Raw genomic sequence first — 144,179 nt, 5'->3', positions numbered from 1 at the left:
CATTCAAAATCAGAACAGGATTAAGACAAGGAGATAGGTTGTCACCTGCCCTATTCAACTGTGTGTTAGAAAAAGTTATTAGAGAGTGGAGGAAGAATAAAGGATGGATTAGAAGTAGATTGCCTCGCTTTTGCTGATGACTTAGCGATTCTGGCAGGAAGTTTGGAAGAAGCAGTCAAACAGATCAATATTCTGAATGAAACAGCAGAAAAAGCAGGACTGAAAATCTCCTTTGAAAAGACAGAGTACCTGACCAATGTAAAAGAGACACCGACCAATATGATTACAAAGTATGGCCAGATAAAGAAGGTTTCTAATTTCAAATATTTAGGGGAAATCATCCAGCCCAATGCTTCAGATAAAGAAGGAAATAAAACAAGAGCAAGAAAAATGGAAATGGCATTCCAGCTAACAAAGAATGTGTACAACAATAAGTCAGTATCAATTAACGCAAAAATAAGGCACTACAACACTGTGATTAAGCCAGAGTGTCTGTATGCATCTGAATGTTTAGCAATGAACACTAACAAGGAAATGGAAGCTATAGCAAAAAAGGAGTGAAAAATCATTAGAAGAGTACTTGGGCCGAGGTTTGAGAATGGGACTTTGAAGCTTAGAAGTAATAGAGAAGTGTATGACAAAATTGAGAAAGTGGGAGATACTATGAGGAAGAGAAGAGTAAGCTTTTACGCCCATTTGAAAAGAATGAATGATGAAAGGCTGACAAAGAAAATATTCATGTTTTTTGACAAGAACCCCAGAACCCAAATTACCTGGTTCAAAGAAGTCAAAGCAGACTTAGAGGAGATGGGTATAGGAGAAGATATAACCAACAGAGACTTAATGAGAGACAAAATTCAACATTTTGAAGGATTTTAAGTGAAGAAGAGACGAACTGGAGGAACAGTGTGGACAGAAGACCGAAGGGAGCAGCACAGAGAGAGGATGAAGACATATTGGCAGAAGAGAAAAGAGGAATAGCGCAATAGGAGAAATGTACATTGAAAAATAGTTGTTTAACGCGGTCCCTAGATGGCCAAAATCGGGGGGCGGGGGGGGGGGGAAGCTTCATTGGAGAATTCCCTAACTCATAACAGGGGCCAAGTCTACTTTTGGTAACACCTGTAACACTACTTTTTTGATTAATAACCAGGAGAACAATAAAACAATTCCAGTCTCAACATTTCTAAGATGAAATATAATGGAAGCCTTAAAAGTTTTCAATATTAAATTCAATAAATATTTTTCCCGATTTTAAGGTGTGTACATGTAACACCCGTAACTATGGAATTGCCCATAAGCTACTCATTCTTCAAGAAAAGGGGTGTGAGAATAATCTGTGGAGCAACATATAGGGAATCTTGTCGCAACTTGTTTCCAAAAACAGAGGTGTCAACTGTTATAAACACATACATTCTAAAAGCCATATTGCTTGTGAAAAGACTGCACCCAAACACTTGTTCAGATTTCCACCAGTACAATACTAGAAATAAAGAAAGATTTTACACTGGCAGCCACAGAACAGCACTTTACAGAAAGGGGCCTCAGTACGCAGGTATAAAACTAGCTAATGCACTGCCTAGTGCAGTCATGGCTCTTCCTACAATTAAACTGAAACATCAGCTTAAGAAATTTTTAGTAAAACACCCTTTATACACATTAGAAGAGTACAAATGCTTTGTGAAATTATGTGAATAGAAATCAGTAAATATCTTATTGTAATTTTGTTGTAAATTAATGACGTATTCAGAAGAATGTGTCTTTTTGTATTGTACAAATAACTTTAATCATTACTGTTTCTTTGTACATGTGCAGTGTACCATTTGATGTTGAATCCACCGGCCTGTAATTTCTGTGTTGTGGGATTGAGGTTATTAGACTTCGGAAGTACGTTCTTAAACAATAGTCCTTCATTATTACTATTTATCACAGGAGTCTCAAAATCTTGTTATTCAGTTACGGTACTCTCCCGTAATGAAATGCCATAGGCATTTTCCCAATTAACTCAAACAGTGCTTCTAAGAGAAACAATAGCTAACCTGAAAATTAAATCAATGTTATATGAGTATACACTATCAATACGTACTATAGTTACTATCTCACCAACAGCAGGTCAAAACGGTCAAATATCAGCAATGGTAGTATTAAGCGTACAGCCCGCCATGAAATTCATGTTGACACCACGTGACTGGCTCGTACAACGTACGGCATCCAACACGAAACGAAGTGAATATCGTAAACAAAATAAAAGCGATGCGCCAACCAAAAGGTCACGCACAGATGTTTTAAATAAACCACAAATTATATAAGAAATTACTATTCAAAGAATTTGTAGTAGCGCAAAAAATTCGCAATTCATCAAAACAAAATACATCTGTCAGCAGTTCAACTTCACTAGCGAAAACCTATTAGGGGTAGATACACGGGTCTACTCCAAGCAGCAAGACTCAAGTTTCACACGGAATTTGCAGTCTCCCCTCGACAGCGGCCAACGGCCGGTCACGTGATTCCACCCCCACATGGACGGGAGGCGGGGCATGACCGCCAGCGCTCCTATTCAGCAGTTTGCTGAGAGCGACTGTATGGAAAATATTGACAGTTCAATAATTATTGTATCCTATTTGAGCAGCAAATGGACAAAATGTTGGAAACTCATTCTTCAGCCGACTGTACAACTTTGAAAAGTCATATCCCATGTATTGCCAAACTATGCATTAAATGTTATATCAGCCTAAGACACGGATATATTATGAACATAATGCTTGAAGTATGCGGAATAAAATCTCACAAGAACACCAGCATACAGCAACCTCAATAAAGAAACGAAACGAGCAATGAACTGTTTGCATCTGCTAAATGTTTATGTACAAAGAAATAGCCAACTCGTTACAGCACGTTAAAGCGGAAATTTCAGGAACTTAAGCCTTTTTAATTGCCGTACACGAAATTAAAGCCGACTCCTTCGGCAATTTTGTCACAGACATTTTATTTTGAGCAATAAAAACATCACAGTAGAAACTCGTGTTCGCTACACACGAAAGTTAATAAGAAAGAATGTTTATTTTCAGAAACAAAACTGAAAAAGAGTGCAAACTTTTGTTAAGTCAATCTTCTAGGCTCTTTTTGAGCTGTACGTTTTTAAACAACTCGTAGTAAAAACCTGAAAAGAATCTGTGCAATCTGGCTGTAGTGCACTTTGCTGGTTTTGCTTACAAAGTACAGACACAAAGCAGGCGAGTGTGTGTTTGTGTTTCTGGCGGGAAAGGCAACTAGTACTCTCAAGTAACACCAGGAGCGCTGGCAGTCACGCCGCGCCTCCTGTCCGTGTGGAGGCGGAATCACGTGACCAGCCTTTGGCCGTCGTGGAGGGGACACTGCAAATTCCGTGTGAAACTTGAGTCTTGCTAGTCAACTCAGTAGTCATAGTCAAGCAGGGGACACAATCATCGGCTTTGATCATAGAGTAAAGATCTCTGGAGTGCGCATTCACATGCGCAGAACAGATTTTGTGTTGTCAACATACATTGCCGGCCTGGTCACGTGATCTCGGGACGTCGTGTGTTTGTCCGTATAGCACCCTGTATATTTAGAATGTCACTACATCCCTAGTACAGACGGATTCTTTTCGTACGTGTCATGGATTATTTATATATGTTGCGCAGACATTTTAACAATATCCATTTGATACCGAGAATAAACCAGCTACGTAACTTTTAACGGCAAGTGATATTACATTCCGCTTCTTTACTCTATGGCTTTGATCAATGACTTCATACATTACTCATAGATAACAATGTCTTCACTTGGAGCCATAGATAAAAAAATGTTCTGTTTTCCGGATAAGCTCTAGCATTGTACATTAAATTAATTGAATGTGATTTTAAAAGAGATCACTATATATTGCTGAAAATATTCTTCGTGTGCATTTATTAAATTAATTGGTTGTTTCTAGTTCATTCGATACTTAATAACATTCTTAATGATTTTGAGATAATCTGGATTGTTAGTTTCTTACTTTAGAACAATTTTTAGTATCTCATTTTCGTTTGTAGATATGGATTTATCTTTTCCGATGAACCTTGATGATTTACGAGAGGCAATGGGCGAAGACATATTGGCCACGATTTGTTTTTTGCAAATGTGTGGTCTCGTTGCTGAGTATGTTCGATGTCGTGAGTGCGACGAAGATATGCGCCTCACAAGTGTATCTCGTCGCCGTACTCACGACTTACTCGTATGGCGCTGCAGCAGAAATAGGTTGTGGCGATCCATTAGAAGAGGGACGTGGTTCGAAAAATCGAAGTTCGCCTTGAGAGACATTATGAAAATCACTTACTGTTGGTGTTTGAGATATCCTGTGTGGCTGTGTGTGCATGAATGCTGTGTGAGTAAGCGTACATTTGTGGATTGGTATTCTTTTTGGAGGGAAGTGTGTGGGGAGTACATGAAATATAGGGGGCCGTTGGGAGGCCGGGTGTGATGGTCGAAACTGACGAATCACATTTTGGCAAAAGCTAGTACAACATTGGGGAACTTCCGGTGGGATTATGGGTTTGGGGGGCAGTAGTCAGAGGTGTGACGATGTAGTGTTCAAAGTAGTACCCAATCGAAGGAAGTAAGTTTTGGTCAGCTTAATTAAAGATCACGTTGCAGAGGGTTCCATTGTTATTTCAGACGTGTTTTCTTCATATAGGGATTTAGGGTAAAGGGGTTATCAGCATCTCGCACTGAATCACAATATCGAGTTCAGGTCATTATCCACAGGCACAGGGGCTTGCACAAATAGTATAGAGGGTTATTGGTCAGCTGTGAAAGCTCTTGTAGGGAAAGGGAAACGCCAGATTTTCACATTTCAGAGTCACTTAGACGAATATTCATGGAGACATAGTATTCCAGAAACATAATGCCCGTTTAAATGTTTTATTAAACGTGTTGGTCAAATGTACTGTCTGAAATATGTTAGCTGATTTCACATTAGGGTGGGGGTGAATGTGTGTGTGTGTGTTTTCGTAATGTTGTGTATGTGATTTTTGTTGATGTCTTTCTAGGTGAGCTTCGGTTCTTTTAGTAAGTTCCCGCCTGGCAAGTTCACTTTTCTATTTTCTTCTTTTACTGCATTTGACTATTTTGACATTTCATTGTTGTATTACACCAATACGTATATTTTCATGTAGTCCAGTATGTAATAGAAATTTCGCAGCTGTCGTTCTTCTTTCGTTTCCCAGCACTAATATAGTACGATTTTCTCGAATCTGTACTAGCAATATTGACACTGACATTACGTAGTCGAAAGGAACGACATATGTAACATTGATGAGATTTTCCGATGTATGTCAACTGGAGAGCAGGATACAAATGTTGTTTATAGCTATATAGCTCAAGTACAGAATGGGATACTATTAGCATCAAAGGCGAAAAACAAAACTGTACCACATAGTGAAGTACGGGATACAAATCGTCTGTGTCGTCTTATTGCCTCTTCGCGTAGTTCAACTGAGGTACAGGTTGCAAATGTAACGTACGTCCATTTCCACGTTTTCGTTAGCAGTGTACAAATATAGAGGTCAGCGGAAGTATGGGATACAAATATTACGTACGTAGCTCGTTCTGCCGTCGGTAGTACTAATATCTACGTAAGAACAGACTGTGATAGCGGAGGTGAAATAAACAGATGTAAAATTTGTATCCCGTGCTTCATTTAGGGTTTAGTGAAGAAAGGTGCTTCATTTAATGTTTAATGAAGAATGCTAGTGAAAACGAAGAAATCGACGTACGCCAAACTTGTATCACGTACTGCACTTGAGCAAAACAGTTCGAACGAGGTTCGAGATACAACTCATATATATATGTGACATCATGTATTTTATGCTACCAATATTTTCCATCCATTTTTTCCCTTTGATTTTCCAAAGAAATAATACGATACAAACACGCGATATCCTTAATGTGAAAATACCAATACTACTGGCCTTTATATATCAACTATGTTTTTCGTCTCTCGTATTCCTTTGTTTCTGAGCATTCTGTCAGCTCTTTCATCTGTGTAATAAAGACTCTCTGGCCAATTCTGACGTCATTGATGAAAGTCTCTCCCTGCTTCAGTAGACCCCAGACTCTTTGCAGATAGTGTGAAATACTGTCTGAAAGAGGTCACAAACTTGTTTTAATTTTCAGAAATATAAGATTGTGCACTACAAAAAATAAATAAATAAATAAATAAAACGTAGTATCCTAAGACTATAACATCAATAAGTCACTGTTGGAATCGGCCAACTAAGACAATTACGTGGCGTAAAACTTTGTAGGAATATGAAATGGAATGATTAAGTAGCCTTAATCAGTGGGTAAAGCACGTGATAGACCTCAGTTTATTGGTTGAATACTGGGGAAATGCAATCAGTCGGCAAAGGAGATTGCTTACAAATTACCCGTGTAATCTATCCAGAATATTGGTCAAGTTTGTGGGACCTGTGCCAGATAAGACTAACAAGGTATACTGAAAGTATACAGAGAAGTTTGTTTGATGCATGGAGGAGTATCACAGAGATACTGAAGGTACTGAACAGGAACACTCTCGAAGATAGATGTAAACTAACCGACGAAAGTCCATTAGCACAGCTTCGAGAACCAGCTTTAGGTGGATTAGATGTTGATGTCAAGAGTTCCTAAATCAATCTCAATCCATAGATCAATGAGAAAATGAATACCTATTTATTGGAAAGAATATTGAAGTTATCTGTAGGTAATAAGGGCAGATGATATTCATCGATACAAGAATCTGTCCCACATAAACCTTGGTCCCAAAACAAAAAGTATTCAAGGAAATTAATACAATAACTAGCATAATTTGGATGCGGTTCAGTCACAGATATTTTCCAGCCCATCTTCACGATATAGAAGTTTTAAAGTCTCCTTACTGTGACTGTGAGAATACCTCCCACACAGATCTAAATCATGTTTTCTTCATTTGTCGAAAACAAGGTATGCATAAGCTGGTGTTTATGGAAGAATTGAAGAAAACCGACATCTTGCTGTCTTCAGGCTTTCCAAGAATCCCTCAAGGTAATTCCACATACATAAGACAATATTTAAATTTGTGACATCAGCTCAAATTACTGTATAGATTAAATATGTCATACTTAGCTGTTCTGGAAAGGAATAGTGAAAAATATATTATTTTGTTATTAATATTTGCAATGTATTATATACATAATATGAGTAGCTGTATGGTACTATTTACCAAATGCCAAAGAAAATAAAAATAAAAAACTGTACTTGCCTCGCAAACTATCCAGAATTGTATATAATAAAACACTGGACAGTGTAGAAATTCGGAAGATTAGGGTTAAATGCCCCGTCAATATTTTTTCGGGGACATGAGAAATGGAGCACAGACTTGGAATGTTTCCCAGCATTTGCCAGGAGCAATTTAGGGAAATGACAGAAAACGTAAATGTGAGACAGAAAGCTAAAAAGTACCTTTGTCAAAAATTTTGGATTCTGACCTATTATAATTTCCATGTTTAGCATTAAATTCCAAACATTTAGTAAAACAAACCACTTCTGCACAATAAATAATATTCAAAAAAATATTTAAGGGTTTCATTTGACTCACCCTCGTATCTCGTTTGGTTTCACCAGTGCAAGACTAAAAGAGGCTTTACTTCAAACCTGCTGAAATTAAACAATTACAGAACATATAACTCTGCACCCAATGTGCCTAAACAATGTTGATAGTTTTTAGAAAGAAAGTATTCTCAGAACTTGAGACTTCTATTTGGAGAAAATAAGATTTCAACACATGGTGTCCCATTCCTCTAGTGCATCCCAAATAACATTTCGTCCCGAAGCAAAATAAACGGATCAAGCAACTGTTATTTAGCTACCAGAGCGACATTAACCAACATGATCCAGTAATACATTTCCTCTCTTCAAGAGCTGTTCGTAAATGTCACAATGTACCGTTCATGAAGCATTACATTGTTAAAAATGCAAGGCAAAATTTTCTTTGACTCTCCTGTGTAGATTGCACTATTGACCTTGGTAGTCAACAACTATAGATCATCCTGTAAACACCTGTTTACAATGAGTATGCTGCTTACCATACTACATTATGTGATAAAAGGTATCCAGACACCTGGCTGAAAATAACTTGAAAGTTCGTGGCGTGCTCTGTCGGTAATGCTGAAATTCAATATGGTGTTGGCTTGGCCCGCCCTTAGCCTTGATGACAGCTGCCACTCTCTCAGGCATATGAGGTGCAACAATAGAGTAATGAGACTGATTTTCTTTGCAAGATGTGGGAACCCAGCAGGCTTGCGTAGGCACAATATCTTTGACCTTGGTCTATAAGCTGCTTCTAGTCCAAGCAGCACATCGATGCAACTGCTCAGTCGTGAGTTGTGCTGTAATAAGTTAACACGTGTTCGTGTCTCTCATCATGGAAATGGAACCGCATAATACTGCGCAACGGTATGCCATTTCTTTTTGCACTAAATTGGGTGAAAACACTTACAGTAAGCTTCAGAAAGCTTTTGGAGAGGAGGTTATGTCAAGAGCTCAAGTTTTTCATTGACATAAAATGTTTAGTGAAGGCAGAACGAATGTTGAAAATGAAGACCGCAGTGGATGACCATCAACCTCACAGACGGATGTCAACTTGGCCAGGGTGCGTGAACTCGTACAATCTGATTGAAGATTATCCATGAAATGGCAACCCATTCTTCACAGGGTGTTGCACTGAGGAGAGGTGTCGATGTCCGTCGGTGAGGCCTGGCACAAAGTCGGCGTTCCGAGACATTCCAGAGGTGTTCTACAGGATTCATCTCAGGATTCTGTGCAGATCAGTCCATTACAGGGATGTTATTGTCGTGTAACCACTCTGCCACAGCCCGTGCATTATCAACAGGTGTTTGATTGCAATTGCCATCCCCGAATTGCTCTTCAACAGTAGGAAGCAAGAAGGTGCTTAAAACATCAATGTAGGCCTGTACTGTAATAGTGCCGTGCAAAACAACGAGGAGTGAAAGCCCCATCCATGAAAAAAAAAAACCACCATACGATAACATCACCACCTCAGAGTTTTACTATTGGCACTATACGTGCTGGCAGGTAACTTTCACCAGGCATTCGCCATACCCACGTCCTGCCATCAGATCACCACATTGTGTACCATGATTTGTCACTCCGTACAATGATTTTCCACTGTTCAACCGTACAGTGTTTGCACTCCTTACACTAAGCGAGGTGTTGTTTGGCATTTACCGCTGCTCGACCAGGAAATCCATGTTTTCTCACGTCTCGCTTAACTGTCATATTACTTGCAGTGAATCCTGATGACTGACTGACTTAGTTAGTTCCTGTCGTTCCCTCTGGAACATAGGGCCTGACGAAATTCCTCCACCTGGTACAATTTCTAGCGAGTCTCCACTTCACGAGGTATTATCGTGAAAATATCCAAAATGGAGATGTTACTAACTGCAACAACCAGCAGGGCATTACCCTATTGTCAGTAACAAGTAAGGTACTTTCGAGGATAATTTTAAACCGCATTAAGTGGATCCTGATGCAGTCTGGAATTCCTGTGTGATGGTCTGGATAGACATCTGCCTATTAAACGTTACAACACTATTTAACTGTCGGTGGTCCCCATCAGTCAACAGACGAGGTCAGCCTGTACGCTTCTTTGCTGTACATGTCGCTTCATGTTTCCACTTCACTATCTCATCAGAAACAGTGGAGCTGGCCGATGTTTAGGAGTGTCAAAATCTCGCACAGACACGACACAAGTGACACCCACTCGCCTGACCATGTTTGGAGTCCATGAGTTCTGCGGAGTGCCCCATTCTGCTCTCTCACGATGTCTGATGATTACTGAGGTCACTGAGATGGAGTACCTGCCAGCAGGTGGCAGCACAATGCACCTAACATGAAAAACGTATGTTTTGGGGTGTCCAGATACTTTTGATCACATACTGTATGCTCTCCTGTGCTAGTACACAGTGAATGTACAAATGGTAACATAACTCATCCATTTTCTGGAGCAATATGGGTTCTTGTCAGGATGTGGTCCTTGTACAGGTCCTCTGCTATAGTCACATTACGTCTACACTCAACCACAATAAAACAAAACTAATGACAATTTTTAATTAAGAACTGCCTCTACTGAATACAACATGTGGTTTAAAAGTACATTACTGTAGAAGTACCCATATCATAAATAAGGAAATGTTAATTTACTACTCTGTTAACTTAAACACGCCAAATGTTTACTGCAATATGTACTCAATGCTATTTTTATTATTTTGTGAAATGAAGTCTGCAGTGATAGCTCAATCTGTAAAGTAGCCCAAGTGAGTGATGGACGATGACAATGAGGCACTATGTTGATTTACTTGTTTGTAAAGCTAAAGCGCCATATTTGACGGATGTTATATTTATACTCAGATGCTACAAAAATATGCATTTTAATTAATGTACTGATCTAAAGAACTCTTGAAAAGTGACTTTATCCTGTAGTATGTTGTGCAACAAGCAACAGAAAATTTGAATGTGACCGATGAAACTTATCTGCTGACACATCTACCCATAAGTTTTTTTAAACAGGTAAAGAATGCTCATTTTAATGTTATATACATACCATCTCCTTGAGTATGACAGTGAAGATCCAATTTCAACTTTAAGTTACCATCTGTGACCAATATTAGTAAACCACTGCCTTCAGATTTATAAGAGTTTTATACCAGAATGGAAAAAAAAGTTTCGAATTCTGCGATTTTTGTAAAAACCACTGATTTCTCATGACTCAAAAATCGTGTCCAAAAGGACACAGTGTGCACCAGAACTCAACTGTCAAGCTAACATATGTGGTAGTATGGACCAAAACAAAATAGTAGTAAACATGGGCTCTAAAATGCATGTATTATGAGCTATCAACAATTGTTCATCTGCATTACTATGGATCACATCTCATCTACAGAACAAGTGCTCATATCTCTTAAAATATGCGCTTTAGAGTCCTTGTTTACTGGACTTAGTTTTTCTTGTTGCAAGTTTGTTGGAGGCATTCTGGTTCACCTTACTTGTTGTGTAGGACATGGCTTTTGAAACACCCTGTAGTTCATGCAAAATGTTCATATCCCTACTTACAGGAGTGTGTAATAAAGAGCACTTTTAATTTGCTTTTGACTTTAAAGTTCTCCTCAGTTTCTCACTCCATGTCAACTGGTGACTTGAAAACCTTTACACAAGAGTACGCAACCCCATTCTTAACCCCCAAGCAAGGAGGCATAGTCTACTAGGAAATTATTTTTCTTCTGTGTACTATACTTGTGTTACTGACACTTAGGTAAACTAGTTTTTATTCCTGGCAACAAATACAACAAAGGAGTAGATGGACAGGGAAATGAAGGCAAGAATGTTGAGCTGTCTGAAGAGGCCTCCGCAGGATGGATAATGATTTACTTCACACAGCTTGTTTACACTGAATGAATACCTTCCTTACTTTGGCTGTGTTGCCTTGTATATGGCATTTCTGTAATCTAACAGGCAAAGTATGCAAATTAAAGCAGCGCATTGCTATTTAAGTCAGCACAGTTCTCTGCCCTATATAATTTTAATCCAGACAGTAGCAGTTTTCCTCCCTGAGCCTGTCCAGCCTCATTGGATGCTAGGAAAATCAGGTATCAAACTGCTGAAGGCATATGTTCAATAACGAGTTTAATAGTTTATCTACTCTATACACCTTATGGAACTATTCCGGATGTGTCATTGCTTATTTAGTATATTATTATTGCCTGCCAATATGCATATTTCAATGAGAATCGTGTTTAGATAGTTAATTCATTTTTGGCTATACAAATAAAATAATGTAGTGAGTTGCATCTAAGAACACAATGTACACTGCTGTTTTATTACACTTCTTGCTTTCGTGTTGACATTGTCCCTCTGATGTCAAAACCATAAATGTTTGAATAATGGTGATTTTGACTTGTGTGTATCGCTGTGATAGTATAGAAGAAAATGCAAGATTTTAACGAAAGTCCAAAAAACTACACTGTAATAATATACATTGTTGTTTCTTACTGTTTTAAGCCAGACAGCTAATGTGCCACATTCACACTTTTGGCATTCCGCTGGATTCCTTCAAGTTGTCCACTTGCATGGGTAGATTACATGCCCTGCCCATTTTGAAAAAATTGTGAGACAGAACTGCTGACAATTACTTACCATTAGCAGGCAGAAAAATCAGCACAGCCAACAGTCATTTGTATAAGTACAAAAACTGCACCATCTTTCAAAACTAATACTTTCTTCTTGGGGGAGCAGAGAGGTGGTCACATAAGGTTAAAAAGGAAGGGCAGTACCCTCAGACCCAACAGGATATGGGGAGATCAATCTAAAACCACATATTAGTCATTATTTACATCACTACACACTTCAGGTGTTCATTTATGTACTCACTTCATTATAGACAGAATTATTGTTGGCCAATCATGAAGCTCAGAAATGTACTTGGGAATAAGGCTGCCTGGAACTGAAATGGCCACCAAGTAGGTTTGATCCACTTGCAGCACTAATGCGAAAACTGAATAAATCTTTCCAGTGCCATAAGTACCACGGTTGATTTTCAGCACTCTGTAAAATACTGAATATAATTGACACACTTCTGATTTTAATCGTCGTGATACAATTACTATCAGGGGAAGATGTGAAGCAGCATTAATAAAGGAACATCAAACCCTGACGTGCCTTCATGTTTACCAACATTCAGTCATCACAATCGAGCAATGCAATGCCTGACGTAGAGAGAAGGCCCCTCTTGTCCTGTTTCCAATAACCACACAATTCCTCAGTCTGAAGGATGTTTCATGTACTCAAAGCTTCAGAAATAGGATGCTGCATTTATCTGATTGAGAATCACACCCTACACAAATGTGATCCTTAGCATAGTGTCACCAACAGCTCCTTTTACTTACCACGCAACATCTTCTGTATTGTGTTAGTGTGATCCATCTTCTGCTTCTAAGTAGTAACCAACCATATCAAAATGAGGGATATTCTTGGACAATTTTTTCAGGTTTATTTTCCCCCCCTGGGTTCCTAGGAGAACTTAAGCTTTCAACAACTTCTCTGTCATCACCAGGTGCTGCCCATCGTAACTCGAACAGTAGCAGTCTCTTGTATTTAACAGTTACACATAAAACACCTCCACAGATTTAGTTAACAATCAGCTCTTGACAATGAGTATGGAGGAAGTTAGCAAAAACTCAAATTACTCGTGTGTCCCGACCTGGCAAGAAAACTGAGGAAATTCTTTTCCAGAAGGTTACAAAAGAAATTTTGGTTACTGGGAAATTCTGTTTATATAATCATACAAATAAAAGTGTTTCAAAGATGTGTATTTGATAATAGAATGTACTATAGACATTTTGCAATTTCATGTTATGGACTAAAATACTGCAAGAGTTTGTTTTACATACTGAGGTTGCTTCCTAACTATCACATCACACTGACAAACATTGCCAGAGGCGAAACAAGTGAGAAATGGTAGATGTTCATAGGGATATCAATGAAAACAGCTGCGCATATCAAACAGCATTTTATTTCATTGTACAGCTGCTTACATCATCATTGGGTAACACTGTGAGCATACATGGGGGATGTCTATTTCTAACAGTAATAGGCAAGACAAATGTAAAAAGAGATCAATAAGTATATACAATCAATGATTTATTTGGTATGAGGGTAGTAACAAAATGATGAGAATGTTTGGCAGATAAATGTAAAATCAATCAATATACACATTTTACTTATATTACATATACTGCAAGCCAGCAAAGGAGTGCTATTTTCAAATAGTTATTATAATGAAATCAAACAATGGAAAATCCAGAATGGACCTCCTTGCAGTACCTCCTCTCCATCTGCAAAATTTTTCTGCTATATGGTGAGTGGCAACTTTCCTTTCACGCTATTATTGTAATGAAATTGACATATTAAAGCCCAAGAAATAGTACCATTTAAACAAAATACTAAATACAAACAACCTGCGAATTCTTTACCAGTAATGACTGACATCTGAATTACAAAAAAGTGTTACACAATGCTGCATGCAAATTCAGGATGAAAATTGGTAAAGTAAGAAATATTAAAACACAATATTAAAGAAATGATACACTGGTGCACTTTACATAAAATGAACACACAATTCCATCAAATGGACAATTAGGTTATGTAATTTAGTTTCACTCATTTCTTGAAACATATACTGTTGCAGCAACAAAAGTGTATGCCAAAAATTAACAATTTAATATAGTTTTCTTCCTATCAAACCCACTTCAAATGTTAAGCAAGACACTTGTATAAATACATTGATCGACAATTAACTCATCTGATGGGATGAAGAAATAATTATCAATTTACTCTTCACTGACTGATCTATTATACCTGTTGTTGTTGTCATTGTCATCCTTAATACTGTTCATTTCATTTAGCACTATACACATAATTTAATAATGTATTCCATTAACTGGGTGACACTATTACTACGGTCCTAAAAAGTACATGGCAACTGAGTGAACACACAGGTGAAGGTTCATATTTTCTGTAGTGCCTGCAACATTTTCTATCACTTTTAAAACTGAACAGCAACTCCTAGTGGAATGCCATTTTTCCCCATAAAGCTGATGCCAAATATTAAACTGAAGGACTGTAGCTACGGATACTTTAGGGCTTTGGTCAGGATCCATCTGCCTGTCACTAATTTCCTCTCAGTAAGGAAGCTGAAGTGCCATCTTTAGTGTCAGATACCCACTGCCTTAAGATAAGAAGTACACAGGCTGGGGCGTGGCCCAGCAACATCACGATGAAAAGGATCAATCCGAGATGCCGAGAAGTCTGGAATATCCAGTACACCTATAGACAGAGTGTGACTGCATACTAACAGAAGAAATTCTGATAGACTCAGCAATGCTCATCCGCAGAAGGCTGTTTTCATTATTGTACCGGTCCCACTGTCGCACCCAGCAGCGTAACACGGAATGGAAGAAACGGCTTTTCTGGTGTCCATCAGCACAGGTCCTTTGATGGCACTTGAAGCTGTGAAGTGATGCTGAGGGTACCGTCTCTATCCACACTGTTCCCACTGCACAGCTATCTCATCGGGCCAGAACTGGTGTCTAGCACTTCAGGGTGGCCTCGCAGTACAGTGTAAAATGTTCCCCATCAGCCACGCCACATATTTTGGTGATGATATTCTCGTGGAAGTGCGGCAGCGCACAGCTCCTGTATTTCATATTCCAGGTACCGTCCATCAAGTAAGAGGTTTGGCAAGAATCTTGTATCTACTCACTTCAGTTTTCTTGGACACAGTTTCTGCTACTGTCTGTGACACTTCTGTAATAGTGTCTAGTTTCACTTTCACGTGAACTCACTCACAGATTCTTCACACACATACTATTTTCATTAGCACCAGTAGTAGAACACGCTGAAGACACACAAAAGGGAACTTGATGGTAGAAATCACTGTTTAAATTGGCTGATGTGACAGATGAATACAACGGTGCTCAGCTGCCAAGTTATCATTCCACTGGCTTCATCTCTCGAAAATATGTCTTTAGGTATGAAGGGGGAATTAACTGCACAGGGTTGTTAACAACAACAACAACAACAACAACAACAACAACAACAACAGTTCCAGAAATTAATTTTACTCATTTGTTGAAACACACACAGTTGCAGCAACAAATGTGTATGTCAAAAGTTAACGGTTTAATACAGTCTTCTTCATTCAAACTTACTTCAAATGTTAAGCAAGGCAATACTATACATACATTGATTCAGCATTACTTTCATTAAATGGGAACAAGATACATTACAACATACAGACAATAAAATGAGAATGTTAATTTTTACTTAGAAACTACTTAAACACACACACACACACACACACACACACACACACACACACACACACACACACACACACACAGAGAGAGAGAGAGAGAGAGAGAGAGAGAGAGAGAGAGAACAAATGAATAGCATTTATCTTACGTGGTTACATAATAATCATTGTAGTACAAATGCATGTATAGATTGCACTGAATTTTGAGAAGTATCATTGATTGTTACTACTATTTTTAACAGTAAATACATAAACATGGGATTTTCAAAAGTTATCATATTTGTCACTCCATATACGCTATTAACAGATTGTACCATATTAGAAACAAATCGACTTCCATAACTCCAGAAATATTATCAGCAATTCAAATACACAAACTGAACAAAGAGTTCAACAGTCTAATGATGTTACAGAAAGTCTGCCATGAGATGAAAATCCCAAAAGCACAGTGTATGTAAAATGAACACGATATTATTACAAGTTATGTAACAAAGGTAAATTACATATTTACACTGAAAAGTAATGCCATTTTACTGTATTCTTTTGATGCAAAAGATGTATCTTTTGATTTATACCATTTTATGCATATAATGTAACCAAGTAAAACTGAACCTAAGAAAGGTACCAGTTACAGCCCGTAGTACCAGTAAGTCACCTTTACATTTTAATAGTGTCTGTAAGAGGAATATCATCAACAGAAAAAAAGCGGAGAGTGTTTTTAAACATTAATTGTATTGTTGTTTATCTTATTTGTAATTTTTGATAAATTTTTCAGAAACAGTACAAAAGTTATTTTGAACATTATGTCAATAACTGGGTACTGTTCACTTTGTTGACATCAATTTAATTTCATGCTTAACTACGTACATTTACACAACACAATGTACAAACAGGTTATCATACACAAAGAATAAACCACTTATGATACCAGAAGAAATTTAACATAAAAGAATGATGATTATGTCAAGACAACTAGATTGGGATAATGATGGCTACTATATTTAGGATATAAATCGTCACAGGTTATTTATAGTTCATGTCAAATCATCAATTTTTAAGTATATGTAAGAAATTTCAGTAAGTATTTCAGTTGAGACATTATCTGAGCAGTGTTCAAACACTGGTGATGACAAGTTGACTTACAGTTGAGTAGTCTAAATAAATCTACACACAGTCTCCTGCAGGCCACTCATTTTAAACTATTGTTTGGACAACAGTGTACTCATCTCTAGCAGCCCTGCATTTTCCAAATGATCTTGCCAACACCCATGTAGTTTGTGCAATTACGTAGTACCATGGCAAATATCAATTTTCTGGCATACAGAGAACATCAGAACTTTCTTACAACAGCAGCATTCATTATCTTGGAACAAAAGACAGACTAAACTAATAGTTACCAGGAGTTAAAAAAATATAAACAAATAAAAGAAAATAATACCAAATTTATTGTTATTATTATTATTATTATTATTATTATTATTTTAATTATTCATTAAAATTAAACAATTTACTAATGATACGAATATAATAGAGGGAAACATTCCACGTGGGAAAAATATATCTAAAAACAAAGATGATGTGACTTACCAAATGAAAGTGCTGGCAGGTTGATAGACACACAAACATACACACAAAATTCAAGCTTTCGCAACCAACGGTTATTTCATCAGGAAAGAGGGAAGGAGAGGGAAAGACGAAAGGATGTGCTTGTGACTGTGTATGTGCGGATGGATGTGTGTGTGTGTGTGTGTGTGTCCCTTCCCTCTTTCCTGATGAAATAACCGTTGGTTGCGAAAGCTTGAATTTTGTGTGTATGTTTGTGTGTCTATCAACCTGCCAGCACTTTCGTTTGCTAAGTCACATCATCTTTGTTTTTATATATAAACAATTTATTATTATTATATGATAAATTTCCCAACGAGATAAAAGGCAAGTAAAAACCAAATATTTCGGAAGTCGCCTGAAAATTATCCCCTAAATAGTGCACACTACGAAGCCAAGGATTAATGTAAATAACACATGGCAAAAATTTAACATTAACAATAAAAATGTCATAGTTTAATGAATATTAGTGTAAAATAATATGACCAGGGTCTGTGATGGATACATCATCTTTCAGTTTCACTCAGCTCAGCAGCTCTATCACTATGCTGAGGTGCTGTCTCACCTTTTTCAGACACATCAACAGAACACTACTAAGAATTCAAGAAGATAGCAGTAGTTTCATCAAACTTGTGATGACAGCAGAAAATGAGTGATTTTAATGTGAGCAGTGATGAGTTACATGATACATCTTAACCAAACAGATGTATCTTTCTTAAATTAATTATAAACTTGTTGGCAATTATGTATAAAAACAGTGTACACAACATATCAAAATTAACAGCACAACATGTTAATCTACACCTACATGAAACAGTGTTCCTGTATGCATGAATTAGTTGAATTTTTATAAACTTTTTCCTCTTTTAATTAAGATGAGATGTCCGATATAATATTGTGAGGATCTATGAATAAACCATTAACTAATGTTTTCTAAATAGTACTGCCATGACAACAATTTAAACTTTAAACATAAAATTATAAATAACACTACACAATGTAACATGGTATACACAACTAAAACACCAGCCTAGGTCTTGAAAAATCAGGAATATACGAGGCTGCTTATGACAACTGCCCCTGTTTCTATCATGGCCTGACTGGCAGAAACTTTAGTATAAGACACTGTGAGCCCGTGAATACTTTAACACTAAAAATTCAATCAAATGTGCAATTGTCATTCTCAAGGATAAAATATTAAACATAATTTATGCAACTAAAAATACAAGAAAATGGACCACCTAGAATAACAGGAAATATACAGTTGCACCTTCACTTCACCTCAACAAATTCTGGAAGGGGAACTGAAGCTAATTAACAAACATAGGTTCCGAGTACTTTGCTTGAATGGTCTTAATCTAACACTTTCTCACTATGCCACATTAGTTTTAGACCATTGTCTATAACTTTAGTTCAAAATAAATTTACACATAAATCATGAGCCTGTATGGTAGGTAACTACTTACAATGATAATCTGTTTTTCCTATGAGAGTTTTAACATTGATTACAGACAGAATCACTTACATTATTTGATGGACATGTTACAACATATATTGCCATTGGCCTAGGTTAGTAGTTAACCGAGGTCTTAGTGAATCTGTGTAGCACTCGTTGTTTTGGGCCTGCCCGTCTAGAGATTAGTCCTAATTTGATTTCCTTGTTTTATACTTACATGATTACATTCTATTTATGGATTATGTACATGATAACTGAGGCTGAAGTTCTAAGTTGTACAAAGTCTAGGTTTAGAGTGCCCCTATAATGAGTGTGATGATTAGAAGTCATATCCAACTATACTGAACCCAAGTGGTTCACTGTTAAGATTACTGTTACCTACATTTACCATTTTAAATGAAATCTCACACTACACCATACTCATAATTAATACAAGTTGTGATTTATAATATTATATCCCCATAAGAAAAGCACTACTGGTGCTGTTGATTTATATTATTGTTATAAAACTGTCTAACAAACAACAGGTTTCATATTATACTTTATCATTTCAAGAATTTTATTATGTTTCCCTGCCATATTGTGGTTTTATAGTCTAACACTTGTTAAACATACTGTTTGCTCCATGTAAGATTCTTTATTCACATTTGAATAGATGTTTTACTATGATTAGGTGAAATGTCATTTTAGACTCCTATCATGACTACAACAATGTTATGGGTGTCATTTGTTAACAATACTTTTGTCTATTAGCAACCTTGACTGGAGCACAGATCCTATATTCTTTTGCTGTATATTTTTGTAGGTTTCTATAATCTTTGACATAACTGTCACTGAGAGTTAGTTTGTGATACATACCTCTGTAACTCTGAACTTATTAGTCATTAACAGCTATGAGCTATCTAGGACATACTATTGTATTTTTATGGTTTATCACACAAATCAAACACAACATGATCCTCATCTGTCTGTCTTTACTGTAATAGAGAAACACCTGCATTACTTAATATCCCAACAGCTAGCATAGAAGAAACTGAGTACATACCAGAAGCAACACACATACCATTGCCTCTTACAGTAGCCTGATTACAAATGTTTTTAACTTTTCTTAGAATATGCTATTATGTTGGTGCACAAGTTCATAATGTTTTTGTTTTGTGTGTCGGTATTCCAGTTGCTATGGGCTTATTTATAGATTACCTTTTTTATTTGTGGTTCAGTGTTACTATTTGAGTGTACGTGTTGTCATTTTATCATTTGAAGATAGTGAGTGGAGCTGCAGATGCTAGAAAACTCATTATCAAGAGGATAAACCTGAACATTTCTGAGATATTCTTCAATTCAAGCTCCACAGAGGGCGGACAGCTGTGCATGGGGATAATGCCATTGGATAGAGCATGGCAAGAAATTTATTTTCTTGTTTTGAGGATGATTGTTTTGACATTAGTGACACTCCATGTCCAGGAACACCTCCATGGTTTGGTGAAGATTGTTTAAACACATTAATCTACAAAGAACTATATCAGTGTGCTCAAGAAGTGGCAGGTGTGATGAACTGTGATCATTCTACCATCACGCGACACGTGCATGCAATGGGGAAGATTCAAAATTCGATGTGTGTGTACCGCATGCTCTAAGCCGAGATCACAAAAGTCAGTGGGTGACCATATGTGCATCTCTACTTGTTTGTCATCAATTGGATGATTAACAACACCAACCATTTCTATCCCGTATTGTTACTGGTGACGAGAAAAAAATAATAGTGTCTCTACGAAAAAGGAATGATCGTTGAGCCCACACAAAGCAACTCCTCGTAGAAATACCTGCGAACATCCACAAAAAGTAAGATTACGCATCTGGTGAAATAATGACAGAGTCACGTTGTTCGAATTGCTCCCCCGAGGTGTAACCATCACTGCTGACACTTACTGTTGACAACTGAGACATCTTGCAAATGCAATCCATGAACAATGAGCAGGAACACTGCGTGAAGTGAAGCTACTCCACAATAACGGCCACCCACATTCTGCTAGATAATGCCTGCCGGTATTCCAATAGACTGACAAAAGACACTAAGCAGTAGTTCAATTGGAGAGCCATTCTGCACCCACCTTATTTACCTGGTCTTGCACCCTCAGAATTTTACCTTTTCTGCTCTCTATCTATGACACTTCAAGGAAGTTTCTTTCCGGATTAAAATGCACTCTGAACGTGGCTCAATGAATTCTTTGCCTCAAAACCATGCAATTTCTACAGTCATGGAATTGCCAAGTTCCCCAGCATTGACAGACTTTTCAGTAATATATTATCCTTCACTATTTATGACTGAATTCTCTGGTATGTGTCTGTTGTGTTTATTATCCTATGGAAAATGCTATGAACTTAAGCATAAAGTTACCCTGAATGTAACCTGTTTACAATGTCATTCTTAACTTAATTGAATCCAAACTCTCAGTGTCAGTAAATACACATGTTCCTGCCTCCATGCAGCATTTTTAATACAATACCCTGAGAGCCATGGGGGGCCTCACAATCGATTTTGCGTGCCTCGATTTTGGGCATTATTCACAGGCACTATTATTGGGAGCTCGAATCAGTTGTAGCTTGTCGCTGATTATCTCTGGCAGAGCAAGTCCTACAGTAGGCCTCAAGTAGCACTGGTGGGGCATTAAGAGCCAGGCAGTGAGTGACAGCAGACTAGAGGGCATGACAGGCCGAGTTCTGGACACAGTTTATGTCTACACCTGATGTAACCAGTAACCGGTGAAGTCTGAGTCATGACACTGAGCTGAGTGCAGCATCCTTTTGTCCACGCCCACTAATATTCCCGGCTTTGATTTTCCATTCTGTGCAGGACTGGGTGCTGGGAGCCGCACTGGATACTTCCAGGATTATTAAGTATCTGTCACATTGTGAGTTTATGCTTAGTATTTCTCACACTACAATATGCCAACCTCTATTGCCTGCACTTGTTGACTTACTGAAATATTTGTTTCCATGTAATCATCTGAACTAAGTCTCTGTTGCTTCAGATTATTTATATTTCTGATCAGTCGAACATTTGTCTGTATGTGCAACTGTGCCTGTATTGGGGATTTCCACATACCACTGAGAGCTTCATTGTAGTCTATTTGTGTTGGCTTATGCAATGTCCAAGATTAAATTCAGTAGTTAACCTTAATGTTAGATTTTCCCATCGATATGGCTGTAGTAGGCTTTCCTGAGTTGTAGTATCCTGGGAAAGTGTTTTGGCAATAAGCTGTGGCAAAAATTTTGCAGGTTAAATTGTGATTCTGCATTTAATATTTTATTTTACATTTAGTTTCCTTTAGCAGAAATTTCCTGCATTTAATATATGTGTTAAAATTGTGTAGTATATTTCCACATGTAAATACCACAGAAGGAAGTATTGCTTGTAATCTAATCAGTAAGTACAGTCTCGTAGAGGTAAGCTTGTCATTTTACTTACGTAATTGCTTGGTTCATGTAAGGTTCCTTGCTGCATGGTGTGGCTAAATTACTGTCAGACCTTATTATCTGGGCATTTATTAAGTTTTCCTGTATCAAATTTTATTCAGCTGAATCGTTTAAGAGACATTACATTCACCACTAATACGCATTCTCTATATTTTGTAAATTTGGTTAAAGATAAATTTTTGAAATTTGGTGATATATTAAGAGGCCCTATGCTGACCATTTCTCGAGTAGGTGGCCATTAATATTTGCTTAACTTGTTTGTTTGGCCTCTGTTTCACCTAGTCTTCTGAGTTTCGCAGCCGGTTTTTCAGCGGCTTCTAACCGGACAGATTCATTGGGGTTTATTGGCTGCCTTTGAGAGGAGTCCACGACTGCATTAGTAAGCTGATTCATGCTGCCTGTAAATAAATTGTAAATGAAGTAGTGGCTGTCTTACTTTATGTCTCGATTTATGGAATCTTATTTAAAGTGGTACTTCTCCTTTGAAATATGCTTGTATTGCCCACTATGAATTTTCGTTAGCTACGTGTTTTTTTTTTTTTTTTTTTTTTTTTTTTTTTTTTTTTTTTTTTTTTTTTTTTTTTTTTAAAAAACTTGCTCAAGCACCACATACTGTCTCAATTATTATGTTACGAGAATATTTTCAGATCATTTAACAATAATTAATGGTTTCAGCCTAAACTGGGATTGTGCTTGCCTCATGTGTAGACAACCTTAATCCCTTTTGCTGTTTTGGTAATTAATAAAATTTTCAGTAGATTTTACGCTGATTTTAGCAGTGTCTGCTCTCTTGTGTGTTACGGGCCTGTTTTATTAAATAATAATAATTTGTTTCCTGAAAATCCTTTGAAGGACTTAAGTGATTTTTTCTTCAATTGTCTTAAAGATGTATTTGCTGCTGCCCTTTAAAAAAGATTCTGTTTTATAAGACAAGAAGTTTTATTAAAACAAAAATGAATATTTTTTTTTAGTGGTTTATATTATTCTGGCACTGAGTTTTGTGGCCTGTTGAGGTAAAATCATTTGTTGAAGTTGCTGTATGCAACTAAATAGCTTTACCCAGTCGTTCATAATTATTTGTGATTATTGTATTTATTTATTCACACTATTATCCGGTGGTTAAATAAATGTAACCATTCAAATGACAAATGACTGCTATACTGGGTTCACCCTTCCATGTTTGCTTTGTCCTACCCCATACTATATTTAAGGATTTCAATACTTCTTTCAAATCACTAGTAAACTGTAAAGATAACTAAATACATCTATATATAAGCTGTCTCTCTGCACGAATGGCCACCAATGAAGTGGGGCCGTGCGACAGATGGACCACCCAATTGATCAGAATACCACCAAACGCGGCGTGCTCGACTTCAGTGACCACTCCACAGCACGTCACGTCCTTGCACTCTTCCACAGGCAGCACTGAGGCATCTTCCCCTACCCTGTGCTCTCTCTCTCTCTCTCTCTCTCTCTCTCTCTCTCTCCCTCCCTCCCTCCCTCCCTCCCCCCCCACCCCACCCTCCCTCTTCCACCCAAATACTGCTGCTCGTCACAGTCTGGCCTTTATGCCCGTATGATATGAGGGGTTGTCCAAAAGAAACCAAACAAATTTTTTCATGGGCAGACCTTCTGTAGTACCGCATTTTGCCACTAGGAGCACATAGAGCAAACATTTCAGAGACAGTAAGCTGAGTGCCGTCACTGAAAAAGGTCATCACTAGTTTCGGTAGAGTTTATAGTGACAATTGTTTTATACAATTGTTGCTTTTGAAATTGTTTTTTGGTGAAGAGTATGTGGTGGTGAAATTCTACTTTTTGCTCAGAAAAAGTGGAACAGAAATTCTTGAAATGTTAAAAACAGCATACAAGGATGATGCTATGGGAAAAACTCAAGAGTGGTTCGAGTGGTTTCCCCATTTCACAAATGACGAAATGCCAGCTGATGACGAAACTAGTTCTGTTTGTTCTTCCATGGCCCACACAAATTAAAATGTTGAAAACACTGGTGCAGTCATCAACGAAAATCGACGACAGACCACTGGAGAAATTGAGGAGGCATCAGGAGTCAGTTGGAGCTCAGGGCAGTGAACTATGGTGCAAGATTTGGGAATGAGAAGGGTTGCTGCCAAACTTGTGCCATGACTGAAAAAAATCACGTGGAAGCATCCTGTGCTTTGAAAGAAGAGTCCCAAAATGATCCAAAGTTTGTTTCAAAAATTATCACAGGTGACGAAACTTGGTGCTATGCTTATGACCCTAAATCAATGCCACAATCAAGTCGTGGAAGACTTCAAGTTTGCCTCACCTCAACAAAGGAGGTCAGGTAAAATCAAACAATGTTAATTTGTTTTTTGGGTGTGAGAGGAGTCGTCCACTCAGAGTTCATTCTGTAGGGTCGCACAGTTAATCAGGCTTTCTACTTGGACATTTTGAAACAATTGCGCAACAGTGTGCAGCGGAAGAGGCTCGATTTGCGGCAGTTGCGAGACTGATTTTTCCACCATGACAATGCCCCTGCTCACACACACAACTCTGTCTGTGTGACAGTTTTCGACCAAAAATGGTACAATTCCTGCTCCTCACACCCGAACTTTTCCTTTGTGACTTTATTTTGTTTCCTAGAATGGAAAGACAAATGAAAGGAAAGTGTTTTAATGATGTTGCTGAGGTGAAATAAAAAGGAACAGAGGTGCTGTCAGGGATCACAAAATAGAATTTAAACAACATTTTGAAAAAATGAATGTATGAGCAGACAAGTATATTAGTGCAAGCGAAGAGTACTTTGAAGAGGATTGAATGTTTACACTTATAATATGAATAAATGAGTTAAACAAAAGTAAGTTTGGTTTCTTTGGTTATCCCCTCATATGTGTGTGAGAGTTGTGCGTGTAAGGTATGTAAGTTGTTTTTCATGGTTATCTATAAATGTATGACACAAAAACAGGCAGGATAATAATTTGCAACGGTACAGAATATAAAAATCTTGGCAAAGTTGGCCTGCCTTACCACAATGTCAAGGAACACCAATTTGTGGGAGCATACAAATGCTTTATGATACACAGAAGAATCTGACAACACCATGTATTCATTCCAATGGCAGCAGCATAAATCTCCTGGAACACACAGAAACACACATATAAATAAAAAGACTTAAACGTATGCTAAGTGAAAAGGTTTCACCAGTCATAGCTGATTCTAATAATTTTGTAGACCTGTTTTAATGTCACAGATTTTTAATAACGCACTTAACATAACTCACTAATAGCATTTTTCATGTTTGCCACAATTGCTAAAATGCTTTTCTTCAGCAAATTCATGTTTCATAGCTCAATTATTTAGACACTATCTCTAAACATGCAGAAGTTGCGCAAAGTACACAGGTTGCCAGTTCTCCGAAGTGTCCTCCAACAATACGCTGAGGGGCTATGGCTCAAGTTCAAGTAGTTGTTCTTCGGCCTCAAGAAGACATGCACTTAGCAACAAAAAAAAAAAACTAACTTTTTCAACAAAATTACCTTTGTTGCTCCCACAGAAATAGGGAAACTAACTGGACAAACATTAATTCTAAATCAAGCATGTTCAATGAATGCTAACTTATAGTTCGGATTAACAAATTAAGTTCAAATGTGCAACCACAGCTGAACTTTTTACAACATAATGAATATCAATGGATAAAAAATAATTGACAGCATCAGGAGAAAGCAAGCAACAATAAGAACAAATCCTTCAAGAATAATAATTGAAGATACAAAGAATGACTATAGAACACAGAATATCTTTCAGAAGTATGTGTGTATCTAGTGATAATCAAATAAAACTTAAAGCTGTCAGCAAACATTTGAAGTTTGAGATTCAATGTTTGTTGAGAATGTGAAGCATGTCAAGTGGAGGTCGTAAAATACTGTGCTACTCACATCAACAGCAATTACTCAGATATCTCTCTCTCTCTCCCTCTCTCTCTCTCTCTCTCTCTCTCTCTCTCTCTCTCTCTCTCTCTCTCTCTCTCTCCCCCCCCCCCCCCCCCCACACACACACACACAATAGAAGTATTCTTTCACACAACATAGGTTTTCATAACAGTCTCTGTTTACTTCAGCCAAAATGTCCAGGCTGATAGAGTATGGTTGATATACAGAACTATTTGCTGAGATTTCATCTCTGACTGCAGAAGACACCTTCCGAGGTTGACGTTTTACCTCCAAAGATGTCCCCCAGAGTTGGTCAGCCAGAGACAAAACGTCAGGAAATAGTTTTATATATTTACCACGGCATCTCAGCCTTGAAGTTTTGTCGTCCCATGCTTCAAAGCCAGGTGAATCTATGAAGTGGGCTGGCAATTTTAGATGAGAAAATTCAATCTGAGCTTGAAGATCTGTCTGCAGCATAAATTATTACTGGGGTATGAAGAAAGGCTGCCACCTTGACACTTGGGTTCCAGATGCACATGTAGTGGCTGCTACATAGGGAGCTGTTGCAGCCATCATAACTTGGGGTGCAAAGATACCCCGCCAGCTGCTGTTAGCTGAGCCAGATGGACCTAAATTTTTCTCAGGATCTATTCATTTTGTATCACTCCCTTTCATCATGCTTTGTGACAGCCAGAAAGAAGTTTTTGAAAGATATCAGGTTTCAAAAATGGAAACGTAAGTCATATCATTTGAAAGTTTGGTCCCTGTAAGAGAGAACACCATTATACGAGTACAAAATAGTGAATGAAGAAATGTGCATCATTTTGAGCACAACCTAGGGCAGCTATGGCCATGTTATCTTATTCTTAAGCTAAAAATACTTCGGCTTTGTAAGTAATACTATATTTTTCAATGTTTACTACTGAAATAAAAAACTGTGAACTAACTTTTCAATATATAAAAAGAAAACTTTAAAGGTTCTGTTCTCAACTTATAACAAGTAGCTTAAAAAAATATTTAAAAGTGTACAGAAATTATACTGTATATGTGACCACTAAGATGTGTCATTCTTTGAGTAAGTCAATGTTAATGCAAATGTAGATGAAGTCATTTATGAGGGAGATAACTAGACATCAGGTACACAGATGGAGAGATTTTTCTCAGTTATCTTTCATAATAATGGAATTCATGTCTCCACTTCACATGGGTGGAAGATATTCCATTGTGCCTAAGACTATGATGGCGTGAAATAATCTAGCCTAATAAACGTTACGAACTCTTTCATATCATTTGGTATCAATATTTTCATTAGTACGTGAAGCAGCTTGTATACTATTTTTGATGAAAACATCATGTTTCATACATAGCTTTTATATTTTATGTGGTTAGGTAATTTCTGAAGTTTTAGTATGAAATAATGTAAATTTATTACGTAAGTTTAGTGCGGAGTGGTAAGTTGATCTGCAGACTCAAGCATTCTTGTTGCTATCTCTTTTCTACACAGCATGGCTTCGCAGTCTCCAGATACGATAGGTGGAGAGAATGTACTTTACAGCCTGTCACATAAAAGATTATGTGCAACATCAAACAACTTATGTTGAAAGAAGCAAGAGTAAAAATTCCACTAAAAATGTCCTGGAGATGATTAAAACATCATCTGACATTACCAACTGCACAATAAAGAGAAAGCAGGAAGAGGAACTGTAGCCGCAGGAAAGATGTCGACTGGCTGCCAGGAGACTAAAATGTAGACTCCATATGGCACATACAAATCGCCCAAGAAACAAATTTCATCAGAGAAAAATGGGCCATTTGAAGCAGATATTTCATCATTAACCAATTAGAAACTGCGAGAGGCACTGACAGTTCTAAATGTGTCAAGTAACAAATTGTTATGCACAAGCCTAATTTATCAAGACCATCTAATTCTGAAACTGTGGGCTCTTACAGTCAGAACATCAACAATGGAAGTGATCAAACATATGCTAGAATTAGCAGTTTAGTAGAAAGCTAAGGCATATGAAAGAAATGCATAAAGACAGCAAGTTAGTGATTCATACAGTGATGCACATACATCATGAACAGAGGCTGCAAATGTATTTCAGATTCTGTATCTCACATGGTCTTTATTTGAATGGCCTTAGAAAAAGTTTATAACACAAAAACTAGTTGAAATAATCATATGCAATTATTTAATTACGAATGCAAGGGAAGCAACAAAAACTAGAAATACTTACCACAGCTAACAGTCAAAGAAGACATTTTTAGCCACAGAACAGAAAGAGCTACAGATTAAATATCGTAATTTGTGATAATAATTTAGCTCGCGTGAAATATAACATTACGGAACCTATCAGAAATATAATAGATAATCTGCATTGCTTAAAAAATATTTCATTAAAATATAAGAAGTATTTTAAATAAAAAAGAATAATTGCCACTTTCTCTTCAAGAAACAGCTGACACAAATGAAACTATTGCTGATATGCTTTGTGTAACTATACATCACCTGGAAGCATCCGCAATTAATCAGATACATTTAAATTGTTATAGAATTGGTTCTTACTATTGCAACCAACTTAAGACGAGATGGGGTAGTTTATGAGCATCTGTGAGAAATGTTCAAAGGTTCTTTCATCAGCTGGAGTCAATTCTTATGAGACATCATATAAATAACAGTAACATTATAGTATGTTGTGATTTTTACTTTAATTTTATGTCAAACAGGAGTGGCTCCTGTATAGGTTTGCGCTACCCCCAAGGAATAATTTTGTTCAACTGTGTTTGCCTTCTGAGCATTCTATACTAATGGAGAAGTAGCACGCCATTTATCTCTTTTGAAATACCCAGGCTCCAAACACCGAACGCAGCTGAGTTAGACAGAATGTGTTGACTGTGACAGCGGGTTGCACTGTGACTGCAAATGCAGACTTGGGTTTTGAGAATTTCCACAATTTTTTTCCAATTTCCCTTGTTTTCAGATCTTACGATTTTTGTCTCTGGGCGCGGTTAGGTGGTGCTGAAAGCTGTTGTACTGATCAGTAGGGGAAGGTGGTCGCTGCCCACACTGTTGCCTATGGTGCAGTCCGAGCAGTGGGTAGTTAACTTCACTGAGCACAGAATGTGGTCCGGGACTGAGAAGCCTCGAGAGTTTATCATGGTTGGTGAGGAATTATTGAGGCATACTATAGGGTGGTCATCCAATAAGTTTAGTAGTGAGACACCCCTGGTGTTCGCAGCAGAGTATCCGAATGCAGTGCGGCGAGCGTTGAAATCCCCCATTAAAATAAATCCTCCTTTGGAGACTAGGAAGGCAATCAGGACTGCAGGGAAGTGGTCTTGGGGGGAGATGTAGGCCATCACGATGTGTAAGCGACCCAGAGAGGGGCTTTTTGCTCTCAGGATAATGAGCTCAAGATTGGCTAAGTGAGATAGTGGGTCAATTCTGACAGCGGGGAAGTCGACACTGTGGAAGACTGCCACCCCTCCTCTGTTCGGGTTTGTGGAGTTCTGTGTAGTGTCATGTTGGTGAGATGGAGAGGGTTAGGGCCGGCACAGACTTCGGCGAGTCCTATAAGGCGGATGTTATTTGAGTTAACCAATCGCTCTATTAGGGGCTGTTTTCCATTCACATTAAGGAAGGCGATGGTAGTTTTATTGTCAATTGGCCGAGGTTCCATCTTCCGAGTATTGCTGTGCGGTTGGCTGATGAGAAGTTTGTGGGGATAGGGTTGGGGGGTCGGCATCACGGTTGGTGGTCAGGGAAAGTATGGTTGCCTGAATCGGGAGGTGGGGGCTAAATTCTTTATCAATTGCAAACCGCCTGTGTGGACCATGGGCAAGGATTGTTACTTCGCAGTTGAGGAATGATTTTGCTCCCTCTGTCATCACTTTCCCTATTTGGTCATGCCTGTCAGGCATAACATTCATTAGGACTATTGCAGTTGCTCTGATGTAGTCCTCTACCATTACAAATTGTTGAGTGGGAGCAATGTTGTCACTGAGTTGAACTAGAGAGACTGTGCATCATACCTTTTGGATTCTTTCTGGTGCAAGAGGGGCCTTGGGGAATTTGGGGCAGTCTTTAGCCAGTGATGGATGGTTCCCTCCACAGTTAGCATATTTTGGCTCTTTGCTTGGGCAATCTTTTTTTCAGATGGTGCCCAGCACACTGAGCATTTGAGCTCGTCTTCGATTGTGTGCTTGTAACTGAAGCACTTGAGGCAGATTTTGGGGAGTGTGGGATGGTTCGACTCGGTGGAATTTACTAAAGAGGCGGAAGCCGTTTTTTAGAAGTCTGTCCTGGGACTCTGTCAGAGGAGAACACTCTGACGAGGTCAGTCAGCTTGCAGGTTTTCTGTGACCTGTCTCTGATTACATTATGAAACGCGTGACATTGTTCAGTTCGGCCCTCTTTGATGTCCTCAATTGTTGTTCCATCTCCACTTTTGTGATTACCACTGAGTACGACATGAGGCGTGGGAGTCGTGCTGGGTTTGGTCTCGTTTGCTCTGCAAGAGGCCCTGGGGTGGCAGTTAGGGAATAATTTGGTCAGTACGAGTCGTTTTAGTTCCGGCTCACGAGTTTCGATTACAGCGACTCCGTCCCGCCTGATGTACAAGTTGGAGATCGCAGTGTAGGTAAACTGTTTTAGTCCGGTATGGAGGGATTTCTGGGTGACTCCTGCTGATAGGTTGTGCAGCTCCAGTTTGTATGGGGCGGTATTGGATGGCTGGTTGTGACTGAAGGCGGCGGTTCGGTGGTTGGGTTTGTTGGGCGACTTGTCCTGTGGGGGGTTCGAGGTGGGGTGGCAGGGGGACGAGGTGGAGAGGATGCGATTTGGGGGTAGGATGGTAGTTGATGGGAGGGGTTGGCAGTGCCAGCGTGCAGGGAGCATGGCTGGCAAGTGGTGGGGTCATTGGCTGGAGGGAGAGCAGGTTGGGGTTCTTTGTAGCAGGTAGTGGGGTTCTTCTGTGGGTCTGGATCGATCCTGTGGGGTTTGGTGGTTGGTTGGGTTTGTGTCAGGGGCTGCGTGTGTCGGAGTCCCCCAGGGGGAGGGGGAGGGGGGGGGGCAGCTTGGAGTTTTTGTGCGGTTTTCTTTGAATGGTGACTGAGTAAGCCAACTCCCAGAATTTGGTCCTTACCTATACTGAGCCTCGGCCTCAGCAAACACGGGCTGGTCTCTCCGCAGAAAGGGCCCTGGCTTGCAGGATCCCTATCTAACCAGCCCTAGATCCAGCTTTCCGGAATCGCTGTGCCCTATCCTCTACAGTCGGACCTAAGTATCACTGGGTGGATAGTAACACATTAGTCACACGGCAATAGTGCTTTGCACACGACACTTGCACTCCCTGTGTCAGTAAACTGACACAGTGTGGTGTAGATGGCGGCGATTGCGGTGGCGCGGACATTCCCGAGCTGTAGTGGCAACTTTCGATATCTAGCGGTGGCCCTGGAACTACCAGAGCGACGGCACCGGCACCGGCACCAGCAGTGCGGTGTGCACCACCACCACCTAGAGGTGGTGGTGTTTGCACCCTCTCGCAACCGTGTAGCGACTGGCAGCTGAGTGAGCCGCAGAGGCAGCACGCACCCTTAGGCCCGCCGCACACTGCACGCAGCGGAGCCAGAGCAGAGGCGTAGCAGAGCAACAGAGGTTTTGCCGGTCAGCGCACACAGCACACAGCAGAGGCACGGCAGAGCTCAGTGGTGGCCCAGCGCTCGTGAAACACAGAACGCCCAGCAATGTCCACGGTGAGTCTGTCTATGCAGTTAGACTTAGATTCTGATTCGCAACTCAGGAGTATTATTTTATTGTACAGTGCATACAAGAACAGAGAAAGATCTTTATGGAAAAGCAAGTACATGCAAAAGCGAAGAACACATAGCGAATACGTGTTTTCTACACAAGTTCCTGATCACGTATTCAGGGAAAGCTTCCGACTGAACAGACGGCAGTTTGAAGAGGTTCATACATTGATAGAGCAACACATATGAGAAAAACCAAGTCACATGCAGGAGCCCATACCTACAGAAGAAAAATTAGCTGTATGTTTAAGGTCTGCAATTGAAATAAAGTATTTTTTTCTCTCAATATTTATTAAAGTTCAGAGAAACAATTTTCATCTGTAAATTTGTTAAAATAATGAACATAACACTGTTTATAGTAAATGTGGTGCTGAAGGTTCAAACTCCGTACCAGAAGAGTCAGATATTGACATGGTAGTCGAACTATTTTCTGTGCTGCATGATGATATTGATGAATGATGTTGAGCCACTGGTTTCGTTAAAAATCCCCCCTCCGTTTCAGATACTCTCTGAAACACATTTTTCTTTAGCAACACTTGGTAGGCCTTTGGCATCTCTTTTGTTGATAGGTACATCGACATGAAAAATTGGTGTAAGGCGTCATTTTCTTGATGCAGTGATCTTTCGCGTAATATGTCTCTTTTCTTAGATCTCTCTTTGTAGCTGTTAATACTTTCAATAATGATTTTGCCGACATCTGCTTTCTTCTTCTTCTTCTTCTTCTTCTTCTTCTTCTTCGACAATGGCGTCCTCAAGTCGTCTTGTGTTTCGTTCCTCTGTGTGTCTGTTACGTCATCTCCTCCATCATCATTTGCAACACTCGTTGTAACATTTTCCTCTTCCATCATATTTGTTACTGTACCTCTGTTGGCCATATATGGAACTAAAAATTCCATCTGATTTTGGTACAGCCATGGGCGGATTGAGGTCGCTGCTTGCCCACTCTTCTTTTTCTGTCTACGGAGGGCATCTAGATGACAATCACTAAGTTTTCTCCAATTTTCTTTCGCTGTTTCCCCTGCAACAAGGAATTCCTGAATTTCGTTTTTCATATATTTCCGTATAGTTTTGCCCCTTTCCCCTAGCAGTGTCAGAAACAATCTGTGACTGCTTGTATAAAATTTCCAGGAAGGAAGGGGTTATGAAAGGTGGCTTTGTGACGTTCATTTCACAGATTGTTCTGCATGTTTGAAGTAAATAAATCCGTACAATGGTTAATTAGTCTTATTAGGTGGATTAGAAAGATATATACGTGATGATTAAACAAATGTCTGAAATAATACGGGCTTTGGTAATGATAATATTTAGTTGCATGCTGTAGGTGTAAGCAAAGTAAATGTGCCAGTGGAGGCGAGGAGTCGACGGGTGCAGCTGGGGATCCGAAGGCCGGCGAGCGCCGGAAGAGCATTGTGCAGGGGCCGGGGGTCCCAGGGGATGCGGCCGCTGACCGGCAAGCATCAAAAGGAACACCGCCGGGTGCCAGGGTGAGAGAGAGAGGGGGGAAATGTCGAGCAGACAGAGAGCGTCCAGCGTACGCGCTGGCGCCGCCAGGTCGCGCGCTGCTTTACCGGCAAATGGACTGAGCTCTGATTGGGCAGTTCATAAGAAAGTGCGGGAAATGCTGAGGGTCAACGCCCGCTGTTTCAACAGAGAAATTTTTCGTTTGGTGGAGAAATTGTATCACTCCGCGAGGGAGATGTGAGAGGCCTTTGCAGCACTGGGATTGGCTGATTAAAGTTTGGCGGCAAGATTGTCGCAAGAGCATCGTGCAGAGCAAGGCAGATGAGAGAGCGTCTTGTGCCGTGAAAGCAGACAGTCGCAAAGTTCGGTAGCTCTGAGATATGGACTTAGATTCTGAATACTGTGCTGTTATGATCTAGAGCAGGGGCGGGCAAACGTTGCACGCGGCTCATGAGCGCACAGCGCTGCACGTGTGCTGCTCGCGTGCAGGCGTCGACCGGGGCTGTGGCGACAGCCGGCAGGTTGCGGCAGTGTAGTGCCCGGCTAAGCTGCGGACATTGATGCGAAGCGAGCACTATGTAGTGAACGTTGTATTTCAAGAAACGGAGAAGTGGAGATTTGCTATCTTTTAAAAAGTAATGGGAGAATCATTTTTTCTTTGTGCAAAAACGTGAAAATTCGAAATGTTTAATATGTGGCAGTATTCTCTCTGGTCAACGGAAGTTTAGTATTGAAGGTCATTATAATAAATTTCACAAGGACGAGTACAATTTATTGTCGGATTCTGAGCGGATGGGGAATTGACCGAGCTTAAGAAGAGCGATCTGACGATACCAGATGAATCTGTCGTAGTTGGCCGGCCGGAGTGACCGAGCGGTTCTAGGCACTAAAGTCTGGAACCGAGCGACCGCTATGGTCGCAGGTTCGAACTGATGACCACAGCAGTTAAGTCCCACAGTGCTCAGAGCCACTTGAATTTGTCGTAGTTGCTGCTGTCACGAGAGATCTGCGACTTTCTCTCGTCATGTCTCTTATCTAACTGATTTAACATTTTATGGAGCACTGTTTTCAAGTTTTCAGGACGACAACAATAATAGCCCAGCAGTATGTGCAAGTTATAAGACTGCGCTTAATATAGCGAGAGCTGGAAAACCATTTGCTGAATTAATAAGTCTCGGTTAAGAGCAAACATCAGTGATGAAAATTTACGTAACTGTTTGTGGTTGTCTGTATGTAGAAATTTTGTTCCAGGTATTAAACGTATTGTAAACTCCACCTGTGATAATTAAATAAAACGTATCGTAGGTAATAGGTACTCTTTCAAACCATGATTTCTTTCAAGCACTCCTACTAACGTTATTCATTCACTCAATAAAGCAAGCTAGGAAACAAAACGCATTACAGAGGAAGGAGCGGACAGAAGGTATGGTGGGGATGAGAGATAAGCGGGTGGCCAGCTTGCCCCTGTGTGCACGCGGAACACCTGTTAACTGCACGCGTGCAAGAGCACCGCACATGTGCAGGATTCCTGCCCGCCTCTGATCTAGAGTCTGCAGCTACAGTAGGACATCAGCGTCCACGATAGGCATTGCATTGACTACTAGTATAATTGCAGTTGATTCCGCCTTATAGGCTGGCAGTCACCACTGAACGTAGTCAACCGTTGCACAGAGTTATCATACTGGTATTGCACGTTAGTACAAGACACAACTGGGCTGCACCTTAAAGGTTGTTGAGCCAGTCTTGAAAACGTTGTATACCATTTAGAGGAAATATAGGGCTTGTGGTATTAGCAGTTTCTGAGTAGTTTATTCTGCTCAAGATATTTGAGAGACTTATCTTAATTCAGCGACTTCGCAGCTGCAGTCATCGGCCCAGTAGTACTGACGGAGCCAGCACGCTGGTAGACGGTATTGTAAAACTTGCAGCAGCGGCAGTAAAGTTCAGAAATAGTTGTTGGATCGTGTTCTTGCCATCCACTGAGCATCCGTGCAGTTCTGCTTACGATTCTTTATTGGTTATTTGTCTTTTTGCGTGTTGTTTGGTTTGTTTCTCGGTGGTGGTGTCCGAAGTATGTATTATTTCAGACACAAAAGAGATTATAGGAACACAATCAGATCGCATTTACCATTTGCTTACCCAGGGACATAATTAAATCTAACTTCGCATCAACTTAACATTAAGAGCTTAGAGCCAATCTTACCATTGTAGTATATCTAAGAACAGTGTACAATTTGTTTAATTTATTTTCATCCATGATTTGTTCAATATGATCTAATTTCTATCGTGAGATAATTTACAATAAATACAAGTTATTTACAATATCGCTTTGGATTCAGTAGTTAGTGGTAGTTAGCCGTCACTGTCACATTAATATATTTTATTCATGTTTAATATTGGCCACTACCCCAATACAAAGTCCTCCACAGGCAGCCAACAGAATCGAAGATTTTCGGCCCATAACGCTCCTAAATTCTGATTATAAAATAGCAGCAAAGTGAGTGGCTGCAAACATCCAAGTCGCACTCAAGAAAGCCACTAGCCCATGGCAAACCTGTGCAGTGCTTGGCAGGAACATATTCGACGCCGTCTGCACATATAGGGACACGATAGCCCACGCCGCAACAACTAGGAGACGCGCATCAGAAATCTCTGTGGATTAACACACGGCCTTCGACAGGATCAGTCACCGGTACCAACTAAAAATTATCGCATGCCTCAAATTCGGACAAAAATTCACAAGAAGCATTAAGAACATCATCACAAATGCCACCGCTAAAATAACAATAAACAGATGGATTTCCAAGTCTATACGAGTAGGAAGATCCGTCAGGCAAGGGTGCCCTTTATCGATGCACTATTCACAATAGCCCTGGACCCTCTGTTAAGAAAACTAACAGCCGTGATCAGAGGCTACAAACTAAGTACAACAAACATCGCGTGTATGGCCTATGTCGATGACATGGGCATTATCATTCAAAACGAATAAGAACTCGAAAAAAATCAGCCTATCGTGGAATCCTTCGATGGAGCTTCAGGCGCCAAAACAAATTCGAGGAAGACAGTGCTACTGTCGATAGGCAACGGCAGATTGCGAACAGTGAGACAGTGGTACCGAGTGACAGACAACCATTGGGCAGTATGGCCGGTATTACACTATCAAATTTCTTTGTCCAATATCTTTGTCAAAGATTTTTGATAGTGTAATAGGGATCTTTGACAAATGTCGTCCAATATTTGATCAAATGTAGGCCGAGGCCGTATATTTGATCAAAGAAATCGCTTGTCTTCTGTTCACTGCAATGCGACTTGTTACCACGCGGAGCGCCAGCATCGCTGGAGCGTTCTGTCATCTTTTGTGTTTATAAACATGGCTGCTAAATACAATTGGTGTGTGGCGTCTACCACAAAATTAATTGAAATGTATGAAGCGGATGAGGCGCTTTATAATGTGAGGCACCCTGATTACAAAAATAGATTGAGAAGATTGGAGAGCTATAAAAATATAGCGGAGGTCATTAGCCGTGACATACGGCCTGGCTGTACGGCAGAGGATATTAAGAGGAAGATAAATGGCCTCCGTACTAGCTACTCGTACGAGAAAGCAAAAGTACGTATTGACATATTCATTTATATTTATTTATGCAAGTAAAGTTTACATGTCATACAAATGATTAGCATTAGCATTAATTTGTTCACTGCAGTGACTTGAAGCATACAATAATGTTTACGTAACCTACAAGTAGTTTAAATTACTTTCATTATTAATATTGCAGATGCATAAAAGCAAAAGTGGAGCCAGTGCGCAGGCGGCGTACACACACCACAAGTGTACTGGTTCCAGATGCTGAAATTCCTCGACCAGTCTACTGAGGCCGACGAGAGTTTGTGCAATTTGGAGAGCCCTGAAAGTGAAACGGGAAGTGAACGTGCCACACCGACGTATGAGGAGATGATTGCGGTATGTACATTTGTTTACATTTTACGTTACTAAATGTGATTATCTTGCCAGGGCACTTTCCCAGCGCCATTCTAAAATGTCTTAAAGTATTCCCTAACTGCTCTCCCGTGTACTGTACGTCCAGAAGCAGCTTGGCAAGCTATTGGTTCCATTTGCTGTAGGTCCCCAATGCTTTGTGTCTCAAGATAAGTGCAGTCTCCTACTACGGCAGACACTGTTTCCTGACGAGTGTACAAGTGTTTTCTTCTCTCAGTTAACAAGTTGTGCAATGTGCAGGCAGCCAGTTATTGTGGTAACTTTTTCAGGAGGCAGATTAATGGTAGTAAGAAAAATCCTGAAACGACTTGCAAGAATGCCAAAGCTGCTCTCCACTAATCTTCTCCCTCGTGACAGTCGGTAATTGAAAACCTTTTCTTCTTTTGTGATTCCTTTTAAGGGGTATGGCTTCATAATGTTATAACTCAGTGGAAAAGCGTCATCTGCCAGTACTACCATTGGAGTTGTAATGTTTGTGTTCCCAAGCTTCCTGCCATCAGGAATGTTGAGCATAGATCGGTCAATAAGACACTCACGTAGTTTGCTTTTTGAAAACACTCCAGCATCACCAACACGCCCATTAGTTCCTACATCTACATACAAAAATTTGTAGGAAGCATCTACCATGGCAAATAAAATGATACTGTTGAAGGATTTATAATTGAAAAAGTGAGATCCACTAGCTTGTGGACATTTAATACGAATGTGCTTTCCGTCCATTGCTCCTATTGTATTATAACAGTTCCACTTCTTCTCGAAATCCTCTGCAATTTGCTCTCACTCTCCTCTGCTTGTGGGTACCTGTAAATAAATATTATTTATGTATGTGCAAGGAAGTACGTAACAAGCAAAGAAGTACGTAACTAATGGCTTTTATCTTTTATTTTATAGCATGAGATGCAAGAGCCTGTCGCATGTAGCGAGGCTCAGCCACAGCCCCTGCGTCAAGAGCGGCCTCCCACTAAAAGGAGGAGAGTCACGCCAGACGTGGCAACAAACGTTATGGTGGAGGCCAGCAGGACACTTCAGTCTATGGCTGATGCTGCCAGAACCATGCCTGTCCATGAAGACCGCTACAGCACCCTTGGCGCCCACATCGCAGCAGAACTGCGTGAAATGGAAAAGGTGGGCGGCAGGGAATACACCACTGTCACTGCGCACAGTCTGCAGCGGACATTAATGGACAGGTGCGATTTGCTGCATGCGACAGCCCGTGCACAACCGTCCACCTCTGGATATATCCAGGCTGCCTTGCAGCAGGCTGGAATAGAGGATGAGGATTCGATTTTATAAATATATATGTGTGTATAATTTTTGTATCTCTCCAATCTTCTTAATCTATTTTTATAATCAGGGTGCCTCACATTGTAAAGTGTCTCATCCGCTTCATACATCTCTATTAATTTTGTGGTATCACACATCAATTGTATTTTGCCATGTAAATAAAGTTACATAAATAAAGTAATAACAATTTATCTTCATGAACATAAAGTGTATCGAACATTTATTTACCTTCAGACAATGGTCCTTTAGTGCTTTATAAATTGCTTCACAACTTTCAGGTATTATTTTACTTAATGTGCATTGTGGAATTCGAGTGCTGTACTGTAAGCTAGAGTAACTTTCTCCTGTAGCAAGGAATCGTAGTGTTACAGTGAGCCTGTCTTCTGCAGATATAGCAGTTCCTAGGTGCGTATTGTGTTTTGAGATATGAGGAATCACTTCACTGAGAACATACTGAAATGTATACTCATCCATTCGCAAGAAATTGATGTATGACTTGACGTCTTCCACTATTAGCTCACGTAACAAGTTTTGCTGAATGCTTTTTTCGTCTCGTCGTGAAACCCACGGCTTCACCCAGGTACGTTTCCTTTTTTTCACCCGCTTCTGTATCGCATGTGCTTGTGCACTCACAGCAATTGTGGCACAAGCAGCAGCTGCTGCGGTTAATAACAACAATTTGTTTTTGTCAGCCATCTTGAACTTTGACGAAAACTTTGATGACAGTGTAATACCCCTTCTAGCGCTACGTCAAAGATCTTTGTCCAATATATTGGACGGAATATTGGATCACATCTTTGATCAAATCTTTGACAAAGAAATTTGATAGTGTAATACCGGCCTATGGAGAGTTTCGAAGAGGAGGCACTTCAAGCGGCCGAACGGAAACCCGTGTGTTTTTACCGATACGCGGACGACACGTTTGTCATCTGGCCCCATGGACCTGATCATCTACAGACGTTTTTAGAACATCTAAATTCCGTCCACGACAACATACGGTTCACCATGGAGATCGAGAAGGAAGGGAAATTACCCTTTCCTGATGTACTCGTAGAGCAGAGATGAAATGGCACACTGGGTCATAGCGTATACCACAAGCCTACACATATGAACCTATATCTACATGCCTCGAGTTGTCACCATCCTGCACAACTCAACGGGATGCTCAACACACTGGTTCATGGAGCATACTCGATATCGGACGAACAAAGTCTGGACAAAGAACTCAAACACCTAGAAAATGTGTTTCACAAGAACGGATACAGCAAACGACAGATTCAGACAGCCCTCGGACGACGGAAACACTGCAAAAACCCAGATTAAGAACAGTCTAAAGATGAGGAAACGAGCCTTGCCCTTCTACTGTATGCAGGCAACGCGACAACAAAAATTGGGAGACTGCTAAAACAACACAAAATTGACAGGGTCTTCCGAGCACCATCCGAGATACGGGCCCTACTGTGGACAGTGAACGACGGATTTGGTCTCAAGAAAGCGGGCGTATATAATATTCCATGTGGTTGCGGCAAATCCTACATCGGTCAAACAATCCGAACAGTCGACGACCGCTGCAAAGAACACCAACGCCACACGCGCCTAGGCCAGCCCACCAAATCGGCACTGGAAGAACACTGCTTGTAAACTGGATAGAAAGCGAAATACGGAGAGACCAAGATTCTGGCCCCTACCAGTCTCTACTGGGACAGCATCTTCAAGGAGGTCATTGAAATTCGCGTAACGGACAATCTCATAAACCGAGACACAGGTTTTCAACTAAGCAAGGCATGGCAGCCATTACTAAACTCCATCAAGGAGTCAGGCCACGAGTGGACACAAGACCCTTCTACGACGGCCGCAGAGGACACTCCAGGGATTATGCATCTTCCACCACCCGTTGCGGCGCCGGGGTGTTCGCGGACCTGGGTCGGCGCCCGCAAACGGATTGTCGGAGGCCACAATCGAAGCGTCGGCGCAGGGAATCGAAGCCCGACTGACGGACATAAATAACACTGACAACGAGCAGACAGACAATTCCATCAAAACCACCTGATGATGGAGGAAAGGTTATTCGCCGAAATATCGTGGGACTCCAACGATCGCACCCGTAACTGCCCCAAACCACGCGGAGCACACAGCAGATGCGCGAACTGTGGCGGACCTCACGCCACCAACTCGCGCAGCTGCAGCTACCGCCGGCAGCACACCACAGCAAGCTCTGAGGTACCTGCCGCCAAGTCGGCCGCACTGCCTCCCCGCTCCGGCGAAGGGCGCGCGTCGTGCCGCGGCGAAGGGCGCGCGTCGTGCCGCGTCGAAGCGGCAACCGACCAAGCGCTGGCCGACCTGCAAGCAGCCATCGCGGCCGAAAGGGCCGCAACGAGGGAAGAACTAGTGGCTGTCCACAGACAGCTGCAACAGCTGCGGGAGGAGCTGCGGCTTCTCAAGAAGACGCTGCCTGTGCCAGCTCCCCCCGCCCCTGTGAGGCGGCCATTGCGGGTAGATGCCGCCTCCCAGACGTCCACCGACTCGCCTCCTGCAGCAATGCAGGCGGCGTCTCGCATGGAGGTTGACGCTGGGACGCCTGCACCGTCTTCTCGCCCGGAGACAGATGCAGAGGAAGAACCATCCGATGAGGACTTGCCGATCGCTTCTTCGCACGATGAAGAAGAAGCGGAAACCGACGAAGGACTGCCCCTTCCGCTCCCTGACGAGCGGAGTGTGCAGCCCTTCCTTAAGAAGATCGTGGCGTCGCTGAAGGACGGGACGTACCCTCACGGGGACAACCCGTACCCCTTCACGCCGACGCACGCGAAGCCACCACTCCCGCACGTACCGTGCGACCTTCGCCACTCGCGTGGCATGTTGCGCGAGGCGGTGACGCGGAAGGAACTCACGCTGCTGAATAGCCAACCCATCTTCACCCCTTCTGACTGGGACCACATCTGTGAGGCCACAGCGAAGTGGGTGAGGGAGGAGTTCCGCTCCGGCAGGCGGCAGCCTGCCCCTGAAGACCAAGCAGCAGCCGACTACTTCGCTAGAATAAATGCAGCGAGGTAGCCAGAGGCCAATTCCACCGAGAGGCCACACTGAGGACAACAGAGCTGTCAACGGAGGAATAGCAGCACTGCTGCTTAGCCTCCACCACCACCGGACAGATGAAGTCCGTGATTTGCAACGGAACGGATCGCATCCGGCTGAACACCCGAGAGCCCTGGAAACAACCATAGGGCACTCGGAGTAGAACTACAACAGTGCCCACTGAAATGGCAGCACAAAACTGGCGCAGCGTCTTGAACACAAGAGGGCTCGTGAGGACACACGCTGTAACACCACAATAGGTGTTGTTACATGACTAAATGAGCGCCAAAACAAATCCCCATACTAACTGACATACAAAATTGTAAAATTAAATCAATCTTCATGCAACTAATTAATCTCTGCTCCAACAACTGCATCCCTACAAAAACAATATGGGTCGATACATTTCTTTTCAATCTTATGTGCACGTCCTGTGTCCTGATTTCCATTTCTCACCCTTCCTGAAAGTGTGTGGTCAAGTGTGAATGAATTGAATGAAGTAGCAGACGAACCAGAGAAGTGGTGGGTTTCTTAATCTTCTACCAACCTAAACGGTGTCGGTGGAAAGCAGAGAGCAGGAACAGGAGGGCTTGGCGAAAGATGAGCAAAGCTAAAACGTTTACGTAGCAGAGGTTGGTCATGGGCCTCCCCCACCGCCTAAGCGACCAGACGTTCCTTCAGAACGTCTGTGTCGAACTAAGGACAAAGAGGTATTTGAATGTGTTAATAGTTTGTAATCTCATCAGTGTCTTTTCCTAGTTGTTTTTGTATTACCATTTAGGTTCTGGTTACAATTTTTGGTTCAGTTAGTCAGTGGGATTATAAGATGATTTCCGTTAGGCGCGACCACGTGGTCTATAGACTCAAATCGTAGCCCAAGCCTTAACAATTTCAGCTTGCGGTATTATTTTATTTGTGGTGGACTTCTAAATTATCAGTAAAATTGTATCAAGCGTACATTTGGCACAGAATGAGACGATTTAATTCGAAGCGCTTCACGCAAGGCTATGCAGCCACCCAAAATCCTGCTCGATGCCGACCACAAGGTACATACAAAACTTCGTACAAAAATGCTATCAACATTTTGTTTGGCATGTGTATTTAGTGCACGTGAGTGTTGTGTATTTCGAAACTGAGCAGTGAGCACGTGCTCCCCAGATATCCCCACCCCACAGGACTCGCCAGCCTAAGGTGAACGTGTAATCAAAATGTATCAACAATGTTTTGTGTATCTATTAAATACAAAAGACTACTGTTAACATGCGAAAACTTAGACAAAATAAACATTTCATCATTTGAAGCTATTTCCGTGTTCGTTTAATTTATTGTTTCCTATACGGCAAAAAATAGTGTGACTTTTGTTTCATTGATAATCATGCTACTAAAATACGTAGTCCTTGGGACAAGTGTAGCTAACGGGACGTAGTATTCTCTGACTGCCCCATAGTAAATCATTGCGTTATCCGTTGCGACCTTTTCGATGGTTTCCTAAATTTTAGATGGGCCTAAACCTATATTCAAACAACGGGCAAAGTTAATCAGAGAACCTACCGTCTAGTTACAACGCGAACAGAAACCTGACGCTTAGCCAAAGAGTGCAGTTGATAAATGAAACGATCCTGTCGAAAACGTTGTACACGTCTCGGCTCGCTTGCAGGCAGGCGTCACTCCGGCAGTGAGCAGAGATGTCGTGGGCACAGCCGGAGTTTCGAGGTTCGCTCAGCAGAGCAATGGGTGTGGCGGATCGCCGTTCGGCCGAGCCCGCTCGGTCGTCGGCCCCATCTGACCCCCCAACTATGACGACTGGATATGTTGGCGTGGCAGACCGCCACTCGGAGGAGCGTGCTCCCCCGGCGGCCCCGTCTGACCCGCCACCTACAACGTCTCAGCCATCGTCCATGGACTACGAGTCGGAAGAAGACGACGACGTAATTTTGAATTTGGATGCCTGCCTGGCAGACAAGAGTGCGCAACGGACGGAGGCCAGCGCGCTGCAACACCCACATGGCGGGCGTCGCAAACGGCCGATTTCCACGGCACAACCCGGCGCCAAAAAGAAGAGACAACCAACTGTCTCAACCACCGGAGGCAAAGACGCGCCATACCAGATGACAGCGTGGCTGGTGCCACCTGGACGACCGTCACGTCTCGACGGGCGGCCAGACCCACGGCGACGCCTTCCCCACTGCCCACATCGACTGCAAACCACTTCGGCGCGCTTGCAAACGAAGAGAAGCCGCAGCAGTCAGCATCCGCGCAGACGGCGCCCACGACCGCTGTAGAATCCGACTGCTCGGAAGACGAAGGAGAGACAGCGCCCACCACCGGGCGGTCTCATCGACGGCCGCCGCCTGTAGTCTTTGAGATGGCCAAAGACTACAAGGGTTTCCTACAGCTCGTGAGGCAGTGGACGACTGCAGACTTCATCTTGCTTCGGGGAACCTTGTGCGGCTGCAGGTCTCGAATACGCAAGATTACATCGAGGTGACGAGCGAGGCGTCGAACCGGGGCATGCACTGGTACTCGCACGCCACCGTCCCCGAGAGACTGCTGAAGGTAGTCGTCAGGGGCTTCCCCTTGGCGGCTGAGCCAGAGTTGCTGAAAGAAGGCGGAGCTCGATTTCCGCGTCCGCAAGGTGACGCGGGTCAAGTCTCTGCGCCTACGTGCGGGGCTACAGAAGCAAGATGGCCGCCCCACGCCCTGCAGAGGCACCAGGCGTCGAGACGGACGTCCCACACCCCCGTTCCCGCGGGAGTGGTGGACCGTGCCGTCGCGAAGCCGCCACGGACGACGCACTGGCCGCCTTCCACGCCGCCCTTGCGGCCGAGAGGGCTGCCAAGAAGGAGAAACTCGTGGCTGTTCACCGCCAGCTGCAACAGCTGCTCGAAGAGCTGCGGGTACTCAAGAAGATGTCTAACCCCAACGCCAGCTCCACTGCGAGTCGGCCACCAGGGGTTGACGCCTCCACCCAGACGGAGCCACCCGCGCCTCCAGATGCCGAGAGGGGCGGCGCGGAGGCACCCGTCGACATGGAAGTGGAGCAGCCTGCTCTCCCTCCTGAGCCGCGGGCACACGACGAGCAGACGCACACAGAGACACCCCCACTTGCTGCGGCGGAGACTGAATGCCTGCCGCTCCCTACGGAGCACAGCGTGCAGCCTGTGCTGCAGAAGGTCGCCGCGTCTCTTCGTGACGGGACTTAGCCACACCTGGACAACCCCTACCCATTTACTCCACCCGACAGGATGAAACCGGCCCTTCCTCACCAGCCTTACGGACCAGTGAGGAACAACAAGGCTCTTAGAGCAGTGGTATCGAGGAAGGACCTGAACATCATCAACCAGTGCCCCGTCTTCACGCCCACGGACTGGGAACACATCTTTGTGGTCTCAGCCCGGGGCGCAGCGGCTGGGGAAGCGCGTCCGGAAGTGCAACAGCACGCAGCATACCAGCAATTCCTGGAGCTCGGAAATAACATCACCATGGAGGGAATGATCCAATTCTGGGAACAAAATCCAGACTTCATAGGCTAATTAGGGCTTCAAGACAATCCGTAAAGTCAGGTCTCCAAAACCACCCCCAGAGGCGTATGCAGGAATAGCAGTACACTGCTCAGCCTGCTCCTGCACCGGTCAGGGCAGACCCGTAAGGTAGAAGCGTGCGTACTCAGAAACCATTCCGAGCCGCGATGCCGTACCGAGCGGACAGCAGTGAAGAAGCGGAGGGTGTGGCGGACCGCCGTCCGGCTGAGCCTGCTCTGTCGGCGGCCCCATCCGCCCCCCCCCCCCCCCAACGACAACAACCCAGCAGACGTCCCTGGACGGCGAGATGGTATGCAGCACGGACCAGCGCGGTCGTTATGCGACCTGAGCTTCGGCGCAGGTAGCAAGTGGCGCGGCGGACGGCCGCGCGGCGGGGCTTCCCCCGACGGCGGTCACAAACCGCCGCCCACCTACGACCGACCGGTCCAGACGGACGGGCGCTACCGAGAGAGGCAGGCGCGCACTTTCGGCGGATGGGGGCACGCCCCTGCACGCCTTTGCCCGCGCGCTCCATGTTGGTGGCCCGCCGGCCGTACCCTCGGCCTCACGCGCGCCACAGCCGACCACCCAACATACGCGAGCCGCAAGAGCGCCTGTTGTTCTGTAGCGGTGTACAATTCCTAATTCGATATGTAATCACAAAATTTATTCTTTAGCCGTCTCGTCTCGTCACGTCATCTCCTGCAGCCGTTTCTTGTGTTTGCGCTGTTATACGGGCCACCGAGCGGCAGTCGGGACAAGTCGGGACGGGGACAAGTCGGGACGGGGACAGGGACAGGGATAGGAATGGTGCGAGTGCACTGCAAATTACGCAAACATCTCGTCTGAGGCGAGGCGAGGCGAGGAAGCTCACATCGCCAGCAGCGGCGCCTTCCAACAAGACACTGCCACACCCCGCACAGGCCATACGCCGGTCGGCCGCGCGCCAGCCAACACCTCGGTGCTCTGCGCTCCGCCGGCCCGTGGTGTTTACGCTCTGCGCGCCGCAGCGTGTGGTGTTCGCGAGGCGACTTGCTTGCTTTGCTTCTTTAACGGTACGTACTGACCACGATGGAAAGTGAAGATAGGAACAATATTCAGTGCGAATTTAGCCGATCTGTACCTCGTCCGACCGCCTTCGAAATTCATCATTGGATCCTTAATGATTTGAAAATCCCGGGTAGTGACATTTTCGGACTCCAATTGGACACTTTTTTAAATTCCGTCTTTTTGAAGTTAAGTAGTTCGGAACTATGTGATACAGTTGTTAATGTAAATGATGGTGTGCGGCAATTTAAGCACGATAATCAAACCGTGAGTGACAAAGTGACGAACGCGGGTTATGGCATACGAACTGTCAGGGTGTTTAATCTGCCTTTCGAAGTAAAAAACGACACCATTTCGCGATGTCTCGGCCCTTACGGCACTGTGCTTTCCGTTGTTAAAGAAAAATGGTCTGCCACGTACCCCACACAATGTGAAAATGGGGTGCGAAGTGTACGAATGATTGTGCGAAAGCATGTGCCATCATTTGTTTACATGGCCGGGCACCGTGCATTTATTACAGCCACAAACGTGTTCCTTCTGTAATCGACCGGATCACTTTCGCCAAAATTGCCCGCGGCGTAAGGGTCCTCTACAACTGCCACTGGGTGAGCACGGTAGCGAACCTATGAGTTGGGCGGCGGTCGCTTTAGGCGCCCCCCCGCCGGCGGCTCGCCGTGTAGATATTCCGGCAGAAATGGACGCGTCCCCTGCCACTGTTCCGGAGACCATGCAGACTAATAGTGGTCCCGTGATGACGCGGTAGCCTTAACAGAGACAGACGAGCGTGCCACAACACCCGTCACAGGACCAGAACCCGCCCCGGCCGTTGCCGCCCCAGCGGCCGTAGAACCATTACCACAATTGGTCTCTCAAGACACCCACCCCCACGGCCAGTCACAGTGTGGTGGCGGTAGATCGATCTGTGTCTTTAGAGGACGTGGACCGTGCAGTTTTTGTCCGGCCCGCTCAGGTGACGGACGTGTCGCATGTGGTGACGGCAAGCCGTGCAGACGTGGACACTGCCCCCCCTCTCGACAGACGAGACTAGTCTTCTTCTGTCGGTGCGTCGGTTCGGTCGCGTAGTGACCCAGACAACGATAGGCGCGACAGAAGTAGAAGTTCCTCGACCGATTCGAGACGGTCGTCCGCGAGAAGGGAGCGTAGTCCGTCACCTGTTCGGAGGCCGCTATCTCAAGGGAAGCCAAAACGGCAGCGGCGCAAGGGGGGGGGGGGGGGGGGGCAGCGCGAGAGCGCGGAGGTTCGGCCCGGCGCGGCCGCTCACGTGACCCGATCAGCTGTAGGCGCGCGAGCGGACGGCAGCGGTGCTGGCGGCGGCCAGGCTGCGGGCTCGGAAGCGCACAGGGCCGAAGTGGTCCGGCATCTGCAAACTGTCATCCACCGATCGGACGCGCTACCTCCCAGTGAATCGGTTCCACAACCTGCCGTGAAAGATACGCTTCCGGTTACGAGCGTGCCGCCCTGTCACACAGGACGCTGTAGTAGCGCTATCTCGTAGAGACTTGTCCACCATGTCTGTCGCGGGGGCGTCCCCACCTGTTACCCGACCGGGGGCGTGGGGTGATGAGCCGCCTGATGATTAATTTACAACTACTTAAAGTGTGGCATTCCGTCTTTTCAGCACGCCGACGACAACCCATGCTGAGTCGTATTTGTATTTTAACGTTTTATCTTGTGAGTGTTTTCACTGTTTTATCTGTGTTTTCTTTGTTTTCTTCCTTTACGGTTGCTGGTAATCAGTTCACGGTACTCACGGCCAACGTTAATAAAATGCGTAGCCATCACAAAGCGATAGCACTGTATAATTTTTTAACTGAAAGTTGTTGTCAGGTAGCTTTTTCACAAGAGGTGACCGCTGAAGCATTATCTTTTATCCGCGATTTTAACGAGTTCACTGCGTACGATAATATCATCGCGGATGACAGCACAGGCACTGTTATTTTAGTCCGATCGGACATCGAGGTGCAAAATATAGAATGCTTACCAAATGGGCGGGTCGTAGTTTGTGACATTAATGGCTACGCCTTTGTCAATGTTTACGCGCACTCTGGCAACAAACCTGCGCGGAATAATTTTTATGCTAATGAACTGTGCCAGGTTTTATATGAAAATAGAGATAATTTTATCCTCGGGGGTGATTTTAATGGTGTAATTGACGATCGCGATCAGGAACCACAGCCCAACCGGTGTGACGAATTGAAGACGCTGTTACTGGTTTACAGCTGCGAGACACGTGGCGAGTTCTCAACCCGCACCGTACAGAGTTTACGTATTTTTATGCTACCGGCCATAGTCGTTTAGACAGAATTTACGTCTCGCCACAGCTTGCACATGCCGTTGTCACTGCAGAGGTGCAACCGGTGATTTTTTCTGACCATTGTAGTTACTTCAAAAGCTGAATTAATCAGGATGATGCAAAATTATTACAAAATAGCTGAGAAAGCTGGACTTCATGTGAATGAAGAAAAGACAGAATATCTAGTCATAAGTAAAAAACTCCAAAAGAATACACCACTGACCGTAAATGGTCTCACTTTCAAGGCAGTTGACCACTTCAAGTACTTAGGGAGTCTTTTTAGCAGAGACAATAGAGCAGAAATAGAAATAGACGCCCGTCTAGCAGCAGCTAATAGAACTTTTTACAGCTGTATCAAAATTTTAAGGATGAGATCACTTAGTACTGAATTCAAAATCCGTTTTTATCAGTCAACTATTGTACCAGTAGCATTATATGGATGTGAAGCTATTACATTCAGGAAAAAAGATGAAGAAAAACTGTTGATATTTGAAAGAAAAATACTAAGAAAAATATTTGGACCAATCTTCGATGAAAATGTCATGGAGTGGAGGGTAAGGAAAAATGAAGAACTACGGGAGCTGTACAAACATAGTACCATTGTGGAAATGTTAAAGAAGAGAAGACTGAAGTGGGCTGGTCATGTAGCAAGGATGCCGGAGAACATACCCAAAATAGCATCCACTAAGAAATTAGAAGGAAAGAGAAGAAGAGGAAGACCTCGAATTAGGTGGATGGAGAATATCCGGGAAGATGCAGCTAGGATGGGCATCAACTCTGATTGGACAACAATTTCCCTGGATAGAAATAATTGGAAGAGGCTCGTAGAGCAGGTGTATGGTCGATAAGGCCTTAGCCACGTGTAAAGTAAAGTAAAGTAATTGTAGTTACATTTGTCAGTTCAATTTAGGCATGTGCCCACGTTCGTCACTTAAAGCTGTGTGGAAATTAAACTGCAGCATTTTAAATGATCACTATTTTAAAACGAGTTTTTTTAACTATGTGGCACAACCTTGTGCGGTGCCGACCGGTCGGTTCCACCGCTATTTACTGGTGGACCACGGTGGCCACACCGGCGGTCAGAAAATTTTTAATTGATTTTCGTAGCGAAGCGGCACGGCGGCGCCGGGCTACGGCCGACTTCCACCGCCAGTGTCTGCGTGAGCTCGCGCAGCGCGTTACTGCGCAGCCGGAACTGTTGCCCACCCTGCGCGAATTTAAAGCAAAGTTGCTGCGGGATTTGCGGCAGAAATGTGAGGGGACAGTGAGGCGGAGCCAGCCTGTGGGCGCCGTGCCCGGCGAGACGGTCTCTGCGTACCACCTCCGTAGGGAGAGGTACCGCCGCGCAAAGTTACGGCTTAACACGTGGACGCTCGCCGCCGGGATCAGAACCACGGACCACCAGGCGATTCAAGCGGAATTATATCAGTATTTTAACTCTCTTTTTACCGACACTGCTGTCGATGCCGCCGCAATCAATGATCTTTTAAATCACGTGCCGCATATTTTAACGCGACGAGATAGACTCAATCTTAATGCGGTTTATACCGCGGATGACATAGAGGATGCCGTTAACGGCAGTCAGACAGGGAAATCCCCGGGAAAGACGGCATCCCAGCGGAGTTTTATCTTACGTTTTTTGACTCTTTTAGTGAACTTTTAACGGAAATAGCTAATGACATCCGAAACGGCGCGGAAATCCCAATGGACTTTGAAGAAGGACGTATCGTCCTCATTCCGAAATCGACTGCGACGCCGAGTTTAGAAAATGTGCGCCCTATTACACTTCTCGACTCAGATTACAAGGTAATGGCTAGGTGCGTTGCTAATAGACTTAAGCAAGTTATGGGAAAAGTTTTAGATGCATCGCAGTCGTGCGCTGTTAGGGATCGCAATATTTCTGACGCCGTTTTAGCCTACAGGGACTGCATAGGCCACACGAAAAGCAGCAGACTTCGCAATGCAGGAATTTTATTAGTCGATTTTAAAACCGCGTTCGATCGTGTAAGCCACTTTTACCTTCGCAGATTGATGACTCGCATGGGTTTCGGGACGAAGTTTACCGCCATGATAAGTAATATACAGGGTGAGGCAGTGAAACGGCACGATTTCGATAGTGGTTGTCGGGCGCGGAGGGGGGTTGCGAGAGTGGGGGAAGTGACCTTGGGCGTCTAGAGTGGTGGAAGTTTCAGTAGCCATGGAGCGTTGGTCGAGTGCGCAACGTGCATATGCCGTAAAGGCATATTACAAAAACGCGGATAGTGTGGTTGGTGCTCAACGCGCCTTTCGTCGTGAATTCAACCTGCCGCCACGGGCTCCCGTGCCATCAAGGAAAGCCATTCTCCTTTGGGTTAAAACCTTTGAAGCTACTGCTAGCACAACAAAGAAAAGAGGCGGCAGCACAAAAACAATCCGGACACCCGAGAACATTAATCGTGTGCGCGAAGCGTTGGGACGAAGTCCGCGAAAATCCGCGAGACGGCACAGCGCAGAACTTGGTCTCAGCAATCGATCAGTAAGACGGATTTTGAAGAGTGACCTTCACTATCATCCATACAAAATTCAGGTAGTGCAAGCCCTTAAACGTAATGACTACAATAACCATATACGCTTTTGCCAGTCAATGCTTAACGTTATTGAACGAAATGAAGAAAGAGTGCATAACTTATGGATGAGTGATGAAGCCCACTTTCATCTTAGTGGGTACGTAAATAAGCAAAACTTCAGATATTGGTCCTCAGATAACCCGCACGAACTTCATGAAAAACCTCTCCATTCTGAAAAAGTAACAGTCTGGTGCGCAATGTCATCTCGTGGAATCGTGGGGCCCTATTTTTTTGAAGATGAAGATGGCAACACAGTGACGGTAAACTCTGGACGTTATGCTGACATGTTGACCATTTTTGGTCTGCCTGGAATTGATCGACATGATCCAGATGCTGAAACACTCTTCCAGCAAGATGGTGCAACAAGCCATACTGCTAATGTCTCAATGGAATTGCTCAGACTTGCATTTCCACGACGTCTAATCAGCAGGAATGGCGATTTCCCCTGGCCTGCCCGTTCACCAGATCTGACGGCACCAGACTTTTTTCTTTGGGGCTACCTCAAGTGCAAAGTCTTCCAGGAAAATCCACCAAGAACAAAAGAAGACCTGAAGGAGCGAATTCGACAGGAAATTAACAACATTCCAGTACAGATGCTACGAAACGTCATGGGACAATTTCATCTCAGGCTTAGACAATGTGTGGAAAACCAAGGACGACACCATATTTAAAAAATGATTGTTTTTAAGTTAAATCTTTAATTTCCACTCTTGTACTTGAGATCCATGTTCAACTATTATGATTTTACTTGTAAATAAATCTTTGGTGGTTTTACAAAATCGTGCCGTTTCACTGCCTCACCCTGTACATTTTTTGACTCTTTTAGTGAACTTTTAACGGAAATAGCTAATGACATCCGAAACGGCGCGGAAATCCCAGTGGACTTTGAAGAAGGACGTATCGTCCTCATTCCGAAATCGACTGCGACGCCGAGTTTAGAAAATGTGCGCCCTATTACACTTTTCAACTCAGATTACAAGATAATGGCTAGGTGCGTTGCTAATAGACTTAAGCAAGTTATGGGAAAAGTTTTAGATGAATCGCAGTCGTGCGCTGTTAGGGATCGCAATATTTTTGACACCGTTTTAGCCTAGAGGGACTGCATAGGCCACACGAAAAGCAGCAGACTTCGCAATGCAGGAATTTTATTAGTCGATTTTAAAACCGCGTTCGATCGTGTAAGCCACTTTTACCTTCGCAGATTGATGACTCGCATGGGTTTCGAGACGAAGTTTACCGCCATGATAAGTAATATATTACGTAGTGCCACGTCGCGCGTTATCGTAAACGGTATCGCCAGCGACAAGATCCACATCGGCCGCTCAGTCCGACAGGGTTGCCCCCTATCTATGGCGCTGTTCGCGACCGCCCTGGACCCGCTCCTCCGTACCATTGGCCGCACTTGTCGTGGGATTCGCGTGGGAGACGACCGGCTTGTGTGTCGCGCTTATGCCGACGACTTGGGCGTCTTCATCGAACGGGCAGACGACATCGACCGCCTGTGTGGCGTCCTGCACCAATACGACCGGGCGACAGGCGCCGTCGTAAATCCGCGTAAGACGGTTCTCCTCCCGTTGACGGAGCGCATGCGCACCGAATACCGGCATCGGTACTGCGTGAAACGCCAGTCTAAGGTGCTCGGCGTGACTCTGTCGGACAACTTACAACAGATGCCAGCCCTCAATTGGCGGTCCACTCTTTATAAAGTGCGCGCCGTGGTTAAGATTCGTGCGCCGCGCAACTTGGCACTGTCGGACAAAGTTGCGCTCATTAATACCACCATTCTGGCACGGGCGTGGTACCTGGCGCAAATCTTGCCGGTACCGAAGCAAATCGCATGGTCCATCAGGCATGTATTTTATTGGTTTTTGTGGAAAGGAGATATTGAGGCTACCACTTCCACGGAGACAGCGCCTTCTGGGAACCCAGCCCACACGCCGGAAGCGGAAAGGCACCTCACCTTCCTGATGGGCCTCATCCCAGGCGCCAAACCATCTCCGGATATTGTGGAAGTGGTGCAGCACTCGCGTAAGCGGCCAGCTGACGCGAGAGCGGAAACAGCAAAGGGACCGCCACTAGCACGTCTAGTAGCGCGCCCACGCTCCGCACCCAGCGGAAGGCGTCGCGAAAGGGATCCAGGACCCTTCCCCCGACCGTGGACGACGAGGGCTTCATGCAGCCCTCCCGCAAGCACACTGCCAGGGCTGTGGTGCTTGCGCAACAGTCGGCGGTGCACACCGGCGACCGGCTCTCTGGTCTCTCCAATGATGCCAGGGAGCCCATGGACAGCCAGCAGCAGCAGAAGTCGCCCCCCACCACCTCCCGTGGTCATCAAGTGGACCGGCGACTTCCGCGAATTCAGAGAAAAAGTAAAGTCTGTAGTCAAAGGAAACGTGACGTTTCGAGTCGCAGGGCGCGACTTGAACCGCGTCATTACGAAGACTGCCGAAGATTACCGTGGGGTCATGGACCTCGCACAGAGGGAGGGGCTGCACAGCTTCACCTACTCCTCGGAGCCGGTGAAGACGCTCAAAGTCGTGTTCCGCAAGCTCCCATTCAGTATGGACCCTGGAACTTGCGGGAGCTGCTCGAGGACCTGGGCTTTCCCGATACGCGCCACTGCGCGTATGAAGTCACCCAGGGACTTTTCCGACATGCCGCTATTTATGGCGGTTCTCGACGACACCGTCGAGAACCGCAAAATATTCCAGCTGACCCACGTGGCCCATGTCGGCGTCACCGTGGACAAGCTGCGCAGAAGACGCGGCCCGCCGCAGTGCTTCAATTGCCAAGGCCTGGACCACGTGGCGAAGTACTGCAAGATGCCTCCCCGCTGCGTCAAATGCGCGGGGGAGCATCCCAGTCGGGAGTGCAAAATCCCGCGGACGGACGCGCCCACATGCTGCCGTTGCGGCGAAAAGCATGTGGCGTGTTACCGCGGCTGCACTGCCTTCCGGCTCGCCGCATCAAGAAGAGGACAGCCGGCGCGTTCCGCGCGGGTGCAAACTGGAAGGAGTTATGCATCCGCTGCCACCGACAAGGCACCCGCCAAATCGGTCGAGCAGCGCCCTGTCGCCCCCGCCGACGTCCAGGGGCGTGGCAGTCAGCCGGGGCGTGGCAGTCAGCCGGGGCGCGGTGTGCATAAGTGTGTGTGTGTCTGACGCATTTCTGCGTTAACATTCATGAGGAAGTTTTCAGCGTACTTGACGCTCTTTCTTCCAGAAATAGGGTGCACCATGTTAGTATAAGTCTTTGTGAGGTTTTAGTCTTGTTCTGCACTGGAACATCACATGAGCAAAGTCTTCACTTCGCGGCACTATTGTTGCAGGCGAAGGAGATCTGGCCAGCGCAGCGTGGCGCGCCAGTGGGGTCGGTGGCCGAGATCGCGCACCTTGGGGTTACGCGATACTTCGACCTTCTCGTAGAAGTCTTGGGCAGCAAGTTGGAACCGCTGTCTGAGTAATGGTACTCCTGCGACGTGGTGTAGTTCCGCGGTGTTGAAGCCCCGCGGAAGATGCAGCACCGTTCTGAGGGCCCTGTTTTGGACAGTTTGTAGACGGCGGATGTTGGTCTCGGCTGCGTTGCCCCACACCACCGCTGCATAATCAAACAGCGGGCTGATGGTGGCTTTATACAGGGTGAGACCTAAGTCTGCTGGTAGCGATGATGTGGGGTTGATGACCGGGTACAATATGCGCAGTCTACCCAGCGCCTTCCTCCTCACTTCTTCGATGTGTTGGCGCCACGTTAGACGCTTGTCTAGCGTGACGCCAAGATACTTGGCACTGTTGTTCCACGGCACAGGTCGTCCGCGGACTGTCAGCTGCTCGAGGTCTGCCGGAACATGCCTGAGCGCGATGATGATCGCCTGGCTTTAGACGGCGGTGTCGTCCGCGTACAGGGCGTTGTTCACTGCGGCTGTACGTGGGAGGTCCGCTGTGTAGACCGAGTAAAGCGTCGGGCCGATGACCGAGCCTTGCGGTACACCCGCGAGTACCCGGCGCTCCGTGGAGATTCCACTGTCTGCCCGAACGTGGAACGTCCTGTCCCGCAGGTAAGTCTGCAGGAGACTCACGTGTGACACGGGAACCCCCAGTACAAGCAACTTGTACAGGAGGCCTTCGTGCCACACCGAGTCAAAGGCGCGTGACACGTCGAGCATAAGAGCACCGAAATACTCGCGTCGGTCAACTGCTCCGAACGCTTCCTCAGTCAGCCGTAGGACTTGGTGTGTGGCAGAGTGTCCTCGCCGGAACCCAAATTGCTCATCAGGCAGAATTTGTTCGTCAGTGATATGACGCAGGAGGCGCGTCATGTATAGCCGCTCAAATAGTTTGGATAGCGCCGGCAGCAAGCTAATCGGACGGTAGTTTTTTGCCATCCGCGCGTCCTTCCCTGGTTTTGGTAGGGCCACTATTTCAGCGTGCTTCCAAATTTGCGGAAACTCTTCTGTTCGAAGCACTTCATTGAAGAGTTCTGTGAGTTTGGCCACTGCTTCTTCTGGAAGTTGCCTGAGGAGCGAATTTGTCACCATGTCTGGACCCGCGGCTTTGCGACCTTGAAGGTGACGCAGCAGCAGTTTCACCTCGTCGACGGTCGTCAGGGTCCCTCGCCGCAAGGTAGCGGGGAAGACGATCCCTGACGAGTTGAATATGCGCTGCGTCGACTGGGTCCTCCATCGGTGTGAAATTAGCGGCGAACGCATCGGCCAGGGAGTTGGCCTTTGCATTCGGCTCGCTGACAAAATCCGCGCCGACCTGGAGTGGAGGAATTTTCATAGTGCGACGGATGAAACTCTTAACCGTTCTCCACGCCGAACCGTCTTCCGTGTTGAGCTGGGATATCTTGGTCGCCCACTCCTGGTGCCTGTGTTGTTCTGCTGCGACCTTGATTTCCCGGCGCAACCGATTGAGTGTCGGTTTGATGGCCGGGTTGCGGGTGCGCTGCCATTCTCTGGCAACCCGGTTTTTCTCGGAGATTAAGTTCTCCAGGTCTCGTGGCAGGCGCTGTGGTTTGCAGCTTCGGTGGTCGGCTGCTGGTCTGGGCGGTGTGGCGTTGGTTGCTGCTTCCACCATGCAGTTTGTGTACTGCTGTAGAGCCGCGTTTACGCCGTTCGCGGCCGGGTGCGGGAGTTGTTCCAACGCTGCCACCATGGCTTCGCGGTATTGGTCCCAGTTTATTCCGCGCAAGTCAAGCCCTCTTCTTGGTATTGGCGCAAGTTCCGCCTCGACTTCGAACATGACTGGGACATGATCGGAGTTGATAGGCGGCCTTGTGCTCGCTGTAAGGTTCTGTCTGACGCCTTTGTTGATCAGTATGTCTATCACGTCAGGCAACCCTCTAGGAGGAAAAATGGTCGGTTCGTGTGGGGCGACAACTACGGCGTTATGGGGCTCTATAATGCGTTGCAGCTGTCGTCCACTCGTGTTTGTTAGTCTGGAATTCCAGACTTGATTTTTGGAATTGTAGTCACCTCCCAATAGTAATTGTCCTGGCAGTGACAACAATTTGTCCATGTCTTCTCGTTGCAGGCGCCGACGCGGTGACTTGTACACGACACCGACCGTAATTTTTCCGTGCGCCGTGTTTACTGCGACGGCGGTCGCCTCGGCTGTCTGCAGCGGCGGCAGGTGAATCTTATAAGGCCGGTTCCCACTAGAGCGCGGCAGCGCGGCGTGCGGCAGCGGCAGCGGTAAGCGTTTTCCGCGTTGACGCGGCGGCTCGCGGAATTGGCGTTCCCATCTGGAAGCGGCAGGCGTTAGCGGTAGCCAATGACGGACAGCCACTGAGGTACGGGGCAGGACCCACTGAAACGCGCGGTGCGTTTGATTAACTATATCTTACACCTACATGAAGGAAAGACGAAGTTGGGTGAAGACATACCAATTTTTCATTTTCTGTACAATGTACTCTTTCACATATTTCATTATTCATGTTTTCTCATTTCACCATGAACAGATTTCATGACTACCATTCACGATTGTTCACTATCTCCTAACACATTGAAACAATGTACGACAAAAGAAATTATTCAGATAGTTAAGCGAGACAAAAATTTAAAATGTGATACGGTAGCAGGTACACGAAACAGTAAGAACACAAAGGCTAGGTGGAAGGGATGAAGGTGGAAGCCACTTGATAGAACTTCGCACAGAACATCATTTAATCATCGCCAGCACCTTGCTTAAGAATCACGAAAGAATAATATATATTTGGAACAGTTTTCGAAACCAGATTTTAAATTGTAAGGCATTTCCTGGTGTAGACGCAAACCTGACTGAAGACTGTCAATAGCAAGAAAAGCTTGCTGAAAAAGAAAATTTGTTCACGCCGAATATAAATTCTAATGGTTGGATACTATTTTACAAAGGTATTTGTGTGGAGTGCAGCCTTGTATGTAAGTGAAACTTGGATGATGAACAGTTCTGTCAAAAAGACAATAGACGCTTTCAAAACGTGGTGATTCATAAGAATGCTGAACATTAGATACGAGGATCGTGTGACTAAAGAAGAGGTACGGAATTAAATAGAGGAGGAAGAGGAAATTACGGCACAACTTTGACCACAATAGGGGTTAGTTGACAGGACGTATTATGGGGCGTCAAAGAGTGAGGAGAAAGGGGTTGGGTGATACTATTCTGATAATAATCATCTGTTGAAATACTATTCTACTATTTTATCTATTAATGTAAGCAGTGAATTTACTCTTCCATGCACTCCTCCACAAAACATTTAAACCGAAACTGAAATCAGCTGAACACCAAATCTTTCAACCACTGTCTGACAACTACTGGATTCACTTTCAACTTTCTATAACTATCACCGGCTAGCCACACACACATACAGATATAAGGAGAACAAAAATAAACAAACATTAGTTTTCAGCATATAATTCTGCAGTTTGGCAACATGTACATAAACAAACCAGACAGGAAGGGACATGAGGCGAACACACTGTAGTTACGACTTCAAATCAGAGTTTTCAGTAAAACGTCTACTGCTAGAGTGACAGAAGAAAAAAGAGCGAACATGAAAATGTGCTTATGTTCCATAATCTAAGTTTTAGTTCAACCTCCAGCATGTGACCAGGTGAGGGGAAACGTATATGTCCGCCAAAAACTCGATTCACTGTAAGTAGTCAGTCATTCACGTAAAAAAAGATGTGAACTGTTTTATAATCTGCAAGTATCACATATCAAAACAAAACTGAATCATTCTAGATTCCACCGAAGATGGCTTAAAGTAAAAGGCGAAACGCGTCTTGAATCAGTAAAGTACACTGGATAAAGAAAAGAGAAAGGAAATAATCAATATCTCTACATATTTAGTAAATTACATCTTATGACATACCAGCAAATTAGTTTCGGTTTAACTTCTCATTCGACATGCTATTAATGCCGTTTAAAAAAATTCATCTATCCCTTCTGAAAAACTGTAGTTACTTTCATATCTCGGTAGATAAACAGATTTAGGATATTTATCATGCGACGCAATACGTGACTTTTCACAAGTTATCGTTTGCAAAAAAACACGTTTCGATTTCTTGAAACGTTTACGAAATTTGCGGTTGATACAACCACATGGTTTACGACGAGCAGGACGAAGTATCGGTCGCGTCGCGAGCGAGCCGCCTGCGGTCACGGCACAGCCCGTCCGCCGACATATCATCCAATATCTCGAGAACGGTGATAGCTATCGATCTGCTCTCAGCTTTAAAAACAATTTCGATATGTTGACTAAATTTCATACGCAATAATGTATAACCTAAAATGAACTGTACGCAAAGTCCACGCAATGCGTTTTCACCTCTGCACACTCATTAAAATTTCGTGTAAAGGTTTACGTAAATGCGATACAGCAAGTAACCACGACGAATAACGAAAAGAAATTAGGTCCTTTATCGAGAGAAGATATCAGGCTGTAACATGCCCAAGAATCAAATTTTTCTACCGAATAGTTTCCTTGGAATCGGATGATATGTTTTTCATAGCTGCCGCCGCGTCCGCGCCAGCGCTTCGGCGGAACTTCGTGTGGCCCGGGGTGCCGTACCTGACGTCACGCTCAGCGCGTTCTGTGATTGGCGGCGCGCACCTGGAGCGCGTCACGCGGCAGCGGAAGCGGTTCGACATGGGCAAACCGCGACGCAGAGCCCGCCGCGCCTTGCCGCTGACGCCGTTTCCATGGCAACCACGCCGCTGACGCGCGGTTTTGACGCGCGTCAGCCCTAGTGGGAACCGGCCTATAGTCAGCCGGGGCCTGCGCCAGCGGCGGTAGCCGTGCGCGGGCGCGGACCCCTGAGGGAGCACCACAGTCTAACATAACAGTCGCGACACTTCGCCTCGATTTTGTTGCCGGCAGCGCCCCAAGCGGCTGGTAGGTTGAACTGTGAGTTCGGCGCGATCGTGAAAGTAAATGATGAATGTATCGTTTTAGGAGCAGAAAATGGCTTGTTAATAGCAGACGAGAAGACCTTATGAAGAAAGACCCAGTTTAGCTGTATAATAATATTAGGTTTTGTCCGCTACATTTCGAAGAAAACCAGTTCATGAACGCAGACAATAACAAACTCGTGTGGAATGCAGTACCCACACTGTTTGACATCCTAAATAAGCCACCTCAACTGACGGTGAAGAGGAAACCGCCACAAAGATTCGACAGTCAATCTAAAGCTGTAAAACAGTCGTATGACACAGAAGCAGCCAGTTCAGCTCTCCATGTATCAGTGCCAGATTCGTGCGAATCGTCACCACAGACGTACTATGACGAAAAAGTGGTTAGATTAAGTGCAGCTGTTCATGTCTTACAAAAGCGTGTGAAGTGTCAGAATGTGCAGATCGAGCGAAACTATTACGGGACAAGGAAAGTGCCTACAGACAGATTGCAAATTATTCAAATATTTGGTTTTTCGTGAAATGTAATGTAATCAGCTCATTATAATGTTTTCAGCATATTTCTGCCACTATTTGGCAGTTGCTTTACTTACTTTGAATAATATAAAGATTAAGGTCGTACTTGTGGCAACAGGCAACAATGACACACACAGTAGGCCTACAGAACGATAAACGAGCTGTCGATCGCTTTTGCATGTAGAGGTACATGTCTGTGCTTCTTACATGTGAATCTGTGTGTTTATATTCTTTTGATATCAGCGTGGTAAGCTGCAATTTTGTCCAATGTCACAAGTGTTTCTTCACGAATGTGTTGCAGCTTGCCACTCTACTCGTGGTTTTTGTCCATACTTGCGCTTATTTTAGAATCATTAATAGAAACATATATGCCTTCCGATACTAAACAAACTCTCGGAGGCAAGAAAATAACTCGAATAATTCGGAAAATACGTAGGAAATGGATGTAAACAAACATTATGATTACAACGCGTCTGACGTTCACCTTACCTGCCGCTTGGAGCGCTAGTGTCGCTCCATCTGTCAAACGGCAACAACTTTTACAGCAGTGAGTGTCGCAACCGTTACGTTAGACTGTGGGAGCACCCTACACCAGCCAGGCTCGTCCGCCGGCGCGGACGGCGGAGGGAGCGCCCTGCCCGCGAGCCAGGAGCCGCACAGCCCGCGGTTCGAGCACAGGAGGCGGCATCCTCTCACCGCAGCGAGCGTCGCGGATGACGTCAGGGCCTCGAGGGAGGACTTCAAGCTGCTCCTGCAACAACTCCCGCAGATGATCGCGTCTGCAGTGCGGTCGGCCGCCCAGGCCACCACCACACCAGCTGTTCCCACACCCAAACATGGATACACACATCCAGGGTCTAACCGTTTGCGTGTGGAACGCGAACAGCATACGTTCCCAAGCGGGAGAATTCCGCCAGTTTCTGCGAGACAACACGTGGACGTCTGTCTCGTCACAGAAACTTGGCTGAAGCCGGGCGTGGACGTGCGGGCGGCAAACTTCCGCTGCTACCGCACCGACCGGGCCACCCACGGCGGCGGAACGGCGGTGTACGTGAAGACGTCGCTGCGCCACCACCAGGTGCAGCTCCCGGAGACGCCAACCCTGGAGACGACCGGCGTCGTGGTTAACACCTCCGTGGGCCACGTAACACTCGTGGCGGCCTACCGGCAGCCGTCAGGACACCTCCACCCCGGGGACATCGAGACGCTGCTGTCGATGCGCGGGAACCTGTTCATCGGCGGCGATCTCAATGCAAAACACCAGGAGTGGAACTCCAGGGTCACCGCCAGCAGCGGCAGACGGCTGCTCCGGGTCGTTAACGACCACGACGCCGTGGTGCTGGGTCCCTTCGACCCGACGCACTACCCGACGCGCGGACGTCCCGACGTGCTCGACATCGCGATCGTGAAAGGGGCAGCACACAATGCGATCGCGAGCACTCGCTGTGCCCTATCTTCCGATCACCTGCCAGTGATCTTCGACCTGGAAACAGACGGTATGGCGCCACCTGAGCACCGCAGCGCCCGCCCTACACCGACTGGGCGCACTTCCAGCAGCACCTGGCGGAGGCGGTCACAGCCACACCTGACCCTGACGAGGAGGGGGTGGATGCAGCACTAGCAGCATTCACCCACTACACACTTGCGGCGGCAGATACAGCAGCGCCGCGAGGACCGCGGAAGCCGAAGGACAACTCCGAGCAGCTTCCGCCGGACATCTTGGCGTCGATCCGTGACAAGAACCGGGTTTTTCGTGAGTGGCAGATCACGAGAAACCCTGCCACCAAGCGGCTGCTAAACCGTTTGCGCCGGGAGATTTCGGCGGCCGTCGGCCACCACCGTAATCGGGACTGGGCTGGAAAAATAGCCACACTCAGGATCGATGACGGAAGCGCCTGGGGAATGACCAGGAGCTTTCTGCGCAAGGGGCAGCGCATCCCGCCGCTACAAGTTGGCCGTGACGTCGCCGCAGAGCCGGACATGAAGGCCAGCGTGCTCGCGGACACCTACGCGGGGAACTTCTCCACCGTGGACGACGTGGTCGATGAAGACACAATCCAGGAGGTGCAAGAGCGTCTTCCGCTGTACCTGACCCATCAGGAGGCGGGCGACGTCATTGAACCGACCACAGCGGAGGAAGTGCAACACCACCTCGACTTCCTACAGCCCAGGAAGACAGGGGGATGCGACAAGATCGACAACGCACTGCTGAAGAAGCTGCCACCGGAAGCAGTGCGCGTTGTCACGGCGATCTTCAACGCCATCCTTCGCACAGGCGCCTACCCCGATGCGTGGAAACACGCAGAGGTGGTCGCCATTCCGAATGCTGGCACGGACCCCAGGCTGGCGCAGAACTATCGCCCGACAAGCCTCCTGCCTTCCCTCTCCAAGACCTTCGAGAGGATATTCGCCAAACGGCTGCAGCGCCACGCCAGAGAAGAAGACCTGCTTCCTGACGAGCACTTTGGCTTCCGCAGTGGGCATTCGACTCAGCATCAGCTACTGCGACTGGTGGATCAGGCGATGGGGAGGCCCTGGAGAGTCGCGAGTACCTTGGGGCGGTACTCCTCGACGTCTCCAAGGCCTTTGATAGCGTGTGGCACGACGGCCTCCTGTATAAGCTGCTGGTACAGGGGGTACCCGTGTCGCAAGTCCGCCTTCTCCAGTCCTACCTGCGAGGGCGCACGTTCCATGTGCGAGCCGACGGCGGCGTGTCAACGGCGCGCCACATACGTGCTGGAGTGCCGCAGCGGTCCGTCCTTGGCCCCCTGTTGTACTCCCTCTTCACTGCCGTCGTCCCGAAGACGACGCCGAGAGTTCATCTGGCGCTCTACGCCAACGATACCGCGCTGTACACGCGCAGCACGAGCGCGCAGCTGATGCGCCGCCGCCCGCAGCTCGCCTGCAACGAGATCGGAGCCTGGGCCACCGAATGGCGGCTCAAGTTCAACGCCGGGAAGAGCCGGGCGGTGGTGTTTACGCGCCGCCGCATACCCGACGCGCTGCCGCAAGTACGGATCACGGGAGGCCCCATCCCGTGGTCGCGTACTGGAAAGTACCTCGGCGTCACCACGGATCGACGCCTGACCTGGGGTCCACACATCAGGGAGCTGAGGGGCCGGGCGCTTGGACGGATGCGCTCGCTCTACCCCCTCCTCAATCCCACGACGACACTGCCCCCCCCCCCCCCCCCACTGCGGCCTCACGCTCTACCTAGCACTAATCAGGCCAGTGCTGGAGTACGCGGCCGCGGTGTGGGGAAATGCCGCAGACACACACATCCAGATGCTGCAACGAGTGCAGAACAAAGCCCTTCGGCTGGCGCTCCACCTACCAAGGGACTACGACACCCGTATGCTCCACGACATCGCGGGAGTTCCGATGCTGAAGCGCCGCTTCCGCGCACAGTCGGCGAGGACGTCCAGAAACCCGCTGGTCAGTGGACTGGGAAACCAAATCCACTGGCGTCCAGCGACCAGATGGCCGAACCGGTTGCTGGAATAATTTCCGTGCAGCCAGAGAGGATGACCAGCATTCGTGACAACGAGATGACAAACAACAGAGAGAGGACCATATTATAACAAGTGAATCCACGACGCAGGAACAGCAGTTGATCTGCTTAACCTGCTCCAAACCGTGCAGTGAATTGCACGTGACTCACGCAGCAAGCAACCAAGCAACAACGACGCACTCGCGGCTGAGCCGCCGTAGCGTGAGGTAGTCCGCACGCCGCGCCGCTCCGCCACGCAGCAGTTGGGGGCGCTCTCAGCCGCCGCCTACGCTGCCGGGAACGCCGAAAGAAGAGGCAAAATTGTCGTGTCCAGTCAGGTCGCAATAGATGATACGCGAGATATTCTGGAGAGCCAGAATTGTTAGGGACTGGTTAGCATAGGGAACGCTGCAAGGTCAGGGCCCCTGCTGCGGCGGGACAAGCCCACGCTTTGCAGAGGCTCAGAAAAGTAGGGCAGAAGTGAGTTTCGCGAACAGGGAAAGTAGTTCTCCCACACCAACCACAACCATAGGAAAAATGCCCTCCCCGTAAGGTATTACCACCTCTACTAGCCAGGAAAATGGGGAAAACAGGACCCCACACGAAACTGGCAAACAATACAACACCAGACGGGGAAAAATGCCAAGCAGAATGCACGACCGTGCCAAACTACACACCACCACGACTCCTTTCCCCCGCTGAGCGGCGGCGACGAGAAAAGGAGAGTGAAATACTAGAGAAAGAAATGGCTAAAAAGAAAAGCGCCAAACCGGCGATTGCCAAATACAGCGCAGCCCGACAGAGTCGCTCTGCCCGCGCCACAAAAGAACACTCGCGACACTCGCGTCGGCATCTCGAAAGTCACGCAAAAAAGCCCGACCAGCCGCGTCGCGTCGACCTCCGCAACTGCGAGCAGACCGACGACGAACACACCAGAAACACCACCCCACGACACCAACAAGGGGAGACAACCGGCCCCCTAGATGCCAACCCGCCACCGCCATCACCAGGGGATACACCAGCAGTCCTCACCGAGGACACCGCTACGTCACACGACCACAACTAGACACCCGCCGTCGAGGGTCAACAACAGCCCACCGTGAGCGGAGAGGACGAGACAAACCCAAGAAATGTACCACCAATAATGGTGTACCAATTAGAGGGGTACACCAAACTCAACAGAGAGATAAAAAATAGAATATCAGGGCCCTTAAAGGCCATCTTCCGTGGTGACTCGGTTAAGTACAATTTTGAGTCCCTAAGAGACTACTATGCTGCAGCAGCCTTTCTAAGATAAAGGGATGTACCGCATTTTAACCACCAACCGCCTGAGAAAAAGGGATTACACGTGGTCATCCACGGCCTACCAGCCCAAGTCCTGGAGGAGGAACTAAGACAGGCCCTTGTAGAAAAGGTTTCAGACCTTCATACGTCCACCAGTTTAAAAAGGGAGCACGAAAATCACCAAGGCTCATCAGAGAGCCAACATACAAAGTCACCCTTCCCAGGGGCTCGGGCAGTGAGAGGATATACGAAGTACGGGACATCCTTCACACAAAGGTGACGGTAGAAACCTATCGTCCCAAAGGAGGTCGCCCACAGTGTCACCGCTGCCAGCGCCTAACGCACGCGGCAAACTATTGTAACATGCCGGCGAGGTGCGTAAAGTGCGCGGGCCTCCACGCCACAAAGGACTGCCAAAAACCCGAGAGCGAGCCGGCAAAGTGCGTGCCGTGTTCCGAAGACCACCCAGCGTCTTGGAGAGGCTACCCGTAACACCAAAAGTACATGCACCGCCCCAGACAGCCGACAGAGGGACAGGCCCAACAGCGTGCGCCATCGAGAAACACACAACCCCGACAAAACATAAGTAAGGGCGAAAGACAGACGAGGACAGACCCCATCCAAGAGTTACAAGGCACACCACAGACACAACATGACCAAACAAACACAGAGAAACCCCCAGATAGAGTCCCCACTCCAGGGAAAACAATACAAAAGGCGACGAATGACGAAACAGAAAGATCGTCACTCGGAGCAAACAGACCAGACACACACCCAACAGAGGGCGCGCACACTCCCCACGCTCCCGACAAACACGACAGCAGTTTCCACCTCTCCCTGCGCGACGACAGGTCCGTCCGGACATTGCCGCAGCCGCACAGGCGGAGACGGCAGACACAGACACGAACATAACAACACCTCGCCGCCGCTCCTTCGGAGAGGCATTAACATCACCAACGACCGCTACAAAATCAAACCACATCCAAACTAACACTACAAAACCAACTCAGATGCACAAGGACACAACACAAACCAAACAGAGAAACACCGCCACACCACTCACAAATAAAAAAGGACTGCTCGTGGACGACCTCTGGGAGATCATAAACACGATTCGTACCCTGGAGCAGGACTCAAATATCATCACAACAATATTTAACAAGGCAAACGCGCTCCATCAAACATTGGACAGGACGGAAAAAAACACACATAATCCTACAGGGTCTGCTTAGTGCGTTCATGTAAAGATGGCGCAACGAGGTAGACAAAACGCTGACACAACACTTTGCATCTGGAATGCAAACGGCATCAGAAACAAGAAAACCGAACAACAGACGTTCATATCGGACCACAATGTGGACGTCCTGTTAGTCTCCGAAACACACCTCCGGCCCTGCGATACTTTTAAACTGCGGAACATGACGTGTTACCGCACCGACAAGCAAAACCATCGAGGAGGCGGTACGGCCGTGTTCCTAAAACGGACAATTCCGCACGATGTGGTGATCGCACCTCCGGTGCAGGACATCGAGGTTACAATAAACACGGAAAGAGGGAAATTGACGGTGGGGGCAGCGTACCTAGCCCCAAACCGCCAGTTGCTGGAAGAAGACCTCAGAGTGATCTTCGACAGGCACCAAAGGGTGGCGCTGGGCGGGGACCTAAACGCTAAAAATCCAGCGTGGAACTCCCGCACAACGAACCGGAAAGGAACAAAACTCCTGCAACTGGAGGACGCGTTCCACTACATCGTCCGCGGCCCAGACGACGCGACACACATCCCAGTCATAGCCGGACACAGACCGGACGTCCTGGACGGTACTGCTGACGAAAAACATCGGAGACGACGTCACGATAGATGCGATCCAGGACCTAACGTCTGACCACAACCCGGTACTAGTGAGGCTCCGCAGGATGAACTCTCTCCCGGATGTCCCGAGAAAAGTGATACAGATGAACTGGGAACATTATCGCAGAGTCCTCACAGACACAATAAACCCAACACTGGACCTGTCATCAGAGGAAAAGCTGGACGATGCTGTCGAATACCTGACATCCAAAATACAGGCAGCCATAAAGCAGACAAGGACAACTACAATACTACTGCGGGAGCTCCGATGCCTGAAAAACAGGCACTGAAAACTGTGGCAAAGAAGCAGGGACACGTGGGAGCGGAGCGAAATGAACAGACTGTCTCGTGAACTCGAGAAGCGTCTGAAAGAATGGCGCTCAGAAACCTGGGAAGACAGGATGGAGACCTTCTGCCTCCGAACCCAGGACGAGTGGACACTGGTCAAAAACATTCCCGACAGCAGCGTCCAGCCAAAAGGGCAATGCTAGGACCCCAGGGAATCGTGTTTGATGCCTTGTCGAAAGCCGAACTGTTTGCGGACACGTACGAGGAGCAAAACACAACACCACAGATCGACCTCACAGCCGCTGAGCAGCTTGAGGAAGAGAATATCACACAAACAGTTCAAAATCTCCGAGACACACCGACACAAACAGCACCAGAACTCACAACACCGACACAAATAAAGAAAATAATAGCCTGCAGAAAGGGCAGATCCGCAGCAGGACTAGACAAAATTTCAAACATACACCTAAAGAACCTCTCTAGGAAACCAATAGTCCTGGTAACAAGCATAATAAATAGCTGCATGCTGCTACAAAAATTCCCTGCGGCCTGGAAGGCAGCAAAAGTTATTACAATCCCAAGGCAGGGAAAGACCCAAAACTACCGGCGAACCATCGCCCAATCAGCCTACTCTCCACAATGGGGAAAACGCTTGAAAGAGTAGTTTTGGACAGAATCAACAAATGTCTAATAGACGATGAAACCATCAGACCGGAACAATTCGGGTTCCAGAAAAAGGTCTCTGCAGAGCTACAAGTCCTTCGACACACAATTTCAACTCCACAAATTCAACAGCAGCAGTATTCCTCGACTGGAAAAGGCTTACGACAAGGTTTGCCACGACAACCTGACCTTCAAGATACACCACAACACAACGATCCCCGATGTGTACACAAAATTGATAGACAGCTTTCTGACAGACCGGACGTTCCTTGTTGAGGTAGACGGAAAACGCTCCTCAAGAAAGACCCTGAGGGCCGGCATCCCACAGGGGTCGGTACTATCACCCACACTCTTCAACATATATGCAAACGACATCCCCCTGTCACCGCATGCCAGGATAGCCCAATTTGCGGACGACACAGCCTTCTACACGAGTGGCAGGCAGCACCACTCAAACATAGCACGCCTCCAAAGGCAGCTAGACATGGTAGAAGACTGGTGTAGGGGAAACAACATGACATTAAACGCAGACAAAGCTACAGCTGTCTACTTCACAAGAAAGCGGTCGGTACTCAGAAACCAGCTATCTCTAAACGCCCAGCAATTACCGTGGAGAGACTCTGTGAAATACCTGGGTGTAACACTAGACAAAAAAAAATGCTTTTTCACCTCCACATTGGGGAAAAGAGGAAGAGAGGTATAAACCTCGCAAAAGCCCTCCTGCCCTTCTTCCTCAGCAGGGAGATGTGGATGGAAACCAAGAGAACACTATACAAGACAACAGTCCTCCCACCACTAACGTACGGGTGTTCTGCGTGGGGAATCACGTGCCAGACCAACCACAAGAAATTGCAAAGGGTGCAAAACAAGGTACTAAGGTGGATTCTGGACGCCCCACCATGGACACCCATACGCGAGCTCCAGGAAACAGTGGAAATGGAGATCATACAACATACTGTTAAAAGATTAGTAAACACACTATTTGACAAATTAGAAACACTAAGAGAAAACTGTAGACAACTCAGGGACACATGTACTATGATAACCCGAACATGGCACAGGTAGAGAGTACCACGCCTAATCAGCCAAGACCCTGTAGAGTAGTAATTAATAGTGAATAGTTTAAATGTTTAATATGTTTTGTCCTAGTTTAGTCCATTCGTGTTTCCCTTTGATATAATATACCTTTGATAATTTGTCTTGCAAATCCGTGCTCCCTTGTTGGGATCCAATAGTGATTAGATAAATGTTTAATATTTTGTGTAGCCGAATCGTGCTCCCTTGTTGGAATCCAATAGTGAATAGATAAATGTTAGAAGGCCGACTGGCGCAACTGTACAAAAGAAACCAGTGGGAAGCAGCACCCGCTGCACAGAACCCAACAACCCTGAACCCACGCCCCATAAATCGAGGATGGTCGGGGGCCGCAAGGCCTTAATGTTACCGACCATGCCCTCCAAAGCGCACGATTTTGTTTTTGTCAAAAAAAAAATATAATCCCCGAGAACAACAAAAAAAAACAAAAAAAAAAAAGCCACACACAAGTACACGTAGATTCGGCGAAGCCGAAGGAACTGTAAACACCACGTGACACACACAATAAATAAAAAAAAAAGGCTCCGACATTCGAGTGCGGGAACCGGTGCCGCGTGGTTGTCACTACACGGCGCTGCGTCTTTCGACCTCGAACACGAGCTTGCGTGCATAACGCAGTAAATGGTACGCACATACCGGAAAGCAATTTGTTGTGTCCCACATAGGGCGAATGTAGGCGAGATTCCTCTGGAATAGCCAGAGCAGGTAGGGACACGGATAGCACAGGGCAACCTGAGGCACCAGGGCCTCCTCCCCGGGCGGAAGTCCAACCGATGGACATCCCCCTGGGCGGGGTAAGTCCGCGCGCCTCCAGAAAAGATTCAAACCGTAGGGCAAATTCAGTTTCCGCGGACAGCGCTAGGTCTGATTCTGTGAATCCCCACTCTTCCCGCCGAAACCCCGATTCCACGAGACAAGATCACCCACACACGTCGCTGGAACGCCGCGGCAACATGGACACAATCCGGCCAGCGAAACACAGCACGCCAAATCCACTGCAAACAGAGACGACAAAATGGCCGCCAAGCACCGGCAGGAGCTAGCGCGCCACAACATTACCGACAACGACGCTCCATACAATTCAGACAGCGACGACTCTGCAACGAACGCAGGCAACCCCAAATTCTCAAGCTACGAGGAAAGGAATTCGACGATGGCCAGGGCGAATTCCAGCGAGCCAGGAAAACCCTCAAGAGAAAAAACTCATCAGAATCAGAAGCGCCGAACAAGTTCACCGTCCCAACAGCGAACAGATACCACGCACTGAACGACAATACCACCAATCTGGACGTCGCAAACAACACAACAGCGGGCCCCCCACCCCAACAGCAGACCACAGCCACAGTGGCACAACGAGCGGTCCCAAAAAGACCACGCGTTCCGCCGATAACAATCGAGTATCCAGGGCATTACCCAACACTGAACAAGACCCTCAAGCAGTACATGGAAGGCCCCATAAAAGCTATTTATAAAGGAAAATCGATCAAATATCACTTTGATTCGATAAAGGACCAACGCACAGCGCTGCAATTCTTCAACCACCACAGAATCGGCAACTTGACTCACCAACCACAGGCCGACAGACAATTGAAAGTGGTCATGAAAGGCCTACCGAACACTGTAAAAGAACAAGACATCGAAGAAGAACTACACCTACACAACTTCACAACGTCCAATATACATCAATACAAAAAGAGGGATGACAACACGAAGGAGTTACGTCCAATGGATGTCTTCTGTGTCACACTGGAGAAAAAGCCAGAAAACGAAGCAATATACAACACGAGATATTTACTCGACACAAAAGTCACGGTAGAATCGTACAAGAGCAAAGAAGGCCCCCCACAGTGTAAAAAGTGCCAGGGGTTCTTCCATACATCGAACTACTGCAACATGCCGACGCGCTGCGTCAGATGTGGCGACGACCACAGAGCATTCCAGTGCCAACTACCGAAAGAGGGAACCCTTCACTGCGTAAATTGCAATAAAGATGGCCACCCAGCTTCATTCAGAGGCTGTGAAGAATATCAAAAGGCAACTGAAGCATACATTAAACAGCGACCACAAAGACAAACGCCAGCACCCAGACCCACAATTCGACCAACGGCAATGCCCACACCAGCAGGAGCCAGCCGAATGGGAAGAAGAAACTGGGCAACACTGCCACCGCAAACCAACAACGCCACAGCCACCGCCAACAACAGCGGCTTAGAATCAATCCTAAGCTTTGTCAACCAGCTAAAACCACTATGGGACAAAGTCCAGGCCTCAAACGTACTACAACAAATAACAACCCTCATCAACAACTGTACACAAGCACCGGACATAATGTGCAAGATTACAACCGTCATTGGAGGAGTGATGACTATCTTTGGTACCTTCAATGGATTTTAGGCCACCAAAGAAGAAACACCTCCGATTTTGCAACTTCAATGCAAATGGAATTGCCAACAAAAGGGAACTACTTAATGAATTCATTGAAGAGCAGAAGATAGACGTCCTTCTCGTCAGTGAAACCCACATACAGCAAAACGCAACCCTAAACCTCTGCAACATGATATGCCATAGGACAGACAGAATCAACAGGAGGGGAGGAGGCACTGCCATATACATCCGTCCCCACATCACTCACCACCCTGAAATCACGACACCGATGCACTCACTTGAGGCCACAATTGTGCAAATAGAAACGGCGCAAGGCAAAATAGCCCTAGTAGCTGCGTACCTCAGCCCCAGAGCGGAATACAATGAACAAGATCTCACGCGAATATTCGACAACCACGAACGGGTCCTCCTATGTGGAGACCTTAACGCGAAAAACGAAGCCTGGAATAGCAGAAGGAGCAACGCAAGAGGTGACAAACTCCATGATCTGCAAGGTCGCCTTAACGCAGCAATAACAGCCCCGAAAGACATAACTTACATCCCTTTCAACAGCCTCCACCGGCCTGACGTACTTGACATCTGCATTACTAAGAACCTAGATCCAGAACTGAACCTGCAAGTACGAAACGCACTAACATCGGACCATCTTCCGGTAATAGGCCACGTCGGTGATGCAATGGAACCCCCACGACCACGGCAAACCATCGACGTCGACTGGGCACAACATGAACGGTGGCTAAACAATGATGTCACGCCCACAGCAGCGCTCAACACAGAACAACAAATAGAAGAAGCCATTACCACTATCACAGACAAGATAACCACAGCCTACAAACGAGCGTCCAGCAAAACAACATTCCTAGAGGTCAAATACAACATACTTCCACCACTAATTCAGGACCTAAAATACCTGAAGAACCAGGAACGTCGCAGATGGATCCGCACCAGAGACCCGCAAGCAAGGAGGGAAGTAAATAGGCTCACACGGGAAATCCACTAACGAGCAAAAGAGTGGAAGGCAGAGGTCTGGGAGGACCGGATGTCGGCACTTCAACTGCACCTGCGAGACGACTGGAAACTCAAAGAATCTACGGACACCAAAACAACACAAACCGGCCCTCAGGGACCAAAATAACATGGTATTTGATGATCTTAGGCAGGCTGAACTATTTGCCTCCACATACGAATTACAAAACAGAGTGGAGCAGAAAGCAGCACGACTGCCTGACGAAGAAGAGTTCAACAGAAGAATACGAACAACAATTCAACAAATAAGGTCAAACCCAATTAACGACGCAGCAGAATTAGCAACCACCGCTGAAGTCCGCACGATCATACGGCGACTTAACAACAATTCCGCGCCTGGACCAGACAAGGTGTCCAATGAACAACTCAAACACCTGCCGCGCAAACCGCTCGTACTGCTCACCCGTATAATAAACGCATGCCTCCAAAAAAAGTCACTTCCCTGACGCGTGGAAAGTGTGCAAAATCGTTCCCATCCCGAAGAAAGGCAAGGACCTTACAAAACGGGAAAACCACCACCCTATAAGCCTGCTGCCAACGATGTCCAAAGTGCTGGAACGAGTAATACTTCCACGAATCAGGCAACCTCTTCTAGACAACCACGTCATACGCAGGGAGCAGTTCGCCTATTGAGAAACCCTGTCAGCGGAACTGCAACTCCTCAGGATAACGGAATTCATCACAAAAAACATGAACCTCTCCAGATTCACGGCGGCAATCCTTCTGGACGTGGAAAAAGCCTATGACAAAGTATGGAGAGATAACCTCCTAGTGAAACTATGAGGACACGGATCTCCCCCGCTGCTACCTTAAACTCATAGATGATTACCTGACAAACAGAAGATGTTTTGTGGCCATAAACGGGAAAAGATCAGAAATAAAAACCCTCCATGAGGGCATCCCACAAGGATTAGTCATCTCCCCCACACTGTTCACAGTGTACGTAAATGACCTGCCAACGACCCAGGACACAGTACTGGCCCAGTTCGCCGACGACACGGCCCTACTGGCCAGCAACAGAAGGTTGGACACCACGATCCGGAAGCTGCAAGAGCAAGTCGACCTAACCGAAACATGGGCGAGACTCAACTGGATCAAAATAAATGCGTCAAAAACTGAGGCCATCCTATTTACTAGACGGCACCCGGAACTCCATGACAGAATAGAAATTAACGGAGAGCGGGTCCCATGGAGACTAACAGTCCGCTATCTAGGTGTCACCCTAGACAGCAAAATGATCTTCAAGACGCACGTGGAAGACAAGAAAACGAAGACCACCAAAACCATCCATGCCCTATACCCCATCTTGGCCAGCAAGAACATGCTGCCAGCAACGAAACTGAAAATATACAAAGCGATCATACTACCGGCCATGTTATATGGATGTTCCTCCTGGGCCGTCCCGACGTGCTAGACATCGCGATCGTGAAAGGGGCAGCACACAATGCGATCGCGACCACTCGCTGTGCCTGTCTTCCGATCACCTGCCAGTGATCTTTGACCTGGACACAGACGGAATGGCACCACCTGAGCATCGCAGCGTACGCCTCAACACCGACTGGGCGCACTTTCAGCAGCACCGGGCAGAGCCGTACATGAAGGCCAACGTGCTCGCGGACACCTTAGCGGAGAACTTCTCCACCGTGGACGACGTGGTCGATGACACTATCCAGGAGGTGCAAGAGCGTCTTCCGCTGTACCTAAACCAACAGGAGGCGGACGACGTCACTGAACCAACCACTGAGGAAGAAGTGCAACACCACCTCGACTTCCTACAGCCCAGGAAGGCAGGGGGATACGACAAGATCGACAACGCACTGCTGAAGAAGCTGCCACCGGAAGCAGTGCGCGTTGTCACGGCGATCTTCAACGCCATCCATCGCACAGGCGCCTACCCCGATGCGTGGAAACACGCAGAGGTGGTCGCCATTCCGAAGCTGGCAAGGACCCCAGGCTGGCGCAGAACTATCGCCCGATAAGCCTACTGCCCTCCCTCTCGAAGACCTTCGAGAGGATATTTGCCAAACGGCTGCAGAGAAGAAGGCCTGCTTCCTGACGAGCACTTTGGCTTCCGCAGTGGGCATTCGACTCAGCATCAGCTACTGCGACTGGTGGATCAGGCGATGGGGGCCCTGGAGCGTCGCGAGTACCTTGGGGCGGTACTCCTCGACGTCTCCGAGGCCTTTGATAGCGTGTGGCACGACGGCCTCCTGTATAAGCTGCTGGTACAGGGGTACCCGTGTCGCACGTCCGCCGTCTCCAGTCCTACCTGCGAGGGCGCACGGTCCATGTGCGTGCCGACGTTGGCGTGTCAACGGCGCGCCACATACGTGTTGGAGTGCCGCAGGGGTCCGTCCTTGGCCCCCTGTTGTACTCCCTCTTCACTGCCGACGTCCCGAAGACGACGCCGAGAGTTCATCCGGCGCTCTACGCCGACGATACCGCGCAGCTGATGCGCCGCCGCCCGCAGCTCGCCTGCAACGAGGTCGGAGCCTGGGCCACCGAATGGTGGCTCAAGTTCAACGCCGGGAAGAGCCAGGCGGTGGTGTTTACGCGCCGCATACCCGACGCGCTGCCGCAAGTACGTATAATGGGAGGCCCCATCCCATGGTCGCGTACTGGAACATACCTCGGCGTCACCCTGGATCGACGCCTGACCTGGGGTCCCCATATCAGGGAGCTGAGGGGCCGAGCGCTCGAACGGATGCGCTCGCTGTACCCCCTCCTCAACACCTCGACACTGCGGCCTCACGCTCTATCTAGCACTCATCAGGCCGGTGCTAGAGTATGCGGCCGTGGTGTGGGGAAACGCTGCAGATACACACCTCCAGACGATGCAACGAGTGCAAAACAAAGCCCTTCGGCTGGCGCTCCACCTGCCAAGGGATTACGACGCTCGTCTGCTACATGGCATCGCGGGAGTTCCGATGCTGAAGCGCCGCTTCCGCGCGCCCGCAATGAACTTCTAGGAGTCGGCGAGGATGTCAAGAAACCCGCTGGTCAGTGGACTGGGAAACCAAATCCACTGGCGTCCAGCGACCAGATGGCCGGATCTGCTTCTGGAATAATTTTCGTGCAGCCAGAGAAGATGAACAGCACTAGTGACAATGAGAAGACGAACCACAAAGAGAGGACCAAACAACAACAGTGAATCTACGATGCAGGAACAGCAGTTGAACTGCTTAATCTGCTCCAATCGCGCAGTGAATTGCAAGCAAGCAAGGAAGCAACGAGGTCGTGAGGGCACACCAGAGGACCAGCGTAAAGAGGAGGCCACATCATCAGGAGGCGGCAGGAGTGGCAACACGCCAGCCGCCCCTTGACACTCAGCTGCACCCAGACAAGGCGCTGCACCCGCAGTGCATGAAGAAACGCTGGCTGCAGCCGTCTCTGCGCTCTCTGTGGCGGTCGACAAGGTCGCGCACCTTGCCGACACGCTGCAGCGTGTTGCCGAGGCAGTGCTGACAGCCACACCAGCGGCCGCCAAAGAGTCGCTGCAGTGAGATGCTCCCTGCGCCGTCCGCGCCGTGAGAAGTACAGTCGGCTCGTCCTGGACCAGCAGATCGGTCTCCGAGCAGCGGTCGCTGTGTGACGTTCACTAAGGGGCGGCGTTATTACTTCGCACCTGGTGATCGTAGCGCGAAATTGTCGTGTTGTCAGGGTGACAGGGCGCAATAGGAACAGGAGAACGTCCCCGGAATAGCCGGGGCTAGAAATGAGTAGTCCAGGGAATGATGAAGACCCAGGGCCTCAGACACGGGGGCCCGACCGAGAGCAGGCCGGCCCCCCGCGCGCTGTACGTCCGCGGCCTTCGAGGCAAAGACTTAGCACTAGGGCTGAGGCAGAGCACGCGGGTAGGTCTGAGCCAAATACAAACACCATACAACAAACAGATGTGGAACAAGCACTCCGACATCAGATCCAAAAATTACAACAGGCACAAGAAGACAGCAACATGGCGACTCTCTGTAATGACAAACCAACCAATCACGACACACCACGTCCGGACACAGATTCAAACTCAGCAAATGGCGACACCAATGAAGACACCAATCAAACATACGACGACAACTATTCACAATATTACCGCTCTTCTGAATCTGAAATATCCGAAACAGAAGAGATGGAACAAGACGATGGGGAAGGGCAATTCCAAACCCCGCCCCCACGTAAAACAGCGAAGAGAAAGAACACAGAAGATGACACGGCACTGCACAAACAATTCTCCATCCAGACAGAAAACAGATTCGAACCTCTCTCACCTCCACCTCAACGAAGCAATAGCAATGTAAATCCAGCACCTGCAACCCATCCAACTCCATCATCATCAACTGCTCCTCAAGCTACCCCCAGAAAACCAAGAATCCCGCCTATCACTATTCAATACAAGGGACATTACCTCACGCTCAATGCCGCACTGAAGAAACACATGGACGGACCAATACAGGTGATCTACAGAGGAGACACTATCAAGTATCATTTTGATTCATTGAAAGACCAAAGGACAGCACTCGACTTTTTCCAGCACCACAACATTGCCAACTTCACGCATCAACCACAGGAAGAACGACATTTGAAAGTAGTAATCAAAGGTCTACCAGAAACAATCACAGAAGCAGAAGTAGAAAAAGACTTACGAGACCTCAGCTTTAGGCCACGCAACGTCCACCAATACAAGAAAAGAGACAACAACACGAAACAACTCAGACCCATGGATGTATTCTGTGTAACGCTTGACCGCAAACCAGAAAACGACGCCATCTACCACGTCCGATACATCCTTGATACGAAAGTAACAGTCGAATCATACCAAAACAAAGACGGCCCACCGCAATGTAAAAAGTGCCAGGGATTCTTCCACACAGCAAACTATTGCTCCATGCCTACTCGCTGTGTCCGCTGCGGTGGTGCACATAGAGCACGAGACTGTAGCCTCCCAATTAACGCCACCTCACATTGCGTTAATTGCAAACAAGACGGCCACCCCGCATCTTTTCGCGGCTGCGAAGAATTCCAGAAAGCAATCCGAATTTACAACGCACAACGACCAAGAACCACCACTCCTGCAGTAGCAACAATTCAACCAGCCATAAAACAAACACCGATGCCAACTCCAGCCGAAGCTAGCCGCAGAGGACGAAGAACATGGGCTAATCTACAGACACATCAGGAATCATCTTCAACCACCCAGCCTCATCAGACAGCGAATTCAACCTCTAGCCAATCAACCGGACCTGCTTCCTTCCTCGACTTCCTAAACCAAATAACAAACTTCTGGAAAAACTCACAGCGGACCAACATCAACATCATTTCAATCATTACCACCACATTTCAAGAATTCATGACTGCACCAGACTTAGTATCTAAAGTAATGGCAATTGTCGGTGGAATCACGAACTTGTTTGCAACCGACAATGGAAATTAGACCCACCAAGAACCAAAACCTCCGATTTTGTAATTTTAATGCATCAGGGATTCACAACAAAGCAGACTTACTAAACGAGTTTATTGAAGACAACAAGATTGACATACTATTCGTCACAGAAACTCATTTACGCCCATCACAATCATTTAAACTTCGAAATATGGTATGCCACCGAACAGACAGAACAAACCGACAGGGAGGCGGAACAGCCATCTTCATTCGCTCTCATATTCGACACAACCCGGAAATCACGCCACAGATGACATCATTAGAAGCCACAATAGTAAAAATTGAAACAACACAAGGAAAAATAACCCTGGTGGCTGCATACCTCAGCCCCAGAGTTACCCTCGAAGAAAATGACTTACTTCAGATTTTCGACAATAACAACAAAATTTTACTGGCCGGCGATTTAAATGCTAAAAACACTACCTGGAACTCACGACGGAACAATGCACGTGGAAACACACTTTACAACTTACAAGGAAGACTGAACGCCGTAATTTCCGCTCCTCAAGACATCACCCACATTCCATTCAATCACCGCCAGCAACCCGACGTCCTGGACATCTGTATAACCAAGAACCTCGATCCTGACCTACATCTCCGAACTCTGCAAGACCTCACCTCTGACCACCTACCAGTAATCGGCCACATCGGAAATGCAATTGAACCGCCTCCCCCACGACACAAAACCATTATCAATTGGGACCAGTTTCAAAGATGGCTAAATAACAACATTCGTCCCACATTGGACCTAACTACCACACAAAAAATAGAAGAAGCTATCGGATTGTTAACAGACAAAATTAAAACAGCATATAAAAAAGCTTCAACTACAATATTTCCCGAACCAAACACTCACAAGCTACCACCACTCATACAAGATCTAAAATACCTTAAAAACGCAGCTAGACGCCGCTGGCTCCACACTCGAAATCCGGAAGACAGAAGAGAGTTAAACAGACTCAAAAAGCAAATCCATCACCGAGTTCAGGAATGGAGAGCCGAAGTCTGGGAAGACCGCATGAGCACTCTACAACTCCGAAATACAGACGACTGGAAACTAATTAAAAATCTGCGACGCACGAAAACACACAAACCGGCATTACTACACAACAACAATCTCATCTTTGACGCCTTTAGCCAGGCAGAACTTTTCGCAGCCACATATGAACAACAAAATACAATAGATCCTCTTGGAAACCTACAACCCGACATTTTACAATATCAGCAACATGTAACGACTACAGCCCAGAATATACGCCAGACACCTCCGCGCGATCTACCAGAACTAACCACTCCAGCTGAAATAAAAACAATTATAAACCGACTTGGAACAAACTCCGCTCCTGGACCGGACCTCATATCCAACATTCATCTCCAGAACCTGCCAAGAAAACCTCTTGTCCTGCTAACCAGAATTATCAACGCCTGCCTAATCAACCACTACTTTCCTCAAGCATGGAAGATTTCAAAAATAGTACCGATACCTAAACCTGGAAAAGACCTGAAGCAACCACAAAACTATAGACCGATAAGCTTACTCCCAACGATGTCCAAGCTCTTAGAACGAATCCTTCTACCAAGAATCAGACAACCTTTACTCGACGGCAACATTATCCGTCAAGAACAATTCGCATTTCAAGAAAAACTATCAGCAGAACTCCAGATCCTACGCATTACAGAACACATTACCAAAAACATGAACCTCTCCAGATATACAGCCGCAATATTCCTAGATGTTGAAAAGGCATATGACAAAGTGTGGAAAGATAACCTCATTACAAAATTAAAAGACCACACTGACATACCCGAATGTTACATAAAAATGATTGACAGTTTCTTACATGATCGAAGATGTTTTGTTCAGATTGATAACAAACAATCAGCTCAAAAAACATTACAGGAAGGAATACCGCAGGGTTCGGTGCTTTCCCCGACCCTATTCACAGTATACGTCAATGACATACCAAAAACTGAAACTTCAATAATAGCACAATTTGCAGACGACACGGCACTCCTAGAAACACACCGACGACTAACAACGACAATAAACAGACTTCAACAACAAGTGGACCTCACAGAAAAATGGGCCAAACGAAACAGGATCAAACTAAACCCGGAGAAGACAGTTGCCATACTATTCACACGCCGTCGACCACAGATCCACGACCAAATTGAACTACACGGAACGCTAATACCTTGGACAACATCTGTTAAATACCTTGGTGTAACAATAGACAACAAAATGCTATTCAAGCAGCATATAGAACAGAAACGTCTACATATATCAAGAACCATTCATGCAATTTACCCTCTTCTGGCCAGCAAGGAAATGTTCCAACGAACTAAACTAAACATATACAAAGCAATAGTAATACCCATGATGCTCTACGGCTGCTCGTCGTGGGGCATAACAAGCAGAACAAATAGGAAACCACTCCAAACATTGCAAAACAGATGCCTAAAGCTAATCCTTAATGCGCCATGGTGGACAAGAACAAATCGCATACATGAAGAACTTAATATGCCGACCGTCGACACTCAAATCATCACAACAACAAGAAGACTAATCGAGAAAATTCAAAGGCTCAGACCTACCACGCAGCAATTACAGGATCTAGCAACGGTACAACCAGCCCACTGGCAAAAAATAAGAGTACCACTCTCCATCCTGCAAGACAACTAAGAGAGGTAAAAATCAATAGAACAGGTCAATCAGAACAACGAAGATTCAACAAAATATAAAAATACCAAGAATGTGGGCCTAAAGGACCGATATACTGCGCCCAAAGGCTCTCCAACGAAAACAAGGTGTCCCATTTGTGTCAAATAAATGGTGTCCCCACTAAGCAAACCTACCCCGCACACTTGAGGGGCCAACCTCCTCCGGAGGTAGTACCCTTGCCGTCGCACAACACACACACAAAAAAAAAAAAAAAAAAAAAAAAAAAAAAAAAAAAAAAAAAAAAAAAAAAGGACCAGCACAGTTACATTCGGAGTTAGCATGCCGTGCGAGCGGAACCACACTGCTCAGGCGCAGGGTTTGGCGGATCGCTGCCCGGCGGGACTGGCCCGGGCGACCGAGTCAGCCCCATCGGCGGCCCCGCCTGGCCTCCCACGTACGACGACCCTGCAAATAGACACGGACGGCACTGAATGCCCACTCACAGCGGAGCAGGTGCTAAGTCATGATGCGTCTACGGACGCCACATGACTAACCGCAGCGCGCTTCTGACGTGCGAGCAGAGCGCAGAATGCGGAAATACCTCGTGTCAATCGGCTGCGTGGCCAGAGAAGAGGTAAGAGTGCCGTCGGGAGCCCCGCCAGGCATGTCGACAGAAGACGACACTGTTCTGCCAGGGGCGGCCCCGATGGGTCGTGCTCCACCAGTCCCAGTCAGAGAAGAAACTGGTGCACTTCTGGTTGCTCCCCTGGTCTCTTCCGGTCAAGAGGCCACAACAGCATCGGACACAGTCCCGCCAGGCCTGACGAAAGAAGACATCACTCTTCTGCCGGTCGACACCGCCTCCCGTAATAAGGAGGACATACTAGAGGCCAACCTTGGCGATCTGCTGGAGGCAGAAGCGACGGACACGTCACAGCCCTCTAGGAAGACGCCTGCTGCAACGGTGGAGGACTCATCCTCCACAATTTTTGATTCAGTCAACAGGCGGAGTCAGAAGAAGAAGATTCCAGAAGCTCCTGCCCCCAACGAGGCAGACCAGGGCACTGACGACGGCTCGGTTGTCCCGAAGAGGCGGCACACTGCTCGGGCCAAACGGCTCGAGGCAGTGCAGCTGCTACCGACAACGAACTCCTTCGTCGACGTTGCGGACGAGCCAGAGGCCACGGATGCTTCTGAGCCACGCAAGTGGCGGGCACCTGCCCCCCTCCCCCTCCTCCCACCGATCACTGTGTCGTGGAAGGACACCTACAAGTCGTTCCTCGACAAATTCAAGGCAGTAACGACCTCTGCCAAGATTAAATGTGTCGGTCGAGACTTGTACCGAGTCTCGATCGGCACACTGGAGGAATATCGAGCCGCCATGCGGCTCGTCGTCGAGGAGAAGCTTCACTGCTTCACCCACAACGCGGAGCCGGTGAAGCAGCTGGAGGTGGTCTTCCGCCACCTCCCTCTGCGGATGGAGACCGCGCAACTCAAGGACGAGCCAGCAGGACTGGGCTACATGGCTAGCTCGGTCACAATTATGAAGTCCCGAAGAACGAGGCGGGACATGCCGCTGTTCTTGGTTGTCCAGCCGGACAATTTCGAGAACAGGAAAATTTTCCAGTTACAGATGGTGGCCCAGATCGGAGTGGAAGTGGAGCCACTCAAGGCCAAGGGGAGGCGCGCCCAGTGCTTCTCCTACCAGGCCCTTGATCACGTGCCGCGCTACTGCTCGATGCCGGCCCGATGTGTCAAGTGCGCCGACTCCCACCAGAGTCGGGACTGCACTAAGAAAGGGGAGGAGGCGCCAAAGTGCTGCAACTGTAGCGAGCCACATGTGGCGAGTTACTTAGGCTGCGCGGCCTTCAGACGTCGCCCACGGCAGCAAGGACGGGCTGCACCTGCACGAAAGGTGCAACCCAGCACCAGCTTTGCCTCTGCCACCAAGGGGTCTTCCCGCCGCTACAACACGAGGACTCGACTGAGTCCTCGACAGTCACCACTGCGCATGGCCTGACAGGCCACCCAGCTGCCACTCAGGACGACCACCACCACAAGGGAGGGCGGCAAACTGCTCGTCCTCCCCCCCTCCCCCCACTGTCACGCCTCAGGCTGCCAGGCGTGTGGCCCTCCGAATGGACGTGGCTGCAACGCCGCACCCTGCCGCCTCCGCACCCGCAACTGTGGCAGCACCCACGCCATCATCAGAACCGGAAGCAGCAGGCCTGGGAGCACTGCTGAGCTCTCTCTCTCTCTCTCTCTCTGCCCTGCTCCAGCAACTGCCGGTGCATGTCACCACAGTGACGGGGGACCCCCAGGCCGCTACCGTCGCCACAAAGCCACAGCACGGATAACGACCTTATCCATAGACTGACCATCTGCGGCTTCAACGCAAACAGCCTGTTCCCACAGCAGTTCATACAGGACGAGGCCATCGACCTGTGCTTGGTCTGCGAAACTCACCTAAGACTGGAGTCCTCGTGAGGGTAGCAAACTACGTTTGCTACCGGAATGACAGGTCGACGGCAGGCGAGGGCACCGCCATCTACGTCCGCACCTCACTCCAGCACCACAAGGTGCTACTCCCAGGCATGGTCACCCTGGAAGCTACCGGGGTGACTGTCACCACGGCTCCGGGCCAAATAACCTTCATGGCCGTGTACAGGCCGCCCCGAGGGCACCTCCATTAGGCAGACGTCGACGCGCTGCTGACGTTTGGGGGGAGGGTCTGCATTGCAGGTGAAATCATTGCGAGGCAACCAGAATGGAACTCCCGCCTCACGAATGTCAGTGGCTGCCAACTTCTTCGTGCTGCCCATCGGAACGGCGCCCTGGTCCTGGGCCCACATGAACACACCATCTTTCCAGCCAGGGGATGGTCGGACGTGCTCCATGTCGCAGTCATCAAAGGCATCGGGCACCATGTGGTGTGCGATGTCATCTGACCACCTGCCGGTGGTCTTTCAAATCGACATCACCGGAGCCACTCTCCCGCCACGGCGCCAGACATACCGGCGCATGGACCACGACCGGTTCCAGGACACCATCCTGGAATTGCTGGCGGACTCCCCCGACCCCGCAACAGTGGGGGCGGATGCTGTCCTGCGATTCTTCACCCGTCAGCTGCTGCAAACAGCCGTCGCAGCTCCCCCCCCCCTCCCCTCCACAGGGGACCAGGGACTTCTCCCGAAATCTACCACCTCCCATTCGGGACACAATAAGGGAGAAGAACCCACTGTTCCGGAAGTGGCACCCCGCGACGAAAGGGCGCCTCAACCGCATGTGGAAAGTCATCAAAGCTGTGGCTGAGGCCCATAGGAACAGTGTATGGTCAGACTTCGTCGCCTCCCTGGACCCTAAGGACGGCAGCACCTGGTGGACAGTGAAGTGTTTTCTACACAGAAGATAGCGCATTCCATCTCCTCGTCGGACAGGACGTCGTCTGCAGCCCTGACGGAAAAGCAGGCGCCCTGGCGGACGACTTCGAGCTGTCATTCACCCCGGTGGATGACAACATCGATGAAGAACACCTCCACCGTGTGGAAGAGCAGCTCCCAGTGTTCCTGGAAGACAGGGACGACACCGACCCCATCTCCGAGGAGGAGGTGGCCGTGCAGCTGAAGGCGCTCAACACCAGGAAGGTCGGCGGCGCAGATGGGGTCACCAACCTTCTACTGAAGAGCCTGCCAGCATGCACTCACCCGCTCCTGGTGGGTATCTTCAACCAGGTCCTTCGTTCTGGGGCCTTCCCGTGTGGAAACATGCAGAGGTGGTGGCTATCCCCAAGGCGAACAAGGACCCATGTGGCGCAGCCAACCCACCAGCCTGCTGCCTGCACTCTCCAAGGTGTTCGAGCACCTATATGCCAGGCGCCTGCTCCACTACGTGATGGCGGAAGGGATAATTCCGGACGAGCAGTTCGGTTTCAGGAGGGGCCATTCCACCAGTCACCAGCTGATGCAGCTGGGAGAAGAGGCCATGCGCGTCCTGGAGAGACGGGGATTCCTTGGGGCGGTATTCCTTGACGTCTCCAGGGCATTCAACTCCGTGTGGCACGAGGCCTTGTTTACCAACTTTTTGTGCACGGAATCCCGACTTCGCATGGCGTCCTCCTCCGATCGTACCTGGCCAAGCGGACATTCCACGTCAGCCTGGATGATGGGACCACCGTGCTGGGGTGCCGCAGGGGTCCGTCCTTGGGCCCCTGCTCTACTCCATATTCAAGGCCGACGCTTTGCGCGTGGAGCCAGTGAAGTTGGCACTATATGCCGACGACGCTGCGCTGTTCGTGCGGAGCATGGAAGTGGTCGAGATGCGCCACCTACTCAAGCGAGGCAGTGATGCCCTTGGTGCCTGGTCGGCCAAGTGTCGCCTCAAGCAGAATGTGGCGAAGAGCCAGACAGTGGTGTTCACGAGAAGACCACTGCCTGCCGATCTTCCGCCAGTTACCATCATGGGCAGCCCCGTCCCATGGAACAAGACTGGCCTGGGTATCACATTGGACCAGAAGCTGACGTGGAAGCCGCATATAGAGGACGTCAGGGGCAGAGCAATAGGGCGTCTACGCGTTCTGTACCATCTGCTCAATCCATCGTCAGCGCTGCCTCCCCACCACGGCATGACGCTGTATCTGGCACTGGTTCGTCCAGTGCTGGAATATGGGGCTGTGGTGTGGGGCAACACAGCCGAACCGCACATCAACAAGCTGCAGAGGTTGCAGAACAGGGCGCTCAAGCTCGCTCTGTGCCTGCCGAGGCTATACTCGACCGCTCGCCTGCACGAGCAGACAGGCATCCCCCTCCTCCGCGGCCGGATTCAAGCAGTCGGCGCGAGACTTCTACAAGCGGGCCGAACGGTCCGATAACCGGCTAATTAGGGGTTTGGGCCACCCTATACATCACAGGCCAACCACGCATCGGCCTGACCTGTTGCAGGAGTGAGACTTCCGTAACAGAGCCAGGACGTCCCCAGTCAGATACCAACTAGAGGCCAATTCGGAACGAGAGGAAGTCTTTCCACACAAACAGGTTTTTGCAGGAACAGCAACAAATTGCTTAGCCTGTACCTCCATGAGTCAGGGCAGACTCGTAAGGAATGAGTGAGAGAGTGAGTGAGTGAGTGAGTGGCCTGCACACGCGGGCAACAAGAGAAGTTAACCAATTCCTGACAAGGGCACCGCGAATACAAGAATGAAACGAGAAGTATTAACCAACGCAATCAAACAGAAGACCTGGAGGCGATGCAGGGGGATCCTGCAAGAACTCCGCCCATCCAGGGGACGGGGGAGTCCCTGAAGAAGCAGCTCGGTGCGCACATGGCTCAAATCCTTTGTGCACCGACAGAAATTGTGCGGCGTACTACCTGCTGTGGAGGCGGGAAATCTTCAAAGTCTCCCAGGCGACGTGCTTCCTGTCGAGGGATGCAGGCGGACTCGGGCTGACGGACGTAAAGACAAAGTGCGCGGCACTGCTCCCGCACCGAGCGACGAGAATGGAGAACCAGAACGACAACAGCATAACGTGCAGACTTCTCGACGACTACAAACTGGTATCTGAAGAGGCTCCTGTAGACACCGCCCACATTCCGTTCAAGTTGCGGCACATTAAACAGATGACGATCGACAAGAGCTACATCACTGCGGTTGTTGCCAACGCACAACAAAGAACGGCGAGGAAGATCTACGGCGCTCTGAGGGGGAAGGCAAGCAAGACCAAAATAGAGATGAGACTTCCAGAACACGACCGGCCACAGGTCTGGAAGAACGTCTCTGAACGGATAGTTCCTGAGCACGCCAGGGACACCTGGTACAAAATCATTCACCAGACAGTGCCAACCAACGAAAAACTGGCACGCATAAACATGCGGGAATCGTCAAACTGCGAACTCTGCAACCGGACAGACACCATCGAGCATCGATTTGGTTGCAGAGAGAGCAGGGAAATATGGGCAACAGCGAGAAGAATGATCGCCCCCATCAACAGAACTGACGAAAGGGCGATACATGTCACAGCTGTCACTGTCCCGGAAGCGAAGCCTTTCCCCAACTCAAAACGCCTGGCCACGATGTGGATCACCGCCATCGTCAGCAAACGGCAGACCGACAAGGTGCAGTTCCTCAAGGACCTGTGGGAGGAACACAGGAGGGCCAAACAACGCTGCAAGTACCGCGAGACCTTCCAGAACTTCCTGCAGGTCCCACTGGACGCCACCTTCCGCGACGCCCTCCCACAACATCCAAACCCCAGTCGCTGAGGACGTCACCCACGCATACATCCAAAGTCTCGACGTCAAGAGCGGTGTAGTGCGGAAAGCCTTTGCTAAAATGTGTGCAAAGTGAAAGTGTGTACGTGTCGCAGTACCAAAATGACAGTGACGTGTGCAACTTATATCGATAGTGTCCATTTCTTCATAGATAAATAAAGAATGGAAAAAAGAAATGATCAGCCACAAATATAGTACAAAGGGTTTTAAAGTGTACCAATGTAACAACGAAATTTAAAATAATGTCTTTCATATATGTGCTCTTCACATTCTCTCCCTCTCTCGCTTCTCCACTCAAGTTACGTTTTTCTTTTTCTTGTTCCTGTGATTATATAAACTTCTGCTCATTACGTACCTAAATGTTGAGAGGTGGCATGCCTTTACGATGCACACAGTGAGTTGCCCCCTCTCATACTTATATCTTACTCGGAGTAATTCGATTTGGGGAAGTATAGCCGAGTATGGTCAGCACAAGGCCAGCATTGAGAAGTCAGAAGATATGAATATTTTCCTTTCTAATTGCATGCAGTGAAAAGTTGCTATTCCTTCACATGCGGACTTCCCACGTAGCGTCTCTCGTCATCTGCTGATCTTCAAAGGGTTAAGCCGATGGGTGTGAGGGACTCGAGTGGATGCTGTCCAGACGCCGACATTGTCATAATAGCGGGGGCGACAGGCATACAGGGGCCTGAAGAAGCGGCTGGGCTAGAGATTCCGTTACTTCGCAGAAACGTAGTGAAAACACTTTCTGGCGGGCTACCAGCGAGGCGTGGGAATGACTTGTGTTCTCAGGCAGTCTTGGCCGGCAAATTCCCGCGTTTTCTGTAAAATCATAACTGTGATTGGCTTGCTCAGGGGATAGCTCCGTGACGTAGCAAAATCGGCGCACAAATTGGCGCCAAGTATCTCCATTGGTGGAATACTAGTGCTTCGACAATAGAGTGGAATTTTCCGCCGGTTTTCGAGTTGCTGAATGGAACGTTTAACTACGACCACTGTCGTGGGTGCGGGAATGTTCTGTATTCGGCTTGTACGGGTGCTCTTCAGGGAGTCGGCTCTCGCCTTTCGGTCAGAGTAGGTTACAAGACTGAGCTCTTGCTGCTCTGGACAGCCTGCCTTCCGTTGGCTGTCTAATATACTTTCATTTAATTGTAAATGTTTGACGAAGTTGCTGGAGTTTCGACTTCAACGTAACTTTCGAGTACAGTTGGCAATTGAGCGTTGGAACTGCGTCAGGTCTGCGTCTTTTAGCCGTTCTCCTTGTTCGCTGTTCGTCTTAGTCCCTTCACTGCATGTGTTCCTGTTTTTATGCATTTGGGCGCTGATGACCACGCTGTTTAGCGCCCATAAACTTCAAACACACACCCACGCAATTGAGCGTTCTGCGTACAAGCGACCTATGTTCGTCTTGAGTAGTTTTGGCTAAAGTTGACTGTATCGGAGTTACTGTGTGACTTCGCTTGTTAAAATCGATCACTGTACTGTCAGTGATTGTGTAGCCAGTCTTCTTCGTCTCCCTCAGAGGCGCATTTGTGTTGCTAGGAAATCTTTAGTCTGGAACAACCAGACAAGGACAATTTGTTTCAGGCTATACTCGCGACATTATCAAGACCACGAGGGGACGTCGAAGCAACCAGCCATCGCCTCCGGTATGCCAGACAGATCGTGTCCTTGCAGTTAAGAAGACAGCTTGGTAATGTATGTCCGCAGCACCGGCAGATTAGGGAATTTTGCTACGTAATAATGAGAGCTCAGCAGAGCGCGTGTGTTTGTCTTTTCTAACGTGGTTCTGTCTTGGGTGTTCATTGTCTGAGTTCTCACTACTGTAGCAGCAATTAATGTTGAGTTGGCTCGGCGTTTCTCTTAAGATTTGAATTGCAATGAATTGACTCCGCATAAATGTCACAATCTAGTTTATGGACAACTTCACCTTCACAGCATTTATTTGAGTATCCAATTTGACATATTGTAAATGTTTCATGTGTTTTATTATTTTGAGTTTAGTAATAATAAATCACATTGTTATTTTGGACAGAACATACATTCAGTAGATCGGTAGAGCAACCCTTTCATTTCTCACTAAATTAATGAAACTTTCCTTTATCAAATTAATTTCTATCAAATTAAATTATTGCAGGTGCCAAACTCCTTTCTACTCCACTTGTGGGGTCGATTACAGTCAGTTTGCGTTTCTTCTTAATCCATGTGCAACAACAAAAGTCGGAGTTAGAAAAGGGGGGAGGGCTTAGAGCATTATTTCCAAATGAATATTCTAGAAGAATTTAGTGTTAAATAACTGCTAGCCCCGGCACCTCGCAATGTAGCATGCCTCTTTGTGACTTACAATATTTTCACTTTAGACATCCTTTGCCTAACTGTATGTGTTCAAATTGTTGAGTCAACCTAAAGGCAGTACATTAGTAACCTTCATGTATTCCTTTATTTATTCACATATGTTTTTTTTCCATTTCGCCTTTGTCAAACATTGCGAACATGTCACAATATGTGCAGTTTCTAATACCATACAGCATAAAAATATTTGAACCCAAAATACAAGAAATCAAAGTAACGCAAGTTTGTAAAAAAAAAATTCTTAAACGCACTATGCAAAAATTATCTGAAGGACACTCAACGAATAAAACTGTTGTTACTTACCAAAAGACTATTCAAAGAACATTAACAAAAGAAAAAGAAGATGTCCATCACCGTTTAATAATATAGCAGATCGTTTCAAGTAAAAATCTGTAACTGTTGAAATCTGCAAATAAAAGTTCATATTCGTTACAAAAATAATCCAATGTGCTTACTATTTTTTCCGTTTCTTCAGGTTGTTCAACTATTTACTGCAGAATTTAAATATATTCAAGATTTCGAATCAAATATACAACAATCATATCGTTAATGACGAACAAAAGGGTTAGAAAATAAAATATTATTCTTATTATGTATATGACGCTAACAGACGTTATCCTAACTGACCGCTGATGCGGCACTTGCGATTCCAGCAATCAGACGGTAATGGATTTCTCACCAGCGAGTGTCGCAACTGTATGCATTAGACTGTGATTCTATTGCCAGTTCGCAACGATTCATGGAGCTATGAGTATCGTCGCGCCAAAATCAAACATGGTAACTCAACAAAAAGTGAGGATTTGGAAGCAAACTTCACCAGTGCTCTTTCCGACACTTTTTCAATTTATAAGGAAAAAGGGAATATCATTGACAATCCTCCTATGTCCTTCAGTCCTACAGTAATATCCATAGGTGAAGCAATTACATAGGCAGTTATCGATGTTATGAATATGTATTTCATAGAGCACGACGAAGATGTGATATTATGCACAGAGCCTGATGAAGAAAATATTTATGCAGAGGTACGTGGAACATCTCTCTCTCTCTCTCTCACACACACACACACACACACACACACACACACACACACACACACACACACACACGCTCGCGCATTATAAGACGTCGTGGTCTCCTGACCTTGATTGCCTACATATTCCGCCCTCACAATCATATTCCGCACATCAAGACACTTCATTCGAACCCAAACTCTATAAGATAATGTCAATGTTGTATGAATTCATGTAAACGATATGCAAATAACAAGTAAATCGCAACAAACACTCGAGGCTGGCGTACACACACATATTCAAGACACGACGGTCACAAAAGCTTTTAGTTCAGGAGGGGCAAACCGCATGCCAGCAGGCCGGTCCCTTCAGAGGACGAGTCAACCTATATATGTCGGCCGGCGACTGCCCGTAGAGCAGACAGCGTTTGCCCGAGTGAAAGGGAGAACGACCCCGTGTTTGGCTTAAAAGAAAATTCCGCTACATTGTGTGGGAGCACACAGCCTATGCATTCTTTACAAACATAGCACACAGTTTCAGAGGTTTTCACAGGGAGACATCAAACGCCAAACGCTGATGCTACAGATTTCCGGATTGGTCGCCTTAAACGAAACATCATTCTCCCGTTTTAGAAGAGCAATGCTGATTGGCAGACGATATTCCTGACGCCTTGAGCTGAAGGAGTAATGGAAGAGACCGAAAGATATACCACTTCACATCTGGCGCGGAGAAGGGCTGTTCCGTTGTCGCTCTTGGAGCGAGAACAGATAACAAGAGTGTGTGCGCTCGTACGTGTACTCAAAGAGCGAGGAACAAGTCTCTCCTCAGTACTTCACTGGGAGAGCACCTCTGTTGAGAGCGAATCGGAGTGCGACTCTATATTGAGTCCTTGCGATTAAGCGTTGTTCACTTATTGTGCGGTGTGAACGGACTGAGTTACAGTTAAACGCCTGCGAGCGAATTTTTGAGTGGCATCGCAGTGGACTGGTTATCTGACCGGTGTACCACACCAATAGTTAGATTAGGGGCGAATTGGAGTCCTTGACTTCATCAAGGCATAGGGAGAGTTTGATTGGCGAAGGTCAATCCAGATAGAACGAGAGTTATCTTATTTGTCAGCAGCGAGCGGCGCAGACAGCAGTCATCGCAGCTTACGGTATTGTGCGCTACAGCTCCTGCGAGCCCCATATTTCCTCCACAACAGTACACTTCACTGCATTTCACATGCAACAGCCTCGACCGTACCTAGCAACATTCTAACGGATAATTATTCAAGTTGAATAGGCGTGGATCTCAGCCATTCTGCCAAGTCAATAAAAATCTTAAACTTTGTATAGAAATTTCATTAGCGAATCCTATCCTTAAGAGGTAACTTCACATTCCGAAAAGAACCCAGAAATAACGTGTTCAGTTCATAAACAAAAGTGCCATTGCGATTTCTCAGAATTTTTGCAAAAAAATAATAATTTTCGTTAGTTTCATGTTTTTCTTACACTAACTAGCACTACTCCAGTACTCAAGTATCCCACTAGTTACGTAAGAAATTTAGTGAATTTTTGTGTCATTTCCTTACAGCGGTCGACTCCAGACGATATTTATTACTGAACGTTTTTCAGGCATTTCTCTTTAGAACGTTAGGAGCGTCTGTCTGACTTCTGTAGTAGTGTGGGGGTGGAAATTGCATCTTGCAGGAGCCACAGGGTAAAGGGTACATCTCATATTAATCCGTTGCGCAGAATGACAGAATAGCACCCACACGCTCACAACGTACGTTTATCATATGCAGTCTCTTTCTATCTGTCACAGGCGCCTTCTTCAAGTAGAGATGAGGATTATACTCCTGAAGATTTCTCCACGAGTTCCTCAAGTACATCATCAACATTGGCTGACAAGGAGGGGGTCTTGCAATTTGCTGACGCTCATCCGAAATGGAAATTTGCAACATTGCAGTCTAGATTCCCAATCCTGAAGAAAAGGGATTATCTTAAAATTTGGAGTAAAGAAGTACACCAAGGTGGCACCAGACTTGAAAAATTTGTCCTTACTTGACTCGGAAACATGGGATGCACGACGCTGCTATGAACAGGTGACGGCTAGAACCCCACAGCAATGGGCAATGACCGCTGCACTTCCGTACTTGTCGGAGAGTTTTCACTTCCGTGCTTCTAATACTTGGGCAAAGTCCTTAAAGAAAAAATGTCCGATAAGGCAGCGAAAACCATGAAATTCGTCAGCAAAAATGATGCCGCAACTTTGGACGAAACAGTGGCAGCAGCAAAGAAGATTCGTGTGCAGATGAGACATCTGATGCCACATTTCAGCATCGACTATATAATTATCACCGACCAGACCAGATGCCTGAATGAGTCAACGTACAAGAGTGCTCTGGATGTCAAAGGTGCAAAGACTGTTATGGTGAAGAAACTCAGTCTATCGAAGACCACCCACTCTTCACAGCACAGTACAATATAACCGCTTCAGGGAAACTTTTACCCCTTGTCTTTTTATGTTTGCGAGAGCCTGCGAATAAATTCGGTCCTCAGGTTGCCGCCACTATCAAAAAATTAGAAGAGTACGAAAATATTGTCGTTACTTGTTCCACATCAGGGAAACTAACAAAAGAGCTTTATGCAACATTCTTGGAAACAACATTGAAGCTATACGTCGCTGACAATAAATTCTTCTGTTGGTGGATTCTTGGAGCGGCCAAACAGATTCAACATTGTACGATGAGACATTTACGAATGAGCTAGGCGGGGCAATGTCTACTATGAAGGTCATTCCACCAAAATGTACACCGCTGGTTCAACCGTGTGATATATATTTCTATCGCAAAGTCAAAATTCTAATTAAAAGAGTTCAAAGTGCTCCTGAATTGCTCCGACAACAGCGAGAAATATTATCTAGAGAAGATGCAATTAAAATACATTCGATCGTGCAGCATCAGTTCAGTGCTCCTGTGTTCACCCCTATGATCCAGTACGCTTGGTTTGCATCTAAACTGATAGCGGACAAACCGTCGTTTCAAACCTTCAATGAAGTGTCCTTTCCAATGACGCATGTTTCGGCGGCAAAATGTAACTGCTCAAACAATGCCTTCATAAAATGTGCCTAGTGTGACACATATATGTGTTTCACATGTTTCTATGATAGATGTCACCATAAAAATTGCAAACCTACTGTAATTATGAATAAAAAGTAGCGCACGTAATCACAAGAAAATTTATTTTCATTAACACTTTCGCCTAATTATAAAATATACTGCTAGAATGTATTTAATTTCAATGGTAAATAGGTTAACAATCGGAAGAAACGAAATAAAATAAACATAGGGAAAAAATAGAAAAAATAAGGAAGCACCTGCGATTGATCTCAGCTCGTCTATTTCGCAAGCAATGCGCTTTACCATTACGCTACGGCGTTAACGACGGACAGAATGCTGAATAAGGTATATAGTGCTATCGGAAAAACTTTCGAGAGCATTTTCTCCTTTCATAAGGCCCACTCGAGCTAAATATTTCAGGCACGTGACGTAGAGACCCACCTCCTTCTACACACGCAATTTGGGCGAAATCGGCGTGTCCCGATTGGCGTCCTCTCCTTGTGAGGGAAGAAAACACTTGTACACTCGTCAGGAGTCTCAAAGCACTGAGGACCTACAGCGAATGGAGCCAGTAGCTTGTCAGTCTCCGCGCACTTGTCCGCGCAGCCAAACCGTGTCTGCACCAAGAGCCAAAAGTCGCGATGGCTTTCGACTCCGAGAAATTTATTCAAGAAATTGAAAGACGAAGAGCAATATGGGACGTATCTTGTGAGGTGTACAGTGGCCGTGACGTGAAGAGAAGAAGATGGAAGGAAGTCACAAATTAATGTGTGAGAGGAATATGACGTAAAATGAAAAGAATGAATTCGCTAAGTAATTTATTAATTATTACATAATAAAAATGGTTATAGGTGCAATAATCAAGAAGACGGTATCACTACACACTTAACAATAATACACAATAATTCACATGAAAGCAGTACTAGTCACATCCACAATTCAATTAACACACACCATTATTACCCCAATGTAATTATGTTTTGCCATTACAGCGGATTTCCATTTGCAAAATAATCAGTAAATAAATCTCTGTATGCTGATGCTGATGAATGGCATCCTACTCTTGTAGGACCTGGGGAAATTTACAGTTCTGGAGGGACGTACAGTGTCTTCAAATTTGTAGCAATCTCTATATTCTCGAACATAATTATGTAAAGCAAAGCATGCTTTTATTATAGCAATAGCAAATTCTTCCCGAACATTCATAGGGCGATGAAAAATTCTCCATTTATTTGCCAAAATACCAAACGTGCATTCTATAAATCGCCTAGCCCCAGACAGTCGGTAGTTAAATTCTTATTTTGTCTGTTAAACTACTTCCTCCACAAGGGCGCATTAAATTTTCAGACGTACCAAATGCCACATCTCCGACAATGACGTACGGCATCGATAATCCATTGTTTGATATATAGTTTTTCCATACAGAACTGATTTCTTAAAAATATATGAGTCACTACATTTTCCATTCGATCCAACATCAACATCAATGTAAGTGAATTTATAATCTGCAAATATTTTTTTAATTATTGTAAATTGAACCTGAATTTTTTTTACTTTTTATTACTCTTATATGTTTCCTGTCGATAGCTCCGATGCAATTTGGAAAGTTTGCGTATCTATTAACAATAGGGAAAGTTTGCATATCTATTAACTCCATTTCCTATTTCAATCCATCTTTCCTCATTTAATTCTGGAAACGCAGTCTGTCTCATTTTGTCCCAAATCGCCAAGCAAGTTTCATATTGCACTTCTCGGACAGTAGTACGTCCGATCCGAAAATTGTGACTCAGTGCTGCCATAGTATCCGAAACGAAATATATGTTCATATGAAAAAATGAAACCCACGTACTTCTGCCAGGAATTTTATTACATTATTAGAATAGGTCAGTCAAATTAACATCCCTAATTTCATCCCATCGGCGCCGCTAACAGAGACTTTTTTTGCAGGCAAATCTCTACAGCAGAAGCGGAAGAATATTAGGACAAGTTTCAGTAGGGAATTAAAGGCCAAAAGCTGATCAGCAGCTTTGCGTAACAGCCCTTAGGCCCGCCAAACACGTTCCGGTACGTGTGAGCCAGTTGATTCAGGCCAAACTGTACAGGCATAGCGACCTGTGCATGCGACAGGAGAAGAATCAAAATTCCGTTCTTTCTACCTGCGCAGGCGTGTAGACCAGAGCGTGTGCGTGAGTCACTCCGGCACGCCTGTACAGGTGTATGGTTAGCTGGGGCTAGCTCCTTGAGTAGAGAGCGCCCACTGACTTTGTATTTACGTGCACAACAGTGTTAACTAGTGACTACATGCGTGGTACTGCTCAACTCTTCTACTCAACATGTCAAATCGGAAACGGAACCAAGTGATAGAAGAGTTTATCGAAATGTATCTGTTGCAGCCTTGTCTGTGGCAGGTGGAAAGTAAAGAGTACCACGACCGTCAAAAGAGAGATGCAGCCTATGAACGACTTGTTATTAAATTGAAGGAGTTAGAACCCGACGCTACAAAGCAATCTGTAGTGAAAAAAAATAAAAAAAAATTGAATGTAATGTACGTAAAGAAAAGAAGAAACTGAAACAGCAAATTAATAATATTTCTTTACAATGTGGATATATAGCGGTGTTGATTGCAACAGGTTTCATAAATTTACTGTTATAAGCAGAATGAAAATAACATTTAAAATAACACAAAACCAATGCTTGTTTGAAAAGTTTGGTTGTGAAGAAGATAAGAAACAGAATTTTAAAATACTACAGTGAAACTATCGGTTTTAATAGTTTTTAAAGAAGGTTTGTGTTGCTTTTATCTTATAGTTTCGTCTTATTTTAAATTATATTCCTGATATAAAAAATAAAACCAGAGTAAATGACTTTTAGGGTCTAATAATATGCTTCTTTGAGGATGGAATCGATGATGTTGCTCCACAGACACCCAGCAGTGAAGAACCCTCAGAGACAAACGAGAGTCCTCAAAATTCCAAATAACTCCCTGTATCACGACCAAATTTGGCAAAAAAGAGGAAAAGTGTGGAACAGACCAATGACGTTCTGCTATCAGTGAGAGATCATTTTAAAAAAGCCTTCGCCCCAAAATGACAGGTATGATCTACTGGGTAAACCTATTAAAATGAGAATGAGGACACTGGAAAAACGCCAGCGTCTGATTGTTGAAAAAAGAATCAATGATCTCCTATATGAAGCTGAAATGGGAATGCTTACTGTGCCAACGAGTTCATACAGCTCCGAATATCTAACCAGTCCCAGCTCAAGTACGAGTTTACCGCAGCTACTTCGTCAACCCAGTCCTACCGCAGCTACTTCACACGATCAGTTAACGCAACAACCAGCGCCTGCAGAATTCGTAACCAACCGAGAGCGTCCACTTCCACACTCAGCAGCTAATTACTTAGCTACCTATAATACCTAGCCGGCCGATGGTGGCCGAGCGGTTCTAGGCGCTTCAGTCTGGAACCGCGCAACCGCTACGGTCGCAGGTTCGAATCCTGCCATGGGCATGGATGTGTGTGATGTCCTTAGGTTAGTTAGGTTTAAGTAGTTCTAAGTTCTCGGGGACTGATGACCTGAGATGTTAAGTCCCATAGTGCTCAGAGCCATTTGAACCATTTATAATACCTACCCGCCATAAACTGCATGGCCCATCGAACCAAGGCCGGTGTGAGGTGGAGCGTACACCATTAAGTTAAGTAGTGGTTTTGACTTTGTACATATGTACTCTTTGTGTTTTCCTTTTCTTTTTCGTTTATAAATGTATAGCTATGGTGTTCTTTTAGTCATTGACAAAGGTCTTCTTAGGCGCTTGTGGGTTTTATTGTTGTTCTGAAGAAGGTTCAAATGGCTCTGAGCACTATGGGACTTAACATCTGTGGTCATCAGTCCCCTAGACTTAAAACTACTTAAACCTGACTAACCTAAGGACATCACACACATCCATGCCCGAGGCAGGATTCGAACCTGCGACCGTAGCGGTCACGCGGCTCCAGATTGACGCGCCTAGAACCGCACGGCCACAACGGCCGGCGTTCTGAAGAAGGTGTAGTTATCTACGCCGAAACTTGGGTTAACACTTAACACTAGGTGCTTTTTTCGCAATCGAGGCGGGTTTTTAGTTTTTTAATATATTAACCAACGATTGCTGACGCGCTGCGATGTTGAAGGTTCTTATATTCGACTATCGTCATTGTTCTTGAAATGTGAAGTTCTCTTCGAACATTTGAGGCCCACGAGAAGCAATTGCCGGTCCATTCTGTAGTGTGAATATTGTCTGACATTGTGCCATAAGCAGGTTGCTGTATTGTATACTTCACTACGTGCAATGTATATTTGCGTTACAGTCCACCACAACATGCAGTCACTTTATTATTCGGGCACATGTCGTATAGGCGGCGGTGGTGGTGTAAGCTGTAGACCGAGCTGGCTCATTCTGTGCTGCGTTCCTCTGTTGTTAACACGCATGGTGCACAGTACGATGGGGCGGAAATTAAACAATACGTCATTTGAAAAGAGAGAACTTGTTGTTTTCCATCAAGCTAAAGGAAGTTCCGAAAGAGATTGCCGCATTGATACAAATTACTAGGAGTACTGTAGGGGACATACGGAGATTCAGTAGAGAAGATAGAATTGAAGATAAACCAAAAACAGGGCGGCCAAAGAAGCTGAGTAGAAGAGTGGAAACCAGAGTAATACGAAAAATTAAGACAAATCCTAGGTTGTCGGCACCGAAAACTGCAGCAGTAATATGGGAAGGACGTGAAACCCGAAACAGTCAGACGAATTGTCAGACAGGCGGGGTATAATGGTCGAGTAACGAAGAAGCAGCCTATGACAAATGAGAGGAATAGAAAGAAACGACTTGACTTCGCAAAGCAGCACGTAAATAAAAGCGTCAGTTAGTGGGACGAAGCAATTTTTGTCGATGAAGTCAAGTGCATATGTTCTACTCAAACGGAAGACCTATGACTTGGAGAAAACCACGTGGAGAATTTCAATCGAAGCATCAGCAACCCACAGTTAAACACGGTGGTTCCATGTCGTCATCTGGGGTAGGCGAAACAGCATTCACTGAAGGTACAATGGACAAGCCTGAGTATCAGAACATCCTTAAGGAGAACTTCCCGCAAAGTGCTACAAGTTTCGGGTTTTCGAGGACGTTCAGATTGTATCAAGACATCCGAAGCATATAGCGGATATTGTGAGACTATGGACGCTGTATAATATCCCTAAGGTTTTGGATACCCCTTCTCAGAGTCCAGCCTCGAACCCAATAAAAATCTTTAGGGTGTATGACAAACGCCAGTGATATCTAAACAAGCTTTAAAAGACCGAATACTGGAAGAATGGCGACAAAAATGTCCTGATTATACGCGAAAGCTCTTTCACAGCATGCAAGGTATTAAAATGTACAAGGCTGTATAAGGTAGCATTATTTTGCACCTTACTGTAATACAGGGTGTCCGAAAAGACTTTCCCTGATTACATAAATTGATAACTCAGGCTAGAAGTAAGATACAAATATGAAACTTGTGTCGAATTGTTTACAATTACCAAAGTTTTCTTTCTGTTTTAGGTTCGCAGTACGAGTGCCCAAGAAGCCATGTTAACCAATCAGGAGAAGGCACAGTGTGTCCTGTGGTACCATGAGACAGGATCACCAACCACAGGGGAGAGACACTTCCAGACAACATTTGGAAGGAATCCATCTTACGTCAAGAGCATTAGCCTGGTATGAGAAGTTCAAGAACACAGGATCGGTTGCTGACCTTCCGAGGTCTGGTCGACCAAGAACCTCAGCAGACAGGGTGGAAGCTGTAAGGCAGTCTTTTCTGCGAATTCCGAAGAAATCGGTGCGCAGGGCCTCACGTGAATTACAGATGCCAAAAAGCTCTCTCCATGACATCTTACACAAACGTTTATTGTTTCGTGCATACAATGTGCAAATCGTTCAGGCCTTGTTGCCCAATGACAGTACACGTCGATATGACTTTGCGGTCGAAATGCTATCACGTATTGAGGACGATGATGGTTCTCAGACGAATTGCCTTTTCCGACGAAGCGACCTTTTTTGTCAGTGGAGTAGTCAATCGCCATAATGTGCGCATTTGGGGTTCACAACCCCCTGGCGAGGTCATGAAGTGCACCAGAGGCAGTTCAAAGGTGAATGTTGCGTGCGCGCTATTGCACGATCGAATTATCGGGCCATTCTTCTTTGCTGAGGCTACCATCACATCTGCAGTGTATCTGGACATGTTGCAACTGTATGCTGTTCCTCAGCTGCTTCGGTGTCACCCCGATGTCTTGTTTCAGCAAGACGGTGCACCGCGTCATTGGGGTTTGGACTTCCGTGCCTATCTCGATATGACCTTTCCTGGGTGATGGATTGGTCGTGATGGGCCGACGGTTTGGCCTCCACACTCTCCTGACATAACCCCATTAGACTTCTTTTTATGGGGTTATGTCAAGGACGAGGTCTACCAAACAAGTGTACCAGATCTTGAAACCCTGCGGCAACGGATAACCACAGTCGTTGAATCGATCCTTCCATTGATGTTGGCTAATGTGTGGACGGAAACTGAATATCGCCTAGATATGTTACATGCTACCAAGGGTGCTCATGTGGTAGTTTACTGATGTGGGGAAAAAACTTTGATACTTTGTAAACAATTAGACACCAGTTTCATATTTGTATCTTACTTCTAGCCTCAGTTATCAATTTATGTAATCAGGGAAAGACTTTTCGGACACTCCGTATAATAATTGTTGCAAAGACGAGTTAGATATCGGTTATTATGTTATTTATCAGGCAATCAGCCTATTGAAATTAATATAGGGAGTATCAGACGGAATAAGACGCATATTAACTTTAGGAAATTTGAATGTTGTATGAAGTCGGGGTTCAGGCGATATTTTCACGGAGCGGACGAACGGCACTGCTCAAAGGTATGGCAGAGGGGTGCGGAAGTTTGCAACTGACCATTACGAGTCGGCATGCGTAAGCGTCCCACTGGGGGAGGCGCGCCGCCCATTGCGTGGACAACAGAGGGCCTTCGAGGGACGGCGCCTCGTTGGCGCTGGGCGTTACTCCGACGCCACTATGTCGAGACGAGTTGGCGCCTAACCCGCGTACACACTGAGACTGAAACATGTTTTCAAAACATGTTTCCGGCAGCTTGATGTGGACACCATTTGGAAACATGTTTCGTAACACAGAAACATCTATCCGTAGCAGTGTCGGTACAGATCAAAGGAAACAATGTTTCAGGCTAGCTACCACTTGTCACCGCTGCACGGCGCTAGCGTGTGTGTGTGTGTCGTCAACTGTTAAGTGGTGTTGTGTTTACTGTAGTGTCGTTTTCGCTTTATTTTTCTGAAATAATGGAGTGGCCAAAGCAATAACTAGTTGATTTAATTGCCATGTACCAGGGGGAGGATTGCTTATGGAACGTCCGGAGCAAGGAATATAAAAACACTGTTAAAAAACACGATCGCTCGTGGTTGCTTACAGGCGCGAGAAAAGAAAAATTATTTCCAGCAGACCATCTGGTAGTGGTGCAGACACTGCATATGACTCGAACTGGTTTGGCTATAGGCTGCTGCAGCTCTTGGACGATGTACATGAGCCGAAGGAGACAACAGATACTGTGGAAAATGAGGTACGAAAATTATGCTTGTTTGTCTTTATTTGTATTTTATAGTACACAGTCACATTCACCCATAGTTATTTTGCCACGGTACGCTTCCTTGTGGACTTAAAAAATAATTAGCAACTGTATGCTGTTCCTCAGCTGCTTCAGTATCACCCCGATGTCTTGTTTATTCGTGGAAGCAGCTTTCCTTGGTATATTCTGTGCTGAAATAAAAACTGATGCAGTGTCATCTCGTCTCCATGTGCCTGGAATCATCTCACCGGTTTGTAAATCGTAGGAATCGAAGCTTCACGTGGGGTGTGCTGGTTCCTTGCCTCAGCATTTCGCCTTAAAAAATTGTGGAGACACACAGCTGTAAGTGTGACAGTTTTTGCCTTTTCCGGTTGTAGCAACATAGGTTTTCTAAACACACGAAAAACTGAAGCCATAATGCCGGAAGTGTTCTCAACAACCATTCTGGCTCTTGAAAACCTGTAATTAAAAACTCTCTCTTTTGAACCTTTAACATGTTTTACCGGGTAGGGTTTCATAATGTTTTCCTGTAAGGAAAAAGCATCGTCTGCTACAAAAACATATGGTAGGGCCTTGGTGCCACCTGGTAAGTATTCAGCTTGTGGCAAGTTAAGTTTCTTTTTGTTAATTAACTCATTTATGCTCGCGTTTTTGAACACACCACCACCTGATATTCTGCCTTGGCAGCCGATATCTGCGTACAAAAAGTTGTAGCTGGCATCGACGACAGCAAGCAGTACAATACTGAATGAACCTTTATAATTATAATATTCACTTCCACTACCAACAGGGCACTGTAGCACGATATGTTTCCCGTCAATTGCTCCGACACAATGGGGGAACTGAAGAATCTGTGAGAATAAACATGCTGTTTCACTCCAGTCGTTTTCAGCCGCAGGTATCTGAAAGAAAGACATTTGATTTCAGGTTTTCGTACATTCGCCAGAGGGCACAAATGCAGATGAAGAGGTTGCGGCTGGACCTTCCAGTCCTCCACCAAGAAAAATTAGAAGGATGGGCGAGAAAAAAGATATGCAGCAACACTACAAGATTGCGTCTCAACTGTTAACGAAAGTGCTGCAAAAACAAGAAGAGAACAAGAACGATGAATGTAGTACATATGGGCAGTATGTGGCATCAGTTTTACGGATTTTGCCAGAGTCAGAAAGAGCAAAAACAATGGCTTTGCTTCATGATGTATTAATGAAACAGCATGTAGCGTATTTGGAAAGTGAGCAGTCGACAAGGGGTATGAATGTGGCAGGGCCATCATCATCATCATCATCATCATCATCATCATCATCAAGTAATAATTCCCCTGTTACATTTACGAGCTATGAAGACAGTGACAACGCAGTTGAAGAAGTTGTGTTTGATGAGATATGTAATGTAATTAAGAAATAATTACACTTCGAAAATGTTATTTAACGATGTTTTTCATTTACTTACCTTTACATAATCCTTCAGTACTTCCACCAGAGCTCCACATACTTCAGGTACTATTTTAGATATCGCTTGTTTCGAAATGCGAAATAAATACGCAAGGCTCTGGAATGAATCTCCTGTTGCCAGGAAACGAAGAGTAACTGCAAGCCTTTGCTTGACTGAAATAGCTTTCCCGAAATTCGTGTCTTTTTTTGAAACAAATGGTGATATCATATTTGCCAGATATTCAAAATCGGTAGGTGAGATCCGAGTGAAGTTGCGGAAGCCACAGCCGTCTTCCATACTCAGCTGACGTAGCAGGTATTTCCGCCAGTTCTTCTATAGAATGTTTTTCTCCACCAACGACGAGGACGCCTTTCATTTTGTTTGTGTAAACCTTCTAGTATTAATAATGCAGCTCCACATATCATTATTGTTTCTTCGACACCAGACATAACGCAGCAGCAGACGATACGAACACAATAACACAAGGAGCACTGCAGACGGCGTGAACACACAACGAGAAATGTTTGCCGCCAGTGTGGACGGAAACTGAGACCAGAAACAAAGTCGGAAACATTTGCGAAACATCGCAGAAAACAATGTTTCCAACAGAAACATGTTTCCAGTGGCAGTGTGTACGCGGCTTAAGGGAGCCTTCCCACGAGTCTTATCGTTTTCTGGGGCTTTCTAAGAAACGCGGTTAAGCTAGTGCAATGACCTTTTCGCGCGCGAGGGCGAACAGAGAGACACGATTGGTGGGTTCAATTTTGAACGGAGTTTCAGTTTGTTCCAGAACATTCTAGGCGCAGTAAGGCCTGGAAGAAGCCAGGAAATAATAGTGGGAGCGAACTGTGCTGGTCTAGAGCCACGGGATTGGCCAGCTCGAAAAATAGCGTGGGGGTGCTGATTTTTGCAGCGGGAAGCGTTTTAGCTCGTGTAGCGAGCGGACGTCGTGCTTTCGGCTCTGCTGTAGGAGAGTAAATTCTTTTCAGTGTGCTGTGCAGGACTTTTAATAAGTCTGCCATCTGCAACTGAAACTAGTATTCAGTTAGGGGAACTGTCGTGTTTTACTGTTCGAGACAGGCTGATTCCGCCAACTACGGTTGGGAATACTGTCTCACAGAAAGCAGACAGGAGCAGAGCAATTTCCTTGAGCCACACTTTATTAACCCTGCTGTTCTGTTCGGGTCTATATGACCCGAAACGAATATGAACGTTATTTTACATTATGTAAATACCAATATATATTTATGAAACTTTGTGACTTTGTCTGAAAATGGATGAGCAGCATGTGTTTTAAAAGGTTTTAAAAAAGTTTAAGAAGTTTGGGCTTCAACTGTAATAGTTGCATATGTAATGTTCGGGTCATAATGACCCGACACAAATATGTTTAGTGTAACTCGTATTTATTTCTAAAATCTGGAAATGGCGAAAATTATTTTTGTTGTGTTGTGTGGGAATAGTGACTGCATCATTCCAACTTACTCTCAACAATCACCTAAAGCTCCATGCGTTCACAACAATGGGCTTGTTTGTTGCTTTCCCCAGGAAATAATAATTGGCAGTTCTCAATAATTGGAATGCTTTGTTTCTGCCCAGTTTGACTTGTGACACCATGGCGATGAGACCATTGAATGATCGTGAGTTGGAAGAAATAGTAAATGCCTCACCAGATGAAGGATCACTTTCTGAGTTTGAAGATCACATCAGCAATGCATCTGAAAGCGAGTGTTCCGATGACAGTTACGACAGTCCACAGCCCATACAAAATAGTGTAGAGACTTTTCTTTCTAAAAATGGGAATATAGAATGGCAGTTGCATCCACCAGCACAACATGGTCGCCTACCAGCTTCGAACATCATCAAGAGTACCCCAGGAGTTACCAGGTATGCAGTCAGCAGAATATCTGATGTAAAATGTTCATTTGAAGCAGTATTTCACACAGCGCTTCAAAATGAAATAATAGAGATGACAAATATTGAAGGGCAGCGAGTTTATGGTGAACAGTGGACAGATATTGATGGTTCTGTTTTCCATGCATACTTAGGACTCTTACTCCTAGCGGGTGTATATCGATCTCATGGGGAGTCTACAAAAAGTTTGTGGGATAAAGATACTGGGCGAAACATATTTCGAGCAACCATGTCTCATGAAACATTCTGTAAGATATCACGTGTCCTGCGATTTGACAAGAAATCTACTAGAGAGGAAAGACGACGTACTGACAAACTTGCCGCAATTCGTAGTATTTGGGAGAAGTGGGTAGAGGTCCTTCCTAAACTGTATAATCCAGGAGAAAATGTTACTGTTGACGAGCAGTTAGTAGCATTTAGAGGTCGCTGTCCATTCAAGCAGTATATCCCAAGTAAACCGGCAAAATATGGGATCAAAATATGGACCATGTGTGACAGCAAAACTTCATACGTACTGAAAGCCCAAATTTATACAGGAAAGGTGAGTGGAGCGGCACCAGAAAGAAATCAGGGAATGAGGGTGGTATCTGATCTCACTTCTGAGTTACGTGGTCAGAATATCACGTGTGACAACTTTTTTACGTCGTACAATTTGGGGCAGCTGCTTCTGAAAAGGAAATTGACTATGTTGGGAACTATACGGAAAAATAAGCCGGAGCTTCCACACAAAATGACCAACAAGGAGGTACACAGCTCTTCATTTTACTTCACAAATGACACTACTGTGGTTAATTATATTCCTAAGAGACACAAGAATGTTGTACTTATGAGCACTCTCCACCATGATGCGGAAATCAGTGACAGGGCTGATAAGAAGCCAAAAATGATTTTGGACTATAATTCAACCAAAGGTGCTGTAGACACGCTTGATCAGTTATTAGGTACATATACATGCAAACGAAAAAGTAATAGGTGGCCAATGATAGTTTTCTACAATATTCTTGATGTTTCTGCTTATAATGCATACGTTTTGTGGATTTCGGTTGACCCTAATTGGAATGCAAGCAAATTGACTAGAAGGAGAATATTCTTGGAGGAACTTGGAAAGTCACTGATAAAAGAACATATTGCATCAAGAACGCATTTCCCAAGAACAGAAGATTCTTTGAGAATGGTCACAAGCATCCAAAACCCGAATGATGTGGGTGGTGTGTCAGAATCGGTAACAACAAGAAAATCTACAAAACGTGCACGCTGTAAGTTCTGTCCATCAAGTAATGACAATAAAACAAACATGGTGTGTGGAAAATGTAGTAAACATATTTGCAAGAAACATGTAACCTACTTGTGTCCACAGTGCAAGCAGTAAGAAAAGAACTGTAGTATTTTATAAGATGATTGTATTGAAAATTCTGTTGTTTCAAATTTATGTGAATACTTGTGCCTAAACTACAATCAGTAAGAAGAGAGGATTCTAAAGTTGTAGTGCTTTCTATGTTGGAATGTAATAAAAAAACTGTAGTGTGTTCTGTACTGTAGTGTGCTCTAAGATGAATATCTGTAATGACAACTGTCTGTTGTTAGAAAATGTCAATACTTACGTCTAAACTGTCAACAATAAGAATAGAAGTATGGAAAAACTGTAGTGCTTTCTAAGTTGAATGCCTGTAATGGAAACTGTCTGTTGTTTCAAATTTATGTGCATATTTAAATGAAAAATATCCCTCAATAAAGTTGTATGCATTGTTATTATTATTATTATTACCATTATTATTATTATTATTATTATTATTATTATTACTAACAAGGTACTGGAATAGAACAACAATGTCGATAGCTAAAACTGTACCAAAATTTATGTTTCTAAAGCATTTTGATATGTCGGGTCATATTGACCCGAACAGTATATATGTCAAGTAAAAGTGAACAGAACAGCAGGGTTAAAGACGATACTGGATTCCGCCTTTGGGCTGGCGAGTCCCGTCTTAACGAGTGCGAGACGATTGGAACGAAAGCAGAATTAGCTTTTGAATAGGAGTTTACGAACAGGAAGCCTGTTCGCGAAAATAACTTCATTTTTGTTACAATTGAGGCTCCTCGATGACGCAGACGCCATCGGCAGCTCGCTGACCTGTCCACGGCGCTGCATGTGGTGACGTGATGCTCAGCTTCGGCATTTCATCCGATATTACGCACGCCTGTGATTACCAGAGCTCAGTTTTCCAGCCACGCTCTTATTGAGAAGTAGGTTTGTCTGACGTGTTTTATGGCGTCTGGCAAGGGGAGAGAGTAGAAAATAACAAGTACAGATGCGTTATCCGACCTTAAGAATTAGTTTTGGAATTTACGGGCCATTTCCATTACTAGCTTGATTTTGTCACTTATAAATGTATGTCATTGTTCAGTTTGATGTTAGGAAGATTACTGTTCAATAAATGTGTTCAATGCTATCCTTGTTTGTTTAGTAGTGATCAGTTCCCTGAACACTATTTAGTTATTACATTTTAATCAAAATTAGTAAAGAGGCAGTTTTAATTGACAGGTTTGGTCTCATAACAGGCCTTCAGCCAGAGCCAACGACCCGATCCAGTAGGGAAAGTGAACAAGTAAAAGCATTCTTGTTAAAAAACCCTGACATTTGGCGAACCCGCCTAGGATCCCTCATCATTATTTATTGAAATAAACCCCTTCCATTACTACAAAGTTTTTATACATATTACAGGTTTTTGTAAAACTTGCTTTACAATGGTAAACAATCGAATCATATCTGTGGTTATAATTTATTTGGAATTTATTACTAAAGTAGCGCTAAGAAAATATCCTGGAAACTTATGTCAGATATTCCGTAACAATTTTAATTTTCCCATGCACCTTGGATATATGTACACAGATCATATTAAAAATTAGTGTTAAGAATGATGCTATAAACAATAAGTAATTCCACCAAAAAATTAACAAACTGCTTTTTTATGTATTTCAATGTAGGCGGCACTGAGTGCCGCATGCGCCTGCTGACGCGACAATCTTAAGCGCGCCTGCCGCACGGTTAATTAAAATATACCTAAAATGATTTTTTCTCATTGATAATAACCCACATATTTACGGTTATACCTTAACTGCGCACTCTTGGGTATGGTTCCCTACTAGATTACCGTTAAAAGACCTCAGAATTCAAACTTTTTTTTACAATTTACTATAATGTTGCGAATATGCAATTTTTCGGTCTTCCATTGTTGTTCGAACGGTTTATTATTGTTAAGCTTTGTTTGAAAGATGTTCATTCTAGAGTTGGGCAACACGACCCTTTTTCCCGATTCGATTCCTACGATTCAATCTCACATTGCGAATCGATTCCTACGATTCGTTCACGATTCATTCTGGTCTGCGATGGACCGATTCTTACGGAATGCAAAAAGTTCTACATCTTACTCACAGATGGCAGGACATGTCTGAAATTGTCAATGGGGTTAGAATCTAACGTGTCACGATAAGATATGCCAGAAATTGTTTATTTATGAGTTAACATGCATATGACGTTACAAGTGTGATTCTCGATTTATACGTGTAATGCCTTAATCGATGAAAGGTCACGTTTGATTTGATTGCATCTACTGTTTTATTTCAACTTGCCAGGAAAGAGGAATCTATTTGTGCGAAAGGTGGTGCAAAATTACGTGGTATGCCAGTTTGGTTGTATGGCTTGCACGTATCTAACTACAGACGTCTGTTTTGTAGTAACAAAATCTAGCAGTGAGGCAGGCGTGGTTTGGCTCATATCATCCTATGTTTTTCTGTGTTAAGATGTCTTTCCAAGTCCACATCACCCCTGTAATTCATAACGCAGCTGACAGCCCTCCCACACAGCAAATTTAGCTTAACTTTCATTTCTTCTAAATACAAATGGAAGTGAAACATGGACGATAAATAGTTTGGACAAGAAGAGAATAGAAGCCTTTGAACTGTGGTGCTACAGAAGAATGCTGAAGATTAGATGGGTAGATCACGTAACTAATGAGGAAGTATTGAATAGGATTGGGGAGAAGAGGAGTTTGTGGCACAACTTGACAAGAAGAAGGGATCGGTTGGTAGGACATGTTCTGAGGCATCAAGGGATCACCAATTTAGTAATGGAGGGCAGCGTGGAGGGTAAAAATCGTAGAGGGAGACCAAGAGATGAATACACTACGCAGATTCAGAAGGATGTAGCCTGCAGTACATATTGGGAGATGAAGAGGCTTGCACAGGATAGAGTAGCATGGAGAGCTGCATCAAACCAGTCTCAGGACTGAAGACCACAACAACAACAACAACAAATACAAAGCATAGGTATTTTGCTTTTAATTTGTCTGAGAACTTGCCGATGTCACTACTATTTACGTGAGAAGACGACATACTTGTAAATAGTAGGATACAATCGTACACAGCGACATTACTTTACTAAAATTTAATATGAATCTGAACACGATAACATTCGAAAACTCGAACATGAAATTATTAATTAAAAAGCTTTTGTTTAAAGACGGTATTACACGGCGATCCGCCAAGAGAGGTATTGGTTAGAGAGCCTATATTCTCTCTATACAGAGTGTTACAAAAAGGTACGGCCAAACTTTCAGGAAACATTCCTCACACACAAATAAAGAAAAGATGTTATGTGGACATGTGTCCGGAAACGCTTAGACCTCATTTTAGTTTCGTCAGTATGTTCTTCCACCTACGCTCAATGGAGCACGTTATCATGATTTCATACGGAATACTCTACCTGTGCTGCTAGAACATGTGCCTTTACAAGTACGACACAACATGTGGTCCATGCACGATGGAGCTCCTGCACATTTCAGTCGAAGTGTTCGTACGCTTCTCAACAACAGATTCGGTGACCGATGGATTGGTAGAGGCGGACCAATTCCATGGCCTCCACGCTCTCCTGACCTCAACCCTCTTGACTCATTTATGGGGGCATTTGAAAGCCCTTGTCTACGAAACCCCGGTACCAAATGTAGAGACTCTTCATGTTCTTATTGTGGACGGCTGTGATACAATACGCCATTCTCCAGGGCTGCATCAACATGTCTACATAACATATTTTCTTTCTTTGTGTGTGAGGAATGTTACCTGAAAGTTTGGCCGTACCTTTTTGTAACACCATGTATAGGCTCTGTAATATTGGCCTAGTGCGACAGCCATTTAGTGGCAGAACTGGTGGAACAAACAGAATTAGAAAATTAGCAGTGAAGTAATGTCGCTGTATACGATTGTATCCTACACTTTAGAAGTATGTCGTCTTCTCACATAAATAGTAGTGGCAGAAGCAAGTTCTCAGACACATTAAAAGCAAAATACCTATGCTTTGTATTTCGACGAAACAAAAGTTAAGCTAAATTTGCTGTGTGGGAGGGCTGTCAGCTGCGTTATGAATTACAAGGGTGATGTGGACTTGGAAAGACATCTTAGCACAGAAAAACATAGGATGATATAAGCCAAACCAAACCACGTCGACCAACGAACCGACTCAGCCACCAACAAAAAAAAACAGAGGACAGGACAGAGCACAATTAGTGATTTCGTCACGAGACCCCTACCAGTGTCGAAGGTCAAAATTTTGGACGGAATTGTTCTGAAATTAATTGTGAAGCAGTTTCACCCATTCAGAATAGTTGAACAGAATAGTTGAACAGCCAGAATTTAGAGAACTGATACACAATCTAAATCCAAATTATGTATTACCTTCGAGAAAGACTCTCTCGAACGCACTGTTGGATTCAACGTACAATAGTATGAAAGATACAGTGAAAGCAAACAAGTGTTAAGCTGTTGCGTGTTGTGTTACTACAGACAGTTGGACTTCGGCTGCTGGCGAAAATTATGTCGCAATAACTGTGCACTATTTAGATGAAACCCCTAAATTATGCAGCGCGAGCCGGCCAGTGTGGCCGAGCGGTTCTAGGCGCTTCAGTCTGGAACCGCGCGACCACTACGGTCGCAGGTTCGAATCCTGCCTCGGGCATGGATGTGTGTGATGTCAGGTTTAAGTAGTTCTAAGTTCTAGGGGACTGATGATCTCTTATGTTAAGTCCCATAATGCTCCGAGCCATTTGACCTATTTATGCAACGCGTTACTTGATTGTTTTGCGTTCAATGAAAAACACACTGTCGAAAATATCTCCCACGAAATAAGGAGGGTTTGTCAAGAGTGGGAAATTGACAATAAAATTGTCGCAATTGTGACTGACAATGCCGCTAAGATGATTTCAGCTGCGAGATATTTGCAGTATTCCATGTTTCGCTCACACCCTAAATTTGGTTGTGCAAAATGCAATAGCTGAAATAAAAGAGCTGCAAACAAAAGTAAAAACAGCAGTGGAATATTTTAAACGAAGTCCCCATGCACTTTCAAAATTAAACGAAGTACAAAAACAAATGGGTCTTCCAGAGCAGAATGTTTAACAAGACGTTCAAAGAAGGTGGAATTCAACCCTGGCAATGTTTGAAAGTGTAGTGAAGAGCAGGGATGCTATTGTTGCAACTTTAGCAATAATGTATCCTGCAATAGTAATTACTAAGGAAGACTCTGAAACGCTCGAAGAAATGTGCAAAAATTTTAAAGCCTTTTTTACGTATCACTGAGGATGTGAGTTCTGAGAAACAAGTAACTATATCTAAACTAATTCTATTTTCTCGGTGCTTGAGAAAACATTTTGAGAAATACGATACTGCCAACAAACCCAGACAGGTATTATCTGTTATTAGAAAAACCGAGGGCGAATTGACATACGTTTCAAAGATACTGAAGATAGAGCTATGTTGGCCGAAGCTACCTTGCTTGATCCCAGATTTAAAAAGTAAGCGTTTCTGTCAACAAATCCGTACAACAAAGCAAATCAGTCTGTTATACAAAAAAGCTGCAGTATTAAGAACATCCAGTGATGATGAGGCAAAACAGACTGAAGAACAGGAACAATCAGCAGTCACGGAGGAAGATTTATTGTGGGAAGATTTTGACTCAAGTGTTCAACGCTCTTCGAGTCAAACTATTACACCCATGAACTTCATTCAGTTTGGTTGGTTTATGGGGAATAACGTGTTTTTTAACCCCTAAAGAGGCAAAATGGGGTGTTAAACACCAACAATTTTTTTTCCATAGTCCCACGTTTTAGTGAGGGGGGAATTTTGGTGCCACTCTAAATTCAGTTGGTACCATTGCCTACAGCCACTGACCACTGTCACTGTTTACCGCGCTTTGGCTCCGAGCACTATGGGACTTACCTGCTGAGGTCATCAGTCCCCTAGAACTTAGAACTACTTGTACCTAACTAACCTAAGGACATCACACACATCCATGCCCGAGGCAGGATTCGAACCTGCGACGTAGCGGTCGCGCGGTTCCAGACTGTAGCGTATAGAACCGCTCGGCCACTCCGGCCGGCCTTTACCGCACTTTATCTGAGTCACCAGTTTTTATTGTTTTTCGCTTGGGATGTCGCGTTGGTGATGTCAGCGAGAGGGGACGCACGAGTCAGCGCTAGCGCCCGTGTCGGCCGGTCGCGGTCCGATGGGGATGGTCCATCGGCCGCCCCGCCATGAACCGACACACCTATGACGACCCGACCCGGCGTGGGCCTGGCCAGACAGAATGCGGCCTGGCCGTCCGGCCTGTGGCCTTGAACCGCAGCCGGCAGGCGCACTGTTGAACCGCTCGTTACTGTATGGTAGAGTTGTAGCGATTCGTGAATGAGTCGTTCAAATGAACGACTCTAAATAAAGAATCGTAAGAATCGAATCGTGATACGGACGAATCGTCGTTCAAAAGAATCGTAAGAACGATTGCGTGTTTCCGAGTCGATTCTTAGTACGCTATGCTTCTAAGTTCGAAGGCAACTTCCGAATCATGCCGACTCGAGCCGAATGATTACGACCGCCAGATGGCAGTCAAGTGGAGGATGCGTGTTAACAATGGAAGCTCGGAAAGAACAAACGAAGTTCGTGGGCCGTAATATTACTCTTGAAAACCAAGCTGACATTTGGCGGTGGCTGACGGGAACGAGCGTAAAGGCATTTCCCATTTACTATCGCTACCATCAGCCACCGCGCCGACGTCAGTTTAGTTTGCGCGAGTAATACACGAACTAGTGATGACAAACGATATACAGCGAGTACACAGCTCCCAATACACAAGATTAAAATCAAGAAATCCAAGTATGATGAATAAATACGTACCTCTTATTTGTTGCAGATGCAATGCAAAACACACACATCTTCTTTACACACGAGCAATAGGACTTGGATTATGTATTATGTTTCGCGTATCTCGAAAACGGCCCTAACGATTTGGATGAAATTTTGTATTTGGACTGGTTTTTGCTTTTTGAGTTCACCTACATAGTTCCATTCTTTCGAAAAAAGTCAATTTTACAATATATATATATCCTACATAGTCTCATTCTAACCGCATTTACAAGTTCAGATATGTCCTGCCATCTGTAAGATGTAGAACTTTTCGCTTTCAGTAGGAATCGTACCATCACAGACTAGAATGAATCGTGAAAGAATCGTGAACGAGTCGTAGGAATCGATTCGCAATGTGAGATTGAATCGTAGGAATCGAATCGGGAAAAAGATTCGTGTTGCCCAACTCTACTGTATGGCGGCGGTCACACACGAGTGCGGCTCTGACGCACCGGCAGCCGGCCTGCCGCACCTGCCGCCGCCAGGTTGTCACAGATTACAGATTTGCCGCAAGCCGGAGCGGCTGCTTGCCTCTATTGGCGCACTCAACTGCTCTGCTGTCACACTGGAAGTAGCGGCTTGAGGCGGTTTTTGTCTTGCAGCTCGTAGTGCATGCATCATGGACACAGAAAGACTTACAGTGGAAGTGAGAGAATACAACTTTTTGTCTGATACACGCGATCCTGATTTGGAGGTAGAATACTTTTGCCCTCGATATACTCTTGACAGAAAGCTGCGCCGGCCGGTGTGGCCGTGCGGTTCTAAACGCGTCAGTTTGGAACCGCGTGACCGCTACGGTCGCAGGTTCGAATCCTGCCTCGGGCATGGATGTGTGTGATGTCCTTAGCTTAGTTAGGTTTAAGTAGTTCTAAGTTCTAGGGGACTGATGACCTCAGTAGTTAAGTCCCATAGTGCTCAGAGCCATTTGAACCATTTTTTAGAAAGCTGAATTCTCAGAAATAGTGTTGTCACTGTGACGTCCACAATTTCCAGTATCAAGTACTGTAAACTCCGTAGTATGGATCAACGATCGCGAGGAGAACTAGCTAAAAGAACTGTTTGTAACAGAAGAACTGGGATCAGAACTGTTTGTAACAGAAGAACTGGGATCAGAACTGTTTGTAACAGAAGAACTGGGATCAACTATCCTTCGGCCATTTGAACCTGATAGGCTTTCCTTCTATGCTTCCAAGGCAGTCCGGAAACCCCCAAAGATCTAGAAATCCTTCTTCAGATTTCTTCCACATCTCTGTTGTAGGAGTATGTAAATACTTGGGCTGTAGAACAGTCCATATTGCCTGGCACACTTATTTCACAATATCTGAGACCGTTGAGCGTCCTAACCGAAAAGAAAAAGCTATGGTCTGGTGACTGTCGCCTGTAGTCAAGTATGTGGAAAAGATTAAAATCTGTTATGCCGATAGAACGAATGGATAAGTTAACGACCAAAGATATGTTTGTTTAAATTCAATGACAATGGTATGAACACAATGAAACAAAACAATCTATTAAGTAGAAAGTTCTCTCTAGCGGGACATACGGAACTAGATGTTACTATCGTTTGCTGTATTCGTAAACACTGCAAATAAATTTATCACTCCACTCGTAACTACGTTGTGGGATAGCACTTTCTTCCGCCGAACCTTTCATATGATACTGCAAAACTGAAATGGAATAATTTATATGACTTCTGTTTGAAGCACAAAGAGGCCACAAACGGTAAAACGGTCAAACAAATGGTTAGCCTGTGCCTTGTATCAATTGGCTTTCTCCGGTTCGTTGTGCACTTCTCGGTGCTACCTTTTTATCAGGCGATGCATTTCCTCGAAACATTCTCCCGACATACGAAAATATTTGAAGAACCTATCTTCGTCAGACTCTTAGATCAATACACAGACGATGGTATTGTCCTAAGCTTTCTCTCCTGCTATTAATTTCGTGCACCCAACGTCTCCTCTTCTTGGTGCCATTTCGTATCGCTAGTGCGAGCTACTCATTTCTGCAATTAAAAAAATAAACTCGCACAAAGATAACGCGTCCCGCGTGAGGATTCCAAATCGTCTAACGCCAAGACAATCGCGCTACGCATGCAAGCTTAATAATGGTGTTCGGCCCCTTTCACAGTGTAACACAGCTGACGCATCAAGAGTCGGTGCGGCCGGCCGTTGCCGTTCGTTGCCAGTGTGGCGTGTCTGGCCGCTGACGGGTCCGGCCCACCGCTGCGCCGTCCGTCGCAGCGGCAAGCCGGATTCTGTATGGCCAGGCCTTTAATAGTAGCCACGCCAGATTTCAACCACTGCAAGGGACGGTGGCCACCCTGAACGCTGCAACAGCGGATTTAGCAGACAAGACAGCAGCAACGCTCGGAACAGCAACGTGCACACGATGTGCCACGATAGCGACCAGATGAAGAGACTATGGACGCAGAACAACCAACCACGTCACAACAACCGGCTGCACCAGTACATAAGAAGATTCCACCAATCATCTTGAGGTTCAAGGAATCCTACAAGACGCTCCACACTTGGTTGAAAAGCCACTGCAAGGCGCCATTCACCGTTAAGCAGACGGGCGGCGAAACACCACTGAATATTACGTAATGGTCGTCGGGAAGCTTGGGGAAGAACGTATCCCCATGTGTAACACACCAGCGGTCCGCCCATCGACACTGAAGACATTGATTAGGCCGGTATTACACTATCAAATTTTTTTGTCCAATATCTTTGTCAAAGATATTTGATGGTGTAATAGGGAACTTTGACAAATGTCGTCCAATATTTGATCAAATCAAGGGCCTCGCCGTAGATTTGACCAAAGAAATCGCTTGTCTTCTGTTCACTGCAATGCGATATGTTACCACGCGGAGCGCCAGCATCGCTCGAGCGTTCTGTCATCTTTAGTGTTTGTAAACATGGCCGCAAAATACAATAGATGTGTGGCGTCGACCACAAAATTAATAGAAATGTATGAAGCTGATGAGGCGCTTTACAATGTGAGGCACCCTGATTATAAAAATAGATTATGAAGATTGGAGAGTTACAAAAATATTGCGGAGATTATTAGCCGTGACATACGGCCTGGATGCACGGCTGAGGATATAAAGAAGAAGATTAATGGCCTCCGCACAAGCTACTCGTACGAGAAAGCGAAAGTACGTATTGACATATTCATTTATTTTTATTTATGCAAGTAAAGTTTACATGTCATACAAATGCTTTGCATTAATTTGTTCATTGCAGCGACTTGAAGCATACAATAATGTTTACGTAACCTACAAGTAGTTTAAATTATTTTCATTACTAATATTGCAGATGCATAAAAGCAAAAGTGGAGCCAGTGCGCAGGCGGCGTATACACCACAAGTGTACTGGTTCCAAATGCTGAAATTTCTCGACCAGTCAACAGAGGCCGACGAGAGTGTGTGCAATATGGAGAGCACGGAAAGTGAAACTGTAAGTGAACGTGCCACACCGACGTTAGAGGAAATGTTTGAGGTATATACATTTGTTTACATTTTACGTGAGTAAATGTGATTATCTTGCCAGGGCACTTTCCCAGCGCCATTCTAAAATGTCTTAAAGTATTCTCTAACTGCTCTCCCGTGTACTGGACGTCCAGAAGCAGCTTGGCAAGCTATTGGTTCCATTCGCTGTAGGTCCTCAGTGCTTTGTGTCTCAAGATAAGTGCAGTCTCCTACTACGGCAGACACTGTTTCCTGACGAGTGTACAAGTGTTTTCTTCTCTCAGTTAACAAGTTGTGCAATGTGCAGGCAGCCAGTGTAATTGTGGTAACTTTTTCTGGAGGCAGATTAATGGTAGTAAGAAAAATCCTGAAACGACTTGCAAGAATGCCAAAGCTGCTCTCCACTAATCTTCTTCCTCGTGACAGTCTGTAATTGAAAACCTTTTCTTCTTTTGTGATTCCTTTTAAGGGGTGTGGTTTCATAATGTTATAACTCAGAGGAAGCGTCATCTGCCAGTACAACCATTGGAGTTGTAATGTTTGTGTTTCCAAGCTTCCTGCCTTTAGGAATGTTGAGCATAGATCGGTCAATGAGACACTCACGTAGTTTGCTTTTTGAAAACACTCCAGCATCACTAACATGCCCATTAGTTCCTACATCTACATACAAAAATTTGTAGGAAGCATCTACCATGGCAAATAAAATGATACTGTTGAAGGATTTATAATTGAAAAAGTGAGATCCACTAGCTTGTGGACATTTAATACGAATGTGCTTTCCGTCCATTGCTCCTATTGTATTATAACAGTTCCACTTCTTCTCGAAATCCTCTGCAATTTGCTCTCACTCTCCTATGCTTGTGGGTACCTGTAAATAAATAATATTTATGTATGTGCAAGGAAGTACGTAACAAGCAAAGAAGTACGTAACTAATGGCTTTTATCTTTTATTTTATAGCATGAGATGCAAGAGCCTGTCGCATGTAGCGAGGCTCAGCCACAGCCCCTGCGTCAAGAGCGGCCTCCCACTAAAAGGAGGAGAGTCACGCCAGACGTGGCAACAAACGTTATGGTGGAGGCCAGCAGGACACTTCAGGCTATGGCTGATGCTGCCAGAACCATGCCTGTCCATGAAGACCGCTACAGTACCCTTGGCGCCCACATAGCACCAGAACTGCGTGAAATGGAGAAGGTGGGCGGCAGGGAATACATCACTGTCACTGCGCACAGTCTGCAGCGGACATTAATGGACAGGTGGGATTTGCTGCATGCGACAGCCCGTGCACAACCGTCCACCTCTGGATATATCCAGGCTGCCTTGCAGCAGGCTGGAATAGAGGAAGGGGATTCCATTTTATAAATATATATGTGTGTATAATTTTTGTATCTCTCCAATCTTCGTAATCTATTTTTATGATCAGGATGCCTGACATTGTAAAGCGCCTCATCCGCTTCATACATCTCTATTAGCACTTACCGTGCGAGTGCCGTAATATTACGTCGCGGGCGGAAACGAAGAAAATGCGGCCGCCGTAATATTACGTCCCGCCACATTCCACATTTCGTGTTTCAAACGCATTGTTAGCGTTCCCGCTACAACCTGTAGGTCCAGTAATGCTTGTAGTTCATCATATTAGCGCTAGATCGCAGCACCTAGTGAGGTAATGCGATATTTCCGTATATATAGGGTGTCCCAGCTATCTTGTCCACCCAAAATATCCCTGGAACAATAACAGCTATTGGAAAACGACTTTCACCGGTATCAATGTAGGGCTGGGGCCCATGAATGTACATTTTTGGAAACATTCTAAAACGAAAGCATATGTGTTTTTTAACACAAACTTATGCTTTTTTAAATGGACCTCCTATATTTTTTCTTCAGCAATCCATAGCATGACAAAGCACATACACAATGGCGTTGATTGCATCGCATTTTCCCATTACATCCCGAGATATTAAGACGCGAAGTTGACGCTGGGAACACCCGACATGCGCTGCTAGCGCACGTCCTGAGGCTCAGGCGTGAACCCCATGCTGCCCGTAATCGCGATGTGATTGACATGTGTAATCACACCTCCATACTTATCAAGAGGTCCGAAACGAATAATACGGTCTGCTCCCATCAACTCTCATAATAAGCACATAATGGTTTCCCTCTTGCACGTTTTACGTATCTACGTACACAATATGAACCAGTACCGATCGGAGTACACCCGTCAGGTTGTCTTATTTATCCTGCACACCCAAAATAAGGTTTATCTAATGCGTTATATGACCCATTGTGCCTGTCGCGCAGGGCCTGGCTCTACCTAGTCAAGTGTCCAAAGTAGTTCCCACTACTGCCACAGTTACCACTTCGCCTTGTTTACGATTTGCGACCCATGCAAACTCCTGTACTCCACTACCCTCCGAGCATCCCATTTGTTGTTGCTTTGGCGTGCAGTACACCGCTTGCCGGTGTAGTCGTGCAACAGAGTAATCTAGTGACGGCACGGAGGTAGTACACATTGTCAATAAACGTTGTGTTGCGTAACTTATACTGTACAGTATAATGTACACACATGAAGATATGGTAGAAATGCTGCTGATCTATGGAGAATGTACGTTGACGGGAAATACGTTATGAGATTGCTTGTTTGTTGATAGTACTGTTAGCGAACATTATGATTATTAAGTTAATATGTCTGTTTCCTACCCTACTCTTTTTGTGTGTCAAGATGGCGGCTCGTATAGAAGTTTTAGTAAGTGGCTCCGTGAAAAACATGTATACTGCCGATATAAAGTGCATCTTATGCAGTGAAAGACTTTTTAATGGTTTCAGACTATGTTCAGCGAGTCAAAAATGGATTCATTCAAAATGCATCTCGAGTTCTGCCGCGGTAAGTGCAAAATGTGACTGTGGTGTAATTGGCTGTTGTTTGCGATCGATGTGCTTATCAAAACAAGATACTGTGCGAGAAGAAAACGTTGTTTCCACATTAGAACAGGATTTATTGTACGCTAAAGAGTATATACATAATTTGGAAACAGTGATTAGTGATCTCAAACAAAAACAAAAAGTGGAAAACGAGCCTTTTCTTAGGCCTAAAATAAACAGGCGTGTGAAACAAAGTGGAAATCGTTTCGAACTAAAAACAAGGAATAAATATGAGCTGCTAGACACGTATGAAGAGACGAACAACCAGGGACATAAGAGAAATGAATACACGTCTCTAGGGCATACTTTGAAGAGTGAAGAAAACACTAAATTTTCGCAAAATGGTTCACGAAGTGAGAGTAAGGGCGATGTTTACATTTTTTCAGCTAGCCACGGAAGAGGCTTAGCAGGTAAAATGGCCACTATGCAAAATAAACGAAAAGTAAGTGGAACCACCAAGCCTGGGGCTCCTCTACGAGAAGTGCTAAAAAACTGTGAAACATCAGTAACAAAAGGTTCGAAATGTGTCATTATTGGAGGAGGTAACGACGTTTATAGAAACGAAAGTGTCAATGCAACAAGGGCTCTACGTGAAACCTTAGGGAAAATTACACATTCAGATGTATATGTTGTAAGCATTCCACAAAGACACGACTTGATGGAAGCTTCATGCGTAAATAAAGAAATTATTCGAACAAATAGAAAATTTAGAAAGATCTGTAGCAGTTTCGCCAATGTAACATTTATTGATGCAACAAGCTCTCAGAGAGATCATTTTACAAAGCATGGGTTGCACAGAAACAATTTTGGTAAAACAATTCTGTGCAAAGAAATATTAGAAAAAATTGACAAACCACAAGAACAGATACATCCACCCATAACACTGCCAGTGAAGGAAGAAAAGGAAGAGTCACCACTTTGCCCTATAAAGGAAAAATCAGTGTTATTACCAGCAGAAGAACCAGTGTTGTCACCTCCAGAAGAAGAAGTTGTGACACCACCAGCTGAAGAAGAAGCACCACCTTCAGAGATCCTGCAGCCAAGATATGGGAGAGGAGAGAGAAGAAAGAAACAGCTAAAGGACCAGGATTTTGTATACAATGAAGCCAGCAGCAGCCGACCAATTCACAAGAGGCAACCACCTGCGAGAAGTCAGGATTTTTGTTGGCCCCAGATCAGCAACAGCACACCATAACAGACATGGGGATCAACAATCTGACAAGCACACCACTCGTAGGTAATGTAAAAAATAGAAACTGTGATTCAAAGTCAAACTGTATCCAGATAAACAAAAAGGGAGATAATATGCTGACATTACTTCAAGTTAATATTTGTTGTATTAGAAATAAGATGTTAGAATTGGAACATTTCTGTAAGATTAAGAATGTTGATGTAATATGTGTATGTGAGCATTGGTTAGTTGCAAATGAGGTAGATATGTTTGTACCTCAAGGATACGTCACTGCAGACATAATGTGCAGAAAGCAGAGGCGAAATGGTGGGGCTGGGATCTTTATCAGAGATAATTTCAACTTTACAAAAATAGATGTATCATCTTACTGTACAGAGTTAGATGCAGAATTTAGTTGTATAAAAATGACTGATGAAAATCTAATAATTGTAAGCCTATACAGATCTCCCAATGGCAACATTGATACATTTTTTGAAAGATTTGAACTACTGGTTAGAAAAATACTAATGCATAAAACAAAGATTGCCATATGTGGTGATCTTAATATAGAAATGGTAAACACAAGTAATGAGCCCTCAAGAACTTTTCTTAATTTATTAAGGTCCCTTAATCTGTACTGTACCATCCAGTGTCCAACACGTAAAAATTCATGCATAGACAATATTATTGTGAATTTTCCCCGTGGCAGCTACACTGTTAGCCTTGCAAATGGGTGCTTTGCAGACCACGACCCATTGCTTCTCAATCTCTTTAGTAAGCAACCAAATTCCACTAGTGTGCACAATATGACATGGGTAAGAAGACAAAAAGAAGAATACATTATGTCATTTATTCGTATACTAGAGGATGCAAGTTGGGACTTTGTCTATAAGTGTTCATCTGAGAAGTCTGATGTTGAAACTACCTTTGAAAACTTCCTTAAAAATTATACAGAATTATGGTATTCATGCTCACCACTAATTAAAACCAACTCTTCTGGAACATATAAAAATAAAAAGCTGGAATGGTACACAGACGAACTGGTCCAGATAAGAAAAAACATGCTCGTACTATACACAGCATATAAAAATGCATGTAAACAAAGATCAGAGCAGGAGGGCACCTTTTATGCAGCATACCAAAAATGTAAAAAATTCTACAAACTTAAGCTGATACAGACAAAAAAGGCTGCTTATGAAGGGTACATAGAAGGTGCAACAAACAAGTGCAAGGCAGCATGGCAGATTGTAGCACAAGAAAATCCCACACGTCACACACATGAAACTCAGCTCACTCCAAGGGAACTAAATGACTACTTCATTAGCTCAATTAAAGAAATTGAAAGTAAGATAGAAAAAACAGATACATCTGCAAGCGATTTACTTAATGCCCTTCCACCAGTAGATCATGTCTTTAACTGGTATAGTATCACACCTGCTCAGATTAAAAGAACAGTCACAAAATTTTCAAATTCTAAAAGTATGGACTGCTACTGGCTCTCCAATTACATAGTAAAAAAAACTGTAGACTCGATCGCTAAACCATTGGCATTCATATTTAATAAATGTTTACAGTCAGGAGTGTTTCCCGACTCCCTCAAAATTTCCAAAGTTATTCCAGTGTTTAAAAAGGGTGACAAACATCTTCCTAAAAGTTATCGCCCAATCTCAATTGTGCCAATATTTTCTAAAGTATTTGAGTCACTTATGTACACTCAATTAAGTAGCTATTTTGAGACACACAACCTTTTGAGCAATAGTCAGTTCGGATTCCGACAGGGCAGAAATACCACTGCGGCCATCCTGGAAATTGTTGACCAGACATTAACAGCCTTTGAAGACCGGAATATGGTGTCACTTGTCTTGTGTGATCTGAGCAAAGCTTTTGACTGCATTCCCTTTGGCACCCTGGTTGCAAAACTAGAATTTTATGGTGTATGTAACCCAGCATTAGCAGTAATAGAGTCATATCTTCATAATAGAAGACAGTTTGTCTCAGTTAAAAATAATTACTCCCCTGTAGCAGCAGTTAGTACTGGTGTACCACAGGGCTCGGTTCTGGGACCCTTCTTCTTCATCATAGCCATCAATGACCTACCTCATCACATAAATAGTACTACCATATGCTATGCAGATGACACAACCCTCCTCACCTCACATCAGAACATCTCAGCTTTGGACAATAACACACAGGAATCACTCAAATCAGCCATCCACTGGTTCACATCCAATAAATTACTGTGTAACTCAGAGAAAACACAACACCTTCTCTTAGGGTTACCCAAAACCATAGAAAACAAAACTGTAAAACTATTAGGAATGCATATTGATTCCAAACTTAACTGGGAAGAACACGTAAATCAGGTTTGCAAAAAGCTTTCAAGAGTCTCCTATCTCCTTTGGAAACTTAGGGACATGATTAGCATGAACTTTCTGAGAACAATGTACTGTGGACTCTTCCAGTCACATATTACATATGGCCTTCTCATATGGGGGCACAGCTCTCACAGTAACAAAATTTTGTTGATGCAGAAAAGAATGCTGCGCATAATGTGTAAAGTCGGTCCCACGGAGCACTGTCGTCCTCTCTTTATAAGGCTAAGACTGTTGACCATTGTAAACTTGTATATTTATATCTGTGTGTTACACATTAAAAACAATGGTATGGAAGGTGTTGTCAGGGAAGAAATTCATAACTACAACACTAGAAGGAAGGCAGATTATGATATACCAAGACACAGACTAACAAAAAGTAGTAACTCACACAAAGTGAATACCTTAAAAATATTCAACAAACTACCGCAATCTGCTCGGGACATGCCCACAAAAATTCTTAAACAAAATTTGTACAATTGGTTATCTGACAATCCATTTTATTCTATGCAAGAATATTATGATCTGAGTAGCACAGAGATAAACCTGTAATTGCATAATTAACTTAATTAACTACTATATATACTGTTACAAAATATTTCATATTTAATACCTTTGTATTTCAACTGTGTTAGGTAACTACTTTATTTGCCAGTGTTATGATGTGTTACGTAACTACTGTGTTTGCTACTACAATGTAACTCATTTTTGGTACCTTTGTATGTATCTGAAACAAGAATATGTATTAAGCATTGTAGTCACCTGCTTAAGGTTTATGTTATTTGTAAGTTACTCATATGCTAATTATATCTATGCCTTATATATAGTGTCTGGAATATTAATATTATTTTATGTACTGACGAAGCCTATTTCATCTTGCATGATCAATGGCTAATAAAGAATCTTGAATCTTGAAGATAAAGAATCTTGAATCTACCTGTACTGTACCCTGTTGTAGGTGGACAAAATGCTGTTCAGGCAGAACGACTGTACAGAAGACGATTCCCTGACAAGCCATCGCCTTCGCGCCGGATGTTTGGTTGTCTCACATCTCGTCTACGTGAAACGGGAAGCTTAAATCCAAGACCTCGACATCGTCCTAGAACACGCACAGATGAACGTGCTGAAGTTGCTGTGCTCGCTACCATAGCTGTGAATCCTCAAATCAGCACACGCCAAATTGAGCGTGAAGCTGGTGTGTCGAAATCAAGTGCACAGCGTATTCTTAAACGTCATAAATTTCATGCTTACCATGTTCATTTACACCAGGATCTTCATGGAAATGACTTCCGCAATAGGGTAACATTTTGTCGGTGGGCTCAGCAAAAACTTCTGACTAATCCAAAATTTTTTGCAGATGTTCTCTTTACCAAGGAGGCATCATTCTCCAACAAAGGAATTGTCAATATGAGGAATATGCATTATTGGTGCGCAGACAATCCAAAATGGCTCCGTCAGGTAGAGCCTCAACGTCCGTGGAAAGTTAATGTTTGGCGTGGGATTATTGGAGATACCATTATCGGACCTTTCTTTATAAATGGCATCCAAAATGGCAGACAATACTCCAGATTTATACGACACAATCTTCCTGTTCTCTTGGACAACGTACCTCTGAACCGGAGAATGGTCATATGGTATCAGCACGACGGATGCCCTGCACATAACGCCTTACGAGCACGACGACTTCTGAACCGTAAGTTCCCTGGTAGGTGGTTTGGACGAGGTGGCCCAGTTAGGTGGCCTGCCCGATCTCCGGACCTTACACCGCTGGATTATTTTCTTTGGGGAGCAGTGAAGGATGCTGTTTACCAACATGAATCAACAACACCAGAGGACATGAAGCAACGCATTATTGATGCTTGTACAGCCATCAAAGAGGAAACAGTAGCACGAAGTAGGGCATCCTTCATCCGCAGAGTGACCCTATGTATGCAAGCCAATGGGCATCACTTTGAGCATGAGATGTGAACGCTATGTTTAGTATGTAGTGCTGGTATCACAGTGGAAGTTTCTACAAAGGGCCATTTTACCCAGTGATGTTAAGAAACATTTGTTTGCAACAATTTGTCATTTAACGCATTAGATAAACATAACATTGCTAATTATGTGATAATAAAACTAATTGGTTAAACATGTTTACATTCATCTTCTATGTCCTACCTGAACTTCCCAAATCAAAACATTTTTTCCTAAACAACGGTAAAACTTTTAGTCCACTTGCTCGTTTCACTAAAACCATCATCATGAATTTTACTATTGCGAGTGAATGATTAACTGTCACTTGCGCTAGATCTACAGTAAAGTAAAGTTTTAACGTTGAACGGCATTACCTTTTTAGTAACGGATTAACGATAAGCGAAGTTAACTTTGTGACTAACATTGCGGTACACAGATATGTTACAGAACCGCATCACCCCTAGCCTATGGGATAAATACCTGCTGGAATGTACGACGTTAATGCAGGATGGCAGCAGACCGTATTATTCGTTTCGGACCTCTTGATAAGTATGGAAGTGTGATTACGCATGTCAATCACATTGCGATTACGGGCAGCATGGGGTTCACGCCTGAGCCTCAGGACGTGAGCTAGCAGTGCATGTCGGGTGTTTCAAGCGTCAACTTCGCGTCTTAATATCTCGAGATGTAATGGGAATATTGCGATGCAATCAACGCCATTGTGTATGTGCTTTGTCATGCTATGGATTGCTGAAGAAAAAAATATAGGTCCATTTAAAAAAAACATAAGTTTGTGTTAAAAAACACATATGCTTTCGTTTTAGAATGTTTCCAAATATGTACATTCATGGGCCCCAGCCCTACATTGATACCGGTGAAAGTCGTTTTCCAATAGCTGTTATTGTTCCAGAGATATTTTGGGCGGACAAGATAGCTGGGACATCCTGTATTTCCGAACGAATTCACGTGTGTTTTTCACGCGTGTTGTGTGGTGTCCTGTCGCTTGTTTACCGTTGGTTTTGGCGCTAGTATTTTGGTTTTAGCTTGTTTATCTTCTTTTTACTCAGAATGGCGAGTGATGAGGATGCAAAACTTCGAAAAATGATTGAAGAAGTACTTGCTGAACCTACTGATGATGATTTTTCGGATTTTGATAGTGACAGTGATTACGAAATGCCGGAAAATAACGATAGTCCAGGTAAGGCTAACACCTTACTAAATCGATGCAGAACAAGACAGTTCATGTTGCGATTTGTTCTGTTACTTACTGTATTACTTCAAACACAGATTTGTCGTCAGATGAAGGTGCGTCATGGTTCACTACCTGCTAACACCTGCTCTTGTGCGCGTCGTGTTGTGTACTGCATTATCTCAGTGTCTGCTTCTCCTTTGTTTCCACTATGAGTGTGTGATCAATTACTGTAGTTACTTCAGTGTACAAAATGTCCGAGAATAAAAAGCGTTGTCGTCCTAGAGTTCGTAGTGCGAAATCATCTTCGAAGAAAGTTGGGCAAGGAATAGCATTGAGAGGACAACCGCGCGAATACGTCTGCAACGTAAGACAATATTTTGAGATGGAAAGGTAGAAGGGAGGACCTCTTCTTTCCGTTAATAAGGTAGTCGAGAGGACTGCGGCAGCATTAAGAATAAGCAGAACAACCGTTATAAACATAGGCAAAGAGCAAAATGGAGAAATGAATACACATTCCGGGCCATCAAATCTTAACTCCGAACCGCCAAGTCTGGAAACTCGGGAAGAAAAAACGACGCGTCGAGGAAAGTGTGGCGAATGTTGATTCTTTCGAACAGGATGCGATTTGCAGAGATTTGTATGCATATTATCACCGTAGAGAGCATCCAATGTTACAATAACTGCATGTAACGCTTAAAGAAGCTGGTCTTTTTGTTAGCAGTAAGTCGTCTTTTCGGCTGGTTCTATTAAACCTGGGATTTAATTACGAAAAATTAAGTGGTCGTACAGTTCTCTTGGAACGGCAAGATATTGCTGCTTGGAGATGCCGATTTTTGCGGCAGCTAAAGGACATTGAATTCGATGATTTAGTGTGGCTAGATGAAACATGGGTGAATTCTGGCCATACACTCAAGACAGGTTGGTCTGACGGATCACAAGAAGGAATGGAAATACCTGTTGTCAAAGGAAGCAGAATTGTTGTTGTTCATGCAAGTACCGCCCGTGGGTTTGTTCCTGGCTGTTTACATGTTTTCAGGTCAAAGAAAACCTCAGATCTTCACGAGGAAATGCACCACGCCACCTTTTTACGATGGTTTGAAAATTTGGAGAAACCGTCGTACATCATTATTGACAGTGCGCCACACCACGCTGTTGTAAAGGACAAAGCCCCAACGCCATCCTGTAGAAAAGAGGAAATTATACAGTGGTTACGGCGAAATAATATACAATTCGATGACGGAATGAAGAAAGTGGAACTATTGGGACTTGTGTCAGAAGATAAGCCACGACACCCGACATACGTTGTAGATGAAGTTGCCAACAAACATGGACATTCTGTAATTAGATTACCTCCATATCATTGTCACTTTAATGTTATGGAGCTAATATGGGCCCAAATTTAGGGGTACATAGCACGTGAAAACAAGACATTCAGGCTTTCAGAAGTGGAAAGACTTTTACATGAGGCTGTTTCTAAAGTAACTGGAAAACTGGAGTAATGTTGTAGTACATACAAAAGCTGTCATTCAGGAGGCATGGAAGAACGAATCCTTACTGGAAGATGGTGTTTCCGAATCAATTATTGCCGTCGGGGAGTCATCTGAAAGTTCTAGCGACACAGATATAAGCGGCGTTTTCCAGCTGTCGGATACAGAACACGTCGAGTGATGATAAGTTGCAAAAAAAAAATTGTACCTTTTGGTGGTGTTGGTCTCGTTGTCTTGGTATTTTGAGTTTTGTGACTTGTTGCGAAATTCATGGCACAAGACGAAAATGTGCTGCTTTCTCCCATCCCGCGTAAGTTATGTCAGCACTTCAACGGTACGCACAATACTATTCTCGTCTTGGCGAAACTGTAGCACCCACCCACTTCCAACAAGCTCTAAAAATAAATTCAAACCTTTCCGAAACGTTTCCTCGCTTTGACCCCCACGAAAAATGTAAAGGGAAAAATATTGTCGCCTACTACATTTCTGATGTTGGTCTGGAAAAACTTCCGCGTCACGCGTGAGATTTTAATTTTTACTTCAATATTACTGGCTGTATTGGTCATAAAGTTTGCAGACATTATCGAAATATGCCACTGAAGACAACATTAAAATTTTGTTGTTGTACGACACACGGTTTAGGAGATACGGAATGATTAATATTGAGTAGCGTGAAAATTCAACTTTTCGTAAACAGTTAAATATGTATCTATTGCAGTAGCACAAAATTTTCACTGAGTTAAAAAAAAAAGTTTCAGAAGGTAGTCCTCTTATCACTCTACCATATACAGTCGCAAAAAAAAAAAAAAAAAAAAAAAAAAAAAAAAACACGACTTCCATTTCTTACAGTGGCAGCTGGCAACACTGCACGGCCGCTCAGCGAACTGTCAAGTACAAAAGTAGTTTTAATCGCATTGCAGTCATACTACCTGACACGCCGGAACACAGGAATGTTTTCCAACTGAAAAGAGTTTACGATCTGTCTACCAAAGTAGAACGACTCCGACGATCACGCGGCCACATCCAGTGTTTCCGCTGCCAGGGCTTAAAGCACGTGGCCAGGTACTGTACGATGCCACCAGTCTGAGTCAAATGCGGCGGCGGACATGACAGCAGAGAATGTAAGCGGCCACGAGAGGAAGCTCCGACCTGTGGTTTACGTGGAGGTGCGCATCCAGCAAACTATGGCACCTGCCCCAAACACAAAGAAGCCAGCCTTCCAGCAATGAAGCCGTCTACCCGCTGGCAACGCCCACCGCCTCCTCCTCGGCGCAGCTGGCCCACGCCGATTCAAACACCGCGCAAAGCGGTTGCTCCCAGACGCCTCCAGCCCACTGCACCACCGCCTGCCGCCCACAACGCCAGGCTGCACCTACAGCTCATCGACAACCACCACCACCAGCTCCACGACCAATGCCACCCAGGACAGACCAGCAAGACAGCTATACTCTACTTACACAGATTGCATCATCGCTCGCGGAAGTGAGCTGAACACTCGCTCAGCTCCCCACTACCATTGCCGCCACCACTGAAGCGACGATCTGCAGGGCCTTACCGGCAGCCAGAGACGCATCTGCACCTCATCATCGTGCCTAGAGCTTGTGAAGGCATTGCTAATTACGCATATAATTTTTTTTTCGATTTCTGTTCTTTTTCTTTTGTTCATATGGGCATTTCTAATTGTGATTATGTAACATTCTACTGTGGTTTTTAAATATAAAGATGTAATTGTGATTATTTCGTTTGCCAATGGATAAATATGTTTCTTGCTTTGTACCTGTGGTAAAGTTTGTAAAGTTCTCTTTTGGAATATTATTAACTGTGAAAAATGCAGTCAATAACATTTATAAAGATTTATGTAATTTGCTATAACGATATAACATCTATAGACAGATAGATAGTGAAATCGATAGTCGAAAGGTTGTTGCGTAGTAGAGGGGATGGTGTGTGTGTGTGTGTGTGTGTGTGTGTGTGTGTGTGTGTGTGCGGAAAAATAGTACTGTGTTTTATGAAAAGCATACGTAATTGTATGGACAGTGACACCGAACTATCAGATTGTTAATTCTCTTTACCACTGCGGTATGTAATGCCATCGCCAGAGAACTTTAAGAGCAAATAAACCGGACTGTGAAAGTGCCGCTAACAATACTTTGTTGTGGCCGACACGAACAGTGCTTTTATGTGAATGAACTTTGCTGGTATTGGTTTTGGGCGGTGGAACTGTTGTCTATCACATTCTACCGAGCCGTGAAAGTGAAGACTTTAATTAACTGTGCAATATAAATGACTTTCAGTGACGTTGTCGAAGTTTGGAATGCGAGAACAGAGTGGAAATTGTTCACGGTGTGCTTCACACACAAGAACAATTATATGAACTGTGTATTTGTGGCTAAGACTATATGAATGTGAAGAACTGTGTAATTATGGACGATAGCGCCACGGACAGTGCATAACGTGTAAAAACGAGCGATGTCTACGTAATGTACTTTGAAAGAGAGGACATGTCAACAACGGTCGTGTACTGGAGTCTTGTGGTTTGTTAATCACCACGGGGTTAATGATACAGCTGTGCCGGAACTTTATTTGCGTTTCGCCGGAGAAGATTAACCAGCGGAACCGCCTGTATCCTGCTCTCATCATCGTAACCCGCCGACATCGTGCTGCCCAACGCAACGCTTCGTATGCAACAAAAAGTTAAAGAGATTTCGCCTAACGCTATCCCCTGACCTAGAAACTTTCTTTCTCTATTAAAAGTATAAGAATTACAGACTCTATTCAAATAAATTCTTTGTTTAGTTTATGTATGCTTTCTGCTAACGAAAATAAAATTACAATCAGTGAATTAAACGTTGCCTGGTAGTCATTGTTGAAACACCAGTAAATATAAACGTCTTAATCTCATTAGAATTAATTCTCCTTGCATGTCAAAATTATTGTAGTTATTTTATATAGTTTTATGTATTGTTATGAGACTAGATATATGACCGTGACTTAAAGAGTATTTTGTCGCGAAATATGGCGTCGCGCGAAAATTACGACGACCGCCATAATTGCTTGCGTTCTGACCAATAACGTAATAGCTGCTATTCCCGTATTGGAGCATTTCCTGACGAGAGCGTGAATGATAAATGTCAGCTGTCAAATGACGTAGGGAGTTTACCCAGTAATAAAAGTTTTTGATATTGTATTGCTACGAGTCGTAGTATTAAGAGACACTGGTTATACTCAAAAGTGGATAGATGTATGGTGAACCCCCCAGTGTTCATGCAATTATTAACAGTATTGTGTGTGATTCACGAAATTTTGTCACTTTTTCTTTCTAATTCCTTTCAGATATTGTCTTAGATGTCTTTGAAGTTTCAGAGAATATATACACAATGTTGTCGGTTCAGGTTAATTTCAGAGCAGTTTCTCGTGAATATTAGTCTTCAGTTCATAAACAAAATGGGATCGTGACCAATTGAGAAGTATAACAAAGAGTATGGTTTTCCAACTAGAATTTTGGATGACTTCACAGTTCAGATTTTATTAATTATTTTTCCTGTGGGTTGAGGTCATCACAAGCTCCAAGACTAGACGAACTAAGGATCATGACATACAATGCAGACAATCTCACCCACGACGTTCCGGAACTGCAGCAATTTATTATCGACAAAAACATCGACATATGCCTAGTCAACGAGACGTTCTTGAAGCCTGGGATACGTTCGAACATTCCCAATTACAGACGTTACAGGACCGACAGACTGACGCACGGAGGCGGCACCGCCATCTTCATTCACTGTTCCATCATACATCATGAAGCGTATAGCGTCCCCAGCGAAATAATAAGACTTAAAAAACAGTATTTATAAAAAAGGGACATTTAAAAATTGAATAATATACATTATTCACATGTATCCGTGTTATAATAATTTCTCTGTGCGGCCACTGGCGTAGAGAACCGACAGCATCAACGAATAATTAATTAATTGTCAAAAGATGGCGTGGCGCTGCGTGTTTGTTCGTGTAAATGAGCCCTACTGTATGACGGAAGATGGTAGATAGTTCCCGAGGTTACCTCTTACCGACTAAGTTGATATGTCGGGGTACGTCTAGGTCGAATAGGATACCGACCCATTGCGTGGTGTATTGAGGAACCGAAGTTGGTGTTTAAGGCTTGGGAGACGGAAAGAAGTTTTGCTGGTAGAACCAGTATCTTATTTTGGTGCAGTTCACAGAGGCAGCGTGGATACTTTGTCTTTAAGGCCCCTGTTTATATACGTGGCTTTGACGGTAGTTTCCTCCCAAAGCTGAGCTACAAAATGTACAGCCTCTGTGTGATTTTATAAATAGTCGCGGATGAGACATTGGTTTTGGCGAATTTGTGTGCTAGGGCGATCGATTTATTGTGGTTATATGGACAGTTCGGTAGTAGGGAATAGTTTACTGTGATAGATATAGCGTGAGCCGTGTAAGAGAGAAAGACATTTGCAGTTGATCAGTTTTTGGGAACCGTTTGAACCGATATCCTGTTATTAGATATTGACTCTAATTAGTCCTCTGTGAGATTATAAAGTTGACCTTTTAATCAAATACGCAATACATCATATTGCCAGGAACACACATTTTTAGAGATCATGTATTCAACGACGTACATAACAAAGATCAAGGAGTATATTCTGTTTCTCAATTCTGAAGTAAATGCAAGAATCATATTCTGACTTCTTTAGGTTCGTTTTATGTAATGTCACATCTAATTTCATATTCCAAACGCGTGACGCCTGTTGTAGACCGTAAATTGCCTTCTTCAGCTTGCAAACCATCTCCTCCCCCTTCTTCACGTAGCCTTCAGGTTGACGAATGCAAACTTCTTCGTCGAGGTCACCATATTGGACTGCAGTTTGAACATCCATATGTTCGATGTCAAGATCAAATTCAGCTGATAAAACTAACAGGATGCGAAGTGAAGATTGACGAACAACAGGCGAGAACGTTTCATCAATGTCTATTCCTGGTATATGGGAATAACCTTTCGCTACAAAACGAGCCTTATAACGTTCAATTTCACCATTTGACGTTTCTTTCACGTTGAACACCCATTTCGAATTAATTACCTTCCTGCCTGGTAGTAAATCAGTCAAAATCCATGTTTCATTTTCAAGTAAAGATTTATATTCATTATCTAAGGCTTCCTTCCATTTTTCGCAGTCATCACAACTCAATGCTTCTTCATACGAATGTGGTTCAGAAATACAAGCAAGACAAGCAAAATCATCATTAAAATATTTAGTATTTGGTTTTCTCTCACGTGGTGCTTTTCTAATTTCTGGTTGCATTTCTGGCTGCGCAACTTCCGTGTGACTATGTACGTTGCTATTTACTGTTTTCTCAGTGTCACTTTGTGCTAATTCAAGATTAACTGCATTTCTGCCAAATTCAGCAGGTTGTGTCAGTTCAGTTGCCTCTTCAGTGACGTTAGGTGCTGGCGCTAGTTGACGACTGTCTATACGATTATCGTCAACTGTGTTACTGTTTGGAATGCTGTTTCCACAAGTGCACTTTGAGTTTTCGATGAATTGCACATCACGGGCTTTCACAATTGTCGTTGGTGAATTTGGATCAATCAGTCGATATGCTTTAGAATCTTCGCAATATCCAACAAAGATAAGTTCCTTAGATTTGTCTTCTAATTTCGTCCTTTTTTTCTTTTGGTATATGTACAAATGCTCGACATCCAAAGATTCGTAAATGACTCAGATTTATCCGACGACCACTGCATAGTTCCTCAGGATTGACATTCTTAACAGCTTTTGTAGGAGACCGATTCTTCAAATAAATTGCTGTGTTTACAGCTTCAGCCCAAAATTGTCTACTTAGACCTGCATCTGTTAACATTGATCTTGCTTTTTCAATGATTGTCCGATGTAAGCGTTCTGCAACACCATTCTGTTCTGGCGTGTAAGAAGTTGTTGTTTCATGCTGAATTCCATTCGTCTTTAAAATTAACTTCATGCGCCGATTGACGAACTCTTTTCCATTGTCTGTTGGAAGTATTTTGATTTTTCGACCAGTTTTATTTTCTACTCTTACTCTGAATTCGATGAATGTGTCACAGACTCCTGTTGTTGATTTTAGCATACAAACAAAAGATTTTCTTGACAGATCATCCGTAAAAGTGAGAAGATATCGTGATCCTCCCAACTAAGCCATGCTCATTGGTCCACAAACATCAGAATACACAATGTCAAGTAGATCTTTTGCTCTTCAACTTGATGTTTTAGGAAAAGGTTGTCGAGGCTGTTTACCTTTTATGCAGGGAATACACGGATCTAAATTGATGTTCGTCCAGTTCAGTCCATCCGCCATTATTTCTTTTAATAAATGCATGCTTACACGATTCAAATGTCCCAATCTTCGATGCCACAATTCATAACTGTCAATTTCTACAACATTTGCGTAATAATGCACTTAATCTAATCGATACATACCATTTATATGAGTTGCAGTTGCTATTGGTGTTCCAGAAACAATTACATCACTTTTGTTGTACACACCGCACTGCAGATTTTCAAACAATACACACGATCCACGTCTTGTCATCTGACTAACCGACAGTAGGTTGTAAGCAAGGCTTGGAATATACGTAACATCATTAGCAGTTATCTGTTTATTCTTGTCGTCACAAGTAACTCGAAGATGAACATCGCCTTCTCCAATAGCCTGAAGATTGCTGTTATTTGTTACTGTCACTTTAGCAGCTGTGGTCGATTGGAAAGCGTTGAACGAGTCTCTTTGATTCGTCATGTGTCGTGAACACCCGGAATCCACATACCAGCCATCACTACGATGCGAAGATGCCGTTAGAGCCATTAACAGTTTCGTTTTCAGTTCTCACTGCATTCGCAGAATTTGAAAATTGATTTGGTTTCTTCTTTTTCTACACTCATTCGCCTTGTGACCAGGTTTCTGACATTTATAACACTTAAAAGTCTTGATATTTCGCACATCACGTTGGATATTCGTCTTCAGGTGTTTACTGTCCTGCTTACTAGCTGCCAACGCCGAATCTGTGTTCTCATTTGTGGATGCAAACTGACGTTTCGTCGATTCTTGAATTAATCGCTGACTAACTAAATCACTAGTAATCTTGACACCCAAATTCTCAATTGCCATATCAAGGGTTGGAAATCTGCTGCAAGTCTACTTAGGGCTACGAAATCATCGTCCATTTTCTTACCAATACTTCGAATTTGTTGATCAAGTGACATAATTTTCGACAGATACACCTCCATATTTTTCTCAGAAGCCAAGCGTACATTCATTAACCATTGTAACAGACCAATATAACTAGATAAACTCTTATCTTCAAATGCAGATTGTAAATTTTGCCATGCTTTGCTCCACGAAGTTTTGGATACACAGATGAATTTACAGATGAACATAATTTCGATAATGCTTTCTGTACATTCTTCTCATCTTCGTCAGTACCAGCAATTGTGTCCCATAGTCCCTCATGTTTCAGGTACATTTCCATCGTGAATTTTCAGTCGTTGTAGTTTGTCATACCAGTCAACTTTTCGAAATTAAACAGTGATTGTCCACCCAAAGCCATCTTGAATACGATCAGATAGTTAACAAATAAAGCTTGAAAGTTACTCTGCAATATATATATATATATATATATATATATATATACACGATAGCAACACGTTGAACACACATGAAAATTATGTAACCTTGATTTGTAAGTTTATCTCTTTGGTATGGAAAGTTCACTAATCTCTCCTGGGCCCATAACCTATTACATATTGACTCTAATTAGTCCTCTGTGAGATTATAAAGTTGACATTTTAATCAAATAAGCAATACACCATATAGCCAGGAACACACATTTTTAGAGATCATTTATTCAACGATGTACATAACGAAGATCAAGGAGAAAACAAACTACCATACATATAACACATCAAAGAGTAACACCTGTCCGTGGTGTACGATTAGTGGTCGCGGCTCGCGCAGAGGTAACTGGGTTGTTAGCTGCTTTGTTGGAGTGGTTTGTAAGTGATGGTGTGTGTGAAGGCAAAGCCTCGAACACACTTTGTTGTTTAAATACCACGATCGTATAGCGGACCTAGAATTGGCTCGTATAGGTTCGAAATGTTTCACTGTAATATGATAGACCGCACCAGTAGTTGAGCTGATAAGCGACGAGAATAAAAGGAACCATTTACAAGCAAAACGCAACTAAACGAAAACTTTGTTAGTCAAAGTGATGAGGGGTGTATTTTAATTTAGGGAACCTAGCGGGTCGCGTTTTGCTAACGCCTGAAGAGGCTCAAATTGTGTTAAATTGTTACTTAAGGTCAGGATTAAAGAGGCGGTGGCGCCTAGGATTTTTTTATTACTGAATTTCCGTTTTTGTGGGGTTTGTTAGTCTTTGCTGGCACTCGCTCACTTATGTGAATTAAATTGTATTGAGATGCCTAGACCCAGTATATACCAGTTTTCTTGGGTTAAAAGAAACCTTTACGCGTGGTCAATTTGTAACTGTTGTGTGTAGCTGTATTTTGTGAGAAAAGTGAAGGTTTAGTTTCAGAGATAGTAATAACGCTTTGCATGACAATTTTACGATGGTATTTGTAAGTTTTGCCTGATAATAAGTTCATTAATTTTGTTGATCCATGCTTGATATACAGAGCGTAGATATTCTAAACAATTAAAACGATTTCATTTATGGAAAGAGTGTCATAAGTAACTTCAATTAGAATTGAAGTTGTCGGAAGTTATCACGGAAAAGTAAGCGATTATACTAATAACAATGATTGGTAAATCAGTGGAATACGTTAAGTCGTATTATTTACATAGCAACGCTGGACTAAACAGAAAGAGATTTAATGGTAGCATCAATTACCTAAACCCTTACAGATGCCGGTGAAAGCAACTTCAAGTGGGTAATTTCCAAGAATGATTGCCTATCGAAGTCGCTGGGTCCAAACGACACATATCTAACGTGCGATTGTAAATCGATCATGCGAGTCTCGTGGCGCGCGCGTTATGATTAAACATTTGTGATCGTCATTTTTATCTGTTTTCCGTCGTTCATTTACTTGCTCTGTTCTCCGCGAATTATTTGTGACTTGCTTAGGAAACGCAGACGATTTCTGTGGATAGTGAGTGTGATGTCTGGTATTCCTGAAGTTTCTTCGGCGGATTCTCTCACATGGAAAAAAATCTCATTCCCTGCATATCCACGGTAGAAAATTGACTTTTTGCTGCAAAATGTGGAGTTCTGCCGGATGACGAAACGAGGGACTGTGTTAACTGTGGTGCTGCGAAGTGTGTAAAACTTCGTAACAGTTTCGATTCTGACATACCGTTACAATTTCATTGTGGACAGTGCGGAGAACGAACGAGTATCAGGAAGAAAACGTGATTCGACTCTTCCAAGTATATCCACCCATACCAGCGTAATTCTTCTACCGTACTGGATTCAAGACTACACGTTGCAACCAATAGCACCAGAAACTGAGTTATCTGCAAATACTGTGTGTGACTATTTCGGATTTTTCCGAAAAGTTTTATGTGGTAGTGACAAACGACAGTGTACCAATTGGTGGAGAAAGTAAAGTTGTGGAAGTTGACGAGTATCATATAGCTAGACGTAAGAACAATAGAGGACGACCTTCAAAAAGTGAGAACGTTCTCATTTGGGTATTCGGTGGTTGTCAGAGTATTGCCCAGAGACAACGTCGCTTTACTGGCTCCGATAAAGCACTTCATACTCCCTGGTACTAAATTTATTAAAGAGGGTTTCAGTCGTACAAGACTCTTAAAACTGAAGGATTCGATCACGAATTTGTGAACGACTCTGTGGAGTTTGTGTCTTCGGATGACCCCAGTGTCCACACACACAATATTGAGCGGCTATGGCAATCTGCGCGAGCTTCCATTAAAAGAGAAGGACGTCCAGGACAACTTGCGGTTGCAGGGAAAAGTTAACGCATGTGACACTCTGCCGATATTCTTGCGCGACATTGACAGAGTTTACCCAGGCTATGGGAAAAAGGGAATTGTCCCTGTAGCGTACACATCACATGGTTTTCACATGACAACAACACCGACGACGAATAAGGTACCGTAAGTCGTGTCCTTTGTAATTACAAGTATTTTTTAACGGTCTTCCTTTGCCATTGCTGTAGTGACCACCGTAAACATACTCATAAAACCCACCACGAGATTCGCATGATCGATTTACAATCGCACGTTTGATGTGTGTCGTTTGGACCCCACGACTTCGATAGGCAATCATTCTTGGAAATTGCCTTAATGTGAACTGGTCGTAACACGACAATATATTGGATATAAATATTGGAAGTAATTAAAAGATTACGAGACTTTTCCAGAGATAGTGTGCTGCGTTGTGAGAATTTTACTGTGTCTGAGAACAACTGCAAGCTAGAGGTAACATTTAGCTTTACATAATATAAACAGGTATTGTATTTAAAGTGGCTTGGTGTTTTGTTTTGTCCAATAGTACGATAACGGGAGTTGTTATCGAAATCTGTCCGTCTCGTAATTTCTGCTCGATATTGTTTGTCAGTGTCATTGGAATGTTTTAGCATGTCTATTCGTGATGTAATAGTGTCCCTGTACGATTACGACGTTGTGTATAGTAAAGGTGCTGTTTATTAATTACTCGACATTTGAGTCTGCCGTCTCGTCAATGGTTATGATTGCTGCAGTATTAATTATCCGAGGGTTGATCTGTCTTCAATTTTTCTTTGAAGATTGCAACTACGGTACGAGCTAGACTTCGAGTATTTGCCAAGCGCTCCGCTACGACTGGAATCTTCTGAAAACTAATAGCGGCCCACAGTCGCAATGCCGCCTCCACACGCTTGCCAAACCTAGACAAGCCATCACAAATTCAAACGTGTGGATAGGGCGTTTGGCTTGATTTGCGTAGGCTTGCTAGCGCTTGTGGCCGATCCGGTCGCGTGTCGGTTTTTTGGCACAAATCAAAGGTGGTTTGCGGCAAGCGCTTGCGACGCGTCCACACGTTTGTTGTGGACTTAGTATTGTTTGTGCACTGGCGGCGGACAGAAGTGCGCTCCTCTTTGTATAGACGTAGGCTACAGCAGGGAAAATGAATACCGGTAACTGGTCCAACGAGGAAATATTACAATTCATCGAATGTTACCAAACAGAATCCTGCATTTGGGACCCGAGGAATAAAGACCATAAAGACGAAAAAAAGTGGCTGATGCCTGGAGTCGTCTCAGTGAAGTTTTAAAGAAACCTGTCAAGGAGATTAAAAACAAAAAGGAAATTCTTATGGTCACATTTCGTAAACATTTAATGAAGAAAGAAGATTATATTCGTTCTGGCTCAGGTACACATTTATTTATTTATTAATATTTACAGGATATACACAATAAATTTGATAAATAGATGATTGGAACAAAGTGTATATTTTTCGAAGTTCTATATTTATTTTTACCAAAATAGTTGTTACTAACAAATAAGTATGTATATGACGTAAATAATAAGTAATAATAATTTTCCCTCGGAGTCGAAGATATTTACGAACCAGTTTGGTTTGCATACCACCTTATGGAATAATTTCTTCTGCCAATATATACCAACAAGATTGATTTGAACTCAGATACGGAAAGCAAAAACACTTCAGTATTTGGAATCTATCAATTTTGATTTTCACTGTTTCTATAATATGAAGTACATGCTCTAAAGCCGGCTGCGGTGGCCGTGCGGTTCTAGGCGCTCCAGTCCGGAGCCGTGCTGCTGCTACGGTCGCAGGTTCGAATCCTGCCTCGGGCATGGGTGTGTGTGATGTCCTTAGGTTAGTTAGGTTTAAGTAGTTCTAAGTTCTAGGGGACTGATGACCACAGTAGTTGAGTCCCATAGTGCTCAGAGCCATTTGAACCATTTTTGAACATGCTCTAAAATTAAGAAGTCAGAACTCCTCACGAAGCATTCGTACTCCTACAAAAGTAAGAAGTAAATTCGTCCCTAATCTTGACGGCATTTAGCGGTGATCTTCGAGGTACAAGTGGCAAATTTTGTATTGCATTATATTATTTTATATTCCGCCATGCACCAGTTGTTATCAGATTCCCATTACTATCCCATACATCCAAAGTTCCAGGAGGAATATATCATTCTGAAGAAGATCTACTTCTGCTGAGAAAGTTATGTAGTAGCACACATGTCATAGTAATTTCTTTCACAGTTTCGAGATCTAAACCAATAGGTCTTCGAAAAATTATGAACACTTAAGTTAAAATGCCAAAAGTATTCTCTACTCCAACCCGGGTTCTAGACAATTGTTCGTTAAATATTCTTTTTGGTGATCCAATCTCATGATGTCCACGTTAAGGCTTCATAATATGCGTACTGAGTGCAAAGGCACCATCTGCTAAAAATACGTACGGCACGTTTACGTTATTATTCGATCCAGGAAGTGGGCATGGTGTGGGGAAATTCATTTCGTTTCTGCAGATTCTTTGCCATAATAATGAATTGTTAAAAACACCACCATCGCTAATCCTCCCTTGACATCCTATGTCAACAAATATAAAGTAATTGCTATCGACTAATGCCAAACGCACTATGCTGAAAGTTTTCTTGTCGTTGAAATATTCAGTTCCACTATGAGGCGGACACTCGATAACTACAGGTATATGTTTGCCATTCAACGATCCCACACAATGCGGGAATTTACTGCTGTATCCCCTTTCTATATAAATCCAATCTTCCGCTGTAGAGGGCATCTGAGATGATATTAAAATAATAATTAAAAATTGAAATAATTTTTTCGTACCGTAGAATTATTAATAAAATCTAATTTTTGCAGCAATCAACATCATCAGAAACATCTGGCGAAGAAACGGTGGATGAAGCCGAGGAGACAGAAAATTATAACAGCGTGGCGGGTTCCTCGACTCCTGCATCGATGGTTTCTTCACCATCCACAAGTAAATCTAAGAAGAAATCTCGTCATCGCACTGCTTCGAATATAGCGGAACACCAAATGGACACAGCATTTGGTCAATTAACGAATGTACTTAGTCAACGTCCATCATGTGCAAATGCTGAAGATGATGAAAGTGATCTGTATGCTATTCTATTAGCCAACAAATGCTGAAGATGATGAGAGTGATCTGCATGCTATTCTATTAGCCAACAAATGCTGAAGATGATGAGAGTGATCTGTATGCTATTCTATTAGCCAACAAATGCTGATGATGATGAAAGTGATCTGTATGCTATTCTATTAGCCAACAAATGCTGAAGATGATGAGAGTGATCTGCATGCTATTCTATTAGCCAACAAATGCTGAAGATGATGAGAGTGATCTGTATGCTATTCTATTAGCCAACAAATGCTGATGATGATGATGAAAGTGATCTGTATGCTATTCTATTAGCCAACAAATGCTGAAGATGATGAGAGTGATCTGCATGCTATTCTATTAGCCAACAAATGCTGAAGATGATGAGAGTGATCTGTATGCTATTCTATTAGCCAACAAATGCTGATGATGATGAAAGTGATCTGTATGCTATTCTATTAGCCAACAAATGCTGAAGATGATGAAAGTGATCTGTATGCTATTCTATTAGCCAACAAATGCTGAAGATGATGAGAGTGATCTGTATGCTATTCTATTAGCCAAAAAGATGCGGGAACTTCCTCAAGATGACAGGAAATTAATGACGTATGAAATAGATGGTTTATTTACCAAAAGAATAAAACGGAGGTCATTTTCGTGTGAAACACCATCCCCTCATAATTCATTTCAATATTTTAGACCATCATCATCAGTGTCAAGTGGAAATATAGTAGTACCAAACCGCTCAGCACATGTTCAAACGTCATTTTCTGAACCTTCTACCACAAATCATGACCCCTTCACTACCAATATCGTCTCCAATTTTGAAAGAACCTACAGTCCATTACCACCACCACATCCTCAACATAGAGATGACAACATAACTATTTACTCAACAGAATCCAACCTTTCAAATCCCACCTCTACAATTAACAGTAATCTGATGAAATAATCGTGCCTCAGAGACAAAACATTATTAACGAAGCATTTCAGAAAGCTTACGAAGATTTTGAGCAGTATGATACTAGTGCATAAGTAATAACAGTTCTTCTGTTGGTGATGATATACCTTCTATATCCATAGATATGATGGTCAACTGTGGTCCTGAAAAGGACCAAGATGATGTTTCTCTAAATACTTGGGAATCACTCTCGATAGAACTCTGACATTCAAAACTCACTGCTGAATATGCTTCTCCAGTCTGGTACAGGTCGTCTCATGACAGACAAGTAGAAATTGCTCTCAACGAAACCTGCAGGTTGATCACAGGTTGCTTAAGACCTACCCCAACTGATAAGCTCTACTGCCTGGCTGGATTAGCGCCACCATGGGTACGCAGAACAGTGGCTGCCAACAAGTACAGACAAAGTGGAACAGGACAGTGCCCATCCACAGCACGGACAAATCCACCACAGTAACAGCTGAGATTGCGAAAGAGCTTCCTGAGAACATCCGAGAAGCTGACCATTTCACCAGAGAAGGCAAGGCTGGAGTTATGGAAGAAGAAGACGCCTCACCTGCAGACGCCAGAAACTGAAGAACTACCACCTGGACACAATGAGAGCTGGCTGGTGTGGAAATCTTTAAACAGATTACGATCAGGAGTTGGACGATCCAGAGACAACCTGAAGAGATAGGGCTTCATAACAGCATGTGATTGTGGACAAGAACAAACCACAAGCCACATGCTCCAGTGCCTTTTGTGCCCTACATCCTGCACGAAGATTAATCTCCTGCAAGCCTCCAAGTGCCTTGGAGGTTGCAAAGTACTGGGCACATGTAATATAAATACAATTTGATGTGTATGGCTACTGTAATTTGTATGTTTCTGACTCGAGAATAATAATAAGTAATAACAATTGTACAGAACACTGATATTTTTGTACACCTAGCTCTATAAACAAATAAAAAATATTGAAAACAAAATATCAAACAAGACTTCAGGCATAATTTTTGATATTGTCTGGGAGGATACTTTAAACAAATAGTGTAGACTCTTGTAACTGTCTCCAGGTACTAAATATCTTAATTTTATTGCCAGACGATATTTAACTGGTATAGCTTCTCTGAAGTCTGCATTTTTCTTCGAAACCATAGTTGAAATTTCACTCAGCAAATATTCAAAATCAGCGTAGCTCATCCTGCAGAAGTTATCAAACTGTCCAGACGGTTCATGAAGAAGTGGATTACATTTTTCTTCCATAAATTCTCTGCATTCTCAAATTGTAAATCAATATTTTTTTCATAGGCCTAATTATATTAAATGAAATACACATATGAAACTATATAATGATCACAGATACATGAACCCCGCCATGAACCATCGACCTTGCCGTTGGTGGGGAGGCTTGCGTGCCTCAACGATACAGATAGCCGTACCGTAGGTGCAACCACAACGGAGGGATATCTGTTGAGAGGCCAGACAAACGTGTGGTTCCTGAAGAGGGGCAGCAGTCTTTTCAGTAGTTGCAGGGGCAACAGTCTGGATGATTGACTGATCTGGCCTTGTAACACTAACCAAAATGGCCTTGCTGTTGTGGTACTGCGAACGGCTGAAAGCAAGGAGAAACTACAGCCGTAATTTTTCCCGAGGGAATGCAGCTTTACTGTATGATTAAATGATGATGGCGTCCTCTTGGGTAAAATATTCCGGAGGTAAAATAGTTCCCCATTCGGATCTCCGGGCGGGGACGACTCAAGAGGATGTCGTTATCAGGAGAAAGAAAACTGGCGTTCTACGGATCGGAGCGTGGAATGTCAGATCCCTTAATCGGGCAGGTAGGTTAGAAAATTTAAAAAGGGAAATGGATAGGTTAAAGTTAGATATAGTGGGAATTAGTGAAGTTCGGTGGCAGGAGGAACAAGACTTTTGGTCAGGTGAATACAGGGTTATAAATACAAAATCAAATAGGGGTAATGCAGGATTAGGTTTAATAATGAATAAAAGAATAGGAGTATGGTTAAGCTACTATAAACAGCATAGTGAACGCATTATTGTGGCCAAGATAGACACGAAGCCCACGCCTACGACAGTAGTACAAGTTTATATGCCAACTATCTCTGCAGATGACGAAGAAATTAATGAAATGTATGATGACATAAAAGAAATTATTCAGGTAGTGAAGGGAGACGAAAATTGAATAGTCATGGGAGACTGGAATTCGAGAGTAGGAAAAGGGAGAGAAGGAAACATACAAGGTGAATATGGATTGGGGCTAAGAAATGAAAGAGGAAGCCGCTTGGTAGAATTTTGCGCAGAGCATAACTTAGTCATAGCTAACTCTTGGTTCAAGAATCATGAAAGAAGGTTGTATACATGGAAGAATCCTGGAGATACTAAAAGGTATCAGATAGATTATATAATGGTAAGACAGAGATTTAGGAACCAGGTTTTAAATTGTAAGACATTTCCAGGGGCAGATGTGGACTCTGACCACAATCTATTGGTTATGAACTGTAGATTAAAACTGAAGAAACTGCAAAAAGGTGGGAATTTAAGGAGATGGGACCTGGATAAACTGAAAGAACCAGAGGTTGTACAGAGCTTCATGGAGAGCATAAGGGAACAGTTGACAGGAATGGGGCAAAGAAATACAGTAGAAGAAGAATGGGTAGCTTTGAGGGTGGAAATAGTGAAGGCAGCAGAGGATCAAGTAGCTAAAAAGACGAGGGCTAGTAGAAACCCTTAGAAGAAATATTGAACTTAACTAATGAAAGGAGGAAATATAAAAATGCAGTAAATGAAGCAGGCAAAAAGGAATACGAACGTCTCAAAAATGAGATCGACAGGAAGTGCAAAATGGCTAAGCAGGGATGGCTAGAGGACAAATGTAAGGATGTAGAGGCTTATCTCACTAGGGGTAAGATAGATATTGCCTACAGTAAAATTAAAGACCTTTGGAGAAAAGAGAACTACTTGTATGAAGATCAAGAGCTCAGATGGAAACCCAGTTCTAAGCAAAGAATGGAAAGCAGAAAGGTGGAAGGAGTATATAGA

The sequence above is a fragment of the Schistocerca cancellata genome, chromosome 12 (genome assembly GCF_023864275.1).
Source record: "Schistocerca cancellata isolate TAMUIC-IGC-003103 chromosome 12, iqSchCanc2.1, whole genome shotgun sequence".
NCBI classification, from domain to species: Eukaryota; Metazoa; Arthropoda; class Insecta; order Orthoptera; family Acrididae; genus Schistocerca; species Schistocerca cancellata.
The sequence above is the reverse complement of the archived record's forward strand: the minus strand, read 5'-3'. Positions refer to the sequence as shown.